At 40.9% G+C, this 144,179-nt stretch overlaps 1 protein-coding gene across 1 annotated transcript; it reads left to right on the top strand.

Annotated features, from left to right (window-relative positions):
- The first annotated feature begins 37,033 nt into the window (after positions 1-37,033).
- HMGA2 (high mobility group AT-hook 2) lies at positions 37,034-82,330 on the top strand. The gene is made up of 4 exons (XM_052640569.1): positions 37,034-37,144; positions 39,753-39,839; positions 50,189-50,239; positions 82,148-82,330. Exons 1-4 carry the CDS (start codon positions 37,034-37,036, stop codon positions 82,328-82,330), a joined length of 432 nt encoding a protein of 143 aa, XP_052496529.1.
- Positions 82,331-144,179: the final 61,849 nt, after the last annotated feature.

Here is a 144,179-nt window from a genome sequence, read left to right as displayed (position 1 = left end):
GTTGAATGAGGTATATGCCCAAAGCACATAGGACTTTGCAAGACACATAATTTATTCTTTATGTCTCTGCTATTACCTCATTGTAACTATTCGAGATTGTGTTTCATTTATTGGCTCATCAGGGCTCAGTACCATTTATTTGCCCGTTAGTAGCCAATAGAAGCAGAAGATATTAACAAGAGGTGGCAAGAATACACAGAAGAACTGTACAAAAAAGATCTATACAACCAAGATAATCACGATGGTGTGATCACTCACCTAGAGCCAGACATCCTGGAATGTGAAGTCAAGTGGCCTTAGAAAGCATCACTATGAACAAAGCTAGTGGAGGTGATGGAATTCCAACTGAGCTACTTCAAATCCTAAAAGATGATGCTGTGAAAGTGCTGCACTGAATATGCCAGCAAATTTGGAAAACTCAGCAGTGGCCACAGGACTGGAAAAGGTCAGTTTTCATTCCCATCCCAAAGAAAGGCAATGTCAAAGAATGCTCAAACTACCACACAATTGCACTCATCTCACACGCTAGTAAAGTAATGCTCAAAAATCTCCAAGCCAGGCTTCAGCAATACATGAACCATGACCTTCCAGATGTTCAAGCTGGTTTTAGAAAAGACAGAGGAACCAGAGATCAAATTGCCAACTGGATCATGGAAAAAGCAAGAGAGTTCCAGAAAAACATCTATTTCTGCTTTATTGACTATGCCAAAGCCTTTGACTGTGTGCATCACAATCAACTGTGGAAAATTCTGAAAGAGATGGGAATACCAGACCACCTGACCTGTCTCTTGAGAAACGTATATGCAGGTCAGGAAACAATAGTTAGAACGGGATATGGAACAATAGACTGGTTCCAAATAGGGAAAGGAGTACATCAAGGCTGTAGATTGTCACCCTGCTTATTTAACTTATACACAGAGTACATCATGAGAAATGCCGGGCTGGAAGAAGCACAAGCTGGAATCAAGATTGCTGGGAGAAATATCAATAACCTCAGATATGCAAATGACACCACTCTTACTCTTGTTGAAAGTGAAAGAGGAGAGTAAAAAAGTTGGCTTAAAGCTCAACATTCAGAAAACGAAGATCATGGCATCTGGTCCCATCACTTCATGGGAAATAGACGGGGAAACAGTGGGAACAGTGCCAGAGTCTATTTTGGGGGGCTCCAAATCACTGCAGATGGTGATTGCAGCCATGAAATTCAAAGACGCTTACTCCTTGAAAGGAAAGTTATGACCAACCTAGACAGCATATTAAAAAGTAGAGACATGACTGTGTCAACAAAGTTCTGTCAAGTCAAGGCTGTGGTTTTTCCATTGGTCATGTATGGATGTGAGAGTTGGGCTGTGAAGAAAGCTGAGCACCAAAGAATTGATGCTTTTGAACTGTGGTATTGGAGAAGACTCTTGAGAGTCCCTTGGACTGCAAGGGGATCCAACGAGTCCATTCTAAAGGAGATCAGCCCTGGGTGTTCTTTGGAAGGAATGATGCTAAAGCTGAAACTCCAATAATTTGGCCACCTCATGCGAAGAGTTGACTCATTGGAAAAGACCCTGATGCTGGGAGGGATTGGGGGCAGGAGGAGAAGGGGACGACAGAGGATGAGATGGCTGGATGGCATCACCGACTCTGGACATGAGTTTGAGTGAACTCCGGGAGTTGGTGATGGACAGGAAGGCGTGGTGTGCTGCGGTTCATGGGGTCACGAAGAGTCGGACACGACTGAGCGACTGAACTGAACTGAGCCGACTATTAGTGCCTGGCACATGCAGAAGATAGCAATAAACACTTGCTGACTACAGCTATTACTGTAACACCTAGAAATCTGTATCTAGCACCAGGATGATAATGAATTGCCGTTATGAAAAGCTAACAATACCATACATTGCATGCAACCTTAAAGAAATATATACATTCTCCCTTGCAATGGCAGTGTTAAAGCAGTGTTTCCCAGAGTGTCTTTAATGAAACACCAGTCCTGCAAAATAATTCACAAAACATGAATCACAGACCAAATAAGCTTGGGGAATGGTACACACACAATTGGATCTACATCAGAGAATTAAGGACTCTGAAAAGTTCTATGGAGATGTGGAGTTTAATAGATAGGCACAAGTTCTTTGATACTTCTCCTTTTAAGAATTAGGGTTTAGTTCCCTTCCTGCTGCATGAAGATTGAAGTGAGTGACCAAATTCTAATGAACAGATTACAGCAGAAGTGACCTAGGCCTAAGACGAGGTCATAAAAGGTTTTACCATCTCCTCCTTGTCTTTTCTCTTGGATCAGTTACTCTGGGAGAAGCCAGTTGCTGTGTATCAAAGAGAAGCCCGTGCAGCAAGGAAGGAATGCCCCCCTCCACAGCCACATGAGTGAGCCTTACTGAACTGAGCTTTCCAGCCCGTCAGGCCTTCAGATGACTGCAGCCCTGGGCTGCATCTGGACTACACACTGTGAGACACTCTGAGCCAGAACCACCCAGTAAAGGTGCTAAATATGGGGGAAGTTTGTTATGTGGCAATAGGTAACTAAAGGATAATAAAACTTGTTTAACTGAATACAATCCAGTGTTTGACCCTGGACTCTGGTCCACGCAGTGCTCATCAACACTGCAGCCCATACTCTTATCAGAATCTTAAAAACAGCTTTACGATTATATACTGTCAAGTTTCTCTGAAGCTGGTTTTCAATCTTTTAGAAATAAACTTTCTTTCCCTTTTTAAATCATCCTACAACTGATAACTTTTTAAAACTCCACTGTCAGGACTTCCCTGGATGTCCAGTGGTTAAGAATCTAGCTGCCAACGCGGAGGACAAGGATTCGATCTCTAGTTTGGGAAGATGCCACATGCTGCAGGGCAACTAAGCCTGTGCACCACAACTATTGAGGCTGAGCTCTAGAGCCCACATGCCACGATGGCTGAAGCCCATGCGCCCTAGAGGCACCCACACAGTGAGTAGCCCACACACGACAACTAGAGAGTAGTCCCCACTCGCCACAACTGGAGAAAGCCCGTGCACAGCAACAAAGAACCAATGCAGCCGAAAATAAACAGATCAGCTTTAAAAAATTCATACTCACACTATTCTCTCTGGGTTTTTTAAAGGGTAGTCTCAAGATCTTCGCTTTGCTAAAATGCCACCTTTTACTTATAAGAATAGTCTATTTTCATTAACCTTAAGTTCATGTGTGGCTTTAAAAATACATTGCAAGTTTTATTATTGAAGTGTGTATTGAAGTTTTAATGTGCCTTACTTAAATTATTTTCTACCAGATTCAAATTAAGTATTAACTATTTTATGTAAAGAAAAGAACCCAAGCATTTCCTCGAAGTGTTGCTCCGGTTGTTTAGTCACGAAGTCGTGTCTGACTCTGGATCCCGTGAACTGTAGCCCGCCAGGCTCCTCTGTCCATGGGATTCTCCAGGCAAGAATACTGGAGTGGCTTGCCATTTCCTTCTCCAAGGGATCCTCCATATCCAGGGATTGAACCCATGTCTCCTGCATCGGCAGGTGGATTCTCTACCACTGAGTCATCCTAGGAGTAATTCCTTCTCAGAAACAAACCAAAAAAATCTTTCGAGTTTAATGTTGTTACTATATCAGCTTTTTAGATGTTCACATAAAAAATAATTAATACCTCTAAATAAATAATAAAATTAATGCTACAGGTTTCATTTCAGTATATTCAGATCTATGCTCATTAATATTCAAAGGACCCTGAGGTGAATCAGTATTGTCCTTGGGTGGTTTATCAAAGTTTTAGGTTGTCCATAATAAACTTGCTTTCAAGTTCAATGAAGTCAGTGTGGCATTTGCTTAATTATAGCTTTTAAGACATTTCAATTTCCTCTACTTACTTTGCATGAAGAGAAGCCCTTTGAAGCTCAAATACTTAGCCACCTCCCTACTTTATAAATAAGTTTTGAAAGAGCACAGATTGTCATCCGTTAAGGGAAAGCAGACATTTCCTGCCACTGCAGTAAGGGAACAGCTGGATAGAGAGGCTGAGTAGGGAGACCAAGCATCTTTCTCTGAGCCTGAACCACGTCTCCTCAATTCATCTTCATCGTTTTCCTTGAAGTGAATATCTAGAACACCAGACACATTAGTTTTCTAATGTAATAACCAAACACATTCCAAAGCTAAATGTAAAGAATTTTTAGTTTTACTACCTAATCTCTGATCTTCTGTTTTATATTAACTTAATCTCTGATCTTCCCAAATAGTCTGAATAATTGAGAGGACTCAAAGGTGGCACTGCCTCGAGAAATCTGTATGCAGGTCAGGAAGCAACAGTTAGAACTGGACATGGAACAACAGACTGGTTCCAAATAGGAGAAGGAGTGCGTCAAGGCTGTATATTATCACCCTGCTTATTTAACCTCTATGCAGAGTACATCATGAGAAACGCTGGACTGGAAGAAACACAAGCTGGAATCAAGATTGCCGGGAAAATATCAGTAACCTCAGATATGCAGATGACACCACCCTTATGGCAGAAAGTGAAGAAGAACTAAAGAGCCTCTTGATGATAGTGAAAGAGAGTGAAAAAGTTGGCTTAAAGCTCAACATTCAGAAAACAAAGATCATGGCATCTGGTCCCATCACTTCATGGGAAATAGACGGGGAAACAGTGGAAACAGTGTCAGACTTTATTTTGGGGGGCTCCAAAATCACTGCAGATGGTGACTGCAGCCATGAAATTAAAAGACACTTACTCACTCCTTGGAAGAAAAGTTGTGACCAACCTACATAGCATATTCAAAAGCAGAGACATTAGTTTGCTGACTAAGGTCCGTCTAGCCAAGGCTATGGTTTTTCCTGTGGTCATGTATGGATGTGAGAGTTGGACTGTGAAGAAGGCTGAGCGCCGAAGAATTGATGCTTTTGAACTGTGGTGTTGGAGAAGACTCTTGAGAGTCCCTTGGACTGCAAGGAGATCCAACCAGTCCACTCTAAAGGACATCAGTCCTGGGTGTTCTTTGGAAGGAATGATGCTAAAGCTGAAACTCCAGTACTTTGGCCACCTCATGCGGAGAGTTGACTCATTGGAAAAGACTCTGATGCTGGGAGGGATTGGGGGCAGGAGGAGAAGGGGATGACAGAGGATGAGATGGCTGGATGGCATCACTGACTCGATGGACGTGAGTCTGAGTGAACTCCGGGAGTTGGTGATGGACAGGGAGGCCTGGCGAGCTGCGATTCATGGGGTCGCCAAGAGCCAGACACGACTGAGCGACTGAACTGAACTGAACTGAACTGAAAGGTGGCGCTGGTGGAAAAGAACTCTCCTGCCAGTGCAAGAGACAGAAAAGACGTGGGTTCAATCCCTGGGCTGAGAAGATCCCCTGGAGAAGGAAATGGCAACCCACTCCAGCATTCCTGTCTGGAAAATACCATGGACAGAGGAGCCTGGCGGACTATGGCCCATAGAGTCGCAAAGAGTTGGACACGGCTCAAGTGACTTAGCACACATGTAAAAGACAGTTAAAGGGTACAATTTCTTCATAGTTGGTTAACCATATTGAGCTACTCTTCTTCAGTTCCACAGTGAAACCAATGAAATATGTATTTCTATTATCTATGGCCGTGGGCTTTAGAACTGTATGGATTCTCAGTGGGGAGAGATAAACTGGGAATTGGGGATTAATAGATACACACTATCGGAGAAGGAAATGGCAACCTACTCCAGTACTCTTGCCTGGAAAATCCCATGGACGGAGGAGCCTGGTGGGCTGCAGTCCATGGGGTTGCTAAGAGTCTGACATGACTGAGCGACTTCACTTTCACTTTTCACTTTCATGCACTGGACAAGGAAACGGCAGCCCACTCCAGTGTTCTTGCCTGGAGAATCCCAAGGACAGGGGAGCCTGGTGGGCTGCCGTCTATGGGGTCGCACAGAGTCGGACACGACTGAAGTGACTTAGCAGCAGCAGCAGATTTACACTATATATAAAATGGCTTCTCAGATGCCGCTAGTGTTAAAGAACCACCTGCCAATGCCGGAGACAGAAGAGACACGGGTTCGATCCATGGGTTGGGAAGGTCCTCTGGAGGAGGGCATGGCAACCCATTCCAGTACTCTTGCCTGGAAAATCCCCATGGACAGAGGAGCCTGGCAGCCTATGTCCATAAGGTCGCAAAGAATCGGACACAACTGAAGCAACTTAGCACACATGCACATATATAAAATAGATAAACAGATACCTACTGTATAGCACAGGGAACTAAAATATCTTGTATTGGACATGAATTTGAGCAAACTCCAGAAGATAGAGAAGGACATGGAGGCCTGGCATGCTGCAGTCCATGAGGTCACACAGAGTTGGACCTGACTTAGTGACTAAACAACAAGAAGAATAACCTATAATGGAAAAGAATCTGAAAAAGAATGTAAGGACATAACCGAATCACTTTGCAGTACATCTGAAACACTGTAAATCAACGATTTGCTCAGTTGCCTACTTGTATCTGATTCTTTGTGATCCCATGGACTATAGCCCACCAGGCTATGGAATTTTCCAGGCTAGAATACTGGAATGGGTTGCCATTTCTTACTCCAAGGGATCTTCCCAACCCAGGAATGGAATCCACGTCTCTTGCATCTCTTGCAGCAGAAGGTGGATTCTTTACCGCTGTGCCACCTGGTAAGCCTGTGAGATGTTGGGCAAGTTATAATATATGTAATTTTATCATCTGCAAAGGGGGGAAATAGCAGCACCGATCCTACAGAATTACGGGAGAATTATATTAGTTAATATACACAAAGCAAATGAGCTGATAAGCGTAAAGCATTTAGAACAGTCCTTGCACAAGTCACGTGTCTCTGTAAGTTTTGACTCTTACTGTTCATATTAGTATGATTATTGAGGAATAAGGAAAAATGGAATAATAGTGGAGTTAATGTAAGAATCAAATACTTCAATTAAAAAGATAAACTGGGAGACTGGGATTGGCATATACACACTGCTATATATATATATTTATATATGGTGTAAATAAGAACATTACTGGGTAGCACAGAATGACGCTATTTATAAACAGCAATGAGGGACTTCCCTGTTTGTCCAGTGGCTAAGACTTCAAGCTCCCAATGCAGGGGGCCTGAGTTCAATCCCTGATCAGGGAACTAGATCCCACATGCCTCAACTAAAAGGAAAAAAAAAACAAACCTCCATATGGCACAGCCAAATAAATAAATATTTTAAAAAACAGAGCACAGTGAGTTAAGCGCTGTGTTAGAACATTTACATATATCATGTCTTTATTCTCAATACAGTCCTAGGAAATGAGAGATATTTCTAGTTCTGTTTTACAGGAAAAAACAGGCTCAGAGAAGTAGACTGCATCACAGCTTATAGTTAAAAATAGTTTTATCTTGACATCAAAATTGCAAATAACTATAGGAACTATTATTTTAACTTTGTTACAATAATTCTTGTCCCTTAAATTTAAAAAGAATCTGTTTATAGGATATCTTTTAATTCAATTGTTACCTATAATCACAGACTCCAATATAAAGGCAGAAGGTGCAGTGGCATTAAAGATTGTATCTGTTTTCCTGTTACACCCTTAAGCATGTCAGGTATATCAGTTCTACAATCAACTGTGATAACTAGAGAAACAACAAATGTCCCAGAGGGAGCATTTTCTAGTGATTATATCATAGATACATAATAATATCTTTATAAGCTAAGCAGGAAAACATTCTCAGAAGCAGATTGTTCAGGTCAGTGATTTTAAAAGAATTCCATAGGATGAATAGCCCCTCTGTCAGAATAAAAGTTGTGGAGCAAATTCCATTATAATTCTCTTTTCTCAGTCACTTGGAACTTTCTCAAAAAGTCTCTTTCCAAGTGAAACTGTCCCTGGTGGCTGCCTCCCAAATGTGATTTTTTTTTTTTAAAAGTTAAAGGAAAATTTGTTTCTCCATCCAAGAAGGAAATAGTTATTCAACCACTTTTTTCAAAGGTTTTTAAGTATAAATACCTCAAAACTCAAACTTTTAAATACTTAACATTTTCTGTAAAATTAGGTAGCGCTCAATTATTCTTTTTGGTATTAATATAACACATGAAAAATTAGGGACAAAATTCATTGAGGATTTTACAAAGTTTGATGTTATTTGCTGTATCAAATCTGGAGTAAAAGGAGGACTGGTTTTAAAGAGCTACAGTTGGACTGAAGTTGACTAACCATTTGACTGAAATTTCATTCGCAGTGTTTTATCTATAGAACAAGTCATGGAGCCAAACGCATGTGTGTTAGTTGTTCAGTCATGTCTGACTCTGCGCCACCCCACCGACTGTAGCCTGCCAGGCTTTTCTGTCCATGGAATTCTCCAGTGTCCATGGGGTTCTCCAGGCAAGAATACTGAAATGGGTTGCCATTCCCTTCTCCAGAAGATCTTCCCGACCCAGGGATCGAACCCTGGTCTCCTGCATTGCAGGCAGATTCTCTACCGTTTGAATGACAGGGAAGTCCTGTTCAAATGCCATTGGGGCTGTGACAAGGCTAGCAAAGCTATTTCTGTACTATTTCCCTCTGCCTTTGGTGATTTGCCTCTATTGAGTGAGAAGAGTCTTTTAAAGGTGAGTTCAGCAGCTGCCTAGGAACTCAGATGTCAAGGTCTCCTTTGGGTCTTCTGTTTCACCAGCGAAACATCTCCACCCCACCTACCTAACCAGGGAGTGCAGAACACTAGGCCTCTACATGTGAATTAATTCCCAAATAGTGTTTCAGAAAACTCTGTAAGGTAAGCGCACACATGCAGTTATTTCGAAAAGCATGTCACCTGCAAATTCTGTTGAACTGGACATTGTCAGCTATTGTTCAGAACAAAGTTAAAAAAAAAACAAACAACTCACTTTGTAATATGTAAAATAAAAGAGGTGTTAACCAGCCAGCAAATTTGCAAATAATCAAAACTCAGCAATGTCCTGATCACCTGAGCTGTTTGTTGGTGCCTACTATCAGAATTCTAAAACTAAGCTGAGCTGCCATTGTTGTGACATTTTATAAGCAGTAAATAACAAATGGGACTGTAAATGGCATGTTATTTTAGATAAATTGGTTTAGCAGCAAGTTACCCTCCAAATAGGAAAAGGAGTACGTCAAGGCTGTATATCGTCACCCTGCTTATTTAACTTATATGCAGAGTACATCATGAGAAATGCTGGGCTGGAGGAAGCACAAGCTGGAATCAAGATTGCCAGGAGAAATATCAATAACGTTAGATTTGCAGATGACACCACCCTTATGGCAGAAAGTGAAGAAGAACTAAAGAGCCTCTTGATGATAGTGAAAGAGAGTGAAAAAGTTGGCTTAAAGCTCAACATTCAGAAAACTAAGATCATAGCATCCAGTCCCATCACTTCATGGCAAACAGATGGGGAAACAGTGGAAACAGTGCTGACTTTATTTTTCTGGGCTCCAAAATCACTACAGATGGTGATTGCAGCCATGAAATTAAAAGACGCTTACTCCTTGGAAGGAAAGTTATGACCAACCTAGACAGCATATTAAAAAGCAGAGACATTACTCTGTCAACAAAGGTTTGTCTAGTCAAAGCTATGGTTTTTCCAGTAGTCATGTATGGGTGTGAGATTTGGACTGTGAAGAAAGCTGAGCACCGAAGAACTGATGCTTTTGAACTGTGGTATTGGAGAAGACTCTTGAGAGTCCCTTGGACTGCAAGGAGAAAGGAGATCAGTCCTGGGTGTCCATTGGAAGGACTGATATTGAAGCTGAAGCTCCAATACTTTGGCCACCTGATGCGAAGAGCTGACTCATTTGAAAAGATCTTTATGCTAGGAAAGATTGAGGGCAGGAGGAGAACGGGACGAAAGAGGATGAGATGGTTGGACGGCATCACTGGCTCAATGGGTTTGGGTGGACTCCGGGAGTTGGTAATGGACAGGGAGGCCTGGCGTGCTGCGGTTCCACAAAGAGTCAGACAGAACTGAGCGACTGAACTGAACTGAACCCTCCAAAAGTATATTAAACAAGGTAGAAATATTTCTCTGTGGTTAAAAAGTCTCCAGACAACTGATCTTGGTTGGAATGGCATTCCCCAGTGACAGGGACAACCTCCTTCCAGGTGGTTGCCTGATTATGTGAAGCTTCCATTCCAAGATCAGTTCATGTTCAAAGATGGTGGCTGAAGCTTCAGACATCATTATCTCCATTTCAGTCTACGGAAGAAAGAATGAGGAAGGTGCATGCACTATGTCCTTTCTCCCACTTAAAACACACAGGCTAGAATTCACATGGTCTCACCTGATTGCAAGGGAAGCTAAGAAATGTAGCTCTTATTCTAGAAAGATACGTGTCCAACTAAGACTCAGGACTTCTCTTTTTGAGAAGAAGGGAAGCATGCGTATTTGAAGTAAAACTTTGATTAATTGATAAAAATAGTAAGTTATTTTGCTGTTGTCCAGTCACTAAGCTGTGCCCAACTCTTTGCGATCCCATGGACTGCAGCATGCCAGGCTTCCCTGTCCTGCCGTCTCCCAGAGTTTGCTCAAATTTATGTCCATGGAGTTATAGTGATCACAAAAAATGAGAAGGAGTGGTGGACTGAGATATTCAAATTGCATTAAGTCAGAATACAAAAAAAAACTATGATTTCGGGGTGTTTCCTTTTATCTGTTACTTTCTCAAGGTCTTAGAGGTCGAATTATCTTGAAAGTTAGGATCTAACTTAAAGATCTGCACATTCCAAAGCAAAGTGGATATTTGTCAATTAATGAGAAATTCAGATTACGTAGTTTGCAATCTCAAGGTTTGGAAAATTCCATATTAAATCAAGAATTGTCTTGATTGCCACTCTATGGTAATGTTTATGCTTAAATATTTATGATCTCTCAGAAAGATCTTATTGCTAAGAAAGTATGTCATGTCCTTCTCACTATTTAGTACCTGGCTTCAGTGTACACTGTTCAGGTATTTTAAGAAACTAATATTCTCACTTCCCATTCAAACTGGAGAGAAAGTCATTTTGTTCAATGAAATATAAAAAAATAGAGTACATATTATTTAAGAATGCAAGTGATTTCCTCAGGAAATACATAGTGAATAACTTGAATCATCTTTAGATGGCTATGAGTAAGAGTGCAGATTCTTCCACTTACTAAAGATGTGATGTTGGGTAATCTAACTTCTCTGAGTCTCAGGCTTGTTTGTTTGAAATCTAGAAGATAACTATTTCAAAGGATTTTCATGAGGATTAATGTGTATGTATATATACTTGGCATACACCAAAAAGTCAATAAAATTTAAGCATATATTACACACTAGTGTTGTCTGTTTCAATCCAGCTACTTACAATTTTATGCCCATGCTCCATTTTTCCTTTCAAAAATTTCCAAGAAGTTGATTTATTAAGAGTTTCCCAACTAGGCTTATCTTTTAAAATTTGTTTAATATTTATGAAATATTACTAGATAATTACATATAAAAGCATACATTCACATACTCTAGTGTCCAAGTAAACAGGTAAAAGTTAGAGATATGTGATTAAATGAAGTGAACTCATTCATTCCCACAATCATTAAAACACAAAAAGTCAAAATCAATATTCCTTTTTCTTCTAACAATCATTGAAGTTTTTAGAATTACGCTTTTTTATTTAATTTATAATTTTCTCTTTGCTGAGAAGGATGTTCTCTTCAAAGATATTTTAGTAGTTAGGGCGCTGAAATTTACATCCACGTATTTTAAAGGTTTTTGTCACTTGTATGGAAATTATGTCTTTTAATAACTTATCAGTGGTCCAAGACCTACCAAAAGAGCCTTGTTCAAGATATAATAAACACGTGTACCAAAACTGCTTTAGCTTCCAGTTCCTAAGCCCAAGCTGTACCACATTTACTATAATGGAGCAATATATTATCTTGAAATGAACTGTGGCAGCACTTTTTTTTTTGTTGCACTAACATAAAATTTTAGAGAATAAATATATCACAGTGAAAAACTGGAAAATGTGAAACATTGCATCATTTGTTTGCATTTTATATAAACATCAATATTGCTTTTTCCAAAGAAAATATGGAAGAATATTAATTCTGATAAAAAATAAGTGTTGCTAATGAGCCGAGCACATGAGATATTTGTCTTACAGTTTTATTAAATAAAAACCTCTACTAATAGAAGAATATCATGTTACCTTTGGTTCCTATTCTACAGATTTTTACATAGGCAAAACCTCCTCTGCTTTCCTGGGAACATGTTTCAATTAAGCACGATGAGCATATTTCAATTAAGGTTTATATTTCATACATATTTTTACAGGTGTTAATGCCTACCACCATAAATATACTCAAGAGTCACACAACTGTAAAAGAGGGTCCCATTCTTTGTTTCTGATGGTGCGTGTATGTAACCCCAAATGTCTACAGAGCCAGCAGTTACAGTGGACAAGCATTTCTTGCTGAAGTCATGTCAAGATAATGCCATACTACTATATGTTCTTGTCAAACTGCTGCCAAGTTCTCCAGTCCAAAAACCTAATAATCTGCCTCAACTTAAAAGTCACCTTTACATAAGAATTGACATTTAAAAATCCCGTTCCTGGGCATATATCCAGAGAAAACTATAATCTGAAAAGATACATGCACCCCAGTATTCATTCACAGCAGCACCACTTACAATAGCTAAGACAAGGAAACAATCAAAACGTCCCTCAACAGAGGACTGGATAAAGAAGATGTGGTACGTATATACAACGCAATACTACTCAGGCATAAAAAAAGAATGAAATATTGCCCCTTGCCACAGCGTGGATGGACCAAGAGACTATCATACTAAGTGAGCCACATACCAAAGACATATATCACATGATGTCACTTGTAGGTGGAGTCTCAACTGTGGTACAAATGAACTTATTTACAAAACAGAAGCAGAGTTACAGATTAGAAAACAGACATGGTTACCAAAGGGAGAGTGGAGGAGGAATAGACAAGGACCTACAGTAAAGCACAGGGGATTATATTCAGTAACTTGTAACAGCCTATAATGAAAAGTGTATGAAAAAAGAGTTCATATGTGCGTGTCTGTGTGTCTGTGCTTGGTCGCTTAGTCGTGCCTGACTCTTTGCGACCCATGGACTGTAACCTGCAAGGCTCCTCCATCCATGGGATTGTCCAGGCAAGGATACTGGAATGGGTTGCCATTTCCTTCTACAGGGGATCTTCCCGACCCAGGGATCAAACCCAGGTATCCTGCATTGCAGATAGATATTTACCATCTGAGCTGCCATGGAAGCCCCATATATATACATATATATATATATATGTATATATATGGAGAAGGCAATGGCAACCCACTCCAGTACTCTTGCCTGGAAAATCCCATGGACGGAGGAACCTGGTAGGCTGCAGTCTATGGGGTCGCACAGAGTCGGACATGACTGAAGCAACTTAGCAGCAGCGGCAGCATGTTTGTGTATGTGTGTGTATATATATATATATATATAACTGGATCACTTTGCTGTATACCAGAAATTAACATAACATTATAAAGCAACTACACAGCAATTTAAAAAAGAACTAAATTACAGCATCGATGTAACCATTTTCTGGCTAATAACTGCAGGTATACTCTTGCCTGGAAAATCCTAGGGACGGAGGAGCCTGGTGGGCCGCAGTCCATGGGGTCGCTGAGAGTTGGACATGACTGAGCAACTTCACTTTTACTTTTCACTTTCATGCATTGGAGAAGGAAATGGCAACCCACTCCAGTGTTCTTGCCTGGAGAATCACAGGGATGGCAGAGCCTAGTGGCTGCTGTCTATGGGGTCGCGCAGAGTCAGACATGACTAAAGCGACTTAGCAGTAGCAGCAGCAGCAGCAGCAGAAATGCCCCTAGAACTAAATGCAGAGAGAGGTAAAATCAGCTCTTAATGACCCACTTTGTTGGAGGGACACAGATCTATGGGCTGTCCCAAATGACAGAGTGGGAAAACCACTTCCACAGTAGCAGAATTTGTTGTTTTCATATTTGAATATGGACTCTAAGAATTAAATTCCAAGTTAAGGTTCTAGTAATACTACTTGTCCCAGGAACTTGAGTTAGTAGCCCAAAGTCCCCAAGTTTCAGGCTGAGGTGTTCACTCAATCACATTCCTTAAGTATTTGCTTTTCAAAGGTCTTTTGCATGCAAAGTCAATAGTTGAGATGTCGACAAAAATACTTGGGAGGTAGGTGTGAGTTTTCACTTGAAAGCAGCACATGTGTTTCACTGGGTGAGTGAACAGAAATGTCAACACAACAGAGAAGTATGCAAAGACAGAGTTATCCACAGTCAGAAGAGGGTGCTGGCTGGTCTGTCCACAGAAATGTTTAATCTATTAGAGCTACTGGGTTATTTTTTTTTTTTTTCCTACTCTAAGGCAGGAGGATTGCCTGATCATAATATTAGAAGCATGAAAAACTTACGGTCTAGCAAAGGATTGAATAAAACCTACCATGTGAATTTATTTTAGGATTAAAACAATAAGGTTGACAGGGTTTTGTTTTTTTTCAAATTGACCATGTGACTTTTGTGTATTAAAACAGCTAACTTGATTTAATCAGTAATATTCTTGACTTTCCTCTTGTCACACGAGCGTATGTTCCTCGGTTCTTTGTCTCATCACAACAGAGATTTGGAGTGACGGACATTAAGGCCCCCTCGGCGTGTCACAGCTCTCAGGTCTTGGATAGACCGTGTTATAGCTCTCAGGTCTCGAACGGACCCTGTTATAGCTCTTAGACAAATCAGTGTTACAGCTCTATTTTATTTAGAAGATAGCAGGAAAATCCATCTTCGCGGCGTGAGGGTATGTCGATCCAAAGTAACAAGTCTCAGATTAATCCTGAAGCTCAAAGATCCTTTTCTACTGACTTAAATGTTGATTTGGTTTGTGCTATCTTTCACATTTTTGTTTTAAGGTACCAGTGTGTTCTTAAAGAGATGGGAATACCAGACCACTTGACCTGCCTCCTGAGAAACCTCTATGCAGGTCAGGAAGCAACACTTAGAACTGGACATGGAACAACAGACTGGTTCCAAATCGGGAAAGGAGTACGTCAAGGCTGTATATTGTCACCCTGCTTATTTAACTTATATGCAGAGTACATCATGGACAATGGTGGGCTGCATGAAGCACAAGCTGGAATCAAGATTTCTGCAAGAAATATCAATAACCTCAGATATGCAGATGACACCACTCTTATGGCAGAAAGCAAAGAAGAACTAAATGAAAGTGAAAGAAGAGAGTGAAAAAGTTGGCTTAAAGCTCAGCATTCAGAAGACTAAGGTCATGGCATCTGGTCCCATCACTTCATGGCAAATAACTGGGGAAGCAATGGAAACAGTGACAGACTTTATTTTGGGGGGCTCCAAAATCACTGCATGGTGATGAAATGCAGTGACATGGTGATGAAATGTATGGCTGCAGATGGTGACTGCAGCCATGAAATTAAAAGACGCTTACTCCTTGGAAGGAAAGTTATGACCAACCTAGACAGCATATTAAAAAGCAGAGACATTACTTTGCGAACAAAGGTCTGTCTAGTTAAGGTTATGGATGTGAGAGTTGGACTATAAAGAAAGCTGATTGTAGAAGAATTGATGCTTTTGAACTGTGGTATTGGAGAAGACTCTTGAGAGTCCCTTGAACAGCAAAGAGATACAACCAGTTCATCCTAAAGGAAATCAATCTTTTATGATTTCCTTGATTTCCATTTGGATGAATGACTATTCATTTGAAGGGCTGATGTTGAAGCTGAAACTCCAATACTTTGGCCACCTGATGCCAAGAACTGACTCATTGGGAAAGACCCTGATGCTGGGAAGGATTGGGGGCAGGAGGAGAAGGGGACGACAGAGGATGAGATGGCTGGATGGCATCACCAACCAACTCAATGGACAAGAGTTTGAGTAAACTCCAGGAGTTGGTGATGGACAGGGAGGCCTGGTGTGCTGCAGACCATGGGGTCGCAAAGAGTCGGATACGACTGAGCGACTGAACTGAACTGAACTGAACCAGTGTGTGGTCGGGGCTTCCACAGTGGCTCAGTGGTAAAGAATCCGCCAGTAATGTAGGAGGTGCAGGAGACACTGGTTCAATCCCTGGGTTGGGAAGAAGGCATGGCATCCCACTCCAGTATTCTTGCCTGGAGAATCCCTTGGACAGAGGCGTTTTGTGGGCTACAGTCACAGGGTTGCAAAGAGTCGGACACAACTGAAGCGACCTAGCACACACACACCAGTGTGTAGTGGGCTGAATGTCCCAAAAAGATAGTTCCAGCGACTTCCCTGGCAGTCCAGTGGTTAAGAATCCACCTTGCCGTGCAGCGGACATGGGTTTAATTCCTGGTTGGTGAACTGAGATCCCACATGAGACAGAGCAACTAAGCCTACAATCGGCAACTACTTAAGACTGTGTGCGTTGATCTGTGCTCAATCCACAACAAGAGAAGCCACGGCAGTGAGAACCCCATGCAACTAAATGAAGGGTAACTACCACTCACAGCAACTAGATAAAAGCCTGGGTGCAGATACAAAGACCCAGTGCAAACAAAAAAAATCTTTTTTTTTTTTAAATCACATTGCTCTGAACATGTTGTTAAACCAAACCTCTGCTGTCTTCTTAGTTGACTGCAGAATGAATTGGTACAGTTGGCCAATGCAAGATACAAAAGCCCCTAAGACAGCACTGGCGAGGGAGGCCGGCAGCCCATCCTCTTAAAAGCAGCAGCAAGTCATCCCAGGCTTTAACTCAGACTCAGTCCTGGGTAGCAAGGCAGGTGGGCCCCTTCCATCAGCACATTAGGCTGAGATTTAGTGCCATCACGAAGTGCTTAAACGTGCTGCTGAAATTCACGCAGTCTATATTTCTCATTGTATAGAAGTGAACTAGTGCCAGCGACTACCCTGAAAGCTTCTGGCTCATCTGAAATTGTCTTTGTAGTGCTATTTACACTAACATTTTTCTTTTATTTTTGGATGAGGTCTTTAGTAAAACAGAAGAACTTCCTCTGCCTTTTTCCTCCTTTCCCTCCACACCGCCCCCTTCCCTCTTAATCTCATGAGTGGGGGAGGGGAAACCACAGGACAGGATATCTGGCTTTATGCCACTGTGTCCTGCAATTGAACAGTCAGCAGATGAGTCCAGTGGTGGTATTTGAGAACAAACAAAAGGAAAATATAAATCCTTTAGGCAGCAGATATGTGTAATTTACTCTAGTTTTCTGTTTCAACTTTTTAAAGAATGCAAGATCTTAGACAATAGCGAGTCAGAAGTAAGCCAGTTATAGCAGTAAATCTCCCTCAATTAGGGTCATAGCAAAAGCACTATTTATAAACAAATGGTGCAACTTGATAGGGTTAAAAGAATGGTGGATCCAATTTATCATCTCCATCCACAATGTCCCAGGAGCGGTGAAAACCCTGCTCCTTACAGAGCAAGCCGTCGAAGCATTTTCAGAAAAATGTTAGAATCCCTGGTTCCACAGAGGGTCTAAATTTGTGGCTATTAACTTGGGCTTCAGGCTCCCTCTCCTCGTTTTCTGTCAGCCCCAATATTTATGTAAGCAAAAATGTAAGGTAGTGGCACACCAACATTGGTGAAAACTGTAGGTTAGCTAAGGAAAATGAAATATCTCACATAACACCATCAATTATAGTGCCTCTGATTTGTAAGCATTTGTGTTCCATTCTGAACAGATTTGCAAGATGAAGCCCCCCACAAATTAAATACCCCCAAGACTGGATTCTTTGAGTCTCCATATATAACCTTAGGCTTTTGTCAACCATTAAATGCTTAGGCGTGGCCCAGTCTAGGTCTCTGCCCTCACCTGCCACCGCTCCTTTTTATAGAGCCTTCTAGATGAATAATGCAGAGCAAACATAGGCACCATGCTTCCCTACCTTCCTCTTTGATGAACCATTCCTTATTTGGCCTGGGCATCTTCTCTCTCCCTGCCCCATGTTTAGTCTCTTTCTATTATTTTTTAGAGTTATTTGTACATTGGATCTGCTCCTAATCAACTGTAAGCCCTTGAGTGGAGGGAACTTACTCACTTTTGTTCCCTTCTTATCCCCTGATCAGCCCCTAGCACACTGCTTTGCACACAGCAGGCACTCCACAGTTAATTTTTGACTGCATAGACGAGCAAATAAATGACAAGTAGATTAAAAATCAGAAGCCAAACATTAAATAATTGAAATAATGATCTGGAAAAACAAACAGGGAAAAATAAATTCGAATCATAAGTAGTTAGTTCTTCATGAGAAAAATACTTGTCCTGTGAATCATTCTATATCTTTATCCTGCATTAAAATTTAAACTGGAATGTTCCCACTTAAAATGTCTGTGTACATTACATGTTCCAAGAGAAGTTAAATTCATAATCATGACTGTACTGTATTCATAAAAGGATGTTTTGCCATATCAGTATTAATGTCATTTTTTTGGTCTTTCTTGGAGAAATGTACATTTTAAGGCTAAGACTTCGCCACAAAAGAAATTCTATCCTAAACGTCTGATGCCAAGCCACTAAAAATTCAGTTGTCTATACTGTGAAGCCATCCAAACACCTCAATGAATGTTTTTTTTCCTTGTACTACATGGCTGCTCATCTGAACAAAGAGGAAGACTCACACATCATAAATTCTTGATGGGAAGATTGATCTGAAAAGGAAGATATGGAATAAAGTGTAAAACAGTGTAATATAGAGTCCTTGGTAAATGACTGGATTAAAAGAACGAGTGAACAGGACTTCCCTGGCGGTCCAGGGGTTATGACTCTGGGCTTTCACTGCAGGGAGTGTGGGTTTGGTCCCTGGCCGAGGAACTAAGATCCCACATGCCATGCAGCATGGCCAAAAAGTAAAATAATAATAATAATTCAAGTTAAAAAAATTTTTTTTAATAAAAGGAAAAGTGATCTGCCTTTCTACTAGATGTCTTTTCAGGGAGTATGGGAGCCCTCGCATGCTTTCCCAGATAGTGTGGTAAAACATGAAGTTAACTTTAGATGCTTCTTTGTTTATTAAAAACAAAGGCTTTGGAGTATCATGACTCTAGGTACCAAGAGGGAAAAGGGATAAATTAACTTGAGTACAAGACAAAGAGATCCAGCTTAAACAAGCACAGAAAGCATTCTCATCACCTTTCAGAGTTTCTCTCTCTGATTCTAAACTCTGCATCCCCAAACCACTTCATGTTTTGGGAAGGGAGAGAAGATGAGAAAGACAAGATGATGAGGGGGAGGACAGGAAAATGGGAACAAAGTGGAGGTGAGGCGGTAGCGGGACCACTAAAGAGCATCTAGAGTTACACAGAAATGGGGAATGGAATAAAAGCTGCAGTGAGCACCAGAGACAAACAAGATAAACTGAAGATTTCGGAATCATGCATGATAGACTATGCCTAATAAGTCTGCAACCATAATCTAGTGGATGCCATGTACAGACACAATACTAAGCATTTTACCTGTACTAAATCAGGGGTCCCCAGCCCCCAGGCCATGGACCAGCACTAGTCTGCGGCTTGTTAGGAATCGGGCTGCACAGGAGGAGGTGAGTGGTGGGTAAGTGAGCAAAGTTTCACCTGTATTTACTGCCGCTCCCCAATGCTTGCATTACTGCCTGAGCTCCACCTCCCGTCAGAACTGTGGTGGCATAATAAGTACTATACCCTCGAATCATCCTGAAACCATCCCCACCCCACACCTTATCTGTGGAAAAACTGTCTTCCATGAAACCAGTCTCTGGTAGCAAAAATGTTAGGGACCACCGTATTAAATCAGTTAAGCTCATGTCTGACCTATAGAAACGCTGACCTAAACCATCTCAAACAAAACAGGAAATATATTGGGTTGTACAAATGAACAGTCATTCAGCTGTTATCCAAGGCTCAAAAAATGTGTTCCTCTCTCCATTTCTTCGCTCCATTGCCATTTTATTGACCTCAGGTCCTAGCAGGCTGCCCCTTTCTAATCCTCAAAAAGCTGCCTATAGCTGTGAGTTGAGGTACTTATTTCTTGCTCAATTCAGGGTGGGGGAAATACAGTTGGAACAAAAGTCCCAGACAAAAGTTCCAGAATTTGTTGTCCTGATTTGCCAGGTTTTGTCTTGTGATTATCCCATGAACCAAACTCAGTTCTGAGGAATTTGCTGACTGTTTTAAGCCAAGTATAGATTAACCCTGAAACTTAGGGGGTGGGTGCAATTCCACCCAAACTAGATTGATGAGAAATTCAAGGAACCATTAGAAAGGGGGCACGAATGAAATCTTTATAAAGGTAGACTGCAGAGATGGTAAAAATGGACATAAAAATAAATAAGTAGCTATTTAAAAAAGCAAAGGCTCAGAATGTAAAATATTTTTATGATTCAATTTTTGTTAAAAGCTTCCCTGGTGGCTCAGAGGGTAAAGAATCTGCCTGCAATGCAGGAGACCTGGGTTCAATCCCTGGGTCAGGAAGATCCCCTGGAAGGGGGCATGGTGACCCACTCCAGTATTCTTGCCTGGAGAATTCCATGGACAGAGGAGCCTGGTGAGCTACAGTCTACTTTACATGTATTTTAACTTTACATGTATTTTAAAATATGTATATATGCATGTGCCTGTATCTATCTATACTGAATTGTAGCAAGAGAAGCCATCCCAGGCTGATTTAGGTGGAAAGGAAAAATATTTTTAAAAGGTTTTGACTGGTTTGGAATCTCCAGGAAGTTGGCTATCTTGTGTCAGACTGCTAAAAAGAGGACCCTGAAAGATTTGTACACTAGTGATTTATTAAATGATGCTGGGAGATGCCTGTTAGGCAGTGGGGGAAGCAGGACAGGGAAGAGGAGAAAGCCCAGCAAAGGTGCAGTCTCCAGTGATGGTCCCCAAGGTAGCTACAGCCTGATCCCACAGAGAAACACAGTAGTAGAAGTTGCACCTCAGTATGGTCCCAACCCAAGGTCTAGGGGCTGGCCTTTCCAACTCTGCACCTCCAAGTCACTGGATAAGGGCTGTTACCCAGGAAGGCAACTTCAGAGGACTTCTAGCTTTCTGTGCCTCTTGGCAAAAGCTAATTGAGGAGCCACGCAGGATGTAAGTGTTGCTTTTAGGATGAAAGCGCCTTAAGATGCTGGGATAATGAAGCACACGAAACAGTAAAAGGGGATCTGGTGAGATCTGGGCAAGGCACAAACATGATGCACTCGTTTGGCAGAACCAGCTTTGAACTACAGGGCCCACTTAAACACAGTGACCACACTGTGCAGCTGCCCTGGGAAATCCTGCGTGGGGCTGGTGTCCTGCTGTGAACCCAGTGCCACTTCCCACTGCTGACTGTGGCCACCACCACTGCCCTCATCAGCGGGGATTCCTTGTGGTTCTTGCTCTTTGAGTCCCTAACTTCTAAAGTCTAGAAACTGGGCTTTTCCTGATGACTCAGATGGCAAAGAATCCTCCTGCAATGCGGGAGACCTGGGTTCGCTCCCTGGGTTGGGAATATACCCTGGAGGAGAACATGGCAACCCACTCCAATATTCTTGCCTGGGGAATCCATGGACAGAGAAGCCTGGCTTGCTACATCCAGGGGTTCAAGGACACGACTGAGCGACTAAGTACAGCACAGCCCACCAGGGGCTAGGTGATGGAGGTTAGAATGCGTGTTTATACCTCTGCTGTAGGAGATGCCAGAAAACGATATCTGGCATTTTTAGCTTCTATACTGAGAGGCAAGCTGTGCGTCATTATTAAGTGGGAATTCCCAAAGCACTGGGAGAGGATGCTCACCTTGTGTGGCCAAGAAGGGCAAGAGGTGTTCTTGACACATACTCACAAATACATAAAACATTTAAGAATTATCCAGACACTATTAACAGACATTACCTCTGGAGAGTGGAATTTTATATCTTTCTGTAGTATTTGAGAATTTTATAAGGGGCTTATTTTTTTTTTTAATGTTGAAAAACTGGTTTACTTCTTAAAAGATCTGTGCCTTTATTAAGAACAGCTTTTAGGAGGTCTGAATGTTTTAATTAAATTATGTACTTTCTCCTTTCAGATTTGGTGGTGATCAAGCATTATTTTCACTCATTTATTGAACATTTATTGAATCTTGTGCAAGGGCCACATGATGTAAAAAGACACAGCCTCCACTCTCAATGAGGTTGTGACAAGGATTGGGAATAAGATGCTTTTGAACTTGCGAATTTTATTTTATTTTGCTTTCTCAAATACCAGCCAGACTTTAGCTTCAGAGAGTAAGTGCCTCAACTAGGCAGCTTTAACTAGCTCTCCTTTTCTTCCCTATAAAATGGAATTGAAGACTGTAAGTTGTAGATCTTCCTGATGATTTCCAAACTAAATGATGTTGGTGTATTTGAAAGAAAGTTGCTATGAAAGCATTGTATGCTCTTGAATTTAATTTTTTTAAGATTTCATTAGAATTAGGTAACATCACCTCATGTTTTGTGTCGGACTGCAAAAGACTTATTGCTATCCAGATGTAATCCTTTAGCTGATGGTAATATAAGCATTCTCAAAGCTCTTATTTCTAAGCCGGGGATTTAACACAAAACCATAGGTAATAAAGATGTATAAAATCTAGCATCTGAATCATCCCATCTTCCTGACATCTCATTTTGATTTATGAAACATTTAATGATATGGTCAAGCCAAGTGGTAGCTTGAAAGGAGTTACTTTATTCTACTACTCACCCTCAACTCCCTAAAGGTCCATATGGTCAAAGCTATGGTTTTTCCAGTAGTCATGTATGGACGTGAGAGTTGAACCATAAAGAAAGCTGTACACTGAAGAATTGATGCTTTTGAACTTCGGTGTTGGAGACGACTCTTGAGAGTCCACTGGACTTCACGGAGATCAAACCAGTCAATCCTAAAGGAAATCAATCCTGAATATTTATTCATTAGAAGGACTGACGTTGAAGCTGAAGCTCCAATACCTTGGCCACCTGATGCAAAGAGCAGACTCATTAGAAAAGACCCTGATGCTGGGACAGACTGAAGGCAGGAAGAGAAGGGGATGACAGAGAACGGGATGGTTGTATGGCATCAACTCACTCAATGGACATGGGTTTGAGCAAGCTCTGGGAGACAGTGAAGGACAGGGGAGCCTGGTGTGCTGCCATCCATGGGGTTGCAGGGTTGGACACAACTGAGTGACTGAACAATACCCTCAGCTCCCCAAAGCCACCTTAGGGAAGCAGCTTGCAATGTGAATTCAGCAGCAGGAGCCAGCCACTTTTACCAACCAGCGTATCTCCCCCAAGTCTCTCCTCTCTAGAAACTCTGAAACTCCACTGCTTTTAAAAGTCATCCTGGTTGACAATGGTCCAGTTGGCTGACATAAAATCATACACTACTCTCATAGGTAGCTAACACTCTTTTGATTTGGAATTAACTCATTATAAAAAGAATCACATTTGAAATCCACCCTTACATTCTGAAATATTATATGTCAACTCAGTTGACCAAAGTAACTGTTTCCAATCTGTTGTCTGTGGAACCCTAGGGTTCCATGAAGGTGCCTTTGGGCAGAGAAAGCCAGAGACTGACAGTGAGGGTGAGGGGCGAAAGCTGCAGAGTGCTGCTTTCCTGCCCAAGATCAATCCATTCTCTCCTAACTTTCTACATACTGGGCTTCTATGTAAAGGCTTATTTGGAAAAAAAAAGTTTCTGTTAACTCAAAGTGACTTGAAATTTAAAATGTGTATTCTCTTCAACTCAGAAATGTAACTTTAAAAAATTACACTGCAGAAAAGAAAAATCGAATTCATGATCAAGATTTATATATCAAGAACTCTGTTATCATTACTTTGTAATAGCAGTACATTGGGAACAACCTAACACTTTGCAATAGGGGAATAGATAATCAAGCTATGGTATAGTCATACTATAGAAAAATACTGTACAGCTGATCAAAATGCATGAAAAGATCTTCAGGACACATTTAAGTTTTTTAAAAGAAAATTTCAGTAAAATGTGCTTAGTACGGTCGAATTTACGAAAAAATAAGGCTATATACTTGCCTACTGTTGTTTTTGTTTAATCGTTAAATCAAGTGTAACTCTTTGTGACCCCATGGACTGTAGCCCACCAAGCGGCTCTGTCCATGGGATTATCCAGGCAAGAACACTGGAATGGGCTGCCATTTCCCTTTCCAGGGGATCATCCAACCCAGGGATCAAACCTGTGTCTCCTGCATTGGCAGGCAGATTTGTTACCACTGAGTCACTAGGGAAGTACATACTTACCTACATATTTAATAAATGCTTAGAACAAGGGACAAGAAAGTTATATCAACTGTTTCTAGGGATTACCTCTAAGAGAATATGTAAGGTTGGTAGGCTGGTGAAGAAGGACTGTCACACTTTCACATTTTCTTCCAAATCTTCCTGAGTTGTTTGAATGTTCTACACTCAGATTTTATCCACTTATAGCTTATGCACATTATTATAGAACACATTTTTACAGAGCTTGAAACCAACTGGGTGAGATCATCATGGTGCTATGATGAAACCATGAATATCTGCCTTTTTCCTACATTATCAAGTTAGTGCCACAGACGGAGTATCTCCGTTTGTCTAGAAAACATTGAACCTACTAATCCCAGACCTGTCTTCTTAACCACAGATACCACTGTTACAGTCAGATCAGGTGAGAGAGTGTCACTGGTTTGTGGCTTTCGGCTCAGCATGTGTCTTATTGGCAGGTTTGTGGCTCTGCTCTTTTTGTTTTAAACCATATCACACAATTCATCCATTAACAGTACCCAGTTCACCACTATTTAGTATGTTCAGAGTCGCAAAACCATCACCACAATTGATTTTAGAGTATTTTTATCACTCCCAAAAGACAGCCCTTACCCATTAGCAGTCATTCCTCATGCTCCTCCCCATCCTCTACAATCCACAGATCTGTTTTCTGTCTCAATAGATATACCTATTCTGGAAGTTTAATATAAATGAACTTATACAACACATGACCTTTTGGCTCTAGCTTCTTTCAGAACAAAACTGTTTCAAGGACACCACTGCATGCGTCAGTATGTCACTCATTTTCATTGCTAAGTAACAGTCCTTTAGATGGATAAACCACATGTATCCATCTATTAGCTGATGGACATTTGTGCTGCTTCTGCTTTTTGGTTTGTGAATAATGTTGCTCTCCACATTTGCACCTAAGTTTTTGTATGTACCTACGTTTTCATTTCTCCTGGTAATGTATCTGGGAGTGGAATTACTAGGTCATATGATAATTCTACTTTTTAACATTTTGAGGAATTGCCAGACTTTTCCAATGAGGTTCTACCTATTTACATCCCCACCAGCAATGTATGAGTGCCTATATCCTTGCCAAAACTCATTTTGTCTATCTTTTTGATCATGGTCTTAGGAAAGAGGAAGCAGTTCCCATTATGTTCTTGTGTATTTGAGAATGACTACATGTATTAATTAGGCTTCTACTACAATAGCATCACATAATAAAAATAACCTCAAACTTCTGTGGCTTTAACCACAAGCATCTATTTCTCCCTTTAACATGTGTGCAGTGACAGTGGCTCCGTTGGGCTTGGCTGGGCATTGGTTCTGATCCATTTCATGAGTCCTTATCCTAGGACCAGGGAATTCTCTTCTCATAAGGGAGCTCAGAATCTCAATCTCAAACAGAAATACCCTGTGACCTAAAACAAGCACAAGTCACTTCTCTCAAACCATTATCAAAAAAATTCATGTCTCCAAACCCAAGTTTAGTGGAGCTGGTGAGCAAACTTGGCTTGCAATGGCAAAAGGTGCAAGTGTGTAAGCTTACTAAGTATAGAAGTAAAAAGCTGGGAGCAATAATCCAGTCTACCCTACCACTCAATTCTCTATCTCCACTTCTATCCTCTTTCTTGTTTTCTAACATAGCTTAGCTATTATGTGTAATATGTTGCTGTCATTAAATTTTACTATGCCTCAAATCGCAGAAACCCTTTTTGTTAACCAAATAACTCCTCCTCCCAACCTCTCCATCTAGACAACACCACCCAAACAGGAATTACCAGAAGCTCAAATAATTACAAATTAGAGCACTCGTCTCCCATCATGCTTTCTTCTCTTTTGAATCAAATGCTGCTAGCTTCCACCCAATATTTCTTCTTCTTTCTTAGAAAAGAAAAAAAAAAAAAAACTGATTTGATTCAGAGTAGCAATGTGCTTTTTCCCCAGGCTCTCTCATTTTGTAGCTGAGGTTCACCCTGGGATAAAAGTCTACTGTGAATTCCTGGAAAACTTTGGTTTGTCATTTTCTTCTCATTGCTGTTACCTAGGACAAGGATGTAAGCCTAGAAGTGAAATGGCTATATTTTAATCATGCCTAGATGAAAGCCACTTGCTAAGACTCGGGGTGCAGAATGCAAGGAGGAACATGGAACATGTATACCATCACGAAGCTCAGCCCCACCTGGCCTGCCCGCTTCTGGAGTATCATGTCACCCTCTGATAATCAGGCATCAGTGTCCACATGGACTACCAAATAATTTAGAAATGTTTTAATATGGTAATTGAAAGTGAAGGTGAAGTCTCTCCGTCGTGTCCGATTCTTTGTGACGCTATGGACTGTAGCCTACCAGGCTCCTTCGTCTGTCCATGGGATTTTCCAGGCATGAGTACTGGAGTGAGTGGGTTGCCATTTCCTTCTCTAGGGGGATCTTCCTGATCCAGGGATCGATCCTGGGTCTTCCGCATTGTAGGCAAATGCTTTTACCGTCTGAGCCAATGTGGTAATTAAGATTTCCTAAATGCTCTATAAACTTCTAATCTTTCATCTCAGTTATTCTTTGCTCTCTCAACCACCTACGCACCCAGTTTCCATTCTTTGTCCTTCTTAGCCATTTGTGTCCCACCTACCTGGAAGCTGATGTTGGTGACTTGTCATCCAGGGTCCCTTGCTTGTTGGCTTTTTGTTGAGTTTGGCCACGGAGGCACTGGCATAAGCAGGGCAGAAGGAAAAAGAAGTCAGGATACTTCTTCCTGTCCACACTCTGCTTTGGTGCCTCTTCTCTGGCAGAGGTCACAAGCCTCCCAACCTCAGCTCCCATGCGATAGCCCTCTCCCAGGGCTCCAGCTCTCCGTAGGGTCCTTAATGCTACTTCCTCGGGTGATAATGGCTCCGAACATTGCTGGTGTCTGGCGGACTCAACATTCCTTGTTTGCTCCTATAACTCTGCCCAGTCTCTATATGTGGCCCCTGCAGTCCAGGGCCTTCGAATAAACCATCTTCAATGAATTGTTTCCAGCTGGCCCCTGACTAATGCAGTAAAACCTTTCTCGGCATACATGCTTCAGGTTTGCATTTCAGTTACATTTCTCATAATCTTCCCTTTGCTTGAAATCCCTTTCCTCCCACTTCTGTGTCTACCTGTCCTTCCAGGCCCTCTCAAACACCACTGCTTCTAAGTAGCCTCCCTTAATTCCCACACCACGGAAATCTCTTCTTCCCTGAAATTCACTCAGCACATACTTGAGAGTTATTACCTGTATTTTGTTTTAAATTATAGTGACTTACGTACACGTAACTCTGGCCAGTTTGTACATTCTTTGAAGTCTGAACGTACACTTATATCTGAGTTGTTTTTCTCTCTCTCCTTAATATTCCTCCTTGAACTCTACCTCCCTCTCCAAAGCGCCTGAAATAAAGCTTCATGCCAAACGGGTGTTCTATTCCTCATTTTTGTTACCATTTGTTACTACTGATTACTATTATAACAGACACCAGTTACTAATTTATTATAATGGTACACTTAATAAAAATTTATGAAGGGGATGGCATAGATTAAAATTTCCCTTTGGTGATAACGTGGTTGTTACATTTAAAATATGCAAATCCATCTATGATAATATACATCTATGATAAATGCATATGAAAATATGTAATTCATCTATGATACATATATAAAAGGGGACTTCGTTTTTATTTAAAAGTTTTCTGATGATAAGTCAAATCCCAATACTTTTTCTCGGGTATCAAAGACACAAATCCTGCATGGGCAAATATTCATTTGTAACAGATTTTTTAACATTATGAGTTGGAATAGAAGTGACAGTTATCTTCTAAGCCAGTATTTTAAAGCTGTGTCCTGGGGAATGCTATCCAGTCTTGCCAGGAATGGGGACATACTGAAAAGCCCTCAGTAGGCTTTCATTTGAAGAAGGGTTCTGATCTTCAGAATTGAAAACAATTTCCCTAATCTCACCTCCTACTCCAAACACCCTTACAGTGTCTCTGCTTAGTTGCTAAGTCTCTTGCCTAAATATCTCCATATCTGGAAATTCATTGACTATGCAATAAGATTAAACAATGTGTTTTCAAACAACTCTAAGTTTAGAAAGTTCTATATTATATTTGGCTGAAATCTGATGACCCCTCTTTCTTCCGCTTGAAGCAGTAAGGAATATAGCTAAAGTTACTTCCTCAAAATGACTGTACTTTATGATGGTGATCCTATTGCCACAAGTCTTTCTTTAGTTTAAAAACCTCATTTCCTTCAAATGGTCTTTGTATGACTTATTTGGAAAACCAACTAGGGTCGCAAGTTATTTGTCAAAATCTCGCTTAAAACACAATGCCTAGAACTGAATATAATTTTCCTGATGTATACTGACAAGGGCAAAACATAGTGATATTATTACTTTCTCTATTCTGAGTATTTAAAGGCAAGTTTTAGGAATTATCGATTTCTGATCTGGCATGTGAGGAGCTTATAAGTTACTATTCCATCCTAACCAGTAAAAGCTAAACAAACTAAAGAAAAAAATGCTTCTTAGATGCATAAGATCACATGGCAAATCCCCACCTCAAAAATTGGAGACCTGGGTGAATATAGAAAATAATAACTTCCCAGAGCAGAAACTTCTGGAGAATAGTACTGGGGTAAGAAAACCTAAAACGGAGTTGATGGATTGCTAAAGCAATAAAACAACAACAAAAAAAATGAATTAAAAGCATACAGATTAGGAAGAAGAAAAAAACAGTTTTTTTTCACAGATGATGTAATTATGAAGAAAATCCAAAACAATCAACAAAAAAAATTCCAGGAACTAGTAAGTGACTATAGCAAGGTTGTAGAAACAAGGTTGTTATACAAAAGTCAATCTCTTTCTTACATACCAGCAGTGAACAAGCGGAATTTGAAATGAAAGCCATTTTACCATTCATATTAGCAAGCCTCCTGCAAAATGAAATATTTTGTATAAATCTAACAAAATATGTGTAAGACCTACATGAAAAAAGTTATAAAACTCTTACAGAAGATATGAAAGAACTAAATAAATGAAGAAACATTCCATGTTCATTAATAGGAAGATTCAATACAGTCAAGATGTTAGGTTTTTTAACTATGGATTCAACACAATCTCTATCAAAATCTCAGCAAGTTATTTCATGGATTTCAACAAGCTGATTCTAAAGTTTATATGAAGAGTCAAAAGCTGCATAGTAGCTAAGGAGTAATACTCCTTAGTATTGACCAAGGAGTCAAAGTCAGAATACTGATGCTATTCCACTTCAAGATATACTAGGAAGTTACAGTAATCAAGACAGTGTGGTATTCACAAAAGAACAGACAAATAGATCAATGGAACCAAACAGAGAGCACAGAAATAGATCCACACAAACATAGTCAACTGATCTTTGACAGAAGAGCGAAGAAAATACTATGGATCCAAAAACACCAAAACAAACAAAAAACAGACTTATAGACAGAGAGAACAGGTGGTTGCCAGAAGAGAGGAGGTGGAGGATACAAAATTACTAAAGAGGATTAAGAAGTACAAACCCTCACTTATTAAAAAAAAACACCATGGGAATGTAACATGTGGCATAAGGAAAACGGTCAGTAATATTATAGTAACTTTGTATGGGGACAGATGGTTACTAAAATTATTATAGTGATCATTTCATAATGTATGCAAGTGTCAAATGATTGTGCAGTATACCTGAAACTAATATAATATTGTAAATCAAATATATTTCAATTAAAAAAAATAAGTACAATGGACAGTCTTTCTCAATAAATGAAGTATGGTTGATTTTTTCCTCCTTTTGAAACTAATTCCTCTGTATGAATACTTCATATTCATTGTCTTAAATCATAGTATGGCTTGTTCGTTGTTTTTCTATCTTAATTTGCTCATTAACAGGATTAACTATTCCTTCTACTTTAGCATATCTGAAAATTTGTGTATTATTCCAGAATGCTCATAGAAGAGACCACCTTTGAAGCTGATGTCAGCACAAAAGAATGTATAACATCCAAGCTACACTTCTCCATCTTTTCACAAAGATGTCCTAAAAATTTTTTATCAAACGCTTACTTAATTCCAAGTGTTCTAATTCTACTGTATTTCCATGGTATGCTGCTGCTACTGCTGCTAAAACACTTCAGTCATGTCCGACTCTGTGCGAGCCCATAGATGGCAGCCCACCAGGCTCCCCCGTCCCTGGGATTCTCCAGGCAAGAACATTAGAGTGGGTTGCCATTTCCTTCTCCAATGAATGAAAGTGAAAAGTCAAAGTGAAGTCACTCAGTCGTGTCTGACTGCAGCCTACCAGGCTCCTCCATCCATGGGATTTTCCAGGCAAGAGTACTGGAATGGGGTGCCATCGCCTTCTCTGTGTAGTATATATACTGTTGTTCTACAAGACCATGTAGGACATCCTGTTGACATGAAAAAAATATTCAATTATTTACATAAAAATAGCTTATGAAACAGAATGTGCAGCATGAACCTATAGTAGTTCATTTAAGGTCTAGAAGGCTTCAGATGTTACAGGGTTATCTGTGAGTGATGGGACAATTAGTAATTTTTTTTCTTTGCTTTTCTGTCACGGGCATTTTCTACAATGTATTTTCTAGTGTAATAAATATAACTGATCCAAAAAAGGAACAAATTCTTCTAGAAGCATTGTAGAGAAAGGATTTTCAAAATGTAAGGTAGAACTGGACAGACTTGGTGATCACTTGATGTGGGAAGAGGAGGGTTTAGAGTGATCCCCAACTAAAGAGTGATTGCTAGCTAAGAAAATCACTCACTTGAGCTTATTAATTGGTTAATTTAAAAAATCAGCTTTGGAGGAAAATATGATGGGCTACTTTCTATGGTTATGTAACCAACCACTTCAAAATTTAGTGGCTTAAAAATAAAAACATTTTTTTTATACTCATAAAAGTGCATCTGGGGCAGTGCTCAGCAGGGGTCTCTCCTCCCTGATTTGCTCTCATTAGTTTGGGGAGTTTTAGGGCCCGAGCTTGAGGGGATCAGGAATTATATGAATGTATGACCTCTCCATATGTCTCACCAGTATGGCGGCTTCAGGAATTCCAAGGTGCTGAGACTGAGGTGGGGGCAGGGGAGGCGGAGAGAGGGCAAGAAGAAAGGATAGAAAGCAGCACAGATCATGTGGTGCCATGCTAGCCATTGCTTCACTACAAGCCCAAAGACATACAGCAGGTGGTTGGGTGGCTTGGTAGGTGTGGCGCAACTACTTGGGTTGTGGTCTCCAGACAACTGTATGAGTAACTGTGTGTTTTTTGAAGCAATCCATGGGATGGAGGAAGGAAAGGGAAGTTTACCTGACCTGATCCTTCCTATATTGGTTTTCTGTTGCTGTACAATAATTCACCACGAACTTAATGACTTTACAGATCATTAAAATACCCACTTATTAGCCCATAGTTTTGTAGGTCAGAAAGCAGGTAGAGCTGGGCTATCTGCTGGGGGGCGGGGATCCCAAGGTTTGAATCAAGGTGACCCCTGAGTTTTCACTGAAGGCTCTGGAGAAGATTCACTTCCAAGCTCATTCTTGCTGGCAGAATTCAGCTCCTAGTGGTTTTACAAAGGAGGTCCCCGTTTCTTGGCTAGCTGTTAGTTTGAGGCTGCCCTCAGCACTTAGAGGTCCCCTGCTTGCCTTGTGATGTGTTCTCTCCATATCTGAACAGGTAATGGACAGTCAAATCATTCCTGAGCTCCAAATCTCTAACTTCCTATTCTAAAATTAGCTAGAGAACATGCTCTGCTTTAAAGGTACACATACAATAAGGTCATGCTCATTAGGATAATTTATCTTTTTTAAAAAATTGCAGGACAATTGTTTTACAATATTGTTAGTTTCTGTCATCTATCAACATGAATCAGCCATAGGAATACATATATCCTCTCCCTCTTTAACCTCCCTCCCATCTTACACCGTATCCCACCCTTCTATCTAAGCTGTCACTGAGCACCAGATTTGACCTCCCTGCATCATACAGCAAATTCCCACTGGTCAACTGTACCAACTAACAAAATCTAATCTTGGGAGTAAAAGCCATCAAATTATACATCAATTATACACAGCACATTTACCAGGGTCCAACTTTTTGTGACCCTACAGACTATAACCCACCAGGCTCCTCTATCCATGTGATTTTCCCAGCAAGAATCCTGGAATGGGTTGCCGTTTCCTCCTCCAGTGGGTTTTCCCAACCCAGGGATTGAAGCCGCATCTCCTGTGCCTCCAGCATTGCAGACAGATTCTTTATGGCTGAGCCACTGGGAAAGCCCACCCCAGGGTGGTAGACATTCCTGTATCTGATTTAAGAGCTGCTGGATAGTATACCAAGACCAAGACGGGCTGACGCTATAATGTTAACAGATGAGCCATGGAAATGAAACTATGCCACCTCTGTTCCACTTCTATGACTTTTGACAAAAAGAATGCTCTGAGAATCCTCACACTTTTAGGTATTCAATAAATGTTTGTTGAAGGACCTATGTATTGGACAGAAGAGAATAAGTATTTCTAAGAGTAAATGAGAGACTACCAACAGGTAAACAGATTTTAAATGAGCACCTAGCTGTTTTCAAAGCGTCTCTCCAGTTCTGAATGAATTACATTCCTGGGTCCTGAGAGAGTAAGAGGTGAGATTACTGCCAAACCAATTCAACACGTATTTGTTAAGTGAACGAAGGAACAAATTAATTTTGTTTGGTGATCCTTTGTCTACAGGACTTGAAAGCCTATCCAAACCACCACCTCACCCACCCCCATCAAAATGCTAACTTAGTAGTGTATATTCTTTCTTGGTGATCCTGTAGGAAAACTCTTAGAGATTATCATTCTTACATTTCATTAAATACTAAACATCTTTTAAAAGGCACGATTACTAAAACTCGAACTGTGAGTTTGAGGAGTGCAAATAAGTTGATGTTAAAACACTGGAAGTATTTTTCGGAAATATGTGTTTGTGGAGAAGGAAATGGCAAGCCACTCCAGTATTCTTGCCTGGAAAAGTCCATGGACAGAGGAGCCTGGCAGGCTGCAGTCCATGGGGTTACATGACTGAGCATGTGTGCATGAGGGTGGAGGGTGATGGGTTGGTAGCAATAAACTGGTAGAACAAAAAAAAAAGAAAGAAATATGTGTTTGCCCTGTGCTATACTGATCTTCTAGATACTGAACATATGTATATGTGTGTATATATATATGTATATATGTGTGTGAATATATGCTATACATCACATTCAATAATTATTAATTACAATTTTTTCTGTGACCCTATACAGATTTACTTCCAAAGTATCTTGCTTTAATAAATCTCTGGTTAATTATGTATAAAATACATACAGGATTAATTCAATCAGTTATAATCTGAGAAAATCCTTTAATCATTCTTTAACTTATGAATATGTTAAAGGATAAATATTTGATAAAGTACAATGTGAGAACTTCAATACCTTCATCACAGATGCATTTTCTTTTAATCGGAATAATTTTGATTATTCTGAATAATTTTGAAGATATTTTAATATATGTAATGCTTTTCTCATCCTATGGTACACTTGTAAAATAGTAAATTAGTATGTCTATTATGAACAAAAGTCTATTATGAACTAAATACTACCTACATACAAATGGTGCAAAAAACAGGTGTTAGAAATACTACCTCTCCCCATGAAATTTACTTCCAATTTACAGACAAGACACAATTAGAGAACAAAATATGATGCATTTAAAAAGTCTATTAGAGTTGGAAGAACCCTCAGAGATTTTAATCCTAAAATCTCAGATTTATCCTAAAATCCTCTCAGTTGAGAAATGAGGGCAGAAAACATATAGAAACTGGAAAAAAGTATAGCTTCCAGGAATGAAAATATATAAAAGGGCTACATGCAGTATTTGTTTCCTATCTTTCTGATTATAAATTCAAAAAGGGTCAAACAGTCTGATAGCAAAGCGACAATGGTCCAAAAATAAGTGGTTCTCACCCCCATTTTTCTTCTGCGCTGTTCTTAGAGTCAAGGATTAACGCAAAAATAAAATTCTGGAATCCCTTCTTGCCCGCTCTGTTTGTTTTTATAATCCAAGAATATGATGTGCCCAACTTCATAACTGGCTAGCTGAAATCTTCAGTGATTTCTCCTACACTCATCCTCAGAATTTTATCTCTAGTCCAAGCAAAAAAAAACCCAGAAGCCCATTTTGTATGTGTATGTAAACTGCACACCACTGTGTGAATGTGATCACATTAAAATACGTGCAAACTTGGCAGTTAGGAAATGTCACTGCAATCGTTAGGACGTGAAATTTCAATCTCTTTGATGAAGATACCATCTTTCAGCCAAGCCCTGGCAGAAAATCTTAGGTTCCTGTTAGACCCCTCTTTCCCCAGTCAGCTGCCGGGCTCCATCCGGAGGGATGGGGGCTCTCCTTTTCCATCACAGTTAAGCGTTCCCAGACTCAGGAGAAACCCTGGGTTTCTGCAGGGCACTCAATATGCAGCTAAGTGTCCCAGCTCTGTAAAGGGCAGCTGGAAATGGATTTAAAATGGCAACGCGGACCAATCAGCGCCGCCGCGCCAGAAGCAGACATTTACACGCGCCTCCTCCACAGGCACAGAGGAACCTGGCGGTGCCTAACTCCCTACTTAGGGCTGTAAAGTAGACGTTTTTTAATTCCACGGTGGTCTGTATTTGGGGGAAAGAAAAAAATCTTTCTTGAGTAAAAGTTTTTATTTTGGAATTGGCCCAAAATAATTTTGGGTGTGATGTGTGAAAATCTGAACCTAATTTTTTCATTTTTTTGTTATTCAAGGATGAAAAGAGGTACATTTTTAAATGTACTCCACCTTTTTCAAAACGGACTGGGGTCATTATGGTGTTCACATAACTAAGAAACAGCCCAGGCTATAAAATTAGGACTTGGCAGAAAGGGAGTTCCTAGGGAGAAGGTTAAATCGAGGTAAACTGAAGGGAGAGCTGGACAGTTGGCGCAATTGTGGAGTTAGGAAGCATGCGGTCCGCTCGTTAGGCAACTCCTCTACCCTGCGAGCGCTGGAAGCCGGATGCATAGAGCCAGTCGAAGGGAGGTTTCGCTCGCCTTCAGCCCTTCCCAGAGAAAAACGCTCAGTGGAGGCTGGTGCGCTCGTGTGCCTATGTGCACACTGTTTGCAAGTGTGCATGTGTTTCTGCGTGCATATGTGCATACAAGTGCGCGCGTGTTTGTTTACATGTGTTTATGCCTGCATGTGTCTGTGGGAGTGTGCACGTGTATCTAAGTGCACGTGTGTGGATTTGCGAGCAAGTCTCTGTGTGTGTGTGTGTGTGTGTGTGTGTGTGTGTACGCGCGCGCGTTCTCGATGGGTCGTGCAATCTGCGAGGACGGTATTCCGGCACAGAGCAGGGCTGTGGGGTCTTGTTCCTACTCCCCTTCATTTGATCCTACTCCCAGGAAACTAGAACTCTGCCGCGCGTGCAGCCAGACGCTTCCTGCAGAGTGTTGGCTCAGCATCGTAGAGGTGCAGGTAAAGGCCAAGCCCCTAAACGCGGCTCCGGGGCAGCCACATTCCCGCGCCTTTCTAGGACAGCCGCCCAGGAGCGACCTCGGGCGGCGGGCGGGGCTAGGCCGGCGGCTAGCCGGCCCGGGATTCCCGGCCTGTCCCTTTAACCCCGCCGTGAGGCGGGAGCACGTGAGCGGGGCTCCGGGTGGCACCCGGGCGCCGCCGCCGCGGAGGCAGTTGTATTTCGAACACTGCCTCTGGCCCGCGGCCAGGCGCCTTGGCTCGGCGGTCTGCCTGGCCTCCCTCCTCCTCATACTTTTCCTCCAGCGCAGCCCCCTCCCCTTTATCCGCCCACGATTAGAGGTGGGCACTCCCCCCATCTCGCCGCCCCCTCCCCAAGCACACACACACTCAACCCGCTCGAATTCTGGGGTAGAAACTCAGAAAACTTCCAGCCTGGGCAGCGCGCGCTTGGTGCAGGACGCAGGAGTAATCAGCCCGTCCCCCTCCAACTCTCCGGTGCCGCTGCCGCCCGCTCCCGCCACCCGAGAAGGAACGGTGCCACCCACCGCTCCGTCCCCTGCCTGCGCCCAGTGCCCGACCGGATCCCCGCAGAATCTCCCCATCCTCCCTTCGCTTTCCGACTGCCCAAGGCGTTATTTGTTTTCTCTCTCTTTCTCTTTCTTGCTCTGCGAGCGCGGAGCGGGGGGGAAGAGGAGGAGGAATTCTTTCCCCGCCTAACATTTCAAGGGACACAATTCACTCCAAGTCTCTTCCCTTTCCAAGCCGCTTCCGAAGTGCTCCCGGTGACCGCAACTTCTGATCCCAAACTGAGAGGGGAGCCTCCCAACTTCAATTCCTCTTTTCCTTCTCCCTCGCTTTCCTCCTCCTCTCACTACCTCCACCTCCACCGCCACCTCCACCTCCGGCACCCACCCACCGCTGCCGCCGCCACCAGCAGCGCCTCCTTCTCTCCTCCTCCTCCTCCCCTCTTCTCTCTTTTTGGCAGCCGCTGGACGTCCGGTGTTGATGGTGGCAGCGGCGGCAGCCTAAGCAGCAGCAGCCCTCGCCGCACGCCAGCTCTCGCCCACCCCGCCTCATTCTCCAGCCCTACCTCGCAATCTCCCGAAAGGTGCCGGGCTGATTCAGGGCGACAGGCGAAGCGGCTGCAGCGGCGGTAGGAGCGGCGGCGGCAGCGGTAGCGGCGGCGGGAGGCAGGATGAGCGCACGCGGTGAAGGCGCCGGGCAGCCGTCCACTTCAGCCCAGGGACAACCTGCCGCCCCGGCGCCTCAGAAGAGAGGACGCGGCCGACCCAGGAAGCAGCAGCAAGTCAGTACGCGGGCGGGGTGGGGGCAGTAGCCCACCTCCGCTACCTCCGCGAGGGCCCCGCGACGCGCGGCCACCCTAGCGCGGGAGTCCAGGCGCCACGGCCGCCGCACGCCGCCGCGGGGGCGGGCTGCGGAGTCCGCGGCGCGAGTGCGCGGCTGAACCCCGCTCCCCTCCGGGCCGGGAGCTGGGAGCCGCGGCGGGCGGCCGGGTGCGAGCAGGAGGTGGGGTCGGGCGAAGCGTCCTCGGACTTTCGCTATTGTGCCCGGCCCGAGTGGCGCGGTGTCTCCTGGCGACGGGAAACGGCCGGGTCCGACAAACCGGGACTTGCCAAGTACTTTCCTAGTCGCTTTACAGTGGCCCGGGAGGCAGGGGTCCTCTGGCGGGTCAGGGTTGGAGGGGCTGAAGTCTTGGGGGCCCGGAGGCTCTTTCTCCCGCCAACCCGGGCTGCTCGCTGGCCAGGAACTGGCGCGCCGCAGCCGCCCCCTTGGCGCCCTCCCCAAGTTCTCGGTGGCCTGAGACTCGCGCCCTCCCGACAAAGAACTCGTGGGCCCGCCCGGTTCTGTTAGGGCTCTTTAAATGCGGCGCGGCGTCCGATCTGCGGCCGCCGCTGCTGAGGTGTCCCAGGAAAGGGGCTGCAGGAGATCCTGCGTCCCCACGGGACAGGATTAACTAGTTTGGCTAAGGGCGCAGTGGAAAGTAGTGTCCAAGAGGGTGCACGGTAGCTAGGGTCACTTCCTCGCCAGGCGCCCAGTCCCCCTTTTGCCTCCGGATCCCGCGCCTCAGCGCTGCAGACATTAAATGTACCCTTCCAGAACGAGTGGCTGGGGGCTGGGAGGGGACGATCGAGGGGCGCCCGGGACCCCGCCGAGTGGAGGGTTTTGTCTGCGGATGCAACCAATTAAGCGTGCAGCCGGCGCTTGCAGAGCTGCGCGCAGCGCCCAGGGCGGAGGGGTTTTGTTCGCGGCAATTTCCAAGCCTTCGCGGGTAGGGCTTGAGCGGGACTTGTCTATTGAGAACATTTAAACTCCGCTTCCGCGGGCTTTAAAACTACTTCTGCGTTCTTTAGCTTTAAAGCGCTTCTTTCAGGGCAAATAGGCCGAGTAGAAAATAATCCTAGAGTCCCAAAGCTACCTAGAGCAAGGTGGGGAAACTGAACAATGTTTGCTTGCCATTGCGTTTTAGAAAAGCTGTTGTACCTTTTTGAAATCATCAAAGGAAACAAGCCAATCTAGAGGCCCCAGAGTTTTCCCGCTCTGCCCGAGCGACACTTTACACGGCGTTAGGATCCTGTTTTACACCTCCCAGGAAGTCACTGCCCTTCCCCCCGCCCTTGTTTCCCACCCGCCACCCAGCTTTCTCAAACTCTGCTAATTGCCCCCCACCTCTGAAAAATAATCCAAATAAAATTGCAGCGGGGTCTGGAGGTGATTGAAGGTTTTACCTTTGAGTTAAGGCAGAGTTCACAAAGAAAGAAAAATGTGTCTCCGATGTTTCTCCGGATGTGCCCACTGGCGCTAGTGGTCCCACAGAAGCTTGCAGGAAACCTTTCCCAGATTGTCTAAATAGGATGCGAATTTTCATTGAAGACTTTAATGCATTTTAAGCTAATTAGTCTCATTTAATCACCGAATCTGAATGAAATGTTAATTGATGATTCACTGGATAAATATTTAGGATCTGGAATATTAATCATCGCATTCTCTTAACCACTTGAGTATTTACTACTTGGCATAGAAGCCATTTAAAGTTTTGCTAAACCTATTGATAGTTTCAATTTCTCCATCCCAGACACTTGCATTCCTTCTCACTACCACCCGCCCCCCCTACCCCTTTTAGTTTCCTTCAGTTCATCCCCATAAGAGTTTTCCCAAAAGAAAGTTTTGGGGAAAATGCTTATTTTTATCAAAAGATATTTAAATGTAGACTGGAGACCATGCCTGCATCTCCAAAGGGAAGTGAAGAATTGAAGCAATTATCTAGATAATTCAAGCAAAGCCTTCCACAACGGAGTTACCCTAATTATTTGGAAATTTTAGGAGGAATGGAGTTATTTTAAGTTGAAAAAGTTGGATAATTGCTCCAATATTTTACTCAATGTGTCGATTGAGTCATAATTGACTTACAATGCAGATATACAGAATGATCAAAAGCCACCTTTTCAGTATGGGAGATTGTTGAAATATTTATGATGTTAGCTTCATATTTCTGTTGTTTAAAATGGTAGTACAGTGGAGAGTAGTATTTGTGTAAAATGCTTATTATTTCTCTCAGTTGCCAAATACACAACCTTGCATATTTTGCACTTTAAGGATACATAACTTTCTTTCTGGAACATGCAACCTTGTCAGCCTTTGTTACCTTTCTCTGGTTGAAATAGAATCTAGTTTTCATATGCAAAATAGAATTTCCTCTTTTAATCCCTGGATTAAAAGTCTAGTTATTTCCCCTTTCTGTAAACTCTGTACCAGCATCATCCATTTGTGCTTGAATTGAATGTGTTCCAACGGTTCTGTTGAGCAGCACAGGCAGAAAATACATCTATAGAGTCAGGGTCAATTTCTTTCAGACATTCTTGCCACAACACAATTTTTTTTTCCCTCGAAACTAGGAGCCAACCGGTGAGCCCTCTCCTAAGAGACCAAGGGGAAGACCCAAAGGCAGCAAAAACAAGAGTCCCTCCAAAGCAGCTCAAAAGGTGAGAGATTTAAGTCCTCCCAACTTTCTCAACACCCATAGGAACCTCCTTGTAATTTTCCCATTCTAGATCCACACCTAAGGATTTCTCCCAAGTGGGTGACCCAAGACTCATTTCCTTCATTTACTATTGGTGAGATTTCCAAGAATATACTTAGCATAAAAAGTTCATGAAGCTGCTTGGGGTTGTTTTTAAACAATCACCAAATAATAAGAAACTTAAAGCAGAGATGGGGGTGGGGGGGAGGTAAGAGAGAAAAGAATAAACAAATAAGATTTGTACCAAAAAAAAAAAAGATTTGCACCAGTTGTGAAATAGTTAAAAAAAAAAAAAGTATAGATTTTGTTTGGCAGTGAAGTTTTTGCAATTTCCTTAAAAAATAATAAAGATTAATTTACTTTGTGCTTATTTACATGATTACTGGAAAACCAAATCCCACTCTTCAAGTTAAGGACTTTGCCAAATAGGTGATAATTAGAAGTAAATTCAATTATAGGATTCTGGGGGGAAAATTCACAAATTTTACAGCTTTAAATGTGCTGATAAAGTATTTTGCTTGTTTGCCATCAACCTGCAATATAATACATCATCGTCTCTCAAAAGCCTTTCCATCTCAGGTGATACAGAAATGTTCTGAATAGGACAATGAGAAATTTTTAAAACAAATGTTTGACTCATTTATTGTACATTTTGGGGCAGAATAGAACCCAACGAAGTGTAACTTCCAGTGTTTTTCTTTATAAATTTTAAATTGCAGTTTAAAAACTTCATGTTTGATGGTATTTGAACTCACAAAGAAGAAATATCTCAGGATCAGTGCATACACAGAGAAGTGAAGGTGAAGACAAAAATCACAATTTTTAAGCTTTACAAATAAATCAGAAAAACGTTTCTGTATTTTATTTGTAGGTTTGTATACTTGTTAAAAACAAAGGTTCAAAATTCAGAAGTCAATTTTTATGTATCTTTACAGTAGATTTGAGTATACTATGTACAGTGTTTGTTAAGAATAACTATATGCTCATCTTTGGGGAATTAATGTTTTGTGTGGTTTTCTCTATGACTGTGAACACTAACCATATTATATTTGATAGGTTTCAGTGTTGTAAACTACCATAGCAACCAGGGATACATATAAAGTTATTTAGGGAGCAACTGTGAGTTTTTGTCTGTTTTAAGTCTTGAACAGAGCTGAAAGAGCAGATTTCTAATATACTTAAATATAATTGCTTCTCAGAGTGGAGATTTAATCATGCTTATATTTAATCAATACACTTTAAAGTAGTTCTAAATTATCTTGTCATTTAAAAATGACAATATATAATCTGGTATTACTAACATGAATACTTTGGTTTTTTTTTACCTGCTTTATTAAATTAAACAAAAAGGGCTAATTTACCAAAGAAGTTTTTTTGTTGTTGTTTCGGAAGTTAATTTTATCTTAATTTGACTCTAATGGAATGGCAAAGGAATATCTTGGTAGCTAGCTGACAGACATTTAAACTATGATGTAATTGCCCTGAAAAATGCATCATTATAACATTTGCCAGGAAAAAAAATCTGTAAATCTCATCATAAATAAATTATTTAAAATTTAATATAAAAGAGGGAAAATTATCTCTCAGATTTTACTGTATTACATTTTATGAATGAGTAAAGATATGCTTCTGTCACCTTTTCTTCATTTTGAAAAGTTTGCCAGTGACTAACAAAATCTTCTATTGACAAAAGGAAAGCTGAGACTTGTGCCTAATTTACCACTTAAAGCAAAATAACAGAAAGTTGGTCTCTTCCCAAGTAAGGTGTAACTTATTTTTAGTTACTTTGGTGATAGGTGTTTATAAATGACCCTTAGGCTACTCATCTTTCTGATAATTCTTCATGTGTATGCATATAACATTACAACTTCCAAACCAGAAGTAGGATTTCTTTTTCCCAAGGAAAGTTTTCTCTGAAATCTTTCATTCTTCCAGACAAAAGTATTTCACACACTTCTGTTATAAAAGTTCCCTTTCTAATAAAACTGGATAAATATTTTTGCTCAGAACATGACTGTTATAGTTCTTCAGTTTTATAAATTACGCTTCATTTGGAAAAGATAATACTTCACAAAATAATGAATGACATTGATGAATTATTCATGGCATGAGTAAACTTAAGGTATTTTCAGTTTCAGATCAGTATTTATTGAGTTTGCTTTTACCTTATATAAGCATGATTATCAAACATATTTTTTGTCAAACATATATTCTAACAAAACATATTTTTGTTAGGACTTTGAAAAGCAATTTTTTTTGGAAAAAGTTACATTGTTCATATCATGTAAGATAAACATACCCTGCTAGACTGACCAGGGTAGGGATGAGAAGTCTTCTGTGATTAATAAATTGGGAATTCTCCTACAAACCAAAGCTCATCATAATGGAAAATATATAACAAAAACTGGTAAGTATTTAAGAGAACAGAGCTCTAAAATTAGAGAAGATGCAATGTACACTGGGATCCTGATGATGCTGTATGTTTAAATTTTCTTGCTGCTCGAAATTTCTTTACTTACACAGTTTGTATTTGGACTCAGTAACTGGCCTTGGGGCATTTGAAAACAAAGCTGCTTGTTGGAAAATTAGCAATGTGAAACTTGACAATGCATGTGGAAAGTTGCAAGACCAAGTGGAGGACTACTAAATTAGCTATCACTTTAATTTCAGGCCACATTCAATATAAAATTGATTTGTGTAATACAAAAAACAAACATTTATGAAAACACAATTTGTTATGCTTGGAACTTTTGGAAGAGAATGTAACTATTCTTGACTTTGCTTCTAGTCCATTATGACAAGTTCTCATGGATAACCATTATGTAGAAATTCTAGTTATTCCCAAGAGCACCAGTCTGAGTGCTCAAAATTCATCCCTGAACCAGAGTCATATTGTTATCTTAATAAAAGATCAGAAGTTAATGTTTTCCTGAATAAATAATTTATTCATGTTGAGTATGCATGTGTGTGTGTCTTGACCCTTTTATTTATGTGTTAGTTTGAGATATACCTGTGACCAGTTGCCTCATAATTTCCTTTTTGTTTTATTTTGTTTTCCTCTCCTGTTTGTGCTGAATGAAAATACTTTGTATTTTCATATTTCTCATGTTTGGAAAGTAGAAAGATATAATCTCCTTTAGTTTAGGGTTTTTGTTGTGGCTTTTAAATCATAAAAGAACACTGGAGGGATTTCTCAGAAGTCAAAGTCATCTGTAAGTCTCAAGCCAATTGTCTTTCAGGTGCTTTTAGAAAAAAAGAAAAAATTCTGAGATTGAATTAAATTTAATTGACAGAACTGCACATAAAATAGATCTCAGGTGTGAGATAGCCTTCCTTCATATCATAGACATTCCTGAACTTCCTTTGGACTTTAGGTATAGTAAAGAGAAAAAGCACAAAATGAAAATAGGGTTTAGGTAAAGTGTACTTCAAATAATGTATTCAGACAAACACTTGATTTATATTTTCCATTTGCCTATACAAAGAAAACCTGATATGAATTGGATACTATAAAGAAATAAAGAAATTGTCCCTTTTCTAATCATGTTCCTTCCTCGAAAAGTGGTTGATTTTTCACAAATGATTAATAACACTATGCACAGATATTTTAGAAGGAAAGAATGGGGTTTCCTCATCATTTCAGACAAATGTTCAAGCATAGATGCTGAGTGAGGGCATGATTTTTTTGCAGGATATAGTAGGTCCAACTGAAGACAGGAACCAAAAGCATCATTATAGGTAAGTCAGGGAAAGATTGAATTGGAGGTTGTGGTACAATTCTAGCTTATAGCTTGTATGTTACTAATATGACTTAGTTTGAATTCCTCTGTTTTTATAGGCAAGCAATTTCCACTGGTACTCAGGGCTCAAGGATACAGATGATTCCAGTCAGGTGGAGTTACATAAAGCCCAGTTGTTGTCTCCATTATCTTGGTATTTTAGGCTGTTCTACCTAAACAGTTGCCTCCTTTTTTTCACTTCACTTTCCAGAGAGGACGGAGCCTTAATGTATCAGTAAATTCTCTTTCACAGTGCCTTTGAGTCATCGTAGATAATGATCCAAACATGGAAGATTCAAATGCATTTGAGTTATTTTCTGAAGTCCCTTTACTTTAGGGGACCCAGAAATCTCTTTCTTTGGCAGTTATCATGCTGAACTTTTTCATCGAAAGCCTCTCATTACTTTGACTGACCTCCAGCGCTGGCTCATTTTTATCTCAAGGTCTCAACAGATCATTTTGCTCAAGAGAACACTCCAGATTGGCATTCTGTTTCCTTTTCAGTTCTTTTTAAAGACTAGATGGGTGCTGAAGAGCATTTAATGTTAGTTAAATCATTCAGACCTATCTTATCTTGTTACCTGACTTTCTGCAGTTTCCAGAACTCACTTGGGAACCATATAGTTTGGCACAAGGGTGGAACAATGAATTTTAGTATCCTTAATTCTGAAATTGTCAGCTCTTGAGTTTTTGTTCTGCCAACCAGGAGAAAAAGGTAAATGGAAAATGGATTCCATTTTAGGCTGCTGCTTTATTATTCTATATTGCTTTAATCTACTGAACATTGCTGAATGGCATCTTCTGATTGATTCAGCAAGGAGCAGTCACAGCCATTTTTTTTTCTCCAGAATAATGTAAGGAACAGTTTGTTTGGAAGGTCACCCATGTGAACTCTCATATCATTGCTATTGATTTCTCTGATTACAAAAGAGGAAGAAAGAACCGTTTAAAGAGGAGAATCCTAAACTTTGAAAATAGCTTTTCCTGTCATTTTGGCCTTGGCTTTAATTTTGTTTTTGTATAAGTGAAGACAGGCATGTGTAAATAATGACATGGGAGTTGACAACAAGGACTTCCTTGGGGAAAATGAGCATGAACTACAATGGACGATAGAATTCACTTTTATTTCCTCTTTGAAAATATGTACTGATGGAAAGATTGTAATTGTTTTTAAAGACTGAAATGGTTGCACGTACAGTTGGGAAACTCATCGAACTAGATTAGCATAAAGGTTAAGTGAGAATTACTTATCATTTAGTGTGACAGTCAGTCCAGTGGATTTTGATTACCACAGCACATTGATTTACACTGTATTTTTGAAAGAACTACTAAAAGAAATAAATGTGACTTTCTATACTCTTTTAGGTGGCTCCATTTGCTCTTAAGTCTGTCGGTCTTGGTCATATATACATATATTTGTAAAAATACATGGAAACAAAGCAGGGTACCACTGAGCTGATAGTTTCTCTAGCTCTTTTGTGTGTTTGTGTATAGACTCGCTGACTGATTTAGAGTAGGGGCATTCTGACTTCCATGCATTATCACAGTGCGCTGTGAGCATTTAGAATAACAAAAAGATTAATAGCTATCTAAATTTGACCCAGAAGTCAGAAGTAGATATTGCACTTGGTTCTCAGTCTCAGCTTTTGCCTATGTCTTTATAGGAAACTCAGAAATATTTTAGTCTTAACTACTCATTTGATTTCCACCCTGGAAGTGTTGTGTGGTTTTTTTTGTTTTTTTTTTTCATAATTTCCCCCAGGGATCAAACCTGGGTCCTCCTGCATTGCAAACAGATTCTTTACCATCTGAGCCACCAGGAAAGCCCCACATTTCCCCATGGATACTTATATGGGACTGTCTCCCAGAAGAACAGACCTTTTATTGCATTAAAATCAGATGAGGTCTCAATTCCACCACTTAAACACGTGGATAGATTGCTTAATCGCCCAGTTGGGGGTTAGTAATAGCTGCCTTACATAAGTAAGACAATGCTCAGAAAATCACTCATTACTTTGGAAACTTACAGAATTGGGAGGGTGGTTTTTTTTGTTGTTGTTTTCTACTTTTTGGCCTTTCGTTTGGGTGTGTGAGATCTTGATCTTAGTTCCTCACCAAAAATTGAACCTGTGCCCCCTGCAGTTGGAGCACAGAGTCTTAAAACTGGACCCCCAGGGAAGTCCCAGGGAGGTTTGTTTTTTTTTTTTTAAGTAACATTTCAAAATATGGAGGGAATTAAGAAATTACATTGGTTTACCCACTCTAGTATTCTTGCCTGGAGAATCCCATGGATAGAGGAGCCTGGCAGCTACAGTCCACAGGGTCGCAGAGTTGGACACGACTGAGCAACTAACACTTTTCTACCTAGTGCTTTGACTTTTATCAGCCTTACCTTACATGTATAGCTCTGTTAATCTTCTGATGTAGGCTTTGTGGTCTTCATTCCACAAATGAGAAAACTGATTCAGAGACATAGACTGTGACATGTCTAAAGTTAAGCTGTCGTAAATGGGAGCATCTGGATTTGAGTTCAAATCCAATTCTAAAACTTATGATTGTTCCATATTATGTGCTGTCAAATACTTTGTAAAATATTTGCTACAAGGTAGATTATGTTTTCTCCAGTAACCAGAAACATAGGTTGGAAGTTAGGTTTTGAGAAACCTTTGCTGGGCAGTTCTATATAAGCTTATAAAGGCATTGGGAGTATGGGCCCTCTGCAACCCACCCTCACAAATTTCTGGCCCCCAAGTAAACCAGAAGGCTGTGCCTTTGAAGATCATGGCACATCCAGAAGTTTTTTTATTTGTTAAAGAAGGAGCTGGATGAAATGTCTTCTAAAGCCCTACCAAGCCGTAGAATTCTGATGGCAAGAGGGAAATAAGACACACAGGTGATATAAATACCAGAGTGACTTTCCGTCCTTCCTTCATGCAATAAATACGTAGTGAGTACATCTTATGCACCAGACACTAATGCTAAGCACCCTTTCCAAGTTCAAGAGTTCTATTTGCTAGATGAGTTTCCTTTCTTAATTAATTTTTTAGTGCTAATACATTTAAGAGCCTGGAGTACCAGAACTTCTTAGGGGCAGAAATAATTACATTTCCTACTTAACATTCTTCCCAACCCTCATGAATCTACAGTTCTGAATCTGAACTTCTTTGAAAAGAGAAAAACACGAATGAAGACAAGTCAAGAGGGAATAACGTTTCTAAAATATGACAGTTGCAAATATTAATGTAACGGTGCTGATAATAGTCTGAAATTCAGTTCTTACAAATGCAGAATTCCCACCCTCGCTCCCTACTCACCCACCCTGAGATAAGCAGTTAAGTATTTAGAGTAAGTTATTGTCTGAATTATGCATGGGTTCGTAGCGTGGAACCAAATTCCAGTCTGGCAAAGGAAAACCAAATATACACTTCCACAGTATTGCATATGTTGTTATATTAAAAACAAAACAGGCCTCCAAAATGTTTTGTTTGTTTTCTATTGAAAAATAATATCCTGAAGAGCGTTAAACACAGGAAAAAAAAAGTTAAAGCCAGTGTTTTCCAATATGTAAAATTCCTGGATCTATGCTGGTTTACAAATGAAAATCCTAACTGGTTTTACAGGCTTTGTGAAGTTTGATCAGAATGATTAAATAATGTGGGTTTTAAGGAACAATGAAAACCTCCCAGATCGCCGCCACACAGCACAGCTAATGTGCTTCTTGTGGATGTCGTCTCAGAAGAGGGTTTCAGCTTACATGTAATACTGGCCCCAAGACCAAGGAGCAAGTTCACTTTTAACAAGTCCAAGTGATAATCAGGATACTTTGCCCTTCAGTTAATGGTGCAAATTTTATTTTTGAAGAGACTTTTTGTAAATGGGAAGCTCGGCTTAAAGACTTCTCCTTTGCTGGGCTTTCTCGCTCTATGAGAGATTTGCTTTCTCTAACTCTGAAATGTAGTGAAACAACCCTCTTTGAGAAAACAACCCTCTTCAACAGATTTTAGATACACCCGATCACATCATGGATCTGGAAGCATAACCACCATACAGAAAAGCCTAGCATAGAAGCGCCATTAGCCTTTAAGATCTCAAGCAAACTCCTGCTCTCAACCGCACCTACCATTCCCAGGCCCATTAAAAAGGATTTCTATCTTCCATGTTTGTATAATTTACTACTGAGTAAACTGCAATCTTACAGTCACTCCTAAAGATTAAATCAGACACTGCTTCTGTATTAGGGAATTTTCTACTCCTATAACTCACAATGTATCAACCAGAGGGTTTCTTAAAAGCTTCATTCTTAAGGTGACAGATGGGTGTAATGGAATATTTGCATTGACTGAACCTTCTATGAGATTGGACTAATTTGAAGGGAAACTTTCCCTTTAAGAGTTCGATCACATTAGAAGTGAAAGAACATATATTGAACACCTCCCTTATGGCTGCCACATCACTTCTCACTGGAGGCATTAGCTCCATTTCACACCTGAACCCAAATTAAGGTTTTCAGGGACCTGCCCAAACTCATAAAGCCAACATCGCAGAGCAGAGATTTGAGCCTTAGCTTTCCAGACCGGAGTCTGTGTTCCTCCCTCTCTCGGAGACAACACTCAGAAAGAATGTGTGATTTGCTGGGCACCTCTAGTTACTCATGCCCTTCTGACTGAAGGTAAGACAAGGCTACCAATCCCTGAGAAGAAATGATTGCTTTGTGGAACCATTCAAAGTAGTGACCCCTACTACTATGATTCAGAGTTCCCAAATCTGATGCTTAGCTGGAGTTAATTGATAATTTCAGTTAACTAAGATGTCTTTTTATAGTAGCAAATATATGAATGCTAAAGGAAGGTAGCATTGTTAGGAGAATAAGAGTCTGGGCTTTAGAGTCCAGCAGAACTGGGTTCAAATCTGCTTTGTGTGCAGACTGAGTTATTCACCTTGTCTATTTAAGACTTAATTGCTCTTTGCAGAATAAGAGAAATAACAATAGCTGCCTATACGGCTGTTGTAAAGATTTAAGTAACACATGCGAATGACTTGGCCCAGTGCCTAGGGTACTTTAAATACTTCATAAATATGCACTAGCATTATAATCAGATGAAGTTTCAGTTAATTCACTGAACCTGTTAGGTTAATGCCAGGTCAAGACGATTTGGTGAAAAATTTTGTGATGTAAAAGTCTTACTTTGCCTATGTACCTGTGTATCTTTGTATCTATCAGTTACCTCCATCGGTTTTTACCAGGCAGATTGAAGAAAGAAAGAGTCATCTGACAGTGTAGACAGATACTATACAATAGGAAATGGTAGTATCATTGTACCAAATACACTGTCTGCTAACGCAAGTAACAGAAGTAAAATGTAAAACAAGTTATCCTGGCTCAGGTTACCTGTATTTTTGTGTTTAACCTTGAGACGATTCTCCTACACACAAGAGTATGTACTAAGTTTTTTTTACTCTGGAAATGAAAATTATAAATGTATTTTTATAGGAGTATATGATGGGTGTGTGTTGGTGAATTTCGGGATTACAGTAGGGGTGATAAAAGAGAAATTATGGTATTAAAATCGTACTCAAAAGGGAAGAAATAGCTGTGATACCAGAAAAATCTGTGAAGCAAAGCAATGAAACAAACTCTCAAGGGAGTTAGAAATATATTCATGACAAGTCTATGTTGAGTATGAAATTGTTAATAATATACATTTTTTATTAATTATTATTTTTAGCATCCCTAGTTTCTATCTCAGAGATAAACACTGATGATTTCTGCCAGCTTATTTTGCTTTCTCGGCTTTTGGTGAACTGATAGACAGGTGATTGTTTAAGGCAAAGAATAGGAAATGAACTATGTAGAGGTGGGCTAATATTTGTTTCTTTGATTTGGAAGCCTATATATTTTCCCTCATGTTTAGATTTGCTTTTGATTAACAATGTACTTTGTAATGTAGAAGTACTTTGTAAATTGTACAGTAATATATAGTGCTAATTTTCATAATTTTAGTTTTGCTATGGAAAGAAAATCATTTAATAAACTTTTTTTAAAATCTTACTTTACATAATTATGGATATATGGGAATTCCTGTTTTTATTGCAGTCAGAAATAAGGATAAAATGGCTTTTTTTTTTTGGCTGCACCATGCGATTTATGGGATCTGTACCTTGTTCAATCCTTGTTCTTTTGACCTCTTGTTCTGTCTTACCAGGGATTGAACCCAGGCCCAGGCAGTGAAAGCCTGGAGTCCCAACCACTAGACCACCAGGGAATTACTGCAAAATGGCTTTTTAAAAGCATTTTCATGCATTTCAGAGATCATTCCAGGAGAGTCTATTAGGGTGAGGGTTGCCTAGATCTCTCTTTGCATCATGGAATGAAAAATGAAGAAGATGAGCCTTCAAGAAGACTGAGATTGTTAAAGCAATGTCAATACCTCATCTGCAAACCAGAACATTCTTACTTGGAATGGGTCCTTGGTGCAGCACTTAAAAGAAATGTCAGGTAGGAAACGATATGACTTCCTTTTTCATTTTGCAGAAAGCAGAAGCCACTGGAGAAAAACGGCCAAGAGGCAGACCTAGGAAATGGGTGAGTAATAAGATAAAATTTGTGTTCTTTTTTTGTAATGAAAAATTTCTGGGTTCTTTTTGTTGTTGTTGTTGTTGTTGTTAATTTATTTCTTTTCAATTGGAGAATACCTGCTTCATAATATTGTGTTGATTTCTACCATAACATGAATCAACCTTATCTATATATATGTTCCCTCCCTCCCACCTCCCACCCCATCCCACCCCTCTAGGTTATCACAGAGCACCAGATTTGAGCTCCCTGCATTGTATAGTAAATTTCATTTTATCAATTACATTAATTTCTAACTTCTGGTTTGATGAATCTTTGAAAGGGTTAAGGCAAATTACCACCATTCCTTACCCTCAGGCTCCAGGAGTTTACTCAAAACACTTTTCTTTCCTGGGAGTGTCTCCTTTTTCTACCTCTTATCAACATGAAAAGAGACTCTACTCTTCCTTCAAATGCGGTAACAATGAGATGACTTGTTCCCTGGGTTGAGTAACTAAGGTTAAAGGGTATTATGAAATGTTGGAAGTTGATTACAAATGGTGATAAAATTCAGATGAAATGTGTGTCTGAGATAACTTTTTACCTCTTTCTTTTTGTTTCTTATTGTTACTATTTCCTGGATGACTTGGCTTTGGACATATCTCATTTTCTAGGTGGTTTGTGTTTTCCTTTTCACATTGCCTTTGTTGGGAAACCAGGTTTTAATCTCCAGTTTTTCTTGCTTCCCTTAGTGGTCATTTTTACATACTGACAGTGGCTTCCATGCAAGCTTACTTGACTGCATAGGCACACAGATCCTCAATCTTTTTGAGGTCAGAAATTCACTGGTGGCTGAAAATGCATGCTCAGTCGCTAAGTTGTGTTCCACTCTTTGCGACTCCATGGACTGTAACTCACCAGGCGCCTCTGTTCATGGGATTTTAGATAGAACCCAGGTCTCCTGCATTCTTTACTGTGGAGCCACCAGGGAAGCCCTCATTTGGAGTGATGTCATCTAAATGACAACTCTCTTTCTGACCCAGGGATTGAAATCGTGTCTCCTGCATTCAGTTCAGTTCAGTTCAGTTCAAGTCAGTCACTCAGTCGTGTCCGACTCTTTGCGACCCCGTGAGTTGCAGCACGCCAGGCCTCCCTGTTCATCACCATCTCCCAGAGTTCACTCAGACTCACATCCATCGAGTCCGTGATGCCATCCAGCCATCTCATCATCGGTCGTCCCCTTCTCCTCCTGTCCCCAATCCCTCGCAGCATCAGAGTCTTTTCCAATGAGTCAACTCTTCACACGAGGTGGCCAGAGTACTGGAGTTTCAGCTCTAGCATCATTCCTTCCAAAGAAATCCCAGGGCTGATCTCCTTCAGGATGGACTGGTTGGATCTCCCTGCAGTCCAAGGGACTCTCAAGAGTCTTCTCCAACACCACAGTTCAAAAGCATCAATTCTTCGGGGCTCAGCCTTCTTCACAGTCCAACTCTCACATCCATACATGACCACAGGAAAAACCAGACCGGACCTTAGTCCGGCAAAGTAATGTCTCTGCTTTTGAATATACTATCTAGGTTGGTCATAACTTTCCTTCCAAGGAGTGTCTTTTGATTTCATGGCTGCAATCACCATCTGCAGTGATTTAGCAGGCAGATTCTTTACTGGCTAAGCCACATGGGATGGCTTTGCTAATTTTACCACCTGAAGCTTGTTGTTTATACTGCTACATTACTTTGCTCTTCTGGTCTGTCTTTCCCAGTGACAGAGGAGACAAGTCTCAAAATGAATAAAACCATTTCTCAAGAAAGATGAAGGCATCTTCCCTACCCAGGATCATCTATGATGGGATCTTTAGCCTTCCCTTTCTCTCTTCTGTGGTTCTGTCTTCATGCTTCATCTTTTTCCAAAGTTCCTTTGCTGCTCTGCTGGATTGCATTTTCCTATTAGTTTGCCATTCCTCTCCCATCAAGAATTCTGCATCCCTTTCTATTTATACTTTGGTATTGCCTTTCATTCAGTTTATTCATCTTCTTGTATTTTTTTCCCCTCTGCTCAACATGTATTAGGATTAGATTTCTTAGCAGAAGGAAATGGGGATGATCTTTAGATTAAAAACATCTCAGTGTTGCAGGGCAAACTTAAAGTAAGAGCATTTCATTCAAAACCTGCTGGTCCAGAAATGAATTCTCTCCAAACCAACCCACCAGGTGGTGATCATCTAAGACTCTGCTCGATTACTTTTCATGTTAGGAAACTCATGTCCTCTTAAGGCTGCCTCTTCTTTCCTGGAAAGCTCTGGACATTGGAAAATACTTCTATCTGACTCCCTGTAACTTCCATTCACTGTTCCTAGGCCTCCTTCCTAGGAATATACACAGTAATTGTTACTTTTACTTGTGATAGCTCTTCAGACAGATGAAGGCAGTTAACATATATACTCTTTGTTCTCTTTTCTGGTTTGAATATCTCTAAACCTTTTAGCTCTTCCCCATAAAGAAACATTCTTCTTATTCTCCTCTGAATATGCTTGTTTTCTTTGTCTTTTGTAATATGTCACCCAGAACTTAGTATCATATTCCAGGTGTGGGCTCCATAACCAGTGGGTTTATTACCTCTCTTTTAGACATATGGTTCCAGTTACCTATTACTGTTTCATCAACCACCCCAAAACTTAATAATGTAAAAAGAAAAAAAAACCCTCCTGGATTCTTTGTGTCAGGAATATGGATAGGGCACAACAGAAACAGAAAGGCTTGTTTCTGATTCAGGATGTCTGGGGCTTCAGCTGGGAGGATTCAAGAGACTCTGGATGTGTGTGTGTGTGTTGGGGGGTACCTTTCATGCTTGGGGCAGAATCTGGAAGTATCTTCACTCACAGGGCTGGTGCTTTTGCAGAATTGGCTTAAATCTGGATGCATCTGAGAGTGTCCTCTGGAGCATCCACACACATAGCCTTTCCACCTTGGTGGTCTCAGGGTAGGTAGTCAATCTTGTAACATGCACTCTGGCCTTTCAGAGAGCATGTTCTCCCCAGTGAGGAGAAAGCTGCAAGCAAGACCTCTTTTTTCTTTTTAAGATTCTTTTTTGGATATGGACCATTTTTAGAGTCTCACTGAACTTGTAACAATATTGCTTCTGTTTTTAATTTTTGGTTTTTTGGCCACAAGGCATGTGGGACCTTAGTTTCCCATCTAGGGATCGAACCCACACCCCCTGCATTGGAAGGCAAAGTCTTTACCACTGGACCACCCAGGCTTGAAGTCCCAAGCCTTTTTTGACTTAGATGTCAAGAAGTGCTATTCCGTTATACTAGTGAGCACACTACTGAGTAAGCTGGTGTTGGCGTACGTATCAAATATAGATCTACCATTTTATTTTTTATTTTTTCTTTCATTCAACAAGTATTCATTGACTTTCTTTCAGGAGATGCAATGGTAAGAACAACAGGCTCTGTCCCTGATGGAGGAAGCTGTAATTAGTTGAAGAGTTACGCAAACAATTGTAACTTTGCCATCTGTGCTTAGTGCTGGGAAGGAGCAATAAGGGGGCTCTCAGGGAGCCTGGTGGGCTGCCATCTATGGGGTCACACAGAGTTGGACACGACTGAAGCGACTTAGCAGCAGCAGCAGCAGAGCTTGCAGTCATGATGTGATCGCTATCAGGGAGACCAGGAAACACTTTTCTGAGGTGATCCTTGGCTGTGGTCTTGGGGATCTGTAGTGACTAACCAGCTGAAATATACCTTAGACAAAAGAAGTAGTACTTGCAAAGGTCCTGTGGCTGGATGAAATACATTGAATAGGGGTGAAAAGCCAGTGTGACTGGGTCAGAGGGATCAGAGGGTGCAGGTGGGAGATGAGATTGTACAGGTGGATGGAAACTTTGCTCACCAAGTTAAGGAAGGGTTTAAAAAATCATATACATTTAATTTATTTGCTTGAATGATTTTGCTCATGGAGGTGAAATGACCAAATTGTGTTTCAAAAAGATGCCTTGGCTATAGCAAGGAGTATATAGGTTTGCCATTTTTCTAAGCATCAGAACTAAAACGGCATCAATGGAATATATCCAATTGAACTCATCACTAAGGAAAACCTGTATAAACTTTATTATAGGCAACAAAATAGGAAATAGATAAGTTGTTTGAAATAATGAGATAAATGTTACTAAAATGAAACGCTACTGCTGCTAAGTCGCTTCAGCTGTGTCCGACTCTGTGCGACCCCATAGACGGCAGCCCACCAGGCTCCTCTGTCCATGGGACTTTCCAGGCAAGAGCACTGGAGTGGGTAGCCATTGCCTTCTCCCGAAATGAAATGCACTGTAAGCAAATACAACGAGGCTTAGCCAGCACACAGCTTCTATCTAAATAAAGCCCCAACTCAGCTTTATTTAGATATAATTGATGCTTTCGAACTGTGGTGCTGGAAAAGACTCTTGAGAATCCTGTGGACAGCAAGGAGATCAAACCAGTCAATCCTAAATGAAATCAACCCTGAATATTTATTGGAAGAACTGGTGCTAAAGCTGAAGCTCCACTACTTTGGCCACCTGATGCGAAGAGGTAACTCATTAGAAAAGACCCTGATGCTGGGAGAGATTGAAGGCAGGAGGAAAAGGGGACCACAGAGGATTATGAGATGTTTGGATGGCATCACGAACTCAATGGACATGAGTTTGAGCAGACTCCAGGAGATAAATAAAATATGGTACAGGAATAAACAAAATATATTTTATGGAATAAAATATGTACAGGACAGGGAAGCAAGCCTGGCGTGCTGCAGTTTATGGGGTAGCAAAGAGTCTGACAAGACTGAGCAACTGAACAACAATTGACATTTGACCTTTCATAAGGTCAAATGACTTATCTTTTGCAAAATAGTTACCCCAGTGGCATTAGTTAACACCTCCATCATCTTACATAATTACCATTTCTTTTTCTGTGGTGAGAACATCTAAGATCTTAGCAGCTTTCAAGTATATAATACTGTGTTGTCATCGTTGTTGTTATTTAGTCGCTCAGTCTTATCTCTTTTTCGACCTCATGGACAGTAGCCCTCCAGGCTGCTCTGTCCATGGGGATTCTCCAGGCAAGAATACTGGAGTGGGTTGTCATTGCCTTCTCCAGGGGACCTTTCCAACCCAGGGATCAAACCAGCATCTCCTGCGTTAGCAGGTGGGTTCTTTCTCATTGAGCCACCAGGGAAGCCCGTAATCCTGTGAATTCCAGTCACAACGCTGGACCTCCAGAACTTATTCCTGGATGTTTGCACCCTTTGACTAATATTTCCTCATTACCCCTGTGCCTTCTCCCAGCCCCTGGCAACCACTATTCTACTGCCTTTTATAAATTTAGCACTTTTGGATTCCACACAAACAATATCAGACTTTCTTCACTTAGCATTAATGTATTCAAGGTCCATCCGTACAGATGGCAGGACTTCTTTCTCTCTCTGGCTGAATAATATTCCATTGTCTGTGTCTACCACATCTCCTTCAGGCACTCATCTGTCCATGGACTCTTAAGTTCCATAGCTTGCCTCTTAAGTGGCCTTCCTACCTTTTCTACCTTTGGCTCTCCTGTGTTTTCCAGTTCACCTGCACAGGGTATACTCACATCACTGTTCTTCATGGACCCTCCCCCTGGATCCATGGCTGGCCACTGAACTGGTTACAACCTTCCCTAGCTCTTTGAAGTCCCCACAGTTTACACCCACCTCCGTTTATGCCTTTATTTCCCACTACTCATTCTCACACAGCCAGTGTTTCAGCCAAGCTGGAATAAAATATGTAATAATTAAAGGACCTAAATGTTTTTATTTTCTCAATGGATTCTTGCTTATTTGAGGGAGATCTGGATTCCAGGCACCTGATATTCAGGCTGGATAAGGAGCCCATGTAAAGCGCCCACCACAAAAGCCCTTGCCTTTCTGGGAATAATTGGGCCATCCTCATTGACCCTTCCTGGTTTCTAATTTTTACTGGCTATGAGAATGGAAAATATTGTGTAGTGAATTGTTACAAGACCCTGATTTGTTCCCCAAAGAAGAGTTGTTCTACTTAGAAAAGGAAATAGAAGGAAATTGTGTTTTTTTTTTCTCGACAGCGTGTTTCCTCTTTGCTCATATATATTCTGTTGGGTAGAGTGTGCATGGCCGGTCACAGCAAGGCATTCAGTTCAAGGGCATTCTTTACTGGAGAGCTTGTACTAAAGAAATAAATTATTGCATTTTCCATAGGAAATAAGCCTTGTACTTTATAGTAAGCTCAATTTTTTCCAACAGTGTCATTCACTGATTTCCCTGTATTAGAGCTATGTTTTTGAACCGACAGGATTTACTAGGTACAGGACCTAAAAGACAAATTGCTCCCCTTTTATACTTCTCATTTGTTTTGTTTTAAAAGTTCTTTTGCTTTTAAAAAGAAGTCTCGTACATTTTATAGTGTCCTGTAACAGGCCTGGAAGAAGATACGTACAGTGTAATCCTCTCATCCGATGTGATTGGAATCAGTACTTGGTAGGTTACTCCAAAGCTGATGAGCTGAAAGTGTGTAGCTGTAGAAGCAGAATTTGTGCCAGCCTTGCCTCTTCCGGGGATGGAGTGTGGACTAATCCAGTGACGACTAGCTAGACTTTGGTTAAGCTCACTTATTCTGCTTACTTTATTCCCCTTTGCCTTCTTTTTTCCTGTGAGTTTGAATCAGATTTCAGATCCATTATTCTGATGAGCTGCTTTGGACTTTCACATCTTTTGGGTACGGAGGAAGTAAGAGATAAAGGAAGGAAAGAGAAGTGGGACTTGACTTTTCTACTGGTCTCTTGAGTCAGGAGCTCAGGATTTGGATTCAGGTGGCTTGGGTTCAAATTCTGGTCCATCACTTGATTTACTGGGATTTTGAGCAAATTACATGACCTTTTAAAAAACACTTTAAAGATTATTTTAAATGTTTGATCAACTAATCTTCTCATTTAAAAGATTATTTAATTTTAGGTAATTATTTTAATTGTTTCAGGTATATAACATGCTGATTCACAGTTTTTAAAGATTATATTTCACTTATAGTTATCATAAAATATTGGCTGTATTCCCTATGTTATACTGTCTATCTTTGTAGGTTGTTTTAGTCATAGTATTTTGTGCCTCTTAATCTCCTACCCTTCTCTTGCCCCTCCCCCATACCCTCTTCGCACTAGGAGCCCCTATTCTCTATGTGTATTAGTCTAATTCTTTTTTGTTATGGTCGCTAGTTTTATTTTTTAGATTCCACGTATAAGTGATATCATATGGTGTTTGTCTTTTGTCTCCTTCCCTATTCCACTTAATGCAATAACCTGCAAAATTTTCTTTCTTTTTTTATGGCTGAGTAATATTCCATCGTTTTCTATGTACCACATCTTCTTAATCCATTTGTCTGTTGATGGGCACTTAGGTTGCTTCCATATCTTGACTATTGTAAATAATGCTGCTGTGAACATTGGGGTACATGTATCTTTTTGAATTAGTGTCTTCATTTATTTTTTGTATTTTTGATAAATACCCAGGAGTGGGATTGCTGGGTCATATGGTAGTTCTGTTTTCAGTTTTAAAGGTCCAGTTTCCTCCTCTTTAAGAGTGGTACAAGAGTGGTACATTTCTTATAGAGTTGTGTGAGGATTAAATAGGGTATTGATGCAAAGGGCTTAATACAAGGTCTGGCATATAGTAAATACTCAATAAATGTTCAACATTATTATTAATTCCACTCTACACTTTCATGTAGATATTACACACTGCCTAAACCCTAATTACTTATAGCTGCCTATATTTACACATGGAGTGAGGTGACAATTATGTTATCAAACTCATCAAGTACCCTTTGTGGTGTAATTAGATCTTTAATATATCTGCTGAATATCATCAAGTTTAAGAATAGCTTATAAATAATACTAAATTACATTTTAAATCTACTTATAGTTAAGGAAAATAATTTAAATGGCAGCTTATAAGCCTGCTACTCTAGAGGTTTGATGTCATATTCATCAATTCAGAAAGTAGAATTTCTGCTGTTTGCCTCAGTAGGCACATGCAGAGCTGTTCTGGCTTCTTAGAATCTACTTAGGTATCTGTTAGTCAATCGTTTTGCCAGGTGAAACTAGGCATTTCATATTTATTTGTATTTCTTCATTTTGGCCTTAGAAAGGAGCCCATCACACAACTGATTTAATGATGGAAAGTATTTGGCAAAAGTTTTAGAGAATGGAGCTAAGGTTCAGGAATACATGACAATAATAAAGATGTTAACCTTGTATATTAAATGCTCCATCCAGATGTTGCTTTGTGAAGCAGCTAGTGCTTCTGGAGGAAAAAAAGCGAGGACAAACTAATAAAGAATAAACCAGTGGGAACCAGGGATGTTTTTAGGTGTTTTGTTTTCAGAGTATCTCTATGAGAAAGGAAATTAACAAGGGGAGGGAAATACTCCCCAATATAAATTAATGGTTTGTAAAGGAAAAAAAAAAATCATTCTGGAGATACTGAAATTGACCTAGAAATTGACCTAGAAATTGACCCAAGTACCAGATGCTGAAGCTTAACTTCAGTTGGTCACTAGAAAGTTACTAACAAACCCCAGCTGTTTTCTCGGATTGCTGATTCTCTTCTTTTGGTAATGGGGTGTGTGCGGTATGTTGATTTAAAAATATGCATTTCCATTCCATCTCTTTTGAGGGACAGTTGTCTTTCTTTTATAAAAGAGCTTGTGATCACAAGAAAGTGATGTAATTTCATTTGTTAGTCAGACATTCTAGATAGGCGGCAAGAGCTTTTTGTTTTTCTGAGTTTGTAGAAATCTAGAAACTTAAATTATGATTTTAAAATCAAGTGGGAGGAACTAAATCAGAGTAAAACCTCTTACAACTAGACTGATTGAAACTCTTTGGATTTCTTCTAAATATTCCAAGTATTGATGTATTGAAGAACCTGGAAATCTACTGTTGAAAACATTGGGTTTTCATTTTCATTATTTTTTCCCTCCAGATGTTTCTTACTTTTTTTTTTTAACTTTTAGCCACTTGTAATTTAATACTTGCTTGTTTAAACTGAAAATATTTCTTCTATGGTTAGAAAGAAATATCCAGTAATGCATTTTGCATATAATTGTGACATTTTACTGAGGGAAAGAAATGACTTTGATAGAACATCAAAAACCATCTGTTAATGGAGTACGTGAAGATAAAACCATTTTTCATTTGAACATGTTAAAAACAACATGCTTTAAAAACCTAGAGATGCTTCCTCTAAAACACAGGAGTTTTTGACATATGCTCAGTAATTATAATACAAGTTTTCTGATGCTTAGAAGGTGTTCAGTATTGGTAAACTATATTTTCTGAAACTACCTTCTTTGCAGTATTTTGTAATAAAAATGGAGTTTGTTTGGTTTTTTTTTTGGCAAACCACAACAGAACTCTGTGGGGGAAAGTGATTTAAATTAACTTTCTTTTTAAATAACTTATTGCAAAATTCCCTAAAATGCTTATTTTAAATTATAAGATTAAATAATGAAAACACTAATAAATAAATCATGCTCAGAATGGGAGAATTGGATTTGATCATTAGTATTCTGATCTCTTTTATTCTTTTATTCTTGTTTCAGTATTGAAGTCCTGTTCTTAATTTTTCAGTTAATGATATTTTTAACAAAGAGATTGATAACTAGCCCTTCTTGGTCATCCAGTTCAGTTTGGCATGACCAGCTTCTACCAGATGCTGACCATTCAGGATTATTCAGACATTGACCTTCGGGTCCACTGCTCAAATGATTCTACCACAGTGGCCATGTGGTTTTATTAAACTATGATCCAGGAAGAATATGTTATCCACTTGTGGCTGAGTGGCAGATTATAGACAGGAGGCAGTTAAAATAAATGTCCCGTTTCTCTACCCAAATAATCAGATCAGTAAAATCTTGGCCAAGGTAGTAATCTCAGTTTCACTCTAATTAAATGGCAGGTGCTATGAAATTCAGTGACCATTTTATATGACAGTAAATGTATTAAAGACTTTATCCATACTATCATACACTTATTTACTTATGTTTCCCCAAATCTGAGTTTTTATGGATGGCAGTAAGTATTTCTAAAACACTGGAAACCCTCCTGTTATGTATAAATGACACTAATATGCCATATATATTTTTTCAACAAGGTAAGATAGGTAAAAATATTACTCCGTGTGTCAAGAGAATGTTTTTGTTCTCTTTTAAAGAGTGGAATCTGTTTTTAAGGTTTGTTTTTTTTTTTTTAACCAAGGAGTTCTTGATTCTAAACTCTTCCATATTTGACACAAATATTTCACTATTTTTGGCAAAATGTCAATCCAGTGGGATTTAATCAAACCTACTGTTTCTTTTCTGGACAGAGGTAAAGACGGTTTTGATGAACTGTGTACCTTTGGGCAGGTTGCTCAATGTACTCAGTACTTTCTCTCCCATTTAAGTAGGAATGGTCTATCCATAATTAATGAATGTCAAGCATTTTGAGTTGCAAAATATAAAAACGTTTATTACTACTACCAGCACTATTATCCGGGGACTGATTGTTGATTTTGTAGAAGGTTCAGCCTCCTATTCCCTTTTTTGTGCTGTTTTTCCTGCTCCCCTCTGCTGCCTGCCCTTTGGCCATTTCACTGCTCATTAGCGCCTCCACCAGATGCAGCGCAGGCCTGGGAACAGGGTTCAACTCTGGTAAAAGGCTTGGTGGGAAGGAGGCTGGGAGTAATGACAGACATAGGGTTTTCAGATTACCTGTCGATTTGATACATCCAAGCCACCCCCAAACCCTGTCCTCAGGGGTAAATTTAGTGCAGCTATGACATTGAAATTTATTTTTTATTCACTATTCATTCTTTTAATACATTTATAAAACTTTGTAATAAATTTTCATTCTTATAATTTTCAAAGTAAAATATCTTTTTCAGAATGCTGTTGGAAGTGAAGTCTCTTTTTTGTTTTTCCTTAGTATTGAGTGGCTGCCGATCAGGCTTGGTTTATTTAGCAAGGCTTTGTCCCTGTTCAAAGACAGAGGAATTGCACTATCTACTCTTGCATTTTGCGACCGTATGGACTGAATCCCGCCAGGCTTCTCTCTCCATGGGGTTTCTCAGGCAAGAGTACTGGAGTGGGTTGCCATTTCCTTCTCCAGGGGATCCTCCCAACTCAGGAATCGAACCTGCGTCTCTTGCGTCTCTTGCATTGGCAGGCAGGTTCTTCACTAGCGCCACCTGCTAAGTGCACTCTTGGATTAGAGGCAGGTTGGGGAATGACAGTTGTTTAACTTCTGGCAAGTGGAGATTACCTTATGAAGCAGGAGGCACCCTGTTGGGGTGTTAAAAGATCATAGAGCTCACCCTACCTCTATGACCAAGGGAAGCCATGTCATCAGCTGTGGTTTCACTGCTGATGTGAAGTGCCAAAAAATGCACTTCTAGTGTCTCTTTGAACATAATATTGTGCAGAAGGCTCAGCATGTAAGACAGACAGTGGATAGAGAAGAAACTTAAGCACTTTGGTTCACTTGTTTGTTTGCTTGTGTCTTTCTTGGCTTGACCATTTAAATGCTAGGGCTTCAGTTCTGAGACCTGTTGACTTTATGACTTTACATTTGTCTAACAAAGTCTTCTGGCAATATTATGGATCAAGGCTTGTGCTAGGTCCTGGGAATGTAGAGGCCAACAAAATCGGTGGAGGCTGCCTTTGGGGTGTTCGCAATGAAAGGAAACCTGATGCCAGATCATTAGATCGCTGCTCTGTGCTTCAGATGTCGTGCGGGTAAATGAAAGCCCAGATTTCAAATATTTTGAACTCTTTCGAATTAGAGAGACCTTCCATAGAAGTGATTATGTTGCTTTGAACTTTATATATATATATATATATATATATATATATATATAATTTGTGAATTAGTTGTACTGGTGGGCTCAGAGTTATATTCTCTCATTATCACCATGGCAGATATCCAGGCTAGTATCAGATGTATGATTTATTAAAATAGTTCAATTATATTTAGTTACACGTGTGCTCAGTCGTGTCTGACTCTTTATGACCCCTTGGACTGTAGTCGCCAGGCTCCTTTGTCCATGGGATTTTCCAGGAAAGAATACTGGAGTGGGATTAGCTGAGAAGCCTATATTTAGTTAAGTTAGACTTAAAACAATTAGGTGGGCTTCCCTGGTGGCTCAGTGGTAAAGAATTCACATGCTATTGCAAGGAGACTCGGGTTTAGTTTGTGGGTCGGGAAGATTCCCTGGAAAAGAAAATGACAGCCCACTCCAGTATTCTTGCCTGGGAAATCCCATGGACAGAGGAGCCTGGCAGGCTTCAGTCCATGGGGTCGCAAAAAAGTCGGACACGTCTTAGCAACTAAACAGCAACAATAAAAAGATAGGTATTAAATAGTCAGATACAGGCTCCGAAAAGAAAAGGAGAAAGGGAAACAGAAAGACCAGAGTAATCCTCTTGAGCCGCCATTCTAGCATATATTCTTCTTTTCTCTCTTTGTTCTTGCAAAAATAATTTAACTTATATTTATCAAATAATCTAAAGATCACTAGGTGGTAAAACAACTTGATCATGTATTTTAATGTTTCAGAATCGTGCTTCCATTTGTATTTAAAAATTAGCTCTGGGAGGGTAGAGAGCACGCTGTAGTTATCTTTTTACCCTCAGCACCTAGGACATAGGGAGGAATTCACCAAAGTGATTAAGAGCTCAGACTGCCTGGTTCCCTTATCAGCTTATCAAGGCAAGTTGCTCATTGTCACCAGCCTAGTCTCCCTGGGTGCAAAACAGAGGTTAATAATAGTTCTCATCCCTTAGGATTGTTTCATAAGAATTAAATGAGAAGCCTTCAAAAATTTTTATTCATCAAGAGACAAGCACTCAATAGATCATAAGCATAGATGTTCGTATAGTTTCAGGTCCATCAGTTCAGTTCAGTTCAGTCGCTTAGTCGTGTAAGACTTAATAAATGTCTGGGGAACAGAATGATAGTATTTCATTAATGTGCAAAAAGCATGGCCTTTCAGTTTTTGTTTCCAGTACTAAGTGTGGATTTGAATTGAGTTCCTTCTTTAATCAGAGGTTTTGTATTTTTGGAGTGCCCACACAAGGGTTAAAAGTACAACCTGTAGGCATCAAAGCAGTGTTTATCACGATTTTGAATTCCAGCCTATGCCTTTCCACTTAAGAACTACGCTGTGAGCCACTATCAGCCAGGCCCGATGCAGACTTTGAACGCCTTGCTCTATATTAACGTTTCCATTTGCTCACCCCTGAAAATAGCATTCTGCTTTCCAAAATAGACTCTGGCACTCTACCTTAAAAGAATTTTTTGTCACAGCTTTGGATCATCAGAAAAACAGAAAAGAGCTTTATTGGCAAAACGTCACAAGATAATTTTCAAAGATAGTTTCTGATTTTTTTTCTACATGAACTCATTTTCATTGTCTGTCTTCCATTTCCTTTCCTCCTGATTTTTAGTACTAACCTGCAAAGAAAGATGGGGAGAATCAGTTGATAACTATTTGTTTCTTTGACTTCTTTTAAGGCTATTTTGAAGCACTTAAAGTGACACATAAAGCAGTGGGGTTTATAGCTAGGGATTCATTGGGGGGAAATCTAACGCCCTAGGTTTACATCACTGTAGGCACAGGACTTCACAGTAGGAATAACATAGGTAGCAATGTCACATAACTTAGAAGTTTAAGCATTAACATTACCAATAAAGGAAGTGCAGGTCGGCCAAGTTTCTAGACAATCCAAATATTTTCAGTCTTGAGGGAGCACCCTATTGCAGGAAGCACCAACACCCAGGGAGGTATGGAGGAGCAGGGAATTGTAAAGATTATAGCTGATACTATTCTATATAAAATACCACTTGTTTTGCAGTCTTTTATCATTCCCTGTTTCAAATGATTCTGACATCAGAGAAGACGTATATCCGCCAGTGTGTGTCTGAAGTTGATCCCAGAATCTAATTTCTTCATTACAGAATCTCAGTAAGAAAATACATTTTCTTTCCTGCTGTTGTCCTCTCAGATGGCCCAACTTTACTGGTCTTTCAGTTCCCTAATGGACTTCCCAGGTGGCATAGTGGTAAAGAATCCACCTGTCAATACAGGAGACAGAGGAAACTCAGGTTCGATCCCTGGGTCGGGAAGATATCCTGGAGTAGGAAATGGTAACCCACTCCACTACTTTGCCTAGGAAATCCCACAGAAAGAGGAGCCTGGTGGGCTACAGTCCACAGGGTTGCAAAGAATCAGACACAGCTGAGCACACACACACAAATTCCCTAATACATTTTGATGAAGCATTTGCAGACCTGGCTCCCTCTCAGTTGGTAGATCTGGGGTGGAACTGCAAGTACAAATGACCATCTCTGTGGTCCCCCCCCCCACCATTCTCTTGAGAGACTGGCATTCGGTGAGCAGTGCTTCTCATACCACTGGACTTTTCGTACCACTTAGGAAATCCCATAACATTTCATTCTCCTGCGCTCTTACTCAGTTTTCCATTTCTCTTCTAGGAGTAGGTTATGTTTGATTTTTACATCCTTCCATCTCCTTTCTTATCTTTGGACCGTCTATTTCCCATATGGATTGGATGAAAATGAACTCATTCCCAACCCTAATTCACATCCCTATAATTCTTTTCAGAGAAGTGGTATAGAGTTTACTGACTTTCCATTTGGATTTGCCATTTAGAGTGCTCATTTCCAGGCTATCAAACCAAAACAATGGTTTATTAAGTCTGTGTTTTCATTTGGTCATGCTCTTCCTCCAGTGGTAATCTACTTCTTTTGTAGGCATTAAAATTGACCAATGAATGAGCCAGGCTTAGGATTTTGCATATTGTTTGCATGATATTCAGGCAGCTGGTGAGCTACACAGAATTGTTTGAACTCTATAATATTATAAGCAGAAAAATGGCAACTTTGTCTAATGCGTAACCGGTCTGCTTTGCTGTAAAATCCCTAATCTCAGTGTAGATCAATTGGGACCCATTTTAGAAAGTATAGAAACAAAACATCTCTATTACCTTACTTGCATTGTCAAAACCTCTCAAGGATTCCTTAGTATTCACAGAGAACCCATTCATGTCATGCTCATTGGCAACACATGGTTTCCTATTAATTGCATACATCATATTAATGTATAGATTATATAATGTGAGAGAACGTGGCCATACATGGTCACGGTATGAAGAATTCCCTTGTGACTGACTTTTTTTTTTTAATGAATAAAGAATTTTCTGCGTAAGATTATTAAAATATAGTGTGTATTCAGCACTACTATTTGCTATTGTTTTAAGTAATATGTTATGATAAGATTTTAGACCCCCATGTGAGAAGCTGACATTTTATATCCATAAGGCAAACAGCTTTTTGAATCTGTGTGAAAATTTAGGTGTCCTATTTTGTGGTTTTTATCTTCTCATGAATTTTTTGAGGAAATGTTTAGACTGATTTCCTTACAGTCATGAAAGTCTCTTTGGGAGAACTTACGTATGTGAAAAAGCCATCTAGAAAGGAGATTTCTTGAGAACCCTTGGTAATGGTGTGCAAGTTTAATCACTCCGCCTGTGACAGGAAGGTCTTAAGACGTTCAACCTAAATTTCTCCTTATACGGTTTTCAGTTCATTTCCTCTTGTCTTGTTCCTAATGGTGATAGAGAACATCTGGTATGTCCTTTTTCAAAATAAACCTTCCTACTTGGAGTAGCAGAAAGTGTGCACACGTTGGGTCCTAACAGATTTGGGTTTGAGCCTGGTCCTTATCTCTTACTAACCTTAGGCCGTTATTACCTCTCTGATCCTGAATTTCTTCTTTTGTGAAGTGAGGCTGATCATCCTTCCCTTGCAGTTTTAGCTAACATGTCCCATTCCTGGTAAAGCCTCAACATGTGGTATCTTGTATTGTTATTGTTAAAATCTGTGAAATTTTATTGTCAGCTTTTTCATTTTGTGTAATAACATTCCCAGGTCTCTCTGACGGTGTTCTTTTCTCCAACCCACTGATCATGGTTCTGGGTTTCCCAGGTGGCTTGGTGGTAAAGAATCTGCCTGCCAATGCAAGAGACACAGGAGTGGGGGCTTTGATGCCTTGTTGGGAAGATGCTCTAGGAGGTAATGGCGACCCCCTCCAGTATTTCTTGCCTGAAAAATTCCACAGACAGAGGAGTCTGGCAGGCTGTAGATCATGGGGTAACAAAGAGATAGACATGGGGCAGACATGACTAAGCTGCACGCACACAACCATGGTTCTAAACAAGACTTCAGATGGTATGGCAGTGGAACACTAGGTTTTCAATGAAAGGCCTCTCTGACTTCCTTTCCAACTTAATGAATTTCTAGATATATGACCTTGGACAAGTCACTGAACATCCTTGAGTCCGTTTGCCCATATGTAAGATGGGGATGATAATTCTGACTTCTCTACCTTCCTCACTGGATTGGAGTGAGGATAAAAAAAGTCATTTATGAGTCACCAAGCACCACACAATCATCAAATGATAGCAGTAAGTGTAATCAGCAAGTAAAAAATTTAATACTTTACAATAGGGTGAAAGAAATTGATCTTGTTACTTATCTAACTTTTAAAACATAGATCTCTGAACTCAGCCTCACCCTTATCCTGCAGAGCAGTTACAGGGCATTTACTCTTTCTCTGTTTCCACTTTCATCAGCTCTTATGGTTGGAAGGCTAAATCTGACAACTTTCAAAGATGTACGACAGACACATATTAAAACAGCTTCAACATTACAGGGCTTAAGTTTGTGTACAGAGAGGTTGAATCAGTAAGCAGATTTAGGTGCATAAAGACAGGGCCAGGTGTAATAAAGAGATGACATGACCCAGGAGGGGGGAAATGAGCAGCAGAGATCTCTGCAGCGATGGACAGTAATGAAGAGGATTCTGAGACTTAAGATAGCCACTGCAAAGCTCCGAACAGAAGAATGTTGTGGTCAAACACATCTGAGTAAGAAGAGAACTTTAGGACTTCTGGGACTGCTCAGAATCTAAGTGACCTTGGAGGTTAGAGGGAACCTGGGCAGTAGAGGAGATAGCCACATTTAAGTAAATATTTACATGTTTTATTGGTTTCATTGTTTAAATCTATTGGATATACAGTTAAGAGTTTGTAGTTAATCAAAAGCTTTTCCCCATGTTTGGATTTGGATTCATCTTTTTGTTTTGTTACCTCAATTCAGTTTGGTGCCAGGTTTAATTATGGAACTAATGTGCTTAAGTTTGGGTACTAGAGAGTGGAATTTGGTTAAATATCCCTGTTGATTACTTAAATGACTCGAGAGTCTAAGAAAACTAGCCACAGTGATCCAGCTGTCCTTTTCGGATTTGTACATGCTGCCTTCCTGGAGTCCTTTCTCCCATGGCTGTCTGTGACCTTAGCCATTGAATCATGTAATCGTTTCTGGCCTCCAAAGTCAGTGATTCTAAGCAGGCAGAGTGGTGGTGTGATGTCATGTCTGGGGCATGAGCCTGTACCCTCACCACACACAGGTCCCGCCCTTCCTGGTCTCGGCAGCTCAATACACAGTGCTTGGCACATCGTGAGCGCTCAATAAATTTAGCTACTTTTCCTGTCTCTCCCTGGATCTCAAATAGGAATATCCAAATTTGAGAACACCACCATAGCATTTGACTCCCCAGTTAAAATCCATGGAGAAAGCTAAGGCAGTTGTGAGGGAATGTAAGTCTAAGAAGATGGCTGCACTGGTTTACAGCGCGGCTTCTCATAAATCATAAAAAGACCTCTTACGGGATTAATGAGTTTTAGCTTAATGCAAAATTGATAAACTATGTATAATATTGTGACATTTGAAAGCATTCAGAATGAAAAATAGCTGATGGGGGTACATGTTTTGAGATGCTTGGTGTTCCGCATTTTTCTGACCTCACTCTGCCCCCCACCAAAAAAAAAGATCAGAAGGAAGGCCCCCCACATTGCTTCCAAATTTCTGAATAGGGAAAATATCAAACTGGAAAGGAAGCTTTTGACAGCTTTAGACATTTACAGATATTTTTAAAATAAAAAATTTCTTTCTTACTCTTTCTCTGGGTAGAAAAATTAGACCCCTTTTCTTCTTTTCTCCTCCTTGACCTTAAATTTTAGAAAATATATTCTTAGTTTTCTTTCTAATTTAATTTTAATTTCAGATTCACATGCAGTTACAAGAAATTATACAGAAAAATTCCTTTCTCAAGTTGTCGCATTTCCCCCTCAATGGTGGCATTTTGTGAAACTATGGTACAATATCCCAGCTAGGATATTGTATGAGTACATTCCCCCCAGATTTCTCCAGTTCTTTGTGAACACATCTGTGTGCGTATGTGTGTGTTTTCAGCTCTGTACAGTTTTACCACCTGTGAAGATTCCTGTATCCACCACCAGAGGTATTCTTTCTGAAGACTGTCAGTTGCTTGAGAGTTTTCAGCACATCCGGTGATGACAGACATGAAGATGTGTCTTCTCTTCTGAACACACAGGAACTTTGTGTGACTGTAGCGAGGTGGAGAGTGGAAATCTGGCCCGTGGCTCCTGTCTGTGGCTGTGTAGTTACTCTTTCACATTCCCTCATTAGAAAGGGCTGGCTGGCCCAGACAGAATCATAGGTGGGCTTGGCACACAGCTAACTACTTGCCTGGAGTAACTTACGCTTTTGTACTGTATTAAGAGTTCTGCCAATTTCAGAGGCCAGGAAGTGAAGAGTTGGCCTAGGAGTGTAACACACCTGCTTTTCCCCAGGCCACAAACAACAGGCTGATGTGAGTACCTGTTTGCCCTAGTAGGATATACTGAAACTTGTCTCCAGAGACCTGAGGCTGTGGATAAATGCTTCCTCCCACCCACCCCCAGAAGCATGCTTCACACAGATTTTAGATGTCCGTGAGGACAGATATTCACTGGGGGAAATGTCCTGTTAATTGCACTTTGCCTGTCTGGCCCAGTCTCTAGAATGAACTGTAGTAGAATCCCATTATCGTGAGACCTTTAGGAATATATACACTTGAGAATGCCACAGTAAGGTGTATATGTGTGTGCGCATGTGTGTGCTCAGTCGTGTCCAACTGTTTGTGACCCTGCGGACTATAGCCCACCAGGCTCCTCTGTCCATGGAATCCTCCAAGCAAGAATACTGGAGTGGGTAGCCATTTCCTTCTCCAGGGGATCTTCCCAACCCAGGGATCAAACCCAGGTCTCCTGCATTGCAGGCAGATGCTTTACCACTGCACCCACCTAGGAAGCCCCACAATAGCATTACATTCCCTAATTTTAAAACAGATTGCACCTGTCACATACATACACACAGCAAAGCTAAACTGAGATGCAAACAGTAGGCAGATGGACAGGATGCCTCACCAGCTAAGTCTCCTATACTCCAATCTGAAAAAAACTGGATTTGTAAGTAGCTCCAACTGTAAATATGAAAATGTCTGAATGATGAAGGTCTGTTATGTTACACTAGTCACTCCTGGAATCTGAGTGTTTGATTAGATGACCAGAATTTATGGTGATGATGGTGATGTTTGGACATGAAAACCAATGAGCAAAAAGCTGTAAATCTGATCACTATGGCAACCATTTAGAGAACACATGTACTGTATTTATTGCCACTGTCCTATTGGATCCTAAATCCCAACTAAGTCACAGCATATACAGTGCTTATTTTCTTCTCTGGATGAGTACTTTTCCTATTGGCAAAGTGAAATTAAAAATCATGGTTTGCAAGTGACATCCTTTATTTGGGGTGGTAACAATCATCTTGTCTAAACACAGGCTTACTTTTGAATCAGATGGAGACATTTTGAAAATCTTGGAAAGGCAGAAAAACTATGTGTTAAAAAGAAAGTGTTATAAAAGAGTATCAGGACAGGCTATTACTTCCATAGCAAAGTTCTTTGGACCTGACTTGATCCAAATAAGTGTGGTAGAAACTGCTGGCGTGACCCTGGAAGTGGCAAGCGAGAGCCAGCGGCCCTCCGTCCTGTGTCCTGTTGTCTGTCACTGAGACCTTGTCAGAGCGATGCCAGAAGAGTGATTTTTGTAAGTATGAAAATGTTGGTCTGTCTGCTGCTTTATCTGCCCGTCGGTAACCCTAGACTTAGAGATTAAATAATTGAGTTCGCTCATGTTCTGCGGGTGACAGTATGAAAGCTGAGAACAATTAAGTGTCCAGCTCAGGGTCATACCACCTCGTTAGCTGGGACAAGAACCAGGTTTCCTGATTCCTAGTCCATTGCTTTTTCCCTGCAGGGAGCAGCTTCCTGTCACCCCCCAGTCTTGTCTTGGTTTCCCATTTGTAGTGTTGACAGTCCTCCGGCGCCACCTCTTTCCTCAGGTCCTGTGTTCGTTTCCCAGGGCTGCCGTGACAATGGAGCATGAACCTCGGGGCCTTAACACAACATGAATTTATTCTCTAATGGTTCTGGAAAGCAGAAGTCCAAAAAGCGTAGAGCCATGCTCTGTCTGAAGGCTCTAGGAGACACTGTGTTCCATGCCATTCCCTTGGCCTCAGGTGCTACTGGTAGCTCTTGATGTTCTCGACTTCTGGCTGCGTCGCTCCAGTCTCTCCTTCTCCTGCCTTCCTGTGCGTTCCCATGTCTCTTCTCTTGAAGGAACACCAGTCATCTTTGATTGTGTTAAGTTGCTTCAGCCACATCCAGCTCTTTGCAGCCCTGTGGACTGTAGTCCGCCAGGCTCCTCTGTCCATGGGATTCTCCAGGCAAGAATACTGAAGTGGGTTGCCATACCCTCCTCCAGGGAATCTTCCCCACCCAGGGATCGAACCCGAGTCTCTTAGGTCTCCTGCATTGGCAGGCAGTTTCTTTACCACTAACGCCACTGGGAAAGCCCCATCTTTGATTACGGCCCACCCTTATGACCCCAACTTAACTTGATCACGTATACAAAGACCCTGTTTCCAAATAAGGTCACATTCATAGATGCACAAAGGGTTAGAACTTCAGCATCTTTGAAGGGGATCACAGTTCAATCCATAATAGGTCTACTTAGCTTCCAAACCATATTTAGAACTAGGCAGTCTTTGTAACACACCATGAGAACTGTAGTGAGTTTCATTAAGTGTAAAGCATCATATCCAATATTTGTAGTTGGTTACAATAACACATTGAAAAGATTTATAGACTGTTTTGGGTGTGATTATTGGATTAATTCCCCACTTTGAAACCATTTGTTGGGTCCTGTTTATTTAAAGGAGGGAATGAATAGACCTGAAAACACCTAATTTTCAGTTTACCCTGGAAGCCAATAAAAGTTTTTTGTAAAGAATTGAAAACTGTGTCACAGAATATTCGCACTGTATTTCTGTAGTACTTTAGTCTTATCTTCAGTTGTTAGATGCTTGTTTGCATGTGCTAACGCCTCTAGCTAAGATGTAAAAAAATAAAAACAAAAAACAAATTTTTGAAAAATTATTTTGTGGTAATAAAGTCTAGAACAGAATGTGTGCTCAAAGTATTTCATGGTGTGTGTACAATTTTTAAGTAGAAATTAAAAAGAAAGAAATCCTACCTGCAGTCAGCACTCTCCACTGTTTGCATTCCCCTGAACTTCCCTTGTTGAATACAGTCATTTGTGTTTCATAAACATTCTTCCTGACTTCATTCTCTTTAGCATTATTTGATCGATCTGGAAGGAAATGTCCATATAACCTTAATTTGTACATTTTTTAAAAAGTCTTTTTTAAAGCAAGTAATGGGAATGTATGCTGTGTCTTTTATTAACTTTTATATATGTGATTCCAAATCTCTCTTTAAATTAATGTCTTTTAGCTTCAAATTGACTTCTTCCCATAAGGCTAGTCCCCATTTCCTATAATCTTACAGACCTAGGAGAACATTTTCCCTTCTGTCGTTTTGATAATTACGTCCTCCGTGCTCAGTGGTGGCCTATTAACTAACATGAATACTGTGGGCTTGCAAAATAGCCTCAAATTTCCATATATTAGAACTGTGAGAATTTTCTATAATGGTGCTTTAGCAATAATGATGGAGGTGCAGGCATTTCCTGAGGATTAATGACCAGCTGGGAGGAACCAGTGGCCCTTGGCTCTGCCTCCCAGCCAGCCATTAATTCCGAGGAAATGTCTTTTGCTGAGGTCGTTACTGCTATTACAAGCTTAAAATGGAAAAACATAATAGGCATATGAGTTACTTTTATGGGTTGATGCAGTTTCCAATGGTATGTACTAATTTGAAAAAATGACTGTGTATACATAACAATTGTAAGTCAGACTGTTTGAATCATCCTTTAGTATTCCATATGTTTTATAACTGGAGTTATACAGTTCTCTACCTTTCCTGCTCAAAAAAAAAAAAAAAAAAATTGACTCCTTAATTTCTACATTGGTTCAAGGCTTCAAAGTGTTGTGTTTCACTGACATATTTAGAAACATCAGTTTCTGTTATCAACTTCAAATAATATTCAGGTTTCACACATGGGCTGAAAGGAAAAAAAAATGAGTTCATTTTCCATTTTTGTGATAATACTTTTTCTTTTAGAATGAAAGATTGAAAGAAAAAATTTTAAGCCCTGTAATAAATTGCTGTGCTGCTTTGATTTTTTTTTTTTTTTTGCTGTCATTTGTATAAGAGACAGCCTTATATTTATACTTTCCCATAGTGACTCCATGAGACAACAATGCACAACTTAGTTTTTCAGCACTGCAGGGTTTTTAAAAAATCTATATTAAATATTGCAACTATGGGAAACCCTTTAATGCAACAAACACACAAAAAACACTTAAAGATGAAGCCAAAGTGTCAAAATGCTTCTTACCACGCTCCTTTCTCTTTTTAATAAGTAGCATTTTTTGTATTCTTCCTTCTGATCTTAATCATCTGGCATTGTTTTTCATCTCAGTTATTAGCAGAGCCAACCTAGAAACATTCCTAAAAGTTGTAAAAGGGAGAACCTGAACAGTCCTGGAATATTGCCATCCTTGCCCCGATGGAGAAATGTGGACAGCATCATGCAGCCGTGAGCCTGTGGGCCATTTTTACCTGTCTCACCTGTTAGTAACTCTCTGTGTTTGTCAAACCTCCGATGTAGGCCAGGCTCAGTGGGGAATTTGAAATATTGCAGGACACAGATGTGCACTAAAAGCAGTAGGAATCAAGCTAAGAAGTCCTGTCCTATTTGGCCCTCAATTTCCTGTCCCACTTCTTCAAATTTGCTTGTAGCCTACAAGTCATTGTTCATGTTGGTAGACTTATCTGTGCTCAGACTTTCTTGAGCCTACTTTGTCAAAGGTCTCTACATCTCCCCATTCTGCTTCTCCATCTCCTCAACTTTTGCCACCTACAGAAAGCTTAGATGCCGCTTTGCATCTCTGACTATTCCTCTGTTTTCTTTCACTTTTGTCGAAGGTGCTAGGATTCTCCCAGTTCTTCTGGAGCAGCAATGCCCAATAGAACATTCTGCGTTGATGGAAATGGTAATGTTCTGTATTTGTGCCATGCAATATGGAAGTCACTAGCCACATGTGGCTGCTTGAACAATTGAAATGTAGTTGGTGCGTTTGAAGAACTAAATATTTGGTTTTACTTCATTTTAACTAATTGAAGTTTAGATAGCTTCACATGCTAGTGACTACTGTATTGGTCAATGCAGTCATCTTGGATCCATTGTATCTTCTCCTTGCCTCCATTATCTGTCCTTTTTACCTTCAGTTGAGTTTAGTTAAGTTGCTCAGTCATGTCCACCTTTTTGCGACTGCATGAACTGCAGCACGCCAAGCTTCCCTGTCTATCACCAACTCCCAGAGCTTACTCAAACTCATGTCCATTGAGTTGGTGATGCCATCCAACCGTCTCATCCTCTGTCATCCCCTTCTCCTCCCGCCTTCAGTCTTTCACAGCATCAGGGTCTTTTCTAGTGAGTCAGTTCTTCACATCAGGCGGCCAGAGTATTGGAGCTTTAGCTTCAGCATCAGTCCTTCCAATGAATATTCAGGATTGATTTCCTTTAGGATGGACTGGTTGGATCTCCTTGCAGTCCAAGGGACTCTCAAGCATCTTCTCCAATACCACAGTTCAAAAGCATCAATTCGTCAGCGCTCAGCTTTCTTTGTAGTCCAACTCTCACATCCATATGTGACTACTGGAAAAACCATAGCCTTGACTAGCTAGACCTTTGTTGGCAAAGTAATGTCTCTACTTTTTAATATGCTGTCTAGGTTGGTCATTACATTTCTTCCAAGGAGGAAGCATCTTCTAATTTCATGGCTGCAGTCACCGTCTATAGTGATTTTGGAGCCCCCAAAATAAAATCTGTCACTGTTTCCATTGTTTCCCCATCTATTTGCCATGAAGTGATGGGACCAGATGCCATGATCTTAGTTTTCTGAATGTTGAGTTTAAGCCAACTTTTTCACTCTCTTCTTTCACTTTCATCAAGAGGCTCTTTAGTTCTTCTTCGCTTTCTGCCATAAGGGTGGTGTCATCTGCATATCTGAGGTTATTGCTATTTCTCCCAGCAATCTTGATTCCAGATTGTGCTTCATCCAGTCCATCGTTTCTCATGATGTACTCTGCATATCAATTCTACTATGTCTTTTTCCCCTGAAGGAGACCTTAATGCCCTTCTACTTCAACTTTACCATATTCTGCCTTTGGTCTCTTGCCTAGTTCGATATGACAAAATCGAGAAGCCTCTGTGCATAGACCTAGAGGAAGTATAGAGACCAAGAGAGCATAGTCCAGGGACTTACTTGATTGTACAGTGGTTGAGACACTACTCTTCCACTGCAAGGGGTGCTGGTTCAATCCCTGGTTGAAGAACTAAGATCCCACATGCCTCGTGGTGCAGCCAAAAATTTTTTAAGAAAAGAAAACAGTCCATTTCATCTCCTCTACGGGCTTACAGAGTAGAAAGAACCAGAGTTTTCTGTGTTATAGGGAACAGACAGCTCACGATCCAGCATTAACCAAGAGTAAGCCATTTGCGGATTTTCCTGAAGGACTTTATGGCTTTGAGATGGGACGTATTACAAAAGAGTGTGATTTTATTTATAAAAGGGTTGGAAACTTTTAAACCGTTTTAAATGAGGTAGTTCATAAGGTATAACACCATTACCTCTTAAAATACCACACTAGTGCCTCAGAATTAAGGTGACTGTATGTCAGGTTTTTTTCAGTTCAGTTTCAGTTTATGCTGCCTGTTCCAGCGTAACTACCAGTAGCACTCCTGCCAGTCTCCAAGGTGTCCAGCTTGGGGGGTAAATCCTATAATCCCCTGCCTACAGTCTGCCTAAATTTTATGCACACACACATACACATGCAGTTTGTACCTCTCCTAATCTTGTTGCATTTGTGCTCTTAGGTTACTTCCAGATTTTTCTTCCGTGTCACTTCTCTATCAGGTCATTCCTCTGTTTGGAAACTGCCAATAGCTCCTGAATCAATTATAAATTTTTCAAGCCTCATAAATAGAACTATTGAGCTCTGTTTTTTTCCTCACATACATGTAGCCAAGTGAATAAGCTTCCTATTCCACGAACAAGGCGGACACTTTCTCACCTTCACTTTGACTGGAATCTCTTTCTCGCATGTCCAGCTGCTGAAAATCTTCTCCAGCCTTCCACGTCCAGTCTAGACACCACTCTTTTATGAAGTAACCCCTGACTCTTCTGGTCAGAAGTGGGCTGTCTCACCCCTGAATATGAACATATGTTGTTCGTGCCTTGCTTAAAGCATGATCCATTTTCCTTTGTACTGAGACTTTTTGAATAGTTCCCATCTTTGTTTAGCAGTTTTACAAACTCTTTGAGAAGAGGTACCACGTGTTTTGCATTTTCTTTAAAACCCAGGACAGGGGTATACAGTAGTTGCTTAATACATATTTGTTGAATAAAATTTTAAATGCTTATGGCCGGGCAACTTAGGTCATTCCCAAACGATGATTTCTTAAAACTGTGTAATTGGAATCTTTTTTTTTTCCCAAGTATTTCCACAGTTTATGCCATTAATTATAGTACTCAGAGGAATTACTGCTGCTATTAATCTCTTGGATCCAATACTTAGAGACATAAATAGAAGTGACATTAGCTCTACCATTGTGTTCAGTGAGATTACAAAATAAGGAGTAGACTTAGAAGTAGATGTCAGAAAAATACCTGCAAAGATAACAAAATGTAGAAAATCTTGCTAAGTTTAGTTCAGGAACACAGTCTAAGATGAAACTGCCAAACAAGATTGATAACATGGTGGCCTACTCTTCTGCACTTCTGGAAAGAGCTGTGTCTATTTGGGGGAATTTTCCTCCAAATAAAAACCCCAAAAAAATGTGTTTCTGAGTGACTTTTATAAAGATCATTTAAAGAAGTAACACTTGTTGATTGGGATGGACAAAAGAAAGCTGCATGTGGCAAAACTTATCTGTGAATATACTTATTGTTTTTAATCATTTTCTATATATATATGGTACACTGAATTTAGAAAATAAATTAGTTTTCTTTTAAAAAATTATATTGTAATTTTAAAAAGTGCAATTGACATATAACGTTATATTAGTTTCAGGTGTATAGCATAATGATTCAGTGTTGGTGTATATTGCAAAAGGATCCCCATAATAAATCTGGTTAACATCTATCATTAACTATAATTGCTATGCTGTAAGTACACGCTCATGACTTAACACTGGAAGTTTGTACCTTTTGACTGTCTTCTAGATGTTTTGTATATTTGATTTAAGCACCTTATATGTCCATGGTAAACAAAATGATAAAATCTTAAGAGTAAATTCAGTAAAGAAATATTGCAACTATTTTCTCAATAGACAATTCTTTAAAATTTAATTAATCGACATTTAAAAATTATGTGTGGGCATGTTCCTAACTATGCAATGAGACTTTAGATTTTAAAGGGTGGTAACAAAAGAATAAGCATTGGATATGTTTACTTTTTCTCAGACTCTTGCAAGAAACTTACCAAAACACATATGCACACCCTGTACAACTTCAAACAACAGAAAATGGCTTTTTCTCTACCCACTTCTCTCCCTGCTTCCCACAATCAGTATCACGACCTCGTGGTATCCAAGTTGGTCATGTCTGACTCTTTGCGACCCCATGGTCTATAGCCTGCCAGGCTCCTCTGTCCGTGGAATTTTCCAGGCAAGGTTACTGGGGCAGGTTGCCATTTCCTACTCCAGGGGATCTTCCTGACCCAGGGATTGAACTTGCATCTCTTGCACTGGCAGTGAATTCTTTACCACTGAGCCATCTGGGGAGCCCACCACCACCATGACTACCAATAGGCTTAAGTATTTGAAGTACTTTCACATTTTTATGCTACATGAGAAGTAAAGAAAAACTATTCCTGAAAGTGCATTTAAAATACTGTTTTCAAACAGTTAATCTTCTGGTTGTAGAAAACAGAAGCCGGTTGTTAGAAATCTCATGTGCTTCAAACATTTAGAAGGCGGTAAGTGTAAAGGACTAGAAGCATGAGTCTAGTGCTTCTTGGAGGGTGGCCATATGCCCATAGCTAAGAGAAAAAAAAAACCCAGGAAGAAGAAGAATGGGTTTAGATAAATTCCAAGTAGAGATGAAATAATCATATCCTTGTTATGTATGGATGACGTTTGAGAAAGGAAGCTGAGCCGCAGATAAAGATACGAGGGCTCTTTGTGGTAGTAAGTGAAGCCATGGCTGTGGATAAAGATCACTAGAAAACGTGGAAAAAGAAAAGTGAGGGGGAAAAAGGAGGTGATGCAGGAAGTGGAGAAGAAAGGGACTATGGGAGCATTACACACAGGGAGATGAAATAGGCTGCTAGGGATGGTTTATGGCCCAGTGGTCGCTCCATGAACAGGACGTCTGCATGACTCCCTGGCCCCTTCCTCACCCGAGCTCAGCTCATGGTCTTTAAGCTCTCCACAGACTCACTGAAATAAGCACACCACAGACAGCAGTGAGCCCTGCATCCTGGTGATGCCATCAGCGCTCAAAGACAGCAAGGGAATGAGACCAAGGAGAATCCTTTTGGAGGCCAGATCATTAACTCCTATCTGTGACATCCCTTTTTCCATCTGGAAAAGTTAAATTCTCTTGTGCAATTAGCTTTGCAGAATGGAGCGGTTTTGTTGGTTTACTGATACTGTTGAGCAAAATGGGCACAAGTGCAAGTCCTGGCCCCAGCAGTTGATTGCACCTTCCTTTCTGAGGTAGATGTGAATGTAAAGAAGAGAGAAATGTCCCTGGGGTGTTGCTGATTAAACTGACAGCCTTAGCTTTCAGGATCATTAGATTTCAAAGACAAAAAAAAAAAAGGCCCACCAAGATGATATCCTTTGCACGGATCAGATGATGAGGAACTGAGTTGTAATTTGGGACTCATTCACAAGAAAAGGTCTGAAGGGTTTTCACATGAATAGGATCATAAGGGTCAGAATGCCAGGATCTGTGCCCACCGCAGTCTCTCTGACCTGTAATAGACTTTGCATCTAAGACTAGCTGAACAGTTTCAGTAATGAAACAGAAAGGCTCTATTCTGTAGAGCTAATTGCAAAACAAAACTCACTTCTCCAGATGGAAAATGGGATACTCAAATCCACTGAAGGAAAGAAACACAGTTTCCCCCACCACAGCTCTGCAGTCTTAGTTCCATGGGTCTTATGTATGTGCAGTAAACATTTATGACCATATTTAGGTCCAGGCAGCATGTGGGATTTTGTGCTAGTAGTTGCTGATGAATACCTCCAATAGGAATCCTTTATGTCTGAGGTATCCATGGTAACTAAGTCGAGCCCATTTCCATTGTGCTGTTAGCTGGCCATACTTTGACTCTGTGGGCTCCAGGATTCGTAATTCCTATAACAACCCAGAGAGGTAGGTAAGTGCTTTTCAGAAAAGCAAACTTAAGCAAGGGGTTTGAGATTTGAAGAATACCGCATAGCAACCAAGATGATAATTTTTGACTCGCAGGTTAATTTAATTGAGGAGTGCTCCAAAGTCAAAAATTCCATAGCTAGCAACAGAATTATGATTATTAGGAAAATAATAGCTTTTTTTTTTTGCATCTCTGAAATCTTCTGCGATGTTATGGACTTCACCGTTGGTTGTATATTTTGTAGGTAGCTCGTGTTCACCCTGCACTTGGCAGAGATTGCTAGATTTTGTTACCTTAATAGCAATGTTTATTTTTTTAAGTACAGGGAAATATTTGACATACTAGAAAAATGCTTTGAAATAATGACATTAATATTATAATGTTTGTATAGCCTTTTTTCCCCTAGGATACCCTGCAAATGTTCTGTGCCCATTTAACACACATAGTAGGTGTGCTTTTGTTTGCATGTGCCCTGGCCACTTGAGCACCAGCATAAAATTGTCAGTGGCCTTTATTTCTTAGCTCATTTAACTGGGATCAGACATAGTGGGATGTATTTTATTCACTTCAGTTTTTTTGAACATTAGTGTATTTTTGCGTGATTTTCTGATGGTGCACTTTTTTTTTTCATGAAAAGGCATTTTATTTTAAATATAGTAGTGTGTACCTGTCAATTTGTTTTGTACTAAACATTTATAAGTAGAAATGAAAGCACTGTGTATAAATGAAGTGTGAATGCACTGAAAATATTATAGCTGCTGTTTTAAAATAGTTATATTAAATTTAAATCTAAGTTAGTCCTCAGACTTTCTAAAGTTTTCCTATTTGAATGGAAATACAATGTGGAATGCACCAGAGTAACATTTTTCCATTTCCCCATTGCCAAGATGGGAAGACACTTGCACTAAGCATCTGAGTCCACATCTATTTTTCACTAATATTCAAACTGTCATTATGGCTAAAATGATGGAGCATCAAATGTATGAATTCTAGGGAATCACATCAGATTTACTTATAATTGATTTGTGTGCAAGGAGAGCAGGCCTCTATGTTGGAGAGAAAAAAAGTTCCAAAATGTATAAGAAAGAATGGAAACCAAGAATCATCCCTAAGGAGAGCTGTTTGCTCATTCAGCTCACCTTTCTCCTATCAGTGCTAATCCTGGGCACCGTGCCAAATATTGAGGATACACTGGTAAGCACTTCAAGGCCCCTGCTGTCATGGATCGTACATTCTAAAGAGGGACTATGAACAGTGGCCTAGTTACTCAAGAGGAAAGATGATCATTTCTTGCCGTGATGAGAGCTGTGGATAGAGGTGAACCATGTTCATGTAATAGAGGAGTCGGGGAGGCTGCTTTAGGTGGGGCAGTCTGGGTGGGCATCGTGGAGGAGGTGCCGTGTGAGCTTAGAGCCCCGAGGGAGATGAAGCCAGCCTCACAGCTGGTAGATCTGCTGGCCTGGCTGGCATTAACAGCAGATGGGGATGAGGCGTGGGGGGTTAGAAGGGGCTTGCTGAGCATCAGCTTTATTTTTCTTATCCCTTGGATTATGAAGAATGCAATAGTCAGAATACCCAAGGATTTGTTAGAGATATTATAAGAGGCAGGAAAAAGGTGACAGGATTCACTCTGTCTATTCTTGTGACACCTATGTGACTGTTTGTAAGCTTTAAAATATAATAAAGGTTACCTCTCCCACCTTAGCCCACCTTTTATTTTTCAGCACAGATTTAAGAAAGCAATCAAAGCAGTCATTATTAAAAATAGTCATTCTTCTTCTTAGCAGTGCTAACTCAGAAAATAAAATCACTGGCACTTAGTTGAGATGTAGACCACATGTATCCGCACTGCTTGGCCTTGTGCCCCTTAAACCCATCTGAGTCAGATTGTTCTTTCTGCTGCTGTTTTCCCTGTAGAAATGAGAGAGACAGAAAGTATGTGTGTAGGGATGGGAAAGGAGAACTCAGTTCTGGTTTCTACACACTGCAGAAGCACATAGTAGAGGAGGAAACAGAATATGCGAAAAAAGAGGTAGAATGAGGTGCAGCAGATTCCTTAGCTGTGGGTTGAATTACTAGCTCATATAACAGCAACAAAATGTGGACACTGTGAATTAGGACCTGCTGTTGTTCTTAGCTGGTGCTCATGAGGTAGTGGATGGCATGAACTGTGAAGAAGTGACTTGTCCTGTTTTGATGATGAACAGAGGTCTAGCCCCCAAGGCACTGAATTCTTTTCCAGCTTCCTCCTCTGAGATCTTCCTCTGAAATCTTCTGTGATGTTATGGACTTCATCGTTGGTTCTGTATTTTGTAGGCTGAGAACATCTTCCTCTGTTGGGAACATCTATGCTTTGGGAAACAAAGGTAGCATGAAAACCTTGAGATCTTCTCAGGAAGAGGAACCTCTAGGAACTTATTCTTCTGGGGAGAGCCAGGACTCAGAACACTTGGAAGGGTATCTGAGCAGGAGGAGCTGGAATTGGCCGGCCAGTGTTTATTATGCTTAAGCTACAGAGCTAATTACTGTGAGCAGACACAAAGGAAAGAGAAGACCAAAACCCTATCCTCGTGATACTGACAAATCAGTTGGCCTGAGCACACAGGAATTAACTAAAGAACACTTCTGCCAAGTTTCAGTTGTGTAAAAGGGGAGGAGATGAGTCTTGTGGGGAACACAGAGTTGAGCCATGAGCAATTGGTCAGTAAGGCTGCCTGCAGGAGAATTTTGGGTGGAGTTTTGGAGGAAGTGAGGACAAGATTGGAGTTAACATACATAAAACTTGTCACCTGAAGAAGACTGGAACCACCTGGAGGTTTAGAATGCAGTATCTCTTTCCTATATGTTCCCTGAGGTCCCGTGTTACTCTATAGCAGTGTTTACCAAGAGCTGAAACGAGGGACTTGGGCACCATGTTGCTAAATCCATGAAACACTGGCCTTCTGCTCTGCCTCTGGCCACAGCTCAAAATGGAAACAAATGTCACAGGCACCTGTAGTGCTGTCCCTTTTGTCTTCCGAAGTCCACTCACTTTCGAGCCCTTTCTCCGTCCAACATTGCTCACAAAGGAATCTCTGAGTCTGAGAAGGAACAAATATCCAGTAACCTTCTGCTGCTGGCCTCACTGAAAGGGGAGAGAATTGTGTTGAATGCCATTGGAAGTGTAAGGATTTCTTGTGACAGTTACGTCTCAGGAGAAAACTAGTGGTTAAATTGCTAAGTTCTTTGAGTCACTTGCAGTGCAGATAAGTGCCTGACCTCTCAGTATCATGTTTCTGACTTCTTTGTTCTGCCTTCATTTTTTTTTTTTTCAAAATGCCATTTTCATTTGTTCTTAGAGTGAAGAACATGTCAAAGAGCCTCTCTAGCAGTAGGTGGTTTTTACAGAGCACATGAAGAATGAAAACTAAATTATCATCCTGGAAGCAGTCCACCAGCATCGGAGAGGTGTCAGATTACGTGCCAGTCTTGGCTGTGTCAGAATGTGAAAAGGGAAAGGGAGAACTGAGCCAACGTTGCATCAGTTGGGCCCAAAGCACCCTTTACCTTGAATATGGAGAAAAATCGCAGCAAGAATTTTTTTTCTCTTTTACTCTTTTCTCCATGGTTCTTATCTAATTCAGTATATCTTAAATGATAGTTCATAGAATGCTGTCCATCAGGGAAAAACCCCAGGTAGTACTGGTCTTGCATGTTCTCACCTAGCTCTTTTACCTGAATCCTCATTAGAATCTATGGGAATGTTAGCATCATTAGTTTAAATTAATCTATATTAGTCTTAATGCTATCAGCTAGGTGATTCGTGGGTTTTATTGGTTATTCTTTTTTAAAAAATTTATTGGTTATTCTTTTTTTTTTAATTTGACCACACCGTGAGGCATGTGGGCTCTTAGTTCCCCATTCCTGCATTGGAAGTGCAGAGTCTTAACCACTGGACCACCAGCGAAGTCCCCTTTTTTTGGTTATTCTTGATAAACTAATGGAATCATGGCATTTGGAAATTAAAAATTAAATCAAGAATTTGTGCCAAAACTCAAATTACAGATACTATCATATTTTAAGTGCCAGTGCTGTCCCAAACCACCAACACATTCTGTACAAATTAGCCTAACAGACCATTGATTTCCTGTTCCATATTTTTTAAGAGATTGATGTTAGTAAGCTGCTTTATTGTTGTTGTTGTGTAGTTGCTAAGTCGTGCCCGACTTTTGTGATCCCATGGACTGTAGTCTACCAGGTCCACGAGATTTCCCAGGCAAGAGTACTGGAGTGGGTTGCCATTTCCTTGTCCAGGGGATTTTCCCAACCCAGGGATTGAACCCTCATCTCCTGCACTGGCAGGCGGATTCTTTACCACTGAACCACCAGGGAAGCCCAGTAAGCTGCTGCTGCTGCTGCTACACTTCCTTAATCAAAGAGGCAGAACCTTTGCAAAACACTCAGCTGATGAAATGGCACACTAAAATGAGTCTAGAAAACTGTTAACTGTTTTCTAACACCCCTGCTGAACTCAACTCACTACCAAATAGACTTTGATTCATTTTTGTGTAGAGTTCCCTAGGCCAGGTTAGTTTGGCTATATCTATGTATTTATCAATTGAAATAGGGTACTGCTGCTATTATCATCATGTATCTATACATAAATCAGAGCTAGGCCAGAGGAGGAACATGCTAGATCACAGAGCGGCTGAGAAAGATGACAGCAGTGACTAGAAAATGAAACATAATGGTTGTATTTCAGGGACCCTACCCAGCAGATGGTAGTTATCATAGCTTTTGAAGTTTCATCTGATTACTTTGCCAACAAAGGTCCGTCTCGTTAAGGCTGTGGTTTTTCCAGTGGTCATGTATGGATGTGAGAGTTGGACTATATAGAAAGCTGAGCACAGAAGAACTGATGCTTTTAAATTGTGGTGTTGAAGACACTTGAGAGTCCCTTGGACTGCAAGGAGATCCAACCAGTCCATCCTAAAGGAGATCAGTCCTGGGTGTTCATTGGAAGGACTGATGTTGAAGCTGAAACTCCAATACTTTGGCCACCTGATGCGAAGAGCTGACTCATTTGAAAAGACCCTGATGCTGGGAAATATTGACGGCAGGAGGAGAAGGGGACGACAGAGGGTGAGATGGTTGGATGGCATCGCCAACTCAATGGACATGGGTTTGGATGGACTCCAGGAGTTGGTGAAGGACAGGGAGGCCTGGAGTGCTGTGGTTCACGGGGTCACAAAGAGTTGGACATGACTAAGCGACTGAACTGAACTGAACTGATAGGTTGATTGATCCTCAAGTCTAACCTGACATTGTAGTCCACACTCCTCTCTTGCTATCGGCTGACATAACTGGGGAGAAGTTGAAGTTACCTTCTGTCAATGGGGTAACTCCTCAGCAATCATAGTAAACTACCCTCCATTGCACCATTCCTTCCTATAAAATGGGCCAGAGATTCCTGTTCCATTTCTGTATTTAAGAAAGAATGATCAAACTCTTTTATTTCAAAGGGATACACACACCCCTGATGTTTATAGCAGCACTACTTACAATAACCGAGACATGGAAGCAACCTAAATGTTCATTTACAGACAAATGGATAAAGAAGATGTGGTGTGTATATACAATGGGATGTTACTCAGCCATTCAGCCAAAAAAGTGAAATGATGTCATTTGTAGCAATATGGATGGACCTAGAGATTATCATGGGCTTCCCTGGTGGCTCAGACGGTAAAGAATCTGCCCACAATGTGGTAGACCTGGGTTTGACCCCTGGGTTGGGAAGATTCCCTGGAGACGGGAAGGGCTGCCCATGCCAGTATTCTTGCCTGGATAATCCCATGGACAAAGGAGCCTGGCAGGCTACAAGTCCATGGGGGTCGTGAGGAGTCGGACACAACTGAGCAACTTTCACTAGAGGTTATGATATGAAGTGAAGTAAGTCAGAGAAGGAAATACAAATACCATCTGATATCACTTATATGCGGAATCTAAAATATGATACAAATGAACTTGTTTACAAAATAGGAACAGACTCATAGACATAACAACATACTTATGGTTACCAAAGGGGAAAGGGGTCAGAGTGGGATAAATTAGGTGTTTGGGATTAGTAGATACAAGCTACTATATATAAAACAGATAAACAACAAGGCCCTACTGTATAGCACAGGGAACTGTATTCAATATCCTGTAATGCACCATAATGGAAAAGAACATGGAAATGAATTTTCATATATATGAATATATATGAAATGCATTCATTATTTTATATATGCATATATATGATATATATATATCATATATATTGGAGAAGGAAATGGTAACCCACTCCAGTATTCTTGCCTGGAAAATCTCATGGACGGAGAAGCCTGGTAGGCTACAGTCCATGGGGTCGCAGAGTCGGACACGACTGAGCGACTTCACTTTCACTTTCACTTTCTATCATATATATATATATGAGATATATATATATGTATGATATATATATATATATAATTCTGCTATACACCAGAAACTAACAACTTCGTAAATCAACTATACTTCAATTTAAAAACAAGAATGGTCAAGAAATACAGTTCACATTTCATTCTGGTATATGCTATTTGAGCACCGTTTCTCATTGTAAGTAATGTAAATAGGGCATCTAAACATAGTCCTACTTAATATTCATAATCAGTACTTATTAAATGACTCCCAAATATCAAGTTATATTCTAGAAGCCTCAGAATAAACCTTCAAAGGGGACCTTATTGACATAATTTTATAAATGAAACTGAGTTTTGGAAAATTGAAGTAATTTGCACAAATACACAGTTCCGTTCTGTCTTTCAGTTGTGTCCAACTCTTTGCAACCCATGGACTGCAGCACGCCAGGCTTCCCTGGCCTTCACCAACTCCTGGAGCTTGCTAAAACTCATGTCCATTGAGTCAGTGATGCCATCCAACCATCTCATCCTCTGTCGTCCCCTTCTCCTCCTGCCTTCAATCTTTCCCAGCATCAGGGTCTTTTCTAAGGAGTCAACTCTTCACGTCAGGTAGCCAAAGTATTGGAGTTTCAGCTTCAACATCAGTCCTTCCAATGAACATTCAGACTAACTTCCTTTAGGATGGACTGATTGGATCTCCTGGCAGTCCAAGGGACTCTCAAGAGTCTTCTCCAAGATCACAGTTTAAAAGCATCTATTCTTTGGCTCTCAGCTTTATTTAAGGTCCAACTCTCACATCCATACATGACTACTAGGAAAACCATAGCTTTAACTAGACAGACCTTTGTCGGCAAAGTAATGTCTTTGCTTTTTAATATACTGGTTGGAGAAGGACATGGCAACCCACTCCAGTACTCTTGCCTGGAAAATCCCATGGACAGAGAAGCCTGGTAGGCTACAGTCCATGGGGTTACAAAGAGTTGGACACAACTGAGTGACTTCACTTTATTTACTTTACTTTACTTTTTAGGTTGGTCATAGCTTTTCTTCTAAGGAGCAAGCATCTTTGAATTTCATGGCTGCAGTCACCATCTGCAGTGATTTTGGAGCCCAGGAAAATAAAGTCTGTCACTGTTTCTATTGTTTCCCCATCTATTTGCCATGAAGTGATGGTACTGGATGCCATGATCTTGGTTTTTTGAATGTTGAATTTTTAAGCCAGCTTTTTCACTCTCCTCTTTCACCTTCATCAAGAGGCTCTTTAGTTCCTCTTCACTTTCTGACACAAGGGTGGTGTCATCTGCATATCTGAGGATATTGATGTTTCTCCCAGCAATCTTGATTTCAACTTGCGCTTCATCCAGCCTGACATTTTGCATGATGTACTCTGCATATAATGGAGAAGGAAATGCCAACCCACTTCAGTATTCTTGCCTGGAGAATTCCATGGACAGAGCAGCCTGGTGGGCTACAATCCATGGGGTCGCAAAGAGTTGGACAACACTGACTAACCCTACACTCTGCATATAAATTACATAAGCAGGGTGACAGTATATAACCTTGACGTACTCCTTTCCCGATTTGGAACCAGTCCATTGTTCCATGTCCTGTTCTAAGTGTTGCTTCTTGACCTGCATACAGGTTCCTCAAGAGGCAGGTAAGGTGGTCTGGTATTCCCGTCTCTTTCAGAATTTCCCAGTTTGTTGTGATCCACATAGTCAAAGGCTTTGGCATAGTCAATAAAGCAGAAGTAGATATTTTTCTGGAATTTTCTTCCTTTTTCTGTGATCCAGTGGATGTTGGCAAAAGTTCAGTTCAGTTCAGTCGCTCAGTTGTGTCTGACTCTTTGTGAGCCCATGAATCGCGGCATGCCAGGCCTCCCTGTCCATCACCAACTCCCAGAGTTTACTCAGACTCACGTCCATTAAGTTAGTGATGCCATCCAGTCATCTCATCCTCTGTCGTCCCCTTCTCCTCCTGCCCCCAATCCCTCCCAGCATCAGAGTCTTTTCCAATGAGTCAACTCTTCGCATGAGGTAGCCAAAGTACTGGAGTTTCAGCTTCAGCATCATTCCTTCCAAAGAAATCCCAGGGCTGATCTCCTTCAGAATGGACTGGTTGGATCCCCTTGCAGTCCAAGGTAATCTCAAGAGTCTTCTCCAACACCTCGGTTCAAAAGCATCAATTCTTTGGTGTTCAGCTTTCTTCACGGTCCAACTCTCACATCCGTACATGACCACAGGAAAAACCATAGCCTTGACTAGACGAACCTTTGTTGGCAAAGTAACAAAATAAGTCTAGAGTTCAGGTCTATCATACTCACAAACCCATGATTTTTTAACACTATGTTGCCAATCCAATTAGAAAAATATGAAAATCTTATAATTTTCAGTCTTTCTTGTACTTGGCTTTCAGATTAAAAGTATTGGTTATGCTTTGCAAAAATGTGGTGCTCAATATTCCAGTTAGATTTAATAAACATTTATTGAGCACTTAATAGGTTCCTAAGTAAATAAAATATGATTCTTAGCATTAAGAACTTAAAATCTAAGGGTAGATATGCATACACTTGAACTTCTATTTGGAACTCCAGTTATGAGCCAGGAGCTATGCTAGATGCATTACAAACATTATCTTGCTTTAGTATTACATCTTTCTAAGAGTCTTATAAAGTAGGTATTTTATAAATATTTTTGCCAAGATGTAAATCATAAGCAAAGATCAATTAGGCCTGTATTCCAACTAGGTAAAATAAGGAAAGTTTTATCAAGAAGATCAATGGCACTTCAAGCTGAGCCCTAAAGAGTATATGGGATTTTGATAGGATGGCTAGAAGATGAAGTTCCTGGAGAGAGCCTTCCATGCTATGTGAAAAGAAGGAAGAAATCAATGAGGACAGGGAAGTGTGGGGCGTGTTCAAGTGAGAACAGATAGTTTGTATGGGATAGTATAAATTAGGGCCTTGGTGTGGGAAGGAAGTGATAATATAGGTCATGAAGACCGTGCCCTGCAGGCCCACGGAGATCGGGCATCATAGGAAATGAGAAGCTACTAAAGACATGGGCATAAGAGAATGATACATCTGATTTGATTCAGAAAAAAGTCAGTCAGAAGCCTATATCAATAACCATAGATTGTCTCATGACCAATGCATTAGAATTATTTGCTACAATCATTTCCTTTAAAACATCATTTTTAAAAAGAGGTATTTAAAATACAGGTAATTAACGTTTTATAAGGGCTTCTCTGGTGGATCAGATGGTAAAAAATCTACCTGCAATGCAAGAGACCTGGGTTTGATCCCTGAGTTGGGAAGATCCCTTGGAGGAGGGCATGACAACCCACTCCAGTATTCTTGCCTGGAGAATCCCCATGGACAGAGGAGCCTGGCAGGCTAGAGTCCACGGGGTCCCAAAAAGTCGGACACAACTGAACAACTAAGCACACACACAGCATTTTATAAGATGATTTCTATAGTTTTCTAATGTCAGGAGCTGGTAATCACATGCCTTGACTAACTTGAAGGGATTTTCCTCCTCCTAGCTTCTGGTCTAAGTATTAGCAATGAGCCCTCTCCCTTTATTTCCTGTAAACTTGATAGAATTTATTGTATCACTATTTTGATACATGAGTCTATTGTCACCAATAGATGTAGTCTTTGGAGGATTTGGACTGCGGTTTTTGCTTTTTTAAATATCTCCCAAACTCTGCAGAGGAGAAGGCAATGGCACCCTACTCCAGTACTCTTGCCTGGAGAATCCCAGGAACCGAGGAGCCTAGTGGGCTGCTGTCTGTGGGGTCGCACAGAGTCAGACACGGCTGAAGCAACTTAGCAGCAGCAGCAGCAGCAAGTTCTGCAGAAACCATTATTACTTTGTGAATACTTGGTGGATGGATGAAAAATTGAATGGAGAGCCCCTAGCTTCACTGTAATTTGCACTCAGCATCAAGGTGAATGCTTAACCCAGGGCCACAGTGAGAAAGACTTTGGGACTTCTGAAAACCAGGTTTCTGTAAATTGTCAAATAGATAAATTCCATGGTATCTACAGATCAGTGGGTTCCACACACATAAATTCGAATTCACTAAATCTAGGCTGATGGAAGAGGTTAACCTGGATGAGGGTTTTCTAGCACAGGAGTCAACAGTGAATCACGGTCCAGATCCAGCCCATTGCCAGTTTTTGTATGACCTGCAGGCTAAGACTGGTTTAAGACTCCCCTGGCGGTCCAGTTGCTGAGACTCCAAGCTCCCAGTGCAGGGAACCCAGGTTCGATCCCTAGTCTGGAAACTAGGCCCCACACACAGCAGCTAAGACCCATTTTCTCAGTCTCTCAGTTATGTCCGACTCTTTGCAACCCCATGGAGTATAGCCCACCAGGCTTCTCTATCCATGGCATTTCCCAAGCATTAATACTGGAGCAGGTTGTCATTTCCATCTCCAGGGGAGCTTCCCAACCCAGAGATCGAACCCATGTCTCTGCGTCTCCTGCACTGACAGGCAGATTCTATACCACAAGTGCCACCTGGGAAGCCCTAAGACCCGGTGCAGTCAAATTAATTCTTTTTAAAGAATGGTTTATATATTTTTAAATAATTGAAAAAGGAATAATAGTAATATGTTGAGACATGAAAATCAAGTAAGATACAGAAACCAAGTTTCATTATACAGAAACCCAAGTTTTACTGGGATACAGTTACTCTTACTTGTTCACATCCTGTGTCCTGTCTCTGACTACTTTCTCACTACAGTGGCAGAGTTCAACAGTTGTCGCAGAGACCACCTGGCCTACAAAGTCTAAAACATTTATTCTCTGGCCCTTCATGAAAAAGTTTGCTCACCCTGGCTGGACTGTGTCTTTCTGGCCTTCTTAATCCATTTATATGGCTTTCTTCCTTTTCTGTGCAAATGGAAAATGAGTTTAAGTTCATTAGAAGCAAGAAACTTTTAGCTTTGCCTTCAGGTTTTTTTCCCCCTCCTTCTTTTGAGAATCTTGAATGTTCTATATATATCTAGATTTGCAAAGCTAAAGAATAATGAGGTAGAATATGTTTTATCCATTAGTATAGCCCTTTTCTATGGGGATCCTGAAAGTATGGTTTTCTCTTTAGGTTAGAGAGCCGCATTCCTTTTCTAATCATATCCCATTTTTAGTTCACACTCAGGCTGTCAGTTCCACAGAACAATGTCAAATGAGCTTCTTAGGATCTCTTTCTTTTTAATTTCTGTTTTTTGGCTCTATTGGGTCTTTGTTGCTGCACGAGCTTTTCTCTAGTTGTAGCAAGCGGGGGCTGCTCTCTAGTAACGGTGTGCTGGCTTCTCACTGCGGTGGCCTCTTCGGTTGTAAAGCACAGGCTCTAGGGCACACAGGCTTCAGTAGTTACAGTGCATGGACTTAGTAGTTGCGGCTCGCGGGCTCTAGAGCGCAGACTCGATCGTTGTGACACGCGGGCTTACTTGCTCCGCAGCATGTGGGATCTTCCCAGATCAGGGATCAAACCCAAGTCTCCTGCAGGGGCAGGCAATTTCTTTACCACTGAACCACTGGGGAAGCCCTTTAGGATCTCTTGAAAACCTCTTCCAGTGGCCTCTGCCAGTGTCTTGCCCGGGTAGTTTTCCTCAAAAAGGCTCAGGGATAGTGGAATAACCTTGGATTATGAACAGTATATTTCACCTTCCTGTTTGGCGTGTTAATGCCATCTGTGCTCTGCAGTTTTGTTTGCACTTCTCAGCATCATCACTTTCTGGGCTTTCAGAGCCTAAGGCTGAAGCCATTCTGAAATATCAAGGAGGCAACAGGACCCAAAGTGAAAAATATTCACCCCTGAAGCAAATGTGATCTGGCTTCCGTCCCCTTCATCCCACGGAAAGCACTCGACTTCAGGTCATCAGGAACTTGCTGGCTGCCAAATCCTAGGGACGCGTCTCGGTCCTCATCCTGATGTCTTTTTTGAAGGATCTGGACTTCGACGATTCTTCCCTGTTTCATGCTCTCTCCTTGGTTCCCAGAACAAAATCCAGTCCTGACATTTGCTCTCTTTTTTTTTCCGAAAGCTCCTCAGAGCTGCTAGGTGCTTCTCTTTTCACTTGCCCTTCCCACATTTCTTGTCTGCAGGGAGACAAGTGAAACCCACTGTGTTTCACTCGGTGTGTCCGTTCTGAGTAGACTCCTGACATCTACGCTTCGGTTATTCCCTCCATTTCGAGGACTGTATCCATAGCTACCGTGAGTGTGCCATCACTCATCCGATCACCCCGAACTCCCTTCTTTCTGCATTTTCAACACTCACAGAGTCCTGTCATTTATTTACTGCACCATATGTTCTGAGTTTTCTTCTCCTCCGTGCTTACTGCTGCTTCCTTTTTCAGGCCCTCATCATCCCTCCCTTGAACTCTTTGCACTGGTCTTCTGCCAGGTTCCCTGTCTCCAGCCACCCTCAATACTCCTGCAAGCGCTGTCTCCAAGACCAAATGCCTCAGTGGCTTCCATTCACCCAAGGGCAAAAGTTTAAATTTCTTATGTTGCTTCTGGCATTAGGCTGAGTTTCTCATCTTGCCTCTTATCATCTTCTGGTTGTAATCTTCACTCCATTAGTACGAAAAGCCTAGTCTTTCTGAAACCTCTATTGGTTATTTCACAGCTCCGCTCTGATTGTTGTATTCTTGACCTTTGTCTCCATCTGGACAAATCTCACACACCTCCCAAACCCCAGTTCAAATATGGTTCTCCATCTCCCAAATGACTACCCCCTCCTCTTTGCCATCATTGGAGTTCTGCACACTCCCTGAGGAGAACACAGTTCACAGTGTACTATAATTGTTTGTTTACCCTTTTTCACACAGAGGACTCTGTCTCCTTCCTCACTGTATTTTCAGGTCATAGCGCACAATCTATCTCAGACAAAGCATCCAAGAAACGAATGTGTCCAACCTGCATGTCAGTATCTACACTATGTCCTTGGGTGCTGTTATGTTGCCAGGCATGTTAGAAATGAATGGCGCTAGGAAATCCAAGTAGGCCAGTTATCAGCAGAAAAGGTTTATTTCCTTCTCTTAATATTTAATTTGTGTTGAATCTAGGCTGAGTGTATGTGGCTATATATAGTCACTCTAGAAGTCAGGTGTGAAAAAAAAAAATAGAAGCCAGGTGTGGGAAGATTGGTATTTATTTTAATAGACCAGAGTGAAAGAGAAGAGGAGAGACTTCTAATGTAATTATTAGTGAGTCACATTCATTAAAATTTAATTTCTCATACTGATACAGAGAGAGCTTGGTAGAAAGCATAGTGTCTAATTAGTCATATAAAGTATGTGTATATGTGTAATATGAAATAAATGTATATGTACATATGTATTTAAATGTCAAACATTACTAAGTTGACTGTAAACCGTCTGTCTACAATGCAGGAGACCTGGGTTCAATCTCTGGGTGGGGATGATCTCCTGGAGAAGGAAATGGCAACCCACTCCAGTATTCTTGCCTGGAAAATCCCATGGACGGAGGAGCCTGGTGGGCTACAGTCCATGGGGTCACAAAGAGTCGGACACAACTGAGCAACTTCACATAAGTTATATTTTATTATAGTCATCCTCAGGAAATTATTGTTATAAGCCCCATAATAAACACAGGGGACTTTAGGGGCTTCCCTAGTGGTCCAGTGGCTAAGATTCCGAGCTCTCAGTGTAGGGGGGACAGGTTCAATCCCTGGTCAGGGGACTAAGATCCCACATGCCAAGCAGGGCAGCCAAAAACAGGAACAAAAAAAAAGGACAAGGGACTTCATGGGGTTAACCTGCGGGGTTAAACGTATTGTCCCTGCTTTATAGAACTCAAAAATCATATACATAAAAGATAAGTCATAAGGCTGTTTAAAGTAAGCCAATTAATGGCAAATAATAAATGAGATTCTATTTTGTATCCTGGAGGAGGAAATGGCAACCCACTCCAGTATTCTTGCCTGGGGAAAATTCCATGGACGGAGGAGCCTGACAAGCTATAGTCCACGGGGTCTCGAAAGAGCCACACACGACTTAGTGACTAAACACCAGTAACACCTTACTATAGCTCTGTGCAACCGTGGGTGTTTAATAAGTATTTGCTTAGTGAATGAAGTGACAATGGGATGGACCAAATTTGTAATAATTTTTCAGTTGTCCTTTCTTCACTGTTTGCATTTACCTGGAGTCGGGTCTTGGTTTGTTTTTGACACTAGGTAGTTGTGCATAAGAGTAAGAATTTATCCTTAATACTTTTCATAGATCTCAGATAAAGCTTATTTTTATTTTACAAGTTGGAAATCAAAATTAATAAATATATAATGTGAATAATAAATGTATACCTAAAGCATATAAGTAACAAATATACGAAAATGTAGATAATTTAAAGCTCTGTAAAGTCTGCTGCTTCACTGAAGGCTTTGTCAGTCTTGCTGAGACACGTTGGGTGCAAGTGTAAAGCCTTTAATGACATGAGGCAAATATTCAGGAAATTTTAAGCGTTGTCTTTTCAATGGGAGCAAATTGTTTCAGACAACAAATTGTAGGTTTCCAGTAGGAAGGAAGCCAACTAAAGATGTGGTTCCTTCTAGAAGTTGTTTTAGTCTTTTTCAGAAGGAGGTTTAGGGTGATCCCGGGTGCCTCACCAGCTTCATTGGAGTGAAATACAGGTAACCTGTGTACACTCGATCTTTGCCAATTCGTGATACCTACCAGCCCAGATTTACCCATGGAACCTCCTTATGGCTTGGCAAAGTATCTTAAGAAAAGAAAAAAAAAAAAAAGAATGGATGATCATGTTCTGATTCATCTATTTTTCTGTATCTGTATAGAAAGGTTAATATTTTCATGTGCATGCATGCTAAGTCCCTTCAGTCATTTCCGACTGTTTGCAACCCCATAGTCTATAGACCACCAGGCTCCTCCTCCATGGGATTCTCCAGGCAAGAATTGACCCAAGGACTGAACCCCAGTCTCCTACATCTCCTGCATTGGCAGGCAGGTTCATTACTACTAATGCCACCTGGGAATCCCCTAATATTTTCACAAGTATGCTTAAATAGTAGAGATTTCAAATGGTCATCCCCAGGGCTCTCTTCTTCACCTTGTCCAGTCTGGAGCTCCATCTTATGGAAATAGCCACGTTTTGAAGCAGGTGTGGCTCTTTCTGCATTTTCTCCAGGGCAAGCAAATTGGAATCTCACAGGTCTGCCTGTGCGCCTGTCTCCTCTTCCCTCTTTATTCAACCAGAAAGAGGGTTTTCCCCAGGAATAGTCCTGTAGATGTACCATGGAGCTTGATGCTGTTGCCATAGTGAATTTCTCTTTTCAAAACTGTACATGTGTGAAAATAAAAAGGAACAGTTATGTCTTAATAGGGTTCATGCAGCAGGTAATTATTCCAAAGTAGCTCCAAACTGAATTTTCACTTCTCCATTCTCATCTTGGAAGACACATTGACAATGGCTCAGCCCATGCTTTCTTTGGTTGTCTTATTGACAGTAATACCAGATGGACCTTATTTAATTGAGTAGCTGTGTATTCTTAAATGAGTATATCATATTATTCCAAGTTGACTTATTGACATAATCTCGAAGACATGTCATTTATAACACCTCAGTTTATTATTTCAACCATCACACTGGCTTGCAGATAATTCCTTATTTAAATCACTGTACGTTTTATTTTTTTTTTTAATACCAAGGCTTATTTCAGTCATAAGTCCATTCTCTCTGAGGTGGAACTACCAGTTTGGTAGCAGTGACTTTCCTTTTTAAAATTTGCTTTTTGTTTGGATTATCTTCACTGTCTTAAGAAACAAGCAAGGTTAGTCAGTAGAGAAAGAGCTCATTGCCACTCCAGCTATTTTTAAATGCTTTGATTTTTTAAAAATGGTTAGATGGAAACGATAGAACTATGATTCAACTAGGCTGCCCCTGGCCTCCGTTTATTCTTTTATTCTTGCTTCATGGTTTTCAATAACACTGTTTCTTTAGAAAGTCTTTCTTTTTTCCCTAAACTACTTGCTATATAAGAATGTAGCAACTAGAGATCATTTTAATATGCGCTTATAAATAATTCACCTTAGCTGAGCTGGTCTGTTGATTAAGTATGTATTTAAGGCACTTTTTTCCCCCCTATAAAACAGCAGTTCTGTATAATGTTTTTTGTAGAATGAATTCTGATTTCCTCAAAATTCAGCAAATATTGTATTTAAATATTTTCAGGAGATGTGCCGTGCTGTGCTTATTCGCTCAGCTGTGTCCAATTCTTTTCGACCCATGGACTGTAACCAGCCAGCCTCCTCTGTCCATGGGGATTCTCCAGGCAAGAATAGCGGAGTGGATTGCCATGCCCTCCTCCAGGGGATATTCCCGGGATTGAACCCAGGTCTCCCACTGCATTACAGGCAGCTTCTTTACAGTCTGAGCCACCAGGGAAGTCCATTAGTACACTCACTCCCAAATCATGGTGTCAAATATAAACCAGACATGTTTAAAAAGTGATGGAAAATATCTTCTTTGATAATTCTTTATTTGCCAATAAGTTACTTTGCAGAAGGCAATGCCAAATAGTCCCATTCCTTCCTAATTTTGATCTGTATACAACTATACATCTAGTTTTCCTTTCAGGAAAGCCACATCCTAGGAACCCAGAAAAGGATGCTATCTGGGTAATTCTCAATTTCTCTTTGTATCATTTACAAAGCAGGCAAAACCACTCCTGACATTTTATTTTTGAAAACCATAAAATCATTTCACCACCAAAGCCCAAACTTTCTAAATCCAGTTTCGACTGAAGAACAAATACTTCTGTCATTTATAAACCTTTGAAGTTGGGGGTTCACGTCGAACTTGCCAGACAGCCCTCAACAAAGCCATATCAACCCATGTCTCTGAAGCACATTAAATTATACAGTGCTCCCCATGTACGAGGCATGTTGGCCACTGAAGGAAAAGAACTTAACCCTTGAGTAGGCCAGTTTGTTGGTGTGGGGGTGACAGGTGTGCTCCAGCGAGGTCACTGGGAGAGGTGGAGTGTGGGGGTGCCTGCTGGAGGGTGCAGGGAGCTGGCCCTTTGCACTCCACTTGCAAGGCTCGTTCTTTGTAGCTCTGTTTTGTGATGTGATTTATGGGAGCTGCAGCTCACGGGCCATACATCACCTTCCTGGTCGGCTTTGTTGACACCTTGTCACATTCTTGTGGGCTTGAGGAATTCATTGTTCTTGTTTGAACTGATAAGAACCCAAAAAAAAAATTTTTTTTTCTCACTGAGGCCTTGGGAAAGGCCGAGGGGGTGGAACGTTGACATGGTGCAGCGAGGCTGCACTTTCCCAAGCAGAGCAGCCTCGCCACCTTATCCTGCCCCAGGAAGCCTCACCCTGAGGTGTGCAGCTCTGGGTGTACCCTGGAAGTCGTTTTCTGGTTGTGAGGTGTCTCTTTTTTGCTGAGATGGGATGGGAGAGGGGCTTCAGGAGGAGTAAAGAAGAGGAGGGAGTTTTCCTTCCAGAGATGGGAGCTAGACTGGCTAAGAAGAGCTGCCAGTGGAAGGTAAAATGACCCTGGGCACTGGGGAATGTAGAGCACGCGGTGACTTTTGATGTGAGCCGGTCTCTTCGAAGTTCATCCTTTGTAGAGCGTGCTTTTCGGGCATGCTGCCATGCTGACCTCTCCCCTTTGATGTGTAGCGCCCCATGCCTCACTTAGTATTTTGGCAGCCTGCACAGGCTGCCATCTGAGGCCAGCACTTGAAGAGAGTAGAACATTTCAGAATAGCAACTCATGGAGCCACTGATGTATACAGAGGATATTACCTCCTGTTTCCACAGAGCAAATGCATGATCTGCCTGCTGTTTTTGTTTTTATTTTTTTGAAGATCTTTGCAGAATAATCTGTCTGATAACTTTGCTTCAGAAAACATAGAATGGATTAAACTTCCTTTTATCCAAGAAAAGTAACAGGTCAGATCATATAAACCACCTCATGGGATCCTTAGTGCTCATACTTCCTGTGTGAAAACAAGAGGTTTTCTTTGAGAGCAGCTTAACACAAACACAGTCCATTCACTAATATTCTCTGTCATCAGCTTTTGTTGATTGGAAGGAAAAGAACCAATTTGCACCCCAGCCAAGGGCTGGTGTCCAGGGAATTTAGCATTTTTGTGTTGTACTGTTAACAAATTCAAGTGTCCTGTCATAAATCCCCTCACCTGGAAGCATCATTCACACATCCCCACTAGGAACCTCATGTTGAACTGGAGCCACAGCTTCTTAAAACGGCTCTTGCAACCATGTTTCCTATAGAATGCATGTGTGCAAACTCCTTATGGCACTTGATTTGCCAAGCAGTTACCGCGCTGTGAACAAGGAATGCTAGAAGAACTGCCAAGGTAGATGATCGGAGAACAAGATTGAAGAGTCGACTTTGCGATAATACTGAATGCAAATGAAAGTGACCTAATAAATGTGTGATAATACAGTGATTGCATGGTTAAAGTGAGAGACTAGTTTTGGAAGGCATACACTTTGTGTGTGGGTCATCTGTCTCGCTCTGAAGTGCTGTTGTTTGACTAATATTTAAATGTCTAAATATATGCAGTGCTGTCCGCGTCGGCATCAAACCTCTAACACACATCCAGCTTTGAAAATCTACAAGCCCAGATCCTCCCATTCCTTACAATTCTGATGAGCCTGCCAGTTCTGCTTCTGCCTTTTCTCTTAGCTCAGAAGCTACTCTGGCTTCCAGGATTAAGTTTATTGACAGTGTTTCACTGCTCTCTGCTGGAGAAGCCCAAAGCTAGGCCTGGCTTCCAGGGCTCAAATCATTTGCAAGGAATGCAGGTAAGATGGCTCAGCTGATAAACTCCCTGCCTCTGAAATTCACCTTAACACAAGGCTTACCCGTGCGTGTCATAGATCACGGTTGAAGAGCCGTGGTGTGCAGACTAGGAACGGGTTTCTCAGAGAAGACGATGGGTAAGATGAAAATAGATCTCTGCCCAATCTCCAATTCGTTACCTCCAAAGTTGTCCCATAGAAAGCTAATCCATGTGGTGCTACACAGAAGCTGTGCAGCATTCTCAAGTTAATTCCCATCCTTCCATTTTGACACACAGATATATACTTTATTCCGCTACATACGTCTGAGACAGTCATTCCCCAGCCCCTCAAAAAAGAAAAGCTCTCTTGGCCAAACTATTTATTTCTTCTAAACTCTTTCTTTAGTATGTGTGTGTCTGGAGAAAAGAGATCAAATGTATTTAATCAAATAAACCAAGAGTGTGTTAGGGACATTTTTTCCTAAAACATTTTCTAGGCAGAAATAAATATTAATTTCCACCTTCATTTTCATGAACACAAATCCATACCTTCACAGAGATGTTATACTTCTCAAGCATGAAACAGAAGTACAAGTACAAAAAGAAAAACAGCCAACGCTTTCGATGAATATTGTTTTTCATATCCGTTTTGAGTATGTGTATACACATCAATTTATGCATGTGCACATGTGTGATTATTGCGTATATTGTACATATGTATGTTTTGAAGGGATAGGCAGAGAAGAGATAAGCCTAGTACATCTCCAGAGTGGACTATGCTCTTTTAGGCTCTTTTCAGTCTGGCATCTTTTAACTTAAAAACAACTTGATGGATAGAAATCATAAAAAGCCATGTTAGAACAGCATTAAAGTGCTCTTCTATTCTACAGCATTCCAAGTGAATTATTGCTGTGCTGTCAAAGAAAACAAAAACATTTGGGAAGGACTGTTTATTTTACAGTGGTTGACCAAAAGTATGCAAGTGGTTATAAAAAAATGTAGACAGCTAACGATGGGAGGTGCCACTTGCACATTCTGAAATCCATTCACAAACCTTTAACACTGACTCCCGATCACGAGAGATAATATTAGAGGCAAACACATTTTCCATGGGGAAGATCCTAGCGCTTTCAGAGCCTTGCTCATTCAGAGCAAACAAATAAAACCGCTATCTTCTATCCTGTATCACTGGCATCTTATCACAGAGCCTGATGGCATGATAGTTTTTTCTTCCAAGAAGAGCAAGGCAATTTTTGCAAAAATATTTCGCTAGAATATTATGGCAACATGATCTTTTTTGTGTGCTGTACAGCCTTTGTATTTAAAGGTTAAAATAAAACCTGCCATTGACAGTGTTAATAGTCTTTCATTAAACAAATACATGATTTTTAAACTAGATAAGAAATTAAAAACCCTTAACACAGTCCCTTTGTATTAAAGATAATAAAATGTATAATCAGAGAAGATAAATTACTTGTTTTAAAGTTGCATTAGCTAGGCAGTGTGGAGGGATGAGAGTTAGAAATAGGAGGTTGCTGTTTCTGAGATGGATCAGTGGTAAAGAATCCTCCTGCCGATGCAAGAGACGCAGGAGGTGTGGATTTGATCCCTGGGTCAGAAAGACCCTCTGGAATAGGAAATGGTAACCCACTCCAGGATTCTTCCCTGGAAAATCCCATGGTCAGTGGAGCCTGGTGGGCTTCAGTCTATGGAGGTCACAAAGAAGCTAATGCGACTGAGCATGCTCGCACACACAGACGATATAGAGTCAAGACCTCATTAATACCTCCTGGGAAATGCTGATTTTAATGTTTAAGGAATTCTCATTAGTGAAGAGACCAAGGAATCTAGGTCCCAGGGTTTAAGTTTCTTTTACTTCTTAAAAAAATTCACTGATAAATCAGCATCCACTTAACCTTCTGGTAGATTGATCACCAGATATATTTTTGAGAAATGAGAATGGTCATAACCAGCTCTAATTATCTTTATCATGGGTGAAAGATGTGAAAAGCTCTTTGATAGTTGCTAGCATGATTCTTTCACATCAAGCCACTCCATAAACATTGATTGAAAGAATTCCTTCCTGTCGATGCCATTGCAGCTTGTTTTCTGGGTGGTGTGCATTGTAGGATGACCCCACGTCATAAGGGTATCCTTGTGATAAACGAACAGACAGCTTACCACCATTGGGCATCTGGCTTTCCTAACACTGTGCCCCCAGAGTGGAGAGAGTGAAAGAAAAAGAGAGGAATTGGAATCAGAATCACGTGCATCTGAGCCCCTACCTCAGCAGCTCCTTCTGGTCCCTGAGGGTCTCCAGGCTCGGAGAGTTTTGTGTAGTGTTGGCCCGAGAGACGGTTGTCCTTTGGACAGCTCAGCTGTGTCTGTCTCCTCACCGAAACAGCATCCGATTTTGTTCAGATGTAGCATTTGCCTTCCCTCCGTGACATCCTTGGGTTAATCACGTGCTTGCTGGCCAGGATATGTAAATAAAACTTGGCTACAAAACACTTAAAGGATTATGAAGCAATCTTGCTTAATAGTAGTGAAACAAAACAAAACACCACTCCAGCAAATCCTCGTGTGTGCTACTAAGTCATGGAAAGATCCAGTTATGACTGGAACTGTCCTGGCCTGAGTATTGTCCTAGACTCAGAAAGAGAGAGGGAGGGAGAGAGAGTGGGGGAGGATGACAGGGAGAGGAGAAACTGTGCTGCAGACAGCCCCAGCCTGCGATCCCTGTAGGCAGTTGCTAATGAGGATGTGGAGCTGGTGGAGGGAGCCTGCTAATCCAGGGAACCCGCCTTTCCCACCCGTGCTGGGATGACTGAGTCACCGCCGCTTACACATCCTTGAACTGCACACCTTTTCCTGTGTGCTCAGAGGTGGCCTGGACCCAGGGAGGACCTCCCCAGGAGGTTGCAGTCTGCAGAACGAGAGATTCAGATGTGTCTGCCTGTGGCAGGGGGGTGTTCCTGTGTGGGTTTGCAGTTAAAGCTGTCCATCTCCTGTCCCTGGCCGGTTGCTAGCACAGGACCACGAAGCATCCCCTTCCAACTTGTCTATCACCAAAGCTGTCTACTCTGACCGGAGGGAAACGAGCGTGGAAACCCCAGGTGGCTCTGCGTGCCAAGAGCAACCTTAGTCAGTGAGAGAGCTCAGCAGATGGCGGGGTCCTGCGTGCCGACCTTTCTGCTGCTCGTAGAGAATCATGTGCTGCTATTTCTGTGGCTTCTGCCAATTGGCCCCTGCCCACCTTTTCTGTTCATACTAAAGCGGCCAGGAACTGAGCGAAAGAGGAAGCCTCCTCGGCTGTGCTCCGGGCGGCTCTGCCAGGAGTGCGTCTGTAGTAGGTCCAGCAGCAAAAACAAAACAGGGCAGAGCCGGGGGAGGCCCCGGCCAGAGCAGCTGAGCATGGAAACAAAGAAGCCCGCCAGCAGCAGCAGCCGGCTGTGGAACGTCAGGCTAGAAGGGAACTTTCAGAGTGGCCACATCGTCTCCAAGAAGGGAAACTGAGGCCAGAGAGAAAGGAACAATATCTGGGCAGTGGCTGAACCAGGTCTGCTGAGGACCTGTCCACACCGCTGTTGGATTTTAGTAGCTCTGGGGTTGACAGTGCAGCCCTGGACAACTTACTTAGTCTCCCTGACCTCAGTCATCTCATCTATAAAATGGGAATGAGACTAGATCCTCCCTCCTCCTACGAATCGCTCTGAAAACTAAATGAGGAAGTGTAAGCAAAAGCACTTGGTGGCGTGCCTGGCCATTAGGAAGTGCTCAGTACACGTTGGCTGGTCTCCTATGATCGGGGGCTTGAGATGCCACTGAAGAAAGAGAGAGAGATAGGGAATTGTTCCCTACATATCTGATCTGTGAAATGTTTTATAATTTGAAAGCCTTTCCCAAGGAGAGGTAAACACATTTGATTAAGACCAGGCTGATTTTGTGATTTTGCTCAGTGATGATGTGATTGGAATGTTTAATCAAGCAGCAGACTCCCCCTTCCAGGAAGAGCCCAACTGTAATAACGAGGAGGAAGCGGGTAATGTGAGAGCCCTGGAATTGTTGCCGGTCAGACTTCCTGAATGCAGGGTTTATCCCCTTTGTGAAAGCCAATTCTGAACCTTCCTGACTGAGAGTTTAGAATAGTCAGCTTCGAAGTTACATTCTGACTGAAAAATGCTTCCTAAAAGCTGAGGAATTGCTCTAGGGGTAAAAGAAGGGAGGAAGTGGTGAATAATACTGCATTTTGCAGAAAGGACTAATGATAGATGATTTTGCCCCTTTAGGCCCAGGTGTAAGGAAGGAATTAGGAACCAGCTTCCCTTCACTTCACTTCTAACAACACTTAATTCCCAAAGTGCTTCACATCAAGTTCTGACACCAGCTGGTTGGGAATCAGTTAGAGATCACAGTACAAGAACAGTGACCCTCATTGGAGTGTCAGGTATTGTGCAAAAGCACACTGTATTTGTAATCCCATTTCATTTCCACAACAGCCCCATGAAACATTTCCCTGTTTTGCGATGAGAAAAGTGAAGCTTGAAGAAGTTAAATAACTCACCCAAGATCATGCAGCTAGTAAATGCTCCCCTTCTCTTAGCCAGTGTGCCATGCCCTGCTGCTGCTGCTGCCGCCATGCCCTGCTTTCCTCCTGATGGTAACCTCACTTCTAACTTGAATCTCTGTGGCCCGCCGTTTTTGTTTTTTTTTTTCCACTGTAAATTTAGGACTGTGCTACATTCTTGCCAAGGCTACTTCTTTCAAAATTCTAAATATTTCCAGAAAGAGGTACAGTTTATAATAAGGAATCTTACTTTCCAAATAAATTCTACCCTATTAAAATCAAAGGACCAGTTGCCTTTCTTTTTTTTCCTCCTTTTCGGTATGTATGTGTCATTCAAGTTACAGAATTCAGAAAGGGATTAAAAACTAGGAAAAACTGTCATGTGGTATTTTGATATATGTGCAAGCCCAATGACTCTAAGGAAAAAGGAACATTTTTACGAAATTACGCCTGCCCAGTTGATCCTGATAAGTTTAATTGTTTAATCCTGATAAGTATATCAATGCACAGGAATTTCTCCTTTTGTTGTCAGAAGCAAATGGTAAACTTTATTTGTGCTGGCCTTTATTTCAAGGAAGACTATGTGTTTATGCATATTATAATAATTTATATCCCCAAGGTAGGCCATCTAGATATCTCAGCATTATTACTTTACTAAGGGAAATTTCTCTATCAAAAATTTTTATGTTCTAGTGGAATTATGCCTCTTAAGTTCTCAATATTTATCGGTATCTTTGAAATTTTGTTAGTTAGCCTCATCGAGATTACTGTGTGCTAATAATCACTAGCTGTGAGGCCTTGGACAATTTTCTTAAGCTCTCTGAGCCTTAGTTACTTCAGCCACAAAATGGGAATTATAATGGGGTCATCATAGTATTATAAAGAATTGTTAAGAGCATTAAATGAGTTAATTTTGTAAAGTGCTCCAGATTGTTCCTGACACACAGTATTAACTAATATTTTTAATCACTGATCACTTTCAAACAAATTTGCTAAGAATTGTATCCATAAGTTTTCAATCATAATGAGGCTTCAGCTTATTCTATTTGTATTGGTATTCAGCATTATAAAGTTTGGTTTTTTCATTTCTCACTGATGTCTATAAATTGCATTTACTTAGAAAGGCTCTTAAGAAACTTTCATATTTCTTTTACTTCATCCTCTCTTTAGTAAGTGGTGACTTACTGTTTATTTTATCCTTCGAATTTTATCTAGAGCAGCTTTTGACTTTAAACTGTGACATATAATGCATCAAATTACACTCATTGAATTGATTTATCCTGAACTGCAGATTATTTTAGGTAGAATTTGCCCTCATTTTTTTTCTTGGTGTCCAAGTTTCAAAGAAACATGTTTTTGGTCCTAGTCATGGTAAATAGTGGGTTTTTAAATGACATCATGAGATACATATTTCTCAGATACAAAAGTTTGTTGTTATGTTCTTTTGGCCAGAAAAGACTCCTCTTCCTGGGAAATGTAGCCACAGAATGCTGGGTTTGAGTTTTATTAATATCCTTGTAGATTGAAAACAAAATGTTTTCCCTCCCCGTTTTTGTTCTTTTCCATTTGGCAAACCCGGTGATTTGCCACATGAGCCAATGTGTGTCTCATTTGCTTATTTTCTTGTGCACTAGCAGCCCTGGTGATGTCATCTGGAATGTGTACAGTCCCTGGGAATAAATAACATGTTGGAACAAAGTTTTCTTTGAGGCAGCAGAAGCATTCGTGCACCTTACAGTACACTCTGGGCTTCCCAGGTGGCTCAGTGGCAAGAATCCTCCTGCCAACGGAGCAGACGCACGTTCAGTCCCTGAGTCCGGAAGGTCCCCTGAAGGAGGAGATGGCAGCCCACTCCAGTATTCTTGCCTGGAAAGATCCTATGGACAGAGGAGCCTGATGGGCTACAGTCCATGGAGTCACAAAGAGTCAGACACGACTGAGCACGCATGCACATGTGCACACACACACACTACACTTTAAATAACCCAATTTCCTTGTTAAAAAGTAACGTCAAGGCCACCGCCTCTCCATATTTCTTGCTTCAAATAATAATAATCACAACAAAGACGTGAAGATTTTTATTATAACTATTGATTATAAATTGAGAGCCACATTTTCAAAATTATCTTAAAATATGACCTGATGATATCAAATATCTATACTATGAAAATGTCTTTTAAAAAAACCGAATTACTAGGTTAAAAGATCAGACAACTTAAACTTGGCTTATGTAAATATCTCTGTTACTCTGTTGTTCCCATTCTTAAAAATGATTCATTGACTAGAACAAGTGCCATTTTTTATGAGTTACAGTGCTGCAAGGAATTCAAACTGTTTTCAAGCTGACGGTTCACTGAAGGTTAAAGATTCTCTGGCATCCTTAGTCCCTGTTTTGTCCTCCTGATGGGGGGTTTCTTTTGAGTCATCATTCTTGCAGGGAATTGCTGAGAAGTATGTTGGCTAGAAGACAACACAGAGGTATTTGGGGAAGGAGGCAGATATCCAACCAGGGCATACCATTGAATTCTAGTGATATTTCCAGACAAAGCTTCTCAGTTTGCCAACGAAAAGCCAACTGGCAGTGGTCACTTTCACTCTCTGCCTTATCTGGAACACATTCTCGCTGTTTGAAGGCACAGTCCATTGAATTCCTCACTTCCTGTTTCATGCACTGCCTTCCTCTTGGACCCCTTAATAAGTAAGCAAAGACTCTCTTAACCAATAGGTTAGATTATGCAATTCTTGTGATTTTTAATGACTTTGAGCTCATGTAGAAAGTAATGCCTGTTTCTCATGGCCCAGAATTATAGAAGGCCAATTACCTCACGCTATTTATTTGGCGATTTAAGTGATGTCTTTTCTATAAAGAGCTCATTAGACAGACGGCCCCTGTGCAATCAGTGTTACTTTAGTGGGGAGTTCCAAAGACGGAAGTTTGATGCCGTCTCCTAAGGCCAGCTCTACGAAAGCAATGAAAATCGTAACTTTTCTTTTTAAAGGTGGCGTTCCAGTATGGAAGAATATTAAGAAAGATATTTTATGCTTGGACTCTGTGCAGTTCTAAAAGTTTTAAAGAACCATAGTCAGATCTTAACTTTGATAATTAAAATAATTGAACAGTGAAGATTTCCTGGAGTTTAATCCCTAGGACCTCTATGGTAAGATATCTGTACACAATACAACCTGACACAGATAAGCTTTAAAAAAATTTTTTTTTAATTTATTATTTTAATTGTGCCTTCCTTGCATTTGACCCACACAAGGCATTTTTTGACTTTTGCTTGGCTGCTTCTTGATCTCCCCCACTTACACAGACACATACACACACCCCTTCACAAAGACTACTAGAAATAGTAGTTGTTTTTTCTAAGGTTATTAGTAACCTTTTCCATAGTGGTTTAGGGGCATAAGGTGTCATGCGTGAGTAAGGGAGGCACAGATTATTTTCATCAAAAGAAAACACTGAATAATATGTTGTTTACATCTTTCACTCATTGATTCCTTCACCAGTATATATAGAGTGTCTCAGAGCACTAGACATTTTGATCAAATTATCTCGCACAAACTTTAGCAAAGATGACTCCAGGAACCATGGACCAAAATCCCTTTAGAGATGCACTCAGCCCAGCTTATCTGACTTCAGAGTCTGTGTTCTTTCTCCCAGTGGTGAGCTGCCCTCCACGTGCATACTAGCAAGGACAACACACCTGATATCTTGTTTTATTATACTACTGAATTCTACTGGCACCCGACTCCAGTCTACACCAAAATAGCCAAAGTATTAAACATTTCTTAAAAGAAATATTAAATGTGCCCATTTTAATCTCCTGAACTTTTTTTTATTATTCTTGTTACATAAATGCCAGTATCTCAATTAGATATTTAAGGCTTCTTTAATTTGGATTTTGGTAAGATTTATTGTTGTAATTAGTACAGTATCACCATTGTTTTTTTCTTTTCCCCCTCAAGTTACAAGAAAGAAAAAGGGCTTTTCTTTCAACAGATCAAACAATCCTCAGTGCACTACAAGCTGCCTTGTTAACTGGCATTTGTTCCTTCTCTTTCCCAACAAAATAATCTTAGGTGCACTATAGATGGTCAGACAACCTGATCTAAACCTGTTGGGTTGGCCAAAAAGTTTGTTTGGGTTTTTTTCATAAGCTGTAACTTTTCACCAACCCAAAGCATGAGTAGTAAATAACTATCAATACACACAGATAAAAAGAGATGAGTACTTTAAAAGAGTTTCCATTCCAAGAACGCTACCTGAAAACCCAGTACACAAAGCCAGAGAAATGTAGGACAGAATATTTTAGCTTTGCAGGATGGTGAATGAATCAGAGTAGGACTTTACATAGGCAGATAAGTAGGTGATTGTGTGTGTGTGCTTAGTCGCTCAGTCATGTCTGACTTTGCAACCCCATGGACTATATATAAGCCTGCCAGACTCCTTTGTTCATGGGATTCTACTGGAGTGGGTAGCCACTCCCTTCTCCAAGGGATCTTCCCGACCTAGGATCAACCTTGTGTCTCCTGCATTGCAAGCAGATACTTTACCCTATGAACCACCATCATTCAGATAATAGTACAGTTCAGTGAAGTGGTACTCTTATCATCCCCTTTGTGCTGATGAAGAAATCAAGGCGCAGATTGGTAAAGTAACCTACTGGAGACTTCAACAGTTGAATATTGATGAATAAGTGACAGAGCCAGGCAAAACAGGATGGCTTCAGAGCTATCCTCTTTGACCACCTATTTTCTTCTATCACTCTGAAAAATCCTTCTGTCTTCTCCACTGGAGAAAATCCAGGCTCTCTCCCCGCAGTTCCTACTCATTTTACTTCTTCCACAGTTACTACAAAAGTAGATCCATACAACAACAACAACATTACCAACTCATAGAGTAATTAAGTAGCACAAAATCATACAAATTCCTCTAGGTTAATTTTATCAGCAAAAACACTAAGCAAGGTGAGAGTCGGCCAGATCTTGGAAATTATTATGCTGTGAAGTTAGTAGTTACTAAGTACAGGCCACTGTAGAAGTATAGCACTTAAAACATTGTATTATCCCACTCTGTTCAACTCCAGTAGGACAGAGAGCATGTTTATTTTATCTTTGTATGTCCAGGCCTTAACACAATGCCTGAGACATAATATCTGCTGCTGCTGCTAAGTCGCTTCAGTCGAGTCCGACTCTGTGCGACCCCAGAGATGGCAGCCCACCAGGCTCCCCTGTCCCTGGGATTCTCCAGGCAAGAACACTGGAGTGGGTTGCCATTTCCTTCTCCAATGCATGAAAGTGAAAAGTCAAAGTGAAGTCGCTCAGTCATGTCCGACTCTTAGTGACCCCATGGACTGCAGCCTACCATGCTCCTCCGTCCATGGGATTTTCCAGGCAAGAGTACTGGAGTGGGTTGCCATTGCCTTCTCCGAGACATAATATCTATGTAACTAATTATTAGTAAATGAGGATTGGACTGATTAATAGGTCTCGGTTTGGAGTCCTTTTAAATTCCTACTTAATCTTTCATTAATAGATTCTTGGAATTTGGCCAGTGCCACAAAGAGTATCACCTGGCATTATTCTAAATATTGTATTTCTTAAGATGAAAATCATTCTTTAACAGCCTTATTATACTACCTACTCAAGCTAGCTAGCTAGTTGGTCTATGAACGTCCACATTGCCCACTCCCACTGTGCTTTTGGGTAGACCATAACTCCAGGGAGGGCTGTCCCTTCTTGGATTAGGATGAGATTGAAAGGACCATCTTCTGCTTCTCCTGTCGACTCTTGGATGTGAATTGGACCTTTCTTTCCTTCCTCTGCTGCCTCTTCCATGTCTTCCTCTTCCCAGCCATTGGGACAAATTTGTCTTTAATGCAAAGCATAGAAACTTCTTCCGACCCTGTTTTATTTCGTTTAGTGTAGTTAGTTTTCAATGTTGTCAGTTTCTGCTGTACAGTGAAGCCAACAGCTACATATATACATATATACCCTCCCTTCTACTCAACCCCCATACCCCCAATCCCACCCATCTGCGTCATCACAGAGCACTGAGCTGCTCACCCTTACGCCTAATAGCCTATTTAGAAGCACTGTTACAGCAGGGAGTTTCCTGGTTTCACAATCTGTTTCTGCCTCTCAGAGGCCAAGCCTTGCTAGGTTCATGGGAGATTTAGCCAGAAAACTGGCAAGGCAATTAATCTGTAGTTAACCACAACAATGAATGAACACAAAGAAATGCAGATGTAAGTAAGGGATAAACTTTAGGTGGTTCCATCAGTAGTGATTCATGACGTTGAACTATAATAATGTTTTTCTCCATGTTCTCTCCCAGTTCCCTCTGTGACCCTAGAGCAGAATTTGGAGATGACTGTTGGGCTTGAGGGGGTGGTGGTTCTGTGGCCATAGCTGTGAAGGTTGGTTCAATGGATGTTAATCTGGCTGATGCATACTTTAATAAACATGTGGTTGAAAGTGGCACTGTGTTCATTTAGGGAACAGTGGTAGTCTACAGTCTCTGGGCTCACAAAGAGTCAGACACAACTGAGCAACTAACACTATAGAAACTAGGGACTGTATAGTTAAGAGAGTGGCTTGAACATTAAGAAGCCCAAGACGGCAGAAGAGTAGTTTCTGGCTCCTCCACGTTTGGGCTGCAGATCAGAGTAGAGAGGGAAGAGGCAGGACCGCTAGGCTGGGCTCCAGCCTAAGCATGGCCTTCCTTGGCTATGAAACCATGGAAGCCACTTCTCTGATCCCCGTGGGTCTCTTGCTTCCTCACCCCTGATAACGGGCAGTCCTGTCTCAGGAGTATTCCTTGAGAGTGTGAATTTAAAGTGCCCAGCCCCACACCTGGCACAGAGGCTGTACTCTTGAGGCATCCATTCTCTCCAGCGTCTTCGTTTTGTGTCCCTCTGCTGACTTTTGTACCCTTCTGCCCACTCGTTCCATTCAGCAATCCCGAGTTGAACAAGAATGTGCCTCCTTGTGTCCTGGTTGCGGAGTAAAGCGCCCTGGCTCTCGATCGGCTCTCGCCCTGATGCTCTTGGCTGGGAGACAGGGGCTGCTGGCAGGAGCCTGAGAGGGAACGCACCGTGGTAGCAGCAGGAAAGAATTTGGCAAGGAGGTGCTCGCCACATGATTGTGATTCATACTGTACTCGCGAAGTGTGGCAAGAGGGCTAGGAGAGGCTTTTAATGCCAGCGTACAGAGAGCAGAGACACTCATTTTCAAACATCGCATTCTTTTTATAGTACAGGCATGCCTCATAGGGAAAATATTGAACTTGGCCTGCCAGCACCACGAGAGTCGTCCCAACTGTGATTTTATTACTTGAGTCACTCCCTGAATCAGATACTGACTGCAGGGAGGAAGTCTTCTATTAAGGATGCTTTGAAATTGTGTTTTTAATTAATTAACACCAACTCTGGGCTGGTTTTTAATTTACTTCTAGCTGACTCCTTTTTTTTTTTTTTCCCTCTCTTTTTCTTGCCGGAAACTTTTTTTTTTTTAAGACATTTCCTGAAGGTCTCCGCTGGATCATTTCTGAATATGTTGGTGAAAGAGTCATCTGTGTCAGCTGAAGAATGGGAGGGAACTCTTCAAAGTAGAGTTCATCATCTCTGAATGAATCTGATACATGGGAACAGCGTAGTCAGAGCAGGGGGGTGGGTTGTGGTGGGGAAGGGTCTTTAAGAAAAAAAAAGGTCTGGCATAATGCTTTTTGATCCCTTCAGCCGTCCTCAATTCATTCATCCTGTTGTTAAAACTTAAAACTGGAGCTGGCCAGCTGTTGGGAAAAGTCCTCCGTTTTATTTCAACCAAATGCTGCTGCCTCCTGGGGCTGGAAGGGGGCTGACTCCAAGCACAATTATAAATGTGTAGCTTTTTCAGGCGGCGGAAACCTACAAAATGGCCTTGATTCACAGGGCCCCTTTGGCTCAAAGGCTTTCTGCTTCCCGTGTGCCATAAATCTGTATCTGCATCAAAAAGTGTAAAGGCTGCAGTGTATGGAAGTCCCTCTTCCTCTGCGAGTGTGTCTATGACAGATTTATACTGATGGCTACCCCGCTGTACTCACAGATCCCTATTATAGTCATGCCCCACTAACTTGGCCCCCATTTCCTGGAGACGGGGAGACAAGGTCCAATGTGAAGGAAGGAGGGCTGAAATTACAGCTTCACTCACTAATTGCTGTTAGTACAGGAGGACCTTTAAGGGCCACGTTCTCTTCGCAGCCCCATCCACCGTCTCTTCCCGCCCTGTGTGGTTAAGCCTGAGAGCCCAGGCATTTACTCTCACCACGAGATCTGCCAGGATAGGGCACTTCAGAACCTCACAGTGTCTGAGGACTGGCCAGACATACCTTTGCAAAGAAGAAATAACCTCTTCTGTTATCATTTTTTAATATCTCCAACGTGACGTCGTTTTGTTCCAGAGAGTACGTGTTAAAGAGAAGGATTGAGTCCACTTAGGTTCTGTATATTAGTATTTACAAACAGATGCAGAACAGAATTTGTTTTTGCAACTACCTCCTTCTTTGAGCTGTTTGTTGTTACAATGTTCAGTGTCCTTTGAACATGTAGATCTCAGAGCGATGGCTCGTTAGAACCCACTTCTGTTCTATCTGAACCTTCATGGTTTACAGTTTAACGACAGTCCCTATTGACAAAGAACTGAATCAGAGCTATGATTTCAAGTGTTAAGCAACTAAGTGGCAGACAGTTTAATTGGTTGGATTTCAATCGGGGGACTGGGATCAATAGGGAAAGATGTTAGAACAGTTTGAATTTTGTAAGCAAGAAATCTAAAAAGCAAGACTGACTGATGTCTGCCTTTCTGACTCCATTTAGAGTCTAGAGTGCCCTTCCTCCGCATTGCGTTATCATTGTTTTTGCCCAGAGTACTCAAATACACCACTAGCTGAAGTTGAAAGTTGCTACATATTTTTATTTTACTTTTTAAAAATTTTATTTATTTTCTTCTGTGCTGGGTCCGCATTGCTCTAGTTGCGGAGCTCGGGCTTTGCACTGCAGCGGCTGCTCTTGTTGTGGAACGTGGGCTCTAGGGCATGTGGGCTCAGTAGCTGTGGCGCATGACAGGCTTAGTTGCTCCTGGAGTGTGGGATCTTCTGGATCAGGGATCGAACCTGTGTCTCCTGCTTTGGCAGGCGGATTCTGTACCACTGAGCCACGAGGGAAGTCCTTTAATTCACTTTTTTTTTAAATTGTAATACCATGAAGAAATGATATAGAAGAGTATAAAGTTACAGAGCCAACAATTGTGATGTTTTTGAACTTCCAGTTCTTATTCATTTTGCTTCTTTACCTTTGGCCAACTTAACGTGAGCATAGTTATGTGCTCCTAGTGTTTGTATTATATCCACTGCATTTTTTTTAACATACTGAAGATTATGGTTTAAATAGAAAGTCAGATTGCCTTTTGAAAAGCTGAGTTTTAAAACTCCACCATCTGCTAGATTTGTGAAAGAGGATCTGGTAAATGAAAATTGTGTGTGTATGTGTGTGGTTTATTTTATAGGCACTGCATACTTCTTTGATGATCTGTTTTCCAAGCTCATTCTTATCTTTTAGAAGATGTTTCCAGGATTTATGCATTTGGCAAGATTTCAGAGAACTCTACAGTGGTGAAGAGGTACACTGCATTTATAGGGAATCCTGAATCAGGGTCGTTGAGAGAGTTTATCTGGTTCTGTGCTTAAATTTATTTCTGCTCTGGTATTTCTTCAAATGGATCTTTTTTTTTTTCTTCATTGGCGAGATGAAGCATTGTATTCATAAGATCTCTAATATTATTAAATAGAGCTTTTCTAGTCCAGACGTAGGGGGAAATTTGCAAAATGCATCAGGAGAGTATGCCAGTTGTTTTTCAAGCTATCATGTACATTGAGAAATTATTGTATTCATTAGTGCTTGCAAAACTATATATTTAATGATGCAAAAGTAAAATTGACCTCTCCCCTTTGGTGCACAGATGTATAAACTTTATGGGAGTACACCCTAAGGTAGAGACTTTTTGGAGTAACTCTTAGAAAGCACAGAGTTGGTCATAAACAGTGATGCAATAACCCTACAATTATGTATGCTCAATTATTTGGAGGGGAAATCTGGGGAAAGTGTTTTATACGGTTACATAGACAAACAGAAGTGAGGATGGAAAAACACAATCCAAAGGCTCGGATTTGTTGTGTCTACCCCAAATAGCATCCTGATACAAGCTTTATAATGCAAATCCACTGGTACCAGTAAAATGGCGTTTAAAACAAATAATAAAAATGAATAACATTTGCAAAGCAATAAAGATACCACCTTTGCAACCACTTTACTACAGTTTTGAAAAATGTTAGTAAATGGGTCTCTAAAGATGCAAATAAATAATATTTTATTAGATCTCAGCCCAGGAGAAAGGGGAGGAAAACCTTCAACTAGAATTACATGATTATTACTTTGCTCTTCCCTCAATCCAGAAAATGTTAAAATGGAGCATAAAATAAGTCTATAACAAGATTTATGAGGAAAGGTATTAGGGGCACATTGTGCAGAAAAGTCATTAAAATTGTTTGGGCTTGAAGAAGAGGAGGAAAAACCTTCTTAGAAAAATGAGAAATTCAGCTGCATCAAATGCCTACCTCAAGTGTACCTAAGGTTCAGCTCCATTTTCTATTAGGCCAGCTTCCTTGCACCAAACAAAACCCTAAGATTCTGTTTTCATCAGGAAAATTTGCTCAAAGAAATGATGTTGGCTTTGCATTCCTTCTGTCCTCTCTGGTAGATCCAGGCTATTGAAGAGTAGCAACAACGTAGGGCTGTAATTTTTGTATCCTTTAGGGGGTTTTCAGTAAAATTTTGCTGCTGTGTACAGAATAAAGGAGAATTACTGATGTCCAGGTGCTCATGCCTTAGTGTCCCTTCTTCGTCCTGTTTAGCCTTCCTGGTGGATTTTCTTTCTGGTTGGTTGTCCGCGTGTTTGGATAATCGTGATAACTCAGCATTATCCTGTATGTTTTGCTGCGGTCTGAGTTTGGTTAATACCTTTGATTCAGTATTCTGTGTTCTCCTCTCTCCTTGCCCAGTGCTTTTATGTTATGCTAAATCTCAGTGGATTCTGTCAGTCAGTTTGAGGGGGAGTGAGGGAATGTGTGTGTTTTCTTATCTGTCAAGTTTTAACTTGGACTTACTGTTTAACCAGGAAACTCTGCAGGACAAAGGAGATCTAACGAAAACACTATTCCTGTTGAGAATCTCCAAGGTTATGCAGTCATATAAAATGGTGGTTTGGGAAGAAGTTCTGTAGTTCATCTTTATCCGAGTGATAGTTTGAGGGTGTTTTTTTTTTTTTTTTTTTAAACGAATGTTTCAAGGAGGTCTTTGAAAAACATTTTCTTCAAATGTTCATTGCATCTAAGGTCCCATTTTTGTCCTTTTATTTGCTCCAGAATACCGCCAGACTGCCAACAAAGGAAGGCCTGTACTCCCAGGAATTTTCTGCATTCCTCTCTGGAGTAGGCATTTTTCTCAGCTACAAAGGCCCTTTGGCGAATTCCCTCTAATCATTGGATTTACCCTGGGCTCTGATAGGTGCCATTCATGGACTTGATCTGCTGTTTGATGGGGCTGAGGCATTAATGGGATCTTTTCATGATAAACAAAACTGGGTAACATTACCAGAGGGGTCACAAAGCCGCTCTTGTCGGAGGTGTACTGCTTTCTCCCTCTTTCTCTTTCTATTTTTTTCCCTCCTTCCTCTTAGTCTTTTCCTCTCCTTTCTTTTTATGAATGTACATTTCTGTCTGTGTGAAGCAGGGCCACTTCCAGAAGCAGATCTTCTGACCTTCGCTGTTGCTCACCAGTCAATGGCCAGCTACCGGTCTTTGTTGGGTGTAAGATGGTTCTATAAACTGATCTGCATAGCCCCGCAGCCTGCGGGGAGGTCTGTGTTTTCCTAATTGATTAAACATTGGAGGAACACTGCATGAAGAATATGGTTTAGAGATCTTTCTTACACGCTGGCATTTAAGTCCTGGGATTTGTGATGAATGAGGCTGTGGGAACCAACACTTAAAGTGAGAATCTGACTCCATGTGGCTGCTCTGCCTGATACACGTTGTACCTCTAGCCTGTTGTCAGTGTCATGCTTTTTAGGGCAGTTTCCTGTTTGCTTTTGAGAGGAATGTAGAACTGGTTCGTCGAAACCTGATCCTTGCAAAATAGTACAGAAGTGAAAAGCGCGGATCAGATTTGTTTTAGGTGACACGACACTGGTTTTTGATGAAAAGAGACTAACATCATGAGCTAGGGAACGTGCAGTGATGTTATCTACATCATTTTATAAGCTTTCAGAAAAAAAAAAAAACTGTCTTATTTTGAATGGGAATCTTTGTGATGTAACTCGGGAGTAAGTAGAATTTTAGGCATCCTAATAGAGATATCCTGTTTATTTTCAACACATTGTCTTATATTCTGGCTTCATACTGGGGCCCAGGAAAAAGGACTAAAGAATGGTCAGGGAGAGCACAGAGTGAGGAAGTGCATTGAACAGTGTTTTAAAATTCAGAAGGAGAAATGTAGTCCACTAGTTATGACTCTGCACTACCCCTGCAGGGGGCCTGGGTTCAATCCCTGGTTGGGGAACTACGATTCTCCATGCCATGTGATAAGGCCAAAAAATAAAAAATAAATTAAAAAATAAAATTTAAAAGGGACTTTAGGACCAAGGTTGGTAGGTAAAGAATGATGCTTACCACTTCTCCTAAAGAAATAAGAAAGTTAAATGATTCATCCATAGAAAAGGACAGCACAGTGGTTACATGTTTCCACAAGCCATTTATGTCAATTCTTTAATTCTGATGTGTCCTGGTTAACTGTGGGTGTTCCATTATGGACCTCAGTTCCTACTAGGAAACAAACATATTAGGCTGCTTTCTAACTAAGATATGGTCATGCTGTTTCACAGCCCCCAAAGATCCCTCCCTTAGTAAGCTTTTTAATATACAGGTGCTGTAGTTCATGGAGAAGGCACTGGCACCCCACACCAGTACCCTTGCCTGGAAAATCCCATGGACAGAGGAGCCTGGTAGGCTGTGGTCCATGGGGTCATGAAGAGTCGGACATGACTGAGCGACTTCACTTTCACTTTTTACATTCATGTATTGGAGAAGGAAATGGCAACCCACTCCAGTGTTCTCACCTGGAGAATCCCAGGGACGGGGGAGCCTGGTGAGCTGCCATCTATGGGGTCACACAGAGGCGGACTCGACCGAAGTGACTTAGCAGCAGCAGCAGCTGTAGTTCAAGTGGGGAAAGTTTGCCAGCCTGCACAACAGGATAGAGAATCATTATCTACAGTAGATCAGTGTTTTATTCATTTTCTTTCAGATTTTGTTTTTTAATTATTGCTATTTGGGCTTCTCAAGTGGCGTAGTGGTCAAGGATCCGCCTGCTAATGCAGGCCAGGAGACACAGGTTTGATCCCTGGGTTGGGAAGATGCCCTGCAGGAGGAAATGGCAGCCCACTCCAGTATTCTTGCCTGGAGAATCCCGTGGACAGAGGAGTCTGGCGGCCTACAGTCCATGGGGTCGCCTTTGCGACTCTTTAGTCGGACACAACTGAGCATGCATGCATTTGTTACAGTCAGTTCAATATAATCTATTGAAATCATAAACCAGTGTTCAAATCTGTTTTCAGTGACTTTTGCAACTGTTCCAAAGTGGAGCTTCCGAGTCTCAATAGAAACCTACAGTGGCTGGTGTTGCCTGCTGAGCCCCATCATACCAGTTCCCAAAAGCCTAGCTAGGAATTTTTATTTTTTTCCATAAGGAAAGCTTCATGAGAGGCTTCTTTCACAGTCCAGTGGTTAAGACTGCACACTTCCACTGCATGGGGCACAGGTTCAGTCCCTGGCCGAAGAACTAAGATCCGGCATGCCATATAGTATAGCCAGAAAGTATTTTGTTTTTTTTTTTTAACGGACTTCCCTGGTGGCTCAGATGGTAAAGCGTCTGTCTACAATGCGGGAGATCTGGCTTCAATCCCTGGGTCGGGAAGATTCCCTGGAGAAGGAACTGGCAACCTACTCCAGTACTCTTGCCTAGAAAATCCCATGGATGGAGGAGCCTGGTGCAGGCTACTGTCCATGGGGTCACAAAGAGTCGGACACGACTGAGTGACTTCACTTTCACTTTTTTATCTTATTTAATAGTCTGTGGTTTTACATATATGGTTATTGAATATATTCAATGTACTTTAAGGGCATAAATTTCATTTATATCTACTAGGGTCCCAGCCATAATGGCTATATTTTGAGCACCAACTGTGTCAAGCACTTGCTTCACATTATCCTTAATCCTCTGAGTCCCACTTTACAGGTGAGGAACCTGAGGCTCAGCGTGGCAGCAGGGTTAGAGGGTAACGGAGCCAGATTCCAACTGCCTCAGGCAAACTGCAGTGGCTATGTTCTTCCCCATCTGCCCTCTTGTCCATTCATTTATAACTCATGCTTCCAAACAAATGAAAACCTAACAATTTGGTCAAATATCCACATGTTTCCAAATATCTGTATTACATAGATTTTAGTTTATGACACGTTGGGGAGCAAGTCCTTTTCAATGTTTATTTATTCTCTATAGTACCTACATTTAACTGTCCCCTCCCCCCGCTAATGGCTCATATCCTTCTTTCCCTGCTTCAGAATTCACCCATTACTTCATTGGCTTTCTTCCTTATCATCACAAGACACACACACTTGGGAAAATCTGCCTTATGATGTGATAATCGCAAGATATTTTCTGAATTGCAAAAGGTTTAAGTAGAGGAGGGTGAGGGCTTGAATCAACTTTATCTCTGGATGAGAATTCTGGTCTGGGGAATTAAATGGAAGCGTTCTGGCCAAGTTTTGAATGCTTATTGAGGAAAAGCCTAATTCACTATCTATAGCAAATTCTCTACATTCTAGACATTTTACCACGGTCTGTAGCCTTTAGGATTCTGTAATTCTGCGGAGGAAAGTGATTATTTCCCAGATCGTGTTATTTTTATGATGAGAATTGGAGACTTTTTAATCTCTGGATAGTTTTCATTGTAATTTATAAACACCCCGCTGAATCTTAGGAAAGCTGGCGTTTCTAGTTCCATCATGAATGATCACATCTCCCTTCAACATTTCTGCCATCAAAGTAGCTCATTTCCTGATATTTGGGTTTTTCAGCTTCTCACAAAGTCAGACATTGAAGCAGCTATGTGGGGACCTCAATAAAATGATAAGTAAATAAGATTAGGATCCAAGGAAAGGGGAAAACGTTTGTCTCAGTCATCTGACTGTTTTGAGTTTTTCAAAACTCCAACTTACAAAATAATTATTTCACCATTGTAGATTTTGTTATATATGCAGTTTAGATTGTTTTACTAATTCCTGGTAGCAAATTAGGTCATACTTGCTCTGTTGACAATGAAAATGATTTGAATTGAATTCCCTTTGGGTTATTTCAGTCATTGCTACCTCTGAATATGATAGAAAGAATGGTAAATGTCAGTCTCTACATTCTTTAGTAGAGCTTTCCTGTATTCCACATTTTATATAGTGAGATTTTGCTGTGAAAACACTAGATCTTCAGATGTGAAATGGCTTAGCATTTCTCACACTGCGATTCCAGGGATTCATTTCTGTGCCCAAGATAGGCTCCGGTTCCTCTCCTCAAGATTCCTTCTCGGGGTGTTATCAAACTGGATAGAATCTGTTCCTTGTTGAGAGCATAGCCACGCACTGGAGATCAGAGCTTATCAGACAAGAATCTCGTGCAGGGTTCAGGTAGGAACCAGACACATGGCATTAATGCTACCACAGTGAAATCACATCAATTGCCAGTCAAGGACCAGCAGTGTCAAAGGAGATTGACGACTCTGTGAACTGTAATGCGTGCCTAGAGCAGGCCACAGAGAACACGGCCACAATTTTATGGCTTTCAAAATCCGCCCCGTTTTTGTATCAGAAGCTCCAGTCATTTCTGGAGACTCACTAAATTCCACCTGCTCACAGATAAAGCTGGATAAATCCACACCCTAGCCAGAGCAATTAAGGGAGATTTTGTGGTGTGCTCAGTTGAAGCAGATTATTAAATTATCAGGAATTTTGTGAGCTGGTTGTTACACACAACAGTTATTAAAAAGTTAAGGTATGTACACATATAATGAAATATAGTAAAGAGAAAGTTAATACACAAAGATCATTATTTCCAAGTTTTTACTGGACTTTACTATTATTTATACACTTGAGGTTATTTATGTTTATTTTGTTCATCAGGAGAAAACAGTATGTAATGCATGCCTCTCTTCCAGCCCTACATTCAGTGATGACACAGTGTGGTAGCTTGAAACTGACCACAGTGGGAACACTTATGTTACAGAATCTGAAAATGCTACAAATAGAGCTTGACATATTGTTTTGATGATTGTCTAGATTTCAGATACGATTATTGACAACATTTTAACAGTTAGGTTAAATTTAAGCATGCTGTGTCTGTAGTCTTCATTGTGAATAGAGAAAAAAAAATGAGGAAATGTTTTTCAACTCTTCGGGAACTATTATCTAATTCAGCAAAGAAATTACTCACATTATTGATGACTGAGTGAAGTTCATTGTTTCACTTTGGTCTTACTTGTTAGTATAAATGAAAATATCAACCTGTATTTGTGTTGGAACTGCATTTGTTAACAGCATGGCTCTTTCTTTGCTAAATTGAATAGGAATCAAGCATGCCTTTGTAGCCTGATTTTGTGACACTATATTTGGGGATAGAATTATAAAAAGTGATTATGAATTTTGTAAGAAATAGCAAGTCAAACCACAGTTACAGGTGTTTAGAATTAACAAACAGTATTTTATGTCTCATTATTATTATTTGAGATTGTTTGCAATACATTTTTCATATCACAAAATTTAGTTAACTTGTGTAAGTGTAAATGTGCACACAGTTTTTTCACCTGAAGGGCCTGGTGTTAACCATTTACTAGATAATGGAAGACAGTAGAAGCTTTATGACCCGATTTCCATAAACCCCCCACAAATTTCTCTTGAGTCCTATTTTGAGGTCCTTGTCATTTCGAGGACGCCTGTGGAACTTTCAAACAGAATGAAAAGTCACACACGCGTACACACACATACACGCACACACACTTGCACCTTGGGGAATAAAGCTATCACCATGAACCTATTTAATCTTTGAAAATCTAATCAATACTTATATCTAAAATGCACTTAACTATTTCAGAAAACTAAGTCTTTTATGTTAGGCCCATAGAATAGTGTTTCAAGAATAGTAAAAATTGATGATTATATGAACTTTTTTTAAAATTTCAGTTTCTTTTTTGAGAACCAATTAGGTGCCAGACTCTGTCCACAGAGACTTGGTCCTTGTTCTCTAGGTCAAGCTCAAATGTGTGTTCACAATACGGATCATCCCACTTGAAAGATATTTTTTTCATTCCAAATACATAGGAAAATTGGAGAATTGATGTGAATTTGTGAAGGCCGATGTTCATCTGAATTTGTTTTCCATAGACTGGTAACACTAAGTCAACACTATTGACCATTGGTTTTGTGCGGTATTCTGTAGCAGGCACATTCTTCAAAACTAATGTTTTAATAAATTCTGTGATCTAGATTCTGATATCTCCATTTAACACCAAAATGAGACATTTTACACAAATGTCTGCCTGCAATGCGGGAGACCTGGGTTTGATCCCTGGGTTGGGAAGATCCCCTGGAGAAGGAAATGGCAACCTACTCCAGTACTCTTGCCTGGAAAATTCCATGGACAGAGAAGCCTTGTAGTCTACAGTCCATGGGGTCGCAAAGAGTCGGACACGACTGAGCGACTTCACTTCATTTTCGTTGGAGATGGGATTTGAGTTTGGGTCTTCCTGATCCCCAAATTCTCTCTTTTCTGAAAAGGTTTTTACCCTGAGGCCCTAAGAAATAACACAAAACAAATACAAAATATATTCTTTCTTACATCATTCCTGAACACCCACAGAGCCTGGGGAAATGCTTTTCAACAAGTGCGAGGATAAAACCAAGTGACTTCTGGAGGACCAGATTCATTTTCTGCCTTAGATAGCACAGCATGAGAAAACAGCTGCCCAGGAATGAGAGCATGGAACAGGAGACAGAGTCTTGAGATCTCTCTTTGGTGGAGAGGAAAGTGGGGAACCATATTTTGATCTTGCTGTTTATCTCTGATAACAACCAAGTCTTTGACCCACTGATGCCACAGGATACAGTATGGTTTACTGCACTTTCTCCTCCCTCACTCTCCATCAGTGTGCTACTTAGCAAGCAGTAACCCAATATTTTATATCTCAGTTGGTTAAAGTAAAATGATCAGATAAACCAGGTTGTGTAGTTAGAAAATAAACCACACTGAGGTGTGATATAAAAGAAGAGAGAATATGTTATTTATAAATACTGATCCAAGATATACATGTGTGTGTATATATATATATATATATATATATTTTTTTTTTTTTTAAGAAATAAACATCAGGACATGTGATATCACTGGAAATACTGTCTCCCTTTAGTTGCTTTATAGCTCCCTGTATATTGATCTGGATTTTTTTATTTATATCTTTTCCACAAAACACACAATTTGGAACTGTGGCTTTGCTGATGAGAAAGGCTGAAACTTGGGACACTTCACTAAAGAAATGCCTGGGAAACTGTTGAATGTAGAAATAGTCAGTGTACCCTAGGAAATGAAGAGGAATGTAGGATTGTTGGTCTTTTAAATTAGGATTATTAATTGGTTTAAGCCATCAGTTGGAGGCGATATAAATTACAGTCTATTAGGAAACTTCGGAGAAATACTGAAGAACACAGAAGAGTGATCTGTGTGGGTGGGAAGGGATTCTTTCTGGTGGAAGTTGGAAAGCCTGTGGTCACAGGAGCAGACTAAGACATGGGGTGGGGGTGGGGAGGCGGGTCGGAGCAGTCCCTGTAAAAAGGAGCGAATAGAACAGGTTCGAAGTGTCGCAGTGAATATTTATATAGGTCAAATGTTAGCAAAATGTCTCTGACAGCCCTGTCAAACACTGCATCGGTGGGCCTAGAGAGGCTGTTTGTGTTCCGAGCACAGTGCTGCTTCGCCTAGAAAATGACTATGGATTAAATCTCAGAATGTCTGAACCCAAAGTTCAGCCACATCCTCTGGCTGCTAGATCGGTGTGATGCGGACTTCTGTGCATAATTAGCAGAAAACAGATAACATTCATTTCTATGGCTGGAGTGAGACAAAACGCATGCTGACAAATTAACATTCGCAGTAACTGCCTAGAGCAGCTTGATTTCCTGGTAGAAGAAAAGGGGACATGTTTCATTTGAGGGAGGTGGTGTTAGATCTGCCAGGAAGAGTAAATAACAAAACCAAACATATCTCATTGTGATTATCATGAGTAGTAATTATAATGTCTTGAATGTGTCGGGTAATTTTGCAAAGCACTGCTTAATCCAGCAGATAAATCATTAGTTTCATGTTCTAGGGAACTCTGGGCTGGGGAGGTTGGGGAGGTTTTTTCCAAGGTCACTGTCTGGGACTAGAATCTGAATTTACTGCTTCCACCCATTACTGTCTTTTGGCTGAGTGATCAAAGCTTTGCAATCACTATATCTGCTTCTAGATTATAAACTTGCCTAACAGTTGCAAGCTGCAGAGCAATTCATTTTGAAACTGCTTCTGATATCAAGCACGGTACAATTATCAGGTAATCTCTTTCAAATAATTGTGGCATATCCTATTTTTCCACAGTAGAAAGCATCCCAAATTAAGATGACAGTGTAAGCCACTCCCGACCCTCAGTTCCTTAGCAATAGTTCCTTAACTGCATTTTTTGTTGCGGTCTTACAGGTAAAGTTTTGCTATTTCGTAAATGAATAAAGCAAGGTGCACAGAGAATGATCCCTATATGCCCAAGAATCATTGGTTGGTCTGATGATTCTGAATAATATTGTTTATTAATCAATTCAAACAATCGTTTGGATATTTGGGGGATTACATTGCCTGCTAGTTTGACTACTTACTTTAAAACTCTTAAGCATGTAGTGTATGTATAATTCTATCGCTTAGTGAGTTTTTGATTAGGCAAACTGAGGAGTGAGACAGCATTTTTTACAAAAATTGAAATTAGCAGTTAAATAGAAAATCATTTACATCAGATTCTGCAGCACATGTCCTCTTTTTCTTCTTAAAGGTTTGGCTTTCTGATTATTTGGGGAGGTTCTAACAGACTGACTTTATCTCTTAAATACATACATGTGTTTTTATGACTGGGGAATAAGGATAAATACTAAAAGAGTATTTATTATTATGTAGAATTAGTGATGTTGATATTTTCAGTTAAACCAAATGAAACTGATGTTTTTATAAAACAGAAATGGTTAGATATTTTCTGTTTCTTCAGCTTCAGCCCACTGATTGTTTATCAGGCTTTTTATCAAGCTTCTTCCATGTCCTTTCACTAGCTTTTGAAACCAATTCTTTTTTCAGCAGAAAAGAAAAAGAAAAATCTTACCACTCGTCTGTCACTTTGCTTGTTCATCATTTTCTCTAGGTTGAGGAATAGAAGAAAAATTAACAAAAAAGTAAATAAAATACTTCATATCAAAACTTGTCCTGTGCCTGGATGCTGCTCTTATCACAGTCAGATGAGTCTTCAACTACACTTGCTCTGAAAATAGCCACACAAAGCAATAATGTGCATGTAAATGTTTGTCTCTTTACATGTCACTATTTTTCGCTTGTTTCTTCTTACATAAGGAATATTTTTCCTTAAAAATGTAATTTGAACACACATATTCTTTTTTCTGTTTACATTAAAGTAGCATTTTTTTTAAAGAAATTTTGGGTCATTCATAAAAGTACAAGAAATCAAATAAAAATTGCCCTTAATCTTAACTCTCCAGAGGCAGTCAGCAGTAATATTTTGGTATAATTCTTTCAGAGACAAAGGAAAGAATTGTTTTAAAAAACCAAATGTAATATGGAGACAAGCTTACTTAGAAAATTTGGATAATACTTTACCTATAATTTGGATTCGGCTTTTTACACTTCACAGTATACTGTAAGCATTTCCCACATCATTAAATACTCTTCAGAGTAACCAGAGTGGATCAGCAGTAGTTCACTTAAAACAAGTGAACAGGCTGCATTAAAAACCAGCCAGAGCCTTACTAAAGAGCTGATGCTATGAATACCAATCATAGCTTAGTTGCTGTTCCATATGTTAATTTAATTTGACAGAGTAAGAGTCTTTGAAGTCCTAATTCTCTTTTGCATCCAATAAACCAGTTTTTATAGTGCCTGAACTTTTAGACATCAGCCTACAGCTAAACTCTTGTCGGGAAGTTGCCATGAGGTCACATGGAACGATGGCCGGAGGGGGAGGTTCTCTGAAGTCTTGTGAGAGAGGTGAGGGGGACTGGGAGGGGTCGCTGGGGGGGTCAGTGCCTGTGCGACAGCATCTTGTAGGCATACAGATGTGTTGCCATTTTACACAAGAGCCCTTGAAGGGTGGTTTCTACAGAAGCGGGTTCAGTAGCCCAGCAATATTCATTAATAAGTGTTTTAAGTACATCTTTGTGTTTCTCTGTGGGCTCCGTGGCTTTAGGAGGGAAAAGCTAAGCAGAAGCCTCAGCGGTACGTGGTTTTTGCTTCCCCTACTGGAGCAAAAAGGAGATTCTGGAGTCTTCCCCACCCTCAACATTTAGAATTCAAACTGTCGCAGAATGTTGGGGGCGGGGATATCTTTGTGTTCGCGATGGTCAGAATTGGTGGTACTGATCAGAGGGGTGGAGGCCATTAAAGAGGAGGATCAAAATGAAAGGTTAAGAATAAATGATGCTGACCACCAAGTCCTATGGGGGAAGGATTTTGAGTTTTCTTTTATTATTCTTTGTTTAGAGTGTAAGTTCTTTGAGGGCAGAATAGCCAGCCTATAAAGTTTTGTATGCTTAGGAGCTGCTGTGAGAGTCTTAGTAGTCATTCCAGTCATTCTCAGTTGCTAAATCACCTCCACCTCTTTTTGCTCCCATGGACTGTAGCCCACCAGACTCCTCGGTCCATGGGATTTTCCAGGCAAGAACACTGGAGTGGATTGCCATTTCCTTCTCCAGTGGATCTTCCCGACCCAAGGGTCGAACATGGGTCTCCTGCATTGCTGGTGAATTCTTTACCACTGAGAGCCACCGGGAAGCCCTAGTCATTCTAGAGGCTCACCATTAGATATAGTGGTATAATTGCTACAAACATTAAAGATCAGTACCTTTTAAAGCTGGGTTTCATTCACAATTACTGCTCATCTACAACGTGCCACACCCATGCCACGTAAGCAACTTGTTCCAGTGGTGAATGGGCAGTCCCTGAGGCTGAAGATGATGGAAACCAAGCGTGTGAACTGTTCACTTCAGTGAAGTCCTCTGGTGGAGTCTTGTGCTGAGTGTTCTGGGCCTCTCAGCATTTGTGTAATGTTAGATCACTCAACGATTAACGAGCAGGAGGGAAAATGATGGAGAGATTCAAAGAGGAGTTTGTGCCCCTCTTTAGAAGCACCTGGAAGGCCTGTCCTTTGGGGAGTTCTTGGTTAATGACAGCAGTTTGGGAATAGGGAGCTGAAAGATAGAGTGGCCCCTGGGGAGATACACAAGCCAACATTTAGGGAAATTGGTCATTAACGGGAAGTTATTGGACAAGCGCTTAATTTTTCCAGTAGGGATGTTTCTAGGTAACAATCCTGTTGTGGCTAAGTGGTTCTGGGACGTGGTAGACATGGGATTAGGCAGCTGCACTGGAGAGCCATGATGTCATTGGGTTTCCGACATCATTTCCAGGCCTCCTACTGCGCCTGAGTGGTATGGACTACCGCTGTGACCTAAGTTCCATTTTGGCATTCCCTTTCAGCTTCTACCACGGCTTGTCAGTCTTTACAAATGTAGCCTGACTGCCTCTTGACACTAGATTTCTCAGTTTTTATTCCTTTAAATTAAATGGACACTGTGTCTGTCTTAATCCTGTTTGTACTGATATGATGCAATCCCACAGACTGGGGCGATTATAAACATCAGACATTTCTTTCTCACAGATCTGGAGGTTGGAAGTCTCAGATCAGGGTGCCAGTGTGGTTGAGTGAGAGCCCTCTGTGTATTCCCGTGGTGGAAGAGGCCAGCCAAATCTGGGGCCTCTTTTATTTTCTATTGATCTATTTTTTAAATTTATTTGACGGTGTCACATTTTAGTTGCAGCACAAAGAATCTTCATTGCAGTGCATCCTCTAGTTGCAGCTCCCAGCTTCTCTAGTTGTGGTGCTTAGGCTTATTTGCTTCATAGCCGATCAGATCTTAGTTCCCCAACCAGGGATTGAACCCACATCCTGCATTACAAGGTGGGTTCTTAACCACTGGACCACCAGGCAAGTCCCTGGGGCCTCTAAGCACTAATTCCTGAGGGCTCTGCTCATGACCCAGTCACCTCACAAAGGCCTCCCTCCTAAAACCATTACTCTGAGGGTTAGGATTTCAGTATATGTATTTGGGGACACACATTCAGACCATAATGATAACTATATAGTCTTAAGATTAAGCATTTAGAAGAAACTACATTCTCTCCTTGGGGAGGAGAAAGGTCGGTTAGACAATCAAGTGGACCGAAAATTTGACTAAGATTTGGTATGAATACATTTGTGAGATCTTACCTGATTTCTATGATGAATTATGGTCCGGTATAAAAGGCGCTGTGACTTGCTCTTGCCTGACTTAGAAACAGTCTTTGCATACCAGTGACAGCTATATATGACCTGGCCTTCCTCTCCCTGCTCAAGAACAGGCCCAGAAAACTGTTGGCCTGAGCTATGAACTCATCCTCTCCACTTGGTTTATCTCACACAGCATTGTAGCATTGTTCTTAAGTCTGTTCTGTTCTGTGCAACTTCTTGCTCATGTATTCCTATACTTCTCATCTTGTTAAAGTCTTATCTCTTGGCTTCCACATATTTCCCTGCTCCACCTCTGTTCTGGCCTGGCCACTGTCTTCTTTACTCTTTCCCTCTTTGCATTCTCACTGTGAGGTGACTGATCTCCATTGTTTCTGGGAAGTGGCATTAGATGGTCTTCTCTTGGCTCATCCACAGCTTTTCCACAGCTCAGGGTCACTACATTGCAGTTGTTTGATTATGCCTCTGTCTCTGCCTTGAAGAGACTTTCATCTTCAGCAATTCCCTTGGCATCTTATGGGAAGTTAATAGATGCTCCTGTTTTTACCCACCATAATTTCAGTAAGGAAGTTTATTCTGCTTTCCAGATAGTCGATTTACAAACAGACTTTTGAAACTCAACTGTTGTGTAGGTTGAGGACTTCCTGCATTGTGGTCAAACTACAGCGAAAGGCTTTTTGTTGCAGAACTGTAATCTTGATGTACTTTGGCCCCACCTGAATTCCACTGTAATTGCCTTTACAACATATATCCTGCCATCATCTTAAAAAGGTTTAGTTCTGAACACATCCGCTGGCAGAGGATTTGTTTTGCTTTTCTTTTCTAGGAAACTGTAGCTTAGCAAACTATTAGACTGTCTGACTTTAGTTTTTCTTACTTTTAACTGTTGATTAATTTTTTTTAATGTGAATAGATTAGCTTTGTTTGTGTATTATAGTCAATAATTATATGTTAGCAGTTTAGTAATTTTAATAGCAGAGAGTACATCTAAGTCTTCTAGTATTTGTTTGCATGTAAACCCTGTACCTAAGAGCTGCAGTACTTTCAAAAGAGCACATCAAAGTAATTGTTTTGCCTGGCGCCTGTACAAATTTCTGCTGGGACCTGTCCCATTTAATATAAATTATATTACCTGTGGAATTTAAGAGGATGTAAGGTGTAACATGCCCAGCAGGCAGGAAATTTAAACTATGGATTGCCTTAAAAAAAAAAAAAACAAAAAACTTTTGTTTGTTCCTGTAATATGGGATACTTAGCATCCCTAATTTATGTTTAATCTTTTTATAAGCATAGCTTGAATTTTGCATTCATGTGGAAAACAAGTTCAAAAATCCTTTTGTTTTCTCAGGTTAACTTGAAAATGAAGACTGTCTAAAGCCAGTGGCACTGAAGCTGTGCCTGACTTGGTGATCTAGGGAAGAGACGCCATTATCTGAATAAGTCGATTTAGAAACAGCCCCTGCCCTACCAAAAAAGTGAATAATGACAAAATTAGGAGCCCTAGACCTAATTTAACCAAGTCACCATGCTTCAAGCCTGATGTCATGTCTCTATTTTGCCTACATAGACATGAATTTAGGAGTAGAACATCCATGGGCAGGGTTATGGAAACATAAACCCCATATTCATAAATCCATTGCATATAATTTTATACTCTGCTTACAGGACCAAGATGTTAGACTATACCACGTGGCAGGAACACGTACCCACCCAGACATGCCAGGAGAGGGCTCTGGCCTTCCTGTTGCGTTCACATCTTCCGTGACTCCCTGACTGGCCTCTCTGGTGTCCTGTGCTCAGCCCTTTGGGACCGTTTGGTCCTAACATGTGAGATTGTGTGCCTGTGTGCTAAGTCACTTCAGTCCTGGCCTAATCTCTGAGACTGCATGGACGGTAGCTTACCAGATTTCTCTGTCCATGGGATTTTTCAGGCAAGAATACTGGAGTGGACTGCTATTTTCCTCCTTCAGGGGATCTTCCCGACCCAGAGATCGAACCCATGTCTCTTATGCCCCCTGCACTGGCAGGTGGGTTCTTTACCACTAGCGCCACCTGGGAAGCCCAGGATGTGAGATTGCTGCATGCACTGTGTCTTGGATGTTGAATGTGTAGAAGAAACACTTTCACTAGAACAAAAAAAGAAGAGATGGGTTAAAGTTAATAGTACAAAGGAGGATATACCGAGATGTAGAGAGAAAGAAAGGCGAGAGAGAAACAGAGAAGGAAGGAGGAAGGGAAGGTTAGAGAAGCTAAGAGCAAAGCTCTAAAGATTGGCTCCTAGAGCCTCCCTTTTTTGCGCCCCAGATGGTTCTCACGTTCAGTCATACTCAGCTCACAGTCTGGCCTTGAGCGCTTATCCGTGGGATACCACAGCTGAAAAAATGCTCCTTTCCTGCCCCCAGGGGGAGAAGGGGGCTCTGTGTAATCTTTTAATTCAGTCATTGTCTTACCATTCACATTAAACAGATCTCCATTACTAGGAAGGCTTTTTTGTCCAGTAATCCACGTATTCTTTCTAGATGTCAGATATTACAGTTATGAAAAATAGTTACCACTTACTTAAGTGCTGTGTTAAATCTTTTATATCTTACTTAACAATCTTGATACCTTACTCAGTCTTTACTCCTGTAAAATAGATACTGTCATTGCAATTTTATTGACTACTCAGTAAGATAGGCATGGATATAAACACTTGTGTTGATAATTCTACGTAAAGCCTGTTGTTTTTCCTTCGTAGCTATATGCATCTCTCTCTGTCCCGCTCCTGCAGGCTCTGATTTTCCATGGATGTCTTCAGAGAGGAACATGGGTGCTGGATCCTGGGACACTTTTTTACAGTCCCCTCCTTTTTTCCTTTTTACAGTAGTTCCTTATGAGTTCTCGGAACACTTTCCGACTTAAACAGAAATGCACACCTCCATTTCTTTTGGTTTTCTTACATGCTTCCCCTTTCCTTAACAGAAAAAAACTAAGTGCCCTTTGTCCATGAGCTGACTGAATTCAGAGGGCAAAATCCAAGTTTTGAACTGTATAGACTTTAACAGCTAGCAGTTAGTAGTCACTGAACATCAGTGTTTGAGAGATCTGATTTTCCATCTTTTGTTTATCCCACTGAAGTTTATTCCGTATGATCCCCCCGCCACACTCTGCAACCATGGGGCCTTATGACTAATAACCTTATAAATAATAGCATCAAGAAACAAGGCTTCAGAAGTATGCAGATATTGTGTACTTAGTCGCTCAGTTGTGTCAGACTCTTTGCGACCCCGTGGACTGTAGCCCGCCAGGCTCCTCTGTCCGTGGGATTCTCCAGGCAAGAATACTAGAGTGGGTTGCCATGCCCTCCTCCAGGGGATCATCTCCACCCAGGGATCAAACCCAGGTCTCCCACATTGCAGGCAGATTCTTCACCGTCTGAGCCACCAGGGAATGATACCAGTGACAGACACTGGCTAGTCCTAAAAGCTGATGTATATCTAATAGGAACTCAACTTGACTTCAACATAAGACTCTATGATCTTGGAAGACTCCAGATCACTTGGAATACTGTGATAAGTTATATTAATAAGCTTAAGGCACAAGCAAGCTTAGAAAATGTCTCTGTGCTCAAATGTTGAGTCTGGGAAAGAACTCAGTTTTGTTGTTCGAAAAACAGATATTCAAAGGTTGGGATAGCAGAAACCCTATCACTTGACTCTAAAGTCAGTTTTAGATGAAAGGAGAGCTTAATAATGGGGCTGGTTGTTGGGAGGATCAGGCTTCTAAAAACCTTGATGTGCTTTCGGCCTTTCCCGGAAGCAGGTGACTGAGTAGTTACCGTCCACGTCGTCTGCTCCGCACAGCAGCTTCTCTGTTGGCACACTGCTTGGCAGAGCTCCAAGGAAAGCTGTGCGATGACAGTGAGATTAGGACGCAGGAAGCAGGGCTGGGTGAGAGGCTCTAAGCTCTCTCTTTCTCTGTAGCATGGTCAGTTCCACCAGCACAGCTTATGCCGAACGCTGAACCTCCTAATGAGCACTGGGTCATTTGAATTTTCATGATATCAGACAGTTTCATTTGAAACCCTTTCTGTCTGTAGTATGTGGATCCCTTATGCTGTAGCTTCTCCACCTTCCTTAAAACCCAGGGCATCTTTATAGAAAGAACACCATACATGGTGAAGGCTCCATCTTGCTAAATATCCAAGATGTGGGATCACACTGAGCTCTTTATTTATCAGTGATTTCATGCTTGAAATTGTTTAACAAGCATGTCCCAATGGGAATGAGGCTATATTATGGTAGCATCTCTATGCCAACTTCTGCTCTCTGTGGATCTGGGTATATTTCCAGTAATAGATACTATATTATATGAAGTATCTAGTATAAATCAGAGCTTCAGACCATGCTTCCTAACTTAGAAACCATAGCTCTCTTCAAATTCATTCTCTATAACTGTATTTTCTTCCCATTAGCTTTCCTGTTTATCTTCTCTTTATAATCTCAAAACAATCAATAATTGCAATTCTTATTAGCACTTTTCCCAAAATGATTCTTAAGGCAAATAATAAATATTTTTAAATTTCTCCATATTATTTTGGTAAACTAAACAAAGAAAAGTTTTCTAAATGTTAACGTGAACTTGATGTATTTTTTATATTTTGTCACTTACTTCTCCAGAGAACATACTATAAATTTTTCAGAGCTGCGATAAAAGAAAAACGATGACCTCCTCTGTTTCAATTTTGAATAAATGGATGAATAAACAAATGGAAAGAATGTTCTCTGGGTTCAGGCTTCAGATCGGACTTGCAGCAACGTAGAGAACAAAAGCTTAGGGACTACCCTGGAAGTCCAGTAGATTAGACTCCGAGCTTCCAGGGAAGGGGCGCAGGTTGGATCCTTGGTTGTGGAACTAAGATCCCACATACCATGCTGTGTATGGTGGGATTCCTTTTTCCTTTTCAAAGGAAAAAAAGAGAAGAACAAAACCTTAATGCTTCCCATTCTCTAGAACCATGAGGAATCTGGTTTCCTCAACATGTCTGTAGAAGGACATGGGTATCTAAGACACACGAGTCCTTTTTATTGTTCTCTTAATCTGATCAGTGTTTTTCAGCAATTCTTCTGCCACCCTTGCAAGCAACCTCTAGAGTTTACAAGTGATTCACATCAAAGTTAAGGGAACAACCTGAGGTGGTATAGTTGACAGCCAGCCCTCAGAATGTGGTTGAAAATGCAGGTTAAGATTCTGAAAAGAATCCTGGATTGGGGGTTCATCCAGAGACTTAAAGTCGAGTCTTGGCTCTGTCAGTTATAAACTAGATAAGTCCCTTAACTCTGTGGGCCACCGTTTTCACAACTCTAAAAATAAAAATTGCCATAGAATGATAAAGCCTAATATACTTGAAATTGAAAAGTAAATGGAGCATTCTATTTTCTAAAATGAGATTACTCTTGCGTGTGTGCTAAATCCCTTCAGTTGTGTCCAACTCTGTGCAACCCTATGGACTGTAGCCCTCCAGGCTCTTCTGTCCATGGGATTCTCCAGGCAAGAATACCAGAGTGGGTTGCTATTTCCTCCTCCAGGGGATCTCCCCAACCCTGGAATCAAACCCTCGTCTTTTACATCTCTTACATTGGCAGGGGGGTTCTTTACCACTAGCACCACCATTAGATCCATACAAATATAAGGTTAAAAAATAAAAAAAGAATAAGCTGCTTTGAGGATTGCCAAAGCCCCTAATGTGGTCATTTAGCACTTATGTATTTCTGCTGTGAGGCAGGACCACACTTAAATTCTTCCATTCAGATTAAAACCTATATTGCTTGAAACACTTTCAGAGAAGGGGAGGCTATAGGACGTGGTTCCACAAAGACCTTATTGAAACAAAAGTGTTTTCACTATTTGTCAGCATGATTGTTTTGTTTTCTGTTTGTTCCACATCCAACATTTCTTCCTCCATTCCTTCTACCATTTTGTGCTGTTTTGTAGTTTGCTAAATTTGGCTTAAAGCTCAACATTCAGAAAACGAAGATCATGGCATCCGGTCCCATCATTTCATGGCAAATAGATGGGGAAACAGTGGAAACACTGTCAGACTTTATTTTTGGGGGGCTCCAAAATCACTGCAGATGATGACTGCAGCCATGAAATTAAAAGATGCTTACTCCTTGGAAGAAAAGTTATGACCAACCTAGATAGCATATTCAAAAGCAGAGACATGACTTTGCCAACAAAGGTCCGTCTAGTCAAGGCTATGGTTTTTCCAGTGGTCACGTATGGATGTGAGAGTTGGACTGTGAGGAAAGCTGAGCGCCGAAGAATTGATGCTTTTGAACTGTGGTGTTGGAGAAGACTCTTGAGAGTCCCTTGGACTGCAAGGAGATCCAACCAGTCCATTCTGAAGGAGATCAGTCCTGGGTGTTCATTGGAAGGACTGATGTTGAAGCTGAAACTCCAGTACTTTGTCCACCTCATGCGAAGAGTTGACTCATTGGAAAAGACCCTGATGCTGGGAGGGATTGGGGGCTGGAGGAGAAGGGGATGGCAGAGGATGAGATAGCTGGATGGCATTACCGACTCGATGGACAGGAGTTTGAGTGAACTCCGGGAGATGGTGATGGACAGGGAGGCCTGGCGTGCTGTGATTCATGGGGTCGCAAAGAGTCAGACACGACTGAGTGACTGAACTGAACTGAACTGATTGAGTGGCAGCTTTTCTTCTCTTCCTTCTCCCTGGTGAGTTCCTTCAATGGTTTCCTTTATTTTAAGCAAACCTCACTTTTTATCTTTTCTCCAGAGTCAGTCATCTTGACTTCTGCACAGGAAGAAGATTCCACAATGTTCCTTACCCACTAAACTCCATTACATGTAACCATCTGAGAAGGAAACTTTCCTTTGTGTTGCAGTGGAAGCCCATTTTCTATTCTTATTTCTTCAGAGTAAGTTTCAAAGGAGCTGACTACCATCCTTTAGGTCCACCCTTCCTAGACGTTACTTCGGTAAAGTGATCTCACTTTTCAGTGTTTTTTGTCAGGCATGCGTTCTAGAGCTTCCTTTCACTTTTTCTCATCAGGCATATTGTTCAGCCTGTTAGTAAGTATCGTGGTGTGATTGAAAGAATATGGGCTTTGGGACCTCCCTGGTGGTCCAGAGGTTAAGAGTCTTGCCTTCCAATGCAGAGGTGTGGGCCCGATTCCTGGTCAGGGACCTCAGATCTTACATGCCACAGGACAACCAAGCCCACGTGCCACAACTAAGACCCATTGCAGCCAAATAAATGTTTAAAAAGAAGAGAAAGAATATGGGCTTTGTAGTTAGACCTGGGTTTGAATCTGGGCCGTGTGACTCGGAGCACCTACCTTGTCTGAACTACAGTTTTCTCATTTATCAAGAGGGTTAACCAGGCTGTGTCACACAATGCCTGTCAGAATTGATGATGCAAATAATGTTTCTAGTGTATAACCTGTGCTCTGATAAATATGAGTTCCCTTTCCCTGTGACTCTCCTCCACATCAGGACACTTATTTCCTACTAGTTTGGAGCCTGGGATTAAATAGAATTTGAAATAATTCTACTTACTCATCCCCCTATGACATTCATTTTCCCCCCATTATACCGTTTCATCACTAGATTTCCTCCAAGGTATTCATGCCATTCTGTGTCCACATGGACAATCACGTCCAAGAATCATCTCTGAAAAGAGAACATCCCAAGGAAACAAAACCCTCAAAAGTGACTGAATTGGCATTTTTGTCGTTCAGTTGCTCGGTCATGTCCAACTCTTTGCGACCTCATGGACTGCAGCACACCAGGCTTCCCTGTCCTTCGCCATCTCCCGGAGCTTGCTCAAACTTATCTCCATTGAGTCAGTGATGCCATCCAACCTTCCTGTCCTCTTTCGTCCCCTTCTCCTCCTGCCTTTAATCTGTTAGAGGAGTCTAGGATAGCTCTTGACTTCATTTCACCTTGAAGAGTTTCCCAGGTTAGCTCTATGTGGCTTCTTGACAGCTCTCTCCAACACAGGACCTGTCAGATGTCCTGCAGATCGTTTCAGAACTTAGTTACTCATTTCTGGGTTTCCACCTGAGGTCTGGGTGAATTCCAGGATGCAGTTTCACTGCTGATCTGTGTGGCACCCTTGTGCAAATTATAAAAAGGCATCCATTCTCAGCAGGTGCAACAACGTCATGCCTGGAAGGATGGCCTGCGGGGTGGAGGGCAGACTAAACTTTGGGCACACTAGTACAGATTTAACCTTTTTGTAGAAACCAGAGTGCTGGCTCTGGTGTGGCTTAATGTTAGCAGGCAGATGCTCACGACATACTGGCTTTGTTTTTTTGATGTCATCCAACATTAACCTTCCTTTCTCATTCCATTGGCCTTCCTCTTTGCATATAGCTATTATTCTTGATACAGTGTATAATAACATTTCATTCCCTGCTTCAGATTTGCCCCAGTTACTTCCTGCTGGTTCTAGCTACTTCTTTACATGCACTTTTGAATACCTGCGCAGCCTTTACTTCATGTGGAGTTACTCTTTGTGTTTAAATTATAGGCAATTTGGGATTAAGCCAAATAGATGTTCCTAACATTTTCAACCCTCTATTCATAGATTCTTTTGAAAAGCAAATTGGTGAAATCAATATAGTTCATTCCTTTCAGTGTTGTTTCTGCCTCTTCTCCATTCCTCTCTGGAGAGGACTGTAATGAGCATCTGAAATGGCCTAAACCAAATTAATGGCAAGGCAAAGAGGAGGGCTCACCAAGAGACTTCATAATCCACACATTGGTAACTTTCACAGGAAATGGGAGTTCAGAGGTTCTGAGAGGAGTCCTCTGTTCTCTCCCTTAGCAGGAAAGAAGATCCTTTTCCGTCAAGTTTACAACTTGTGTAAGTGCTGCATAGAGCAGTAAGGAGGTGCAGTGAACAATTTAATTTTCCAAAGCTTACTCAAACCAGTTCTGGTGAACTTATAAGTCTCAGCCAGCTTGTTCTCGTATCCAGTAACTATTGGTTCTTTTTAAATTCATCTCAAGAAGATAGAAGAAAACTTTAGTGCAAAAAGGGAGGGATCAAATTAAGAAATGAGAAACCAGAGGCACACTTTCCTGACAGCTTGATGTACTATACTGCAGATAAGTCCTGTGATGGATATGCTTGGGAATGCCATTATTAAATTTGCCTTGCCTTCATCTTTCTTCATTTATTTCTAACATGCCTGTTTGGCCAGTGCTTGCCGGGGAACATAACAATAAAACCACCATTAAGTTAAGTAAATAGAAAAATCTAATAGATATTCATATAACTTCAGCTGGAGGCATTTCTTTCATGCTCTGTAAATCACCAGAAAACATGGGATAGAAACCATTCCTGATCTGTCTTAGGCTATGCAGGGTACCCTGAGAAGTTTGCCTGTTGATTACTTCTCCGAATGTGTTGAGGGAAGAGAGCTGGGCAGAGGAGACCATGAACGCAGAGCAGGCTGGTGGAAGATAGAACTGAGGAGCTGGGGACACCACTGCTTTTCTTGCTGATGGGAAGGTGGCCAAGCAGCCAGGCTTTGCGAAAAGAGATCATGCAGTCTGGTTTTTACATGTTGGCTTTAGATAGCCATGAACTATCTAGTCTGTGTATTTTGTATTCATTGGGAAATAAGGGACTAAAGAGACAGTGAAAAGTGAGGGCCAGAGATGGAGATCTGGGGCTCCTCTGAGTATAGGTCCTGATTGCAGCCATGTGGGTGCTCAAGGGAGTGAGCAGAGAAGAAAGAGAAGACCCAGGAACCCTGGGGCTCAACTCTGGGGGTACTAAGTAATGCTGCGTAGAGAGAGGAGGAGGGAGTCAGAGAAGAAAGAAGAAGCAAGTAGAGATATTTGAGAGTCCCATGGCCTGGGTCCTATGCTGCTGACTCCACGAGGAGGTTGGGAAGTCTACTCTGGAAGTTGACTAGTTGACTGGACCCCTAGAACGGGGACACTGGTAAGAAGCTCAGTCAAGTGCCTCGCTGTTTGATGCCTCATAAACGGGATGAACAAAAGCTTAGACTGCTGGAAAGAGGCAAACTTGGGGCAGAATCTGGGTCTGATCATCTTGAGAGAATAAGGGAATGAGCGAACAAATGAATCAGTCAAAGAAACAGGTACAAGTAATCATGGGTTTTTTCCCATAAAAGAGGATAATAGCATAGTACTCAACAGTGCCTATAAAGTCACTGACAGGCCTAATATGTAGACAGGCAGAAGGGAGGAGAGGAGTTGAGAAAAGAGAGGTATCACTGAGGAGAAGAGAAGACAGAGGTGGTGAGCAAAGATGACCAGGGGATTCCTGGAGTGTGAAGTTGGAGAGGTCAACAGCTTAAATGTAGGGGTTTGGCCTTTAATTTTCATCTCTAGCTGTTTCCCAAATATTCATCTTGTCCCTCGGATGGAAATTTAAACCTCTTGGCAGAGATAGAAACTTCTTTTGTCTCTCTCTCTAGTACCTAATACAGTATAATATTTATTCTATACTTAATGACAGATTGAAAGAAAGAGAGGCACATTTTCAGTCCTTACACATTTCAGTGTGTAATTATTGAGAAATTTAATCAAAGGAAACCTTTTTTTGAAGTATAGTTTATTTACAGTGTTGTGTTAGTTTCAGGTGGTTTAGTTTTATATATGTGTATGTGTATATACATATGTATATATAATTTTTTTTTCTCTTTTTCACATTCTTTTCCTTTGTGTTAAGTCACTTCAGCCATGTCTGACTCTTTGCGACCCTATAAACCATAGCTGGTCAGGTTCTTCTGTCCATGGGATTCTCCAAGCAAGAATACTGGAGTGGGTTGCCATGCCTCCTTCAGGGTATCTTCCCCACCCAGAGATCGAACTTGCGTCTCTTATGTCTCTTGCGTTGGTGAGCAGGTTCTTTGCCACTAATGCCACCTGGGAAGCCCCTTTTTCCTTGTAGGTTATGATAAAATACTGAGTATAGTTCTCTGTGCTATACGGTAGGCCCTTGTCTGTTGTCTATTTTACGGATGAAACCTCCAATTCTGATAAATCAAACTAACACGCCCCTTCTCCATTCACAGTTGACTTTTTAACTTGGATTTTGTAAACCATTTACCCCAACTTTTTCCTCTAAAAGAATGTACATTGCTTGTGAAATGACCTTCCGAGCCCACCATACAAGCTTCCTTCTTAATCTTAGCAAAATGAGGACATACCTGCCTAAAGGATTTGAAATATGCTTCTCTCTCCTCCCTCATTCCAATTTTTGTTCTGTTTCCATAAAAATAACTGTAAGTATTTGCAGATGAATTTTAAAGACTGTGTTGTTCGGAAGGAAAATGAAGTGTCCGTGTAAGTCTGATAGAAAGACTTACAAAGAGAGCTCAGGCATGTTGAGGTGGAGTGTGCATGTGGGAAACATAAGCAGGGGCTGGTGAGAAAATTTGGTGGAGGTGGTTAATTAATTTTGAACCTGGGAAATGCCTCCATAGTTAGTCCACAAGATCTCCTTTAAAGAATCCCAACACCTGGAAAACATCAGCTTTTTAATTTTCTACCAATTTGCGTGCAGCAAGGATCTGAATGAGAATGATGCTTTCAAGTGGCTTTGAAAGCATCAAAAATGTGGTTTTCTTATCATTCAAAAATATCTGCATATATTTTTCTCAAACTTTAAAAAGGAAAGAAATAAAATTTGCCTTCTGGTGGAGATCAAGATGGAAGTGTTGACAAATATCAGAAGGCTGGAGAGTCTAGAAATAGTCTTGGGAATGGCTTCTGTATGTAACTTGAGCGTGCTCTATCACCTGTGCTCCTATAAGGGCAGAGAAGAGACTGTTGAAAAATGCTCTGATGTTACATTTTTTATTAAATTTGTAAGGGTTGCTGGCACCTATTTCCTGGTAGTCATTCCTGCTTTTTGGGGTGATGTCAGTGATACTATGGAGCATGAAATACCAGTGGGTCAACCGTAACAAAGTGCCTCTAGATGTAAAAAAGTGTAGAACTACTGTATGACCCAGCAATTCCACTTCTGAGTATATATCTGGAAAAAATGAAAACACTGCTTTGAAAAGATACATGCACCCCAGTGTTCATAGGAGCACTTAGAATAGCCAAAATATGGAAGCAATCCAAGCGTCTATCAACAGAGGAATGGATAAAGAGGACATGATGTATATATAGAGAGACACACACACACACAAACACACACACACAGTGGAATACTATTCAACCATTAAAAAGAATGAAAAGTTGTCATTTGAAGCAGCATAGGCGGACATGGAGGGTATTATGCTAAGTGAAATAAATCAGACAGAGAAAGACATATGGTATCACTTATATGTGGAATCTAAAAAATACAACAAGCTAGTGAATAAAACAAAAAAGAGTCAAACTCAAAGATATGGAGAAGAAACTGGTGGTTATCAGTGAAGACAGGGGAGAGGAGAGAAGCAAGGTAGGGGTAGGGGGTTTTAAAAAGGGTTATTATGGGATTGTATGAAATCATGTGTGAGACTTTTGAAAATTGTGAATACCTCAGAATTTAAAGAATCTTTCATTTAAAAAAATGTGTCTGTAGGAGGGCGGGGGTACTGCTCTGGTAAATCTCTCAGGATAAGAAAGAAAAAGGAGGTCTAGACAGTCTTGGTTCATCTGTAGAACGTTCCCACAGAAAATGGATGAATATCAGATAAGAACGTTTATCAGACCTCATGAATTTTACAGCCCACATCTCTGTGGGAACAGTATGCAGTGCAGACTTGCTAAATCCCAAACATGGAAGACAGACAGCACTATAAAAATATAGACTGGTGCCCTGAGAAGAACAATAGCCAGTCTTCGTTAGTCACACAGATATAAATGCTCGAGGTTGTGGTATGCTTGTTAAGTGACACATAAGACAGTATGACTAATGAAAGTACAGTGGTAGCCTGTGGACTCCTGGCCCCAAAGGAAGTTCAGGTAAATTAGGCTAGATATCGGATAAGAAGATGGTAGTGGTCCACATACTGGAAAGCCAAATATGTGCTGATCCACTTTTCTATTTCCCCTTTTGTCAGACTTTCTTAAGACTGTGGAGGAGTCTTGAGCTGGACTGCAGGAGACAGGTGCCTATAGTCAGTTAATTCCCAGCTTTAGAAGCAAGAGGAAGTTGACAGGCCTGGAGGTGCTTTCATTGCTAAGGGCAGGCATCTTGAGTGCAGAACGTTGCAGGTGAAATAAAACGTCCAAAACAGAAACTAAACATGATATCAAAAGCTAATGCAATAATTCTCCCACATTTATGTGAATTAGCTGTTTTCCCAACCCTGGAAAGTCAGAGACCAATGTGGAAAGGTGTGACATGTTTTGTTACTTTCCATTAAATTGATGAGAATTAAAATGTCTGAGACTTCATCAACATCAGTGAAAGACATGTCGTAAAATCAAATAAGTGGTAGAATATGTATATAAATGACAACATAGGACCAAAAAATTTCACTGGGTGGTGTTCAGATCTGCTGTGTTTATTTATGGCCTTATTTAACATGATCCTGTTTTACTTTAATCAGCTGTAAAAGGAACACTATGGACCTGAGACAACCCGAGTTTTCTGTGACCAGAGGTGGTCTGTGAGATCCATGATATTGAGTGGTTTGCCATTTTTCTTAGGCAGAGAGTTAAATTCTGGCTCCTGGAAGCTGGCGTTTGGGAGAAAACCACTCAGTCTGTGGATGAAGGGAGCCAATATATTGCCAACAGCTCCATGGCAATGCAACCTGGTTATTCCCTAATTGGAGTTTACGTAGTCATTCTGTTTTAAAGTGTTAGTTGTTCAGTAATGTTCGGCTCTTTGTGACTCCATGGACTGTGGCCCGCCAGGCTTCTCTGTCCATGGAATTCTCCAGACAAGAATACTGGAGCGGGTTGCCATCGAACCCAAAGCTCCTGCAGAGGAAGCCTAGCCATTCTCTTTAGGAAAACTAAGCAATTGTTTCAGTTTCTTTGAGAAAATAACCTTCGTGTGAGGGATTACTCTTGGGTAAAATTTAGAAAGGGAGTTCACCTCTCCCACAGGAAAAGCTTGCCTCTCAATAGGAATCCAGATTTAGGAGCAATCTCCAAACCTGAACACAATGTTTCCTGGATTCCCAAATTTAGAGACTAAATTTGGGGGTTTGCCAAATCCTCAAAAACATCAAGGGTCTACTAAAATATAATAGGAAATGATATAGAAAAGGGAAAAACACAAGCAAAATGTAAAAGATTTTGCAGAATGTGTATTTTAGATCCAGTTCTCGTCTTGCTAACCACGTGGGCTTGGGAAAGGTCTGACCATAGCTATGGTTCAAGGGGAAACTGCTCCTCCTCAGTAACTGATGTGCCCTGAAGAAGGGTGGCTTGCTCCTCTCGCTGACTTAATTATAAACCTGGGTCCAGTAAAAGAGAACGAAAAATTCCCTACAGCCATATTTATAGGAAAGCTCCTCGGGGAATAAGAGGACAAGATTCTGGGTGCTTTCTCCCCAACCAGAGCACCTCTGTCCTTATCATTTATACAGACTGATATTCCAAGACTGTGTGTGGGAGGAAGTGTTCTTTGATGAAGGAAAACTTGTTACCCACAATGAGCTTCACTGTATTAGACAGGTCACCCTCAGTTCCTTGCTTTCAAGAAATAAGCTGGTACCATGGTGGGCTCCCGGTGCCAGCTCCTAGCCCTGAACTAGGCAAACAAGATGTGTTCTGATACTGAAGACTGTGTGACTTGTCTAGTGAATATCTTAAGCTCCGTAGGTTCCCAGAGCCAGGGAGAACTGAGAATAAGTGTGTTAGGACACCAAGAGAAGTCCCGTTTTATGGCATCAAACGGGAGCTCTGGAGGCTGTCTAATCAAAGAGGCCAAACTTTCACACCCCTAAGAAATCTTTCCCCAGTGGCAACCTCAGCCTGCCTGGGAACGTACTACTTGATAGTAACTAAAATTTCCCCTGCTGTTATTTAAAATTTCTCCTGTTCCTTTTGTCATGGTTTATTTGGGGAAAAGCTTTGCCTACTTCCTACTCTCCTGAGTGTTACTGAAGCGAGAGGCTTTAGATCCTTCACTTCAAAGCAAATAAAATTATTTTCATACTTCATCCAACCTGATTCTGATCTCATTGTTCTCTTTGTTGTCTCTGAAGATACTCTCCAACTTCTCCAACATGTTAATTTCTGGGCTGTAGATTGGATGTAAGGCAGGTACTCAAATTTTGCAAATGGCTTGTGGTTACAGATTCCAGTTGTTCTCTGTCTTGGCTCAGCCTCCCAAAACACAGACACACACACACACACACACACACACCCCTTGAAGTTCACTCAAAGTAACAATATCTGTGAGGTCTCCTGAAGAGTACTTTGCTGTTCACTAGAATAATGTGTGGTTCAGAGGTTCTTCACATCTCAAGATAATGTCCTCATACATATTTTTTCATGCACACAAGTAATCGGTTTACTTTCCTTTTTCTTCTCTCTTCCACCTCTTCCAAGTTCATTCAGAGGATGCCTTCTCACTTTCTCCCATGTATTTTCTACCATTTTGTCACATTGCTAGAGTGGCCCAGGCAATACATGTATCAAAGAAGAGAAAGAGCAACCATATGTTTTGAGGTTGAAATTTAATAGAATAAAGAAAGAATGCCATTAATCTCCAACCCTTGAAAATGCCTAGAAGCTCCCATTCAGACCCTCCTCAAAAGTTTCCATCCACTGTCTTTTATTAAAATCTGGTATTCCTCGAATGTCAGGTTCCAAGATGAATTTCAGAATTCTTAGGAACTTTTACTTAACTCTTTCAATTAATTATGAATCGCTCAAAAGTATTGCTTTCTGTCATTTGCATTACAAATGTGCTACATGTTAGGTTGTAGACTTCTGTTGCCCAAGTGATAGACTGAGAATCTTACCACCACTCAATACCTTTTTTCACTGAAGGGGAAACATCTTCCAAATATGAAAAAATTTGACATGCAACTCAGCTGTTGGACTGCTTCTATTCTAATGAGGATTTGATTGGCTCAAATGAGCAGGAAGAAATAGTCCTCTAGCTTATGAAGTATAGCTAAAGAAAACATCACAGGTAGAGCAAGGAAATTTCATTTCCGAGACCTTGGAAAGTAATCCGACTTGCAATTAGGGGTGTGATTAGGATGGATAATCAGCTCTCTGGATGCCAGAGTTCTGTTCTGTTCCTCGGGCCATCTTTATCTTTAGAGAAGTGCACTGCTTGCAGCTCATCTTATTTCGTGGGCCCTTATTTGTCTTTGAGTCCCACACAAGGCTTCATAGTTGAGCACTTAGTAATTGCTCCTTGAACTGAATTTCACCCGAAGCTGATAAATGGTTCTTCCCCATCAGATTTGGAGCAAAAAAGTGAAATTAAATCAAAAGCATTTAAAAGTTCTCAGGTTAAATCACCTCCAATAATTTAAATTTTCAGTAAGTGGGAGGATACAGATCTTGGGGGCATTTTCAGTGGCGTGTTCAGGGATAAGAATGTGTTATGTCCACCCATGCATCCTTACATAGCCGAAGGAAGGAAGTTGTGAAAGGGGAGAAAATAGAGCTATTGACTGAAGAGCCATAAAGCTGTTTTTAGAATGACTGCTTCTGTTGTATTGGGGAACACTTCCTTTGAGAAGGGGGTATATTATGCATCCTCTTTCCATTAAGTCTATTTTGGGAAGAAATTACAGAGGATAATATATTACCAACTCCCAGGGTTCTCTTATCAACACCGTCTCTCTTCTCGTTACACACCTACGTAGAGCAAAATCAATGAAAGTGTCTGCTCTCAGGGACACAGACCCAAGACAATCAAAATTCCCACTACATCACTGTATTTATTAGGGACGCCACTGATTTTTGAAAAAGTGTGAACTCCACCCCTAAAAGCCGTGTGTGGAAACAAGCACAGTGGTGCCCATGATGGTTTGAGCCTTCAATCAGTTTCAACAGTGGCAAAAGTCGAGGAATTGTTTTCTAAACAGTGTGGGGCTTCTACTCTGGGTGAAGATTTCTCTGTATCTGGCAACTACTCTCAGTTACTGAGGAATCAGAAGTGTACTTCTCAATGGTTTTACAAATTATATGTTTAACTTTGTGGAATTAATTCCTGGGAGGAAGAGGAGTGGAGCAGAGGGTTTCAAGGCCAGTTTACAAACTTGAGTTTTTAAAGTAATATTTTCCCCCTGAGCACAGCAGTGCAGTGAAGTTCTATTTCAGCCTGAATGCCGTGTACATCAACATGTATGTTGATTTAAACATGAAAATAAAACAACTCTGATGTTCAGCAATTTTCTTTTAAAATCCTGTGTTCTTTCACTTTTTTTTTTTTCAATCATTAGACAACTACCTTTTTCTTTTGCCCTTTAAACCTGCATTCAATCAGTTCAGAAGCCGGTTTACAGTCTCGTTAACTTCTGAGATCATGAAGGCAAGGTTAGCAGGATCACCAGCAGCAGCAAGAAACT

The sequence above is a fragment of the Budorcas taxicolor genome, chromosome 5 (assembly GCF_023091745.1).
Source record: "Budorcas taxicolor isolate Tak-1 chromosome 5, Takin1.1, whole genome shotgun sequence".
In the NCBI taxonomy this organism is placed as follows: Eukaryota; Metazoa; Chordata; class Mammalia; order Artiodactyla; family Bovidae; genus Budorcas; species Budorcas taxicolor.
The sequence above is the reverse complement of the archived record's forward strand: the minus strand, read 5'-3'. Positions and strand labels throughout refer to the sequence as shown.

Coding starts and splice junctions, on each gene's coding strand:
- HMGA2 (XM_052640569.1), top strand. CDS start 37,034: ATGAGCGCACGCGGTGAAGGCGCCGGGCAGCCGTCCACTTCAGCCCAG. Junction 37,145..39,752: donor GACCCAGGAAGCAGCAGCAA/GTCAGTACGCGG, acceptor CCTCGAAACTAG/GAGCCAACCGGTGAGCCCTC. Junction 50,240..82,147: donor GAGGCAGACCTAGGAAATGG/GTGAGTAATAAG, acceptor TGTCTTCCGAAG/TCCACTCACTTTCGAGCCCT.